This window comes from Xenopus tropicalis, chromosome 7 (assembly GCF_000004195.4).
Source record: "Xenopus tropicalis strain Nigerian chromosome 7, UCB_Xtro_10.0, whole genome shotgun sequence".
NCBI classification, from domain to species: domain Eukaryota; kingdom Metazoa; phylum Chordata; class Amphibia; order Anura; family Pipidae; genus Xenopus; species Xenopus tropicalis.
In genome coordinates, this window is record NC_030683.2 from 53,760,162 (window position 1) to 53,882,057 (window position 121,896).

A 121,896-nucleotide genomic window follows, 5' to 3' on the forward strand; every position below is an offset into this window, starting at 1 on the left:
GACCTGAAGACGGCTTGAGACTAAGCCGAAATGTTGAATTAAACACCTTTTTTTTTTTTTGCTTCATACAAGTCCTGTGAGTGGAGTTTGTTTGTGCTAACTAATTATGTTATGTTAACCATGCACCCAGGCAGTACCTGGAGTTCTTTGTGTGCACCATTCCTAAACTTTAATTATATACAGGGCCTGATTTGTAAGCCAGGTGCCCCGAGGCCGCCCCCTGTCCGTCGACCCCCCCCGTGAGCACACACTTGCGATCGCGCATGCGCGGGTCTTTACAATCACATACGGAGCAGTGGGGGAGAGGTCCCCATTGCTCCGTATGCGAGAAAAACGTTAATATTTTGGTGCGGCATTTCTTCATAACTGTGATCCTTCCATAAGCCTTTTATCTTAATCTTACTTCTCTGGATCCTTTAAATTTCAGTAATGTAAAGTCTGCTACTGGACTCAATGTCAGACTGAGATGGCAGCACAAAACCCAGGACCATGGGCCCATTCTCAAAACTTTAATTCCTCCCTCAAACTCTTTATTATCTTAGTCTCTTTTCTCTACATACTATACTATTCTTCCACAAGCTTCCTTGTTCCCATACAGAAATAGGGAATGACCATGAAATAGGCTTAATAGTTAGAACTGACACCTGGGCCCACTGGGAGTATTCCTGGTATCCTGATGGACCAACACTGACTGGGCTGGAGCCAAGTAATGTACTCTGGGTTTCCTTGTTTATAACCCTAGCACTACAGAAGCAGGCAATGTAGTTCCCATATGGAAAACCAATCAATGCATTCAGTGTTCCCAACTAAGTCACATATGACAAACCCAAACCCCAGGGGAGCATCTAGATTCCTGTCTAGGCGTGCTTTTCTGCCTAGAACAACTACCTTTTGCCACCAGGTCTTACCATACAAGAATCCAGTGACTCCCACAGGGACTGGCATGGGAACCAAATGTATACTGCTGGGAAGTTGCCAATAAGATGAAGCTGGACGTAGTCAGACAGGCTAGGTCAGTAGCAGGAAATAGACTTCCCAATGCCATGGGTCAAATTTTTTCACAAAGCTTGAAAAGCTTGACCTTCTGGCAGGTCAGAAAAATGGCAGCTTTCATTACGCATGTAGGACTTTATTGTTTTAAATGAAAATACACCCTCTCTAGTGCTTTACAAACTGATGAACTATAAATTCACCTTGAATGATGCAAAATGTGTTTTCACACAAACAGTTTACCTGGGCATCAGAGTGTTGCAGCCTTGGGAAAAAGTGGGAGGAGGCTGGAAAGTTAATCTCCGTGTGTGAGAAATAAAGGTGGTGAACTGATAACACCTGTATTAGCTCATTAATCATTTTAACAATTTATAAGTAACATCAGCTGTTTATATTTGAATCTATTTTCTAAATTATATTAGTATCACCCACATAAACTTTAAAGCAGTGGAATGCCTAGAAATTGGGCACCACCGCAACATCATTGGGCCTCCTACATGTATGCAGTGGAATTCAGCCCAATTAATGCCTTTAAGAGGGGATTTTTTGAACAAGCATAATATCCAAGGCTATTGTGATACTAAAATCTGCAATTAGTATTAATGTTGTTGGGTTCACTTGGAAGAGTTGAACTTGATGGACTTCGGTCTTTTTTCAACCCAACTTAACTATGTAACTATGTACATTCTTTTTCATTTACTGTAGACTTGCAGCTTATATGGCAATTGAGTATGATATTATCCTCCTATAATATATACAGTTCACCATGACATCACACTCTTTACTACAGTGCTGTCAACCCGGCATTATGTGGTGCCCGGAGATCATTGCGAAAATTTTTTGCACGTGTCGTGATGATCTGCCCATACCCTTTCCCTGATCCACCCATATGCCTTCTCTGTGGCCTCCCCGGACTGCAGGCCGGTAGAGGTTAATGAAAAACTTATTTACACATGCAAAGTAGTTCATCAGTGAGAATTCTGGTGACCAAAAACTTAATTATAGATTAAAGATAATTCACCATTGAGAATGCTGATTATTTACTGTAATTTGTTTTCACTATATTACACTGGAATCAAACATAGGCATAAAGAACACAATTCAGTGCTTGGGGAAAATGTTTATTACTTCTAACTAATTGCAGGGACAAAGAACACAGCGCCAGATTACACAAATCAGGTGGGTTTCTCATTGGAGGATTCTTTTGCATTTTAATTTAGCCATTGGCAGGGGAAAGTTGGATAAATTAAACAATATTGCTTAAGGATACAACCCTTATATTGCTGGAATACAGCTCCAGTATGCCTTAACTTTGATATGTGCTCCCTCTCCCCACTTATTTTTGCCATACTGATGGAGCCTCTAGCTGAGGCAATTAGATCTAGTGGTATCCCAGAATTGTTTAAGTCATACATACATACATACTACCAATACTGAAGCTCCCCCAATTTGAATCCTAGCCGATACGCTGACTCTTCCTCTTATAATCTTCCTACAATTTTGCCGGGCAGCAGTCTGCTATTAAATATCTACAGATACAAGTAAGGGGGTCAACTAAAAAATGTATATAAGGATAATTTTAACAGGGCTGTGGAGTCGGTAGATAAATTCTCCGACTCCAACTCCGACTCCTCAGTTTCTGATACTTCCGACTCCTCTGTTTTTAATATGCTAATGTATTTTATACATCCAGGAAGGGGCAGGGGGGAAGGGGCACTTAAAACACAACTGAACTGATAATAAACTGATAGACAATTTTATCTATACTCCTACTTCTAATGATTTCCCTAGAATCCCATAGTAATGTTTAAGCTAACATTACAGTTGAATTACAGCAGTTTTTCAAATGTTTTAAAGCTTCGGTCTTAAACTATTGACTATCCATTCCCTTCACGTATACAAGTATTTCTAGTGCTGCAAATTTTTTTTACTTAATTAGTTATCAGTGAGAGTTAGGCTAGGTTCACAGTGGGCATTGGGTTCCCTGTAACAGAGGAACACGACGCAGTCCCATTTAGTGAAGTATACAGTCAATGAAAAGCTTCATGGTCACTCAACGTGTTTGTTTATGCACTGCGTGCATTGGGCTTTATTCTTATAGCAGAGAAGTAATTAATTATGACTTTGAATTGTGAATTGGGACATTTAAACTTGGATTTAACAAGGATTTAACAAAAGAGTAGATGTATAGAGATATGGAAAGGGAAAGTGGCAGCAGTTAAGGACAATTTATTACGTCAAATTTTGTATTTTTTTTAGGACAATCCCAGTTTTAATTCCAGGTAAATTATTCCAAATTATTAATCCTTGGCTATCTAAATTCATATGGTGCAAACCCCATGGAAAGGGGGGAATAAGCCCCCAAATCTTAAAAAAATACTATCCGGCTATATATCTTAATTTTATCCAGAGAATCTATGATTTTAGTTCTCCCCCTGTTAGGGCAGTGACACATGGGGAGATTAGTCGCCTCGCAACAAATCTTCGTTACTGCGGGCGACAAATCTACCCGCAATGCCATCCCACCGGCAAGAATGTAAATTGCCGATGGGATGGCATACGTGTCGCTTAGTTTTCCCGAAGTCGCCCAAAGTTGCCTGTGGCAGCAACAGGGAGATGGATGTTAAACCAACTCTAATAAGTCTCTCTTTTCCAGATAACAAGACAATGAAAATATATTGACAGGACTAAAGGGATAGCATGAAAATACAGGGAAGTTAAACTGTTAGCGGGAAAATTGTCGTTAGAAATAATGAGGTATTAATGGTCAATTTGTTCTTTCAGGTACCAATAAAACAGGCGCTCATATAATTATGATTGTGCAGGAATGACTCAATACTGTAACAACAACCCAAAGAACACTGTGCTTTTGAAGTGTCAGAAATGATCCATCAACAACAACTAACTACAGTACTTTCAACAGCGAGCTAGGTAAGCAGTCTTGTACTGAGTTAGCAGATAGAGTACACTGCCAGTAATAGTCTTGTACTGATTTTGCAGATTGGATAAGCACAGCCAGCAAGGGTTAGCAGTGACAGCCTTTGTACTGAGTTTTCAGATAGCATACGCACAAGTAACAAGGGTTAACAGTCTTTGTACTGGGTTTGCAGATAGAGTAGGCACAAGCAGCAAGGGTTAACAACCTTTGTACTAAGTTGGCAGACAGGATAGGCGCAGACGGCAAGGGTTAATAGCCTTTGTACTGGGTTTGCAGATAGAGCAGGCACAAGCAGCAAGGGTTAACAGTCTTTGTACTGTGGTTGCAGATAGAGAAGGCACAGGCAGCAAGAGTTAACAGTCTTTGTACTAGGGTTGCAGATAGAGTAGGAACAGGCAGCAAGGGTTAACAGTCTTTGTACTGTGGTTGCAGATAGAGTAGGCACAGGCAGCAAGGGTTAACAGTCTTTGTACTGTGGTTGCAGATAGAGTAGGCACAGGCAGCAAGGGTTAACAGTCTTTGTACTGTGGTTGCAGATAGAGTAGGCACAGGCAGCAAGGGTTAACAGTCTTTGTACTGTGGTTGCAGATAGAGTAGGCACAGGCAGCAAGGGTTAACAGTCTTTGTACTGTGGTTGCAGACAGAGTAGGCACAGGCAGCAAGGGTTAACAGTCTTTGTACTCTGGTTGCAGATAGAGTAGGCACGGGCAGCAAGGGTTAACAGTCTTTGTACTGTGGTTGCAGATAGAGTAGGCACAGGCAGCAAGGGTTAACAGTCTTTGTACTGTGGTTGCAGATAGAGTAGGCACAGGCAGCAAGGGTTAGGTCTTTGTACTGTGGTTGCAGATAGAGTAGGCACAGGCAGCAAGGGTTAAATCTTTGTACTAGGGTTGCAAATACAGTAGGCACAGGCAGCAAGGGTTAAGTCTTTGTACTGTGGTTGCAGATAGAGTAGGCCCAGGCAGCAAGGGTTAACAGTCTTTGTACTAGGGTTGCAAATAGAGTAGGCACAGGCAGCAAGGGTTAACAGTCTTTGTACTGTGGTTGCAGATAGAGTAGGCACAGGCAGCAAGGGTTAAGTCTTTGTACTGTGGTTGCAGATAGAGTAGGCACAGGCAGCAAGGGTTAACAGTCTTTGTACTAGGGTTGCAAATAGAGTAGGCACAGGCAGCAAGGGTTAACTCTGCATGGAAAAAAACAGGGTTTAAACTTTTTGCAGGAACAAGCAGGCAGAAAAGAAAAATCTTTAAAGCAGTTATGACTCACTTTTCAGAAGAAGTCAGGTAGTTGTCAGGAGAGCGAATAAGCCAACAAGGATGAATAAAGAAGTGTAGTCCAGGGAATGTGCCAAGTCAAGCCAGAAATCCGTCCATACAAGCGAGGTGCAGGAGGGGGGGAACCGAAAATCCAAAGAGCAAGCTGCAAGTTTTCACCAAAGAACAACTGAACCACCAGCAGCAGGAGCCTCTTCCACAACTCCAAACAATAACTGCACAACCTAGTGCGCAAACGCCGAAAATAGCGGTGCCTCACACCCCCATAGTGGGTAGTGCAAGGAACAGATGTATTATCCCATACTCAGTGGTCATTTTCACATTGGGCGTGGATATATCCAAAATTAAGTATGGTACAGGTATGGGACATATTATCCAGAATTCTCGGGACATGGGGTTTTCCAGATAAGGGATCTTTCTGTAATTTGGATCTCTAAAACTTAAGTCTGCTAAAAATCATTTAAATATTGGGTAAACCCAATAGGCTTGTGTTACCCCCAATAAGGATTAATTATATCTTAGTTGGGATCAAGTACAAAGTACTGTTTTATTATTACAGAGAAAAAGGAAATAATTTTTAAAAATTTTAATTATTTGTCTATGGGAGATGGCCTTTCCGTAATTCGGAACTTTCTGGATAATGGGTTTCCGGATAAGGAATCCCATACCTGTATATGATACATTAACCTCCCTTATATAAACGTTTAAATCCACTACTCCAAATTATGGGATTTCATAATCTTTTCATAAATTTAAACCTTTCAGCATGGATTAAGAATTTTGAAGATTTCAATAATTAGGTCTTTTTTTGACCATTTAGCCAAATATAAAATATCTATAAAAGTCTGTTTGTTAAGCCCAAAACACTTACTAGAGAACAATATAAAATAGCCTCAATGATTCAAAAGAATTCAAAGATAAGCCAATACGATGATACCTGGCAGGCAGGCATGAAATGACGGCACACACAGGATTTTTACACAGAGTTGTGAAAATCTGTAGCTAAATAATAAACAGAGGTTTATTGTGACCAACGTTTCAGTTCCACACAGGAACTTTCATCAGGGTCCCCAATCACAATTCCAGGTAAACCTGATTTTTTGTCCCATTGTGATTTTGTAAAATCACAATGCCAAAAGGCTTTGCCAGGCAACCACACAGTAAACAAAAATGTCATAGAAAAGAAATAGACAAGAAACAGAAAAAAAGTATTTAGACAAGAAATACAAAAATACAACAATAGAGCCAGAGACACTATGTAATCCTTATCGATCTGAAGTCCGTACCCGCAGTTCCCCTAGTGCTCCCAGTAGCCTTAGTGTGGCGGTATAGAGTAGGTCAACAAAATCTAGGTGTGGTGGTATATATTTAAAAAAATCTAGGTGTGGTGGTATATATTTATATATATATATATATATATATATATATATATATATATATATACATATATATCAATCCAAATGGTGTCCGCACTCCAAGGCTCAATGTTCTGCGGGGTGCTAGCCAAAATTATGTCTGTATAGAAAATAATCATCTGTGACCAGCACACCCTTCAATGTTTCATCAAAAAAAAATTATTTTAAATATATTGTTAAAACCAACGTTTCGGTCCTTATTAGGACCTTTCTCAAGGATCCTTGAGAAAGGTCCTAATAAGGACCGAAACGTTGGTTTTAACAATATATTTAAAATAAAAAATTTTTGATGAAACATTGAAGGGTGTGCTGCCCAGAGATGATTATTTTCTATATACATATATATATATATATATATATATATATATATATATATATATATATATATATATCCAAAAAAGACCAGCAACACCGAGTTATGTTCCAAAAACAATCAATTGTGTATTAAAAACGCATGAACAGCCAACGTTACGTTTCGGTCCCCATCGGGACCTTTCTCAAGGCAACCATGCTAACCAACCCCATGTTCTATTTATCCATAGTGAACCAGCAAATAGGAAGTGACATCAGTGCACCCATGCCATAAAGTGACTATTGCAGTAAAGCATGTAACCAATGCTGCAAAGTGATCCGTGCCATAGATTATCATTAGATAATTAGTGCTCACATAAAGTGTCTATTGCACACATGCCATAACGTGACTATTGCATTAAAGCATGTAGCTAGTGCTGCAAAGTGATCCGTGCGATAAATTGTCATTAAAACATTACATGCCATAAAGTGACCACTGCAGTAAAATGTGCAGCGAATGCTATAAAGTGATCAGTGCCATAAATTATCATTAAAATATTCCAAGTGCAAATCTGGTGCTATTTAAATTAATACCCCTTTAAGCGTGCTTGCTAAAGGCTTATCCTTTGTTCCCTCAACATTAGCACACAGGTTCCGGAACGTTGTAGATAATTATAAATTTTCTCGCAGTTTAAGATTAAAGGAGCACTTTAAGCACAAGGGGGATAGAATGACATCCAGAGACGTTAGTGATGCACCCTTTAGGGCCAGAAGTGACTTTGACCCGGTTACCTCTAACACTTCTTTACGTACTTTCTCCCGGATTATTGATTCAACGGTGTCCAATATCCCCAGACAGACACAACATAGGGGAAACCTAAATAAAGAACAGCGGGTCACGCTCAAGGGACTGCAGGAGAATAGAAACATCATTGTAAAACCTGCGGATAAAGGCGGGGCAGTGGTGGTTATGGATTATGAGTACTACAGGACTGAGTTGTTGGGTCATTTGGCGGATACTGGATGTTATCAAAAGTTAACGTATGATCCCACCTCTAAATTTCAGTCACAACTTGGAAAGCTGCTGGATGAGGCCTGCCTGCATGGCTGGATTACAGAGGAGCTGAGGGATGCGCTTTATGTAGAACACCCGGTAAGACCAGTAATTTATACACTGCCCAAAATACACAAAAATTTACAAAATCCTCCGGGCAGACCGATTATATCGGCCAGGGGTTCTTTAGCTGAAAAAATAGCTAAATATGTGGACACAATCCTACAACCATTGGTAAGACAATTGGGTTCCTACTTACAGGATACCACTGACTTCTTGCGTGTAGTTAACAGCATTAATGCTGGGGATGGGAATTTTCTTTTTGTCACTATGGACGTTCATAGTTTATATACATGCATCCCACATGATGCAGGCATACATGCGGTCAGAGACCTTTTGAGCAATAACCCTGTATATACTGGTCCACCTGTGGAATTTATTTTGACCCTTTTGGAATTTATTCTGCACAACAATTATTTCAAATTTGAGGATAACTATTTCCTCCAACTAACCGGAACGGCTATGGGGTCTAATGTAGCACCTACATATGCCAATATCTTTATGTATTGGTACGAAACTTGTAATATTTACTGTCATCCACTGTTTCGCAAGCATGGGGGTTATTTTAGGCGCTACATAGACGATCTGTTTTTCCTTTGGTATGGGACAGACGAGGATCTTTTGACATTTGTAAATGATCTGAATGGTGTACCGTCTAGCATAAGATTTACAGTACACAGGGATAAGCACAGCATAGACTTTTTGGATGTAACTGTATACAAGGATTCAAATAATAAGTTACATACAAAGATCTTTCAGAAACCTACAGATAGAAATTCATTATTACACTACACCAGCAGTCACCCACGGCACCTTTTGGATTCACTGCCCAAATCACAGATGTTACGGGTGGTTAGGATAACAAGTAAGCCGGAAGAGAGGCAAGAGGCATTGGAAGCTATGGCAATAAGGTTCCTCGAGAGAGGGTATCCGACGGAACTGATCACAGGAATTACAACATGGGCTAAATCCCTAGACCGGGAGGCAATTTTGAGGGATAAACTGGAACAGGAGGGGGATGTTGAAAATGATGTTGTGTACTACATGACCACTTATGATGCGCACACCCCTTTTATTAAAAAATCCATATTGCAGCATTGGCCCATTGTGAAAACTGATGCTGAATTGACAGCGATTAATCGAAAACGGGTCCGGTTCGGATATAAAAGGAACAAGAATTTAAAGGAGCTATTATCCTCTGCGGATCCGGTAAGCAAATATATCACATGAACAAATATGGGCAAGATGGGTGTGTTCAGATGCGGCAACTGTGTAATGTGTAATACCTTAATAGTAGGGGACTCCTTTCATCACCCGCATACTTGGAAATCATACTCCATTAGACACAGGCTCACATGCACCACACGTAATGTGGTATATATTATCAAGTGTCCATGTGGGCTGATCTATTGTGGCAAGACTTGTAGACAGTTAAAGGAAAGGATTAATATGCATCGTGCTACTATCAGGGCTGCTCTGGACCCTAAACCTGCAAAGAAGGAGGGAAAACAGGATATATCCAAACAACCTGTGGCACAACACTGGCTGCATGCTAAGCATCCAGCTTCATCGTTTAAATGCATGCCTATTGATTGTATTTCAGGTGTGCAAAGGGGTGGCGACATTGATCGTATTTTACTCCAAAGAGAAGCATTTTGGACATATGAACTGGATTGCGTGGCTCCTAGGGGCTTAAATAGTTCCTTATCGCTGAACTGTTTTCTGTGAGTTCTTCTGTCCAATTTCACATTGGGATTGTGCTGGTATTGTTATTACAATTTATTATATGATATAGGTAAATGGGATCCTCAAGTTGGTATATCTTGCTGTGGAACTGATATGTGCATATGCATGTGAATGTTATAATAGGCAGACCTTGAATTAGATTGGGGGCCCCCACTAATTAGGATAGTGTTTGGTTTGAATTGATTGGCGCAGCGTACATACAATGTTATGATGTTTTTAATCTTATATTGATATATGTTTAATTGTATTTATTCACTTTTTTGTGTACACACTATAAAATCATGACACTGTAATGTGTATATTTTTAACATGATGTATTGTACGGTTTCACGGATTTTTAATGATTGCTTTGCCGAATCACTTCACTGTACTTTAATGATTGTTTTAAAGGGGTATTAATTTAAATAGCACCAGATTTGCACTTGGAATATTTTAATGATAATTTATGGCACTGATCACTTTATAGCATTCGCTGCACATTTTACTGCAGTGGTCACTTTATGGCATGTAACGTTTTAATGACAATTTATGGCACGGATCACTTTGCAGCACTAGCTACATGCTTTACTGCAATAGTCACGTTATGGCATGTGTGCAATAGACACTTTATGTGAGCACTAATTATCTAATGATAATCTATGGCACGGATCACTTTGCAGCATTGGTTACATGCTTTACTGCAATAGTCACTTTATGGCATGGGTGCACTGATGTCACTTCCTATTTGCTGGTTCACTATGGATAAATAGAACATGGGGTTGGTTTAGCATGGTTGCCTTGAGAAAGGTCCCGATGGGGACCGAAACATAACGTTGGCTGTTCATGCGTTTTTAATACACAATTGATTGTTTTTGGAACATAACTCGGTGTTGCTGGTCTTTTTTGGATATTTAAATCATTTACCTTGCACCCGAGCTAAGAGCTGAAGCAGAGTGCCACCCTGGGTTCGCTATATATATATATATATAAGCAGGAACAAATGTCGGCACTCTTAGGATTTTCACGAACGATCAAGGAGTCATCAAGTATTTGCAAGCGGTGAAGTTACACTGTATATATTCTTTACATAAAAGCTGTGGCCTTTCTGCCACCCTATCTTATAGTGATGGCCTGTTACTCCCTTCCTGCCGCTACTACTCTTCTCAGCATCACACTTTTTTGCCCTGATCAGACTAGCTCTGCTTGGCTTCTGAGTGATGATATCTAAATACCACTATGTTTCCTAATTTCCAATTTTTTGTCCACTTACTGTCTACAGCCTTCAATTGCTTTTTGTGTTTATTCTTTTTATCGATGTGTGTCCCTGACAGTTTCCTTGCCCCTATCCCCCACTAACCCCTCTGTGCAATGGCATTAAACGGGGAACAGCCGTACCCCATGAAGCCTTCTCGTAGCTCCTCATGCGGATGAGGCCAAAGGTAGGGGCAGTAACCCTATAATGGACTTACCCCGCGGGGGGTATCCTTTAATATGAGATGTGCACTGTACGGGAATTGCCCCGCGGGGGGCTATGACAGGACAAATAAGCGTTTTCTAAGATGGCTATCCCCCTATGGACACCCCGCTACCTCAGGACAAGGGATTTGGCACAACTACTCTGTCACTACCGAGTACTTGTGACTCCTGGTGTCCACACGTTAAGCGCTGCGAATAGCGCTCGGTCCGGGACTGCTACAGCAATTAGATTAGCCCAGGAGGGGAAAGACGGCCGTGACGCAACACGGCGTTTCTAATAGCCACAACCGCATAGCAACGCTTGACTCTCCCAGTGCCGTCTCGAACACAAGAGTGCGTGATATACTCCTGCACTGTCAAGAGCGGATTACTGTCCTGCGCCCCTGACACGTTCGTCTGTAAGTACCTGATTTGCCGATTGCTCGGGGGTTTATGGGGATGGAGCGGCGTAACAAAACCACACACACACACTGTTTATTTTTTTCCTTTTATTTCTTTATTTATCTTTTTGTCTCTGCTCTTGGTTTTGTTTACCCTCTGTTGCCTAGCAACACTATCTCTTGGCGCCAATTTTCTCTTTAAAATGCTGATGTGTATGCACTTTCTTTGTATTCCCTGACGAAAGTCCCAAGTGAGGACTGAAACGTTGGTAATAAAACTTCACCGCTTGCAAATACTTGATGACTCCTTGATCGTTCGTGAAAATCCTAAGAGTGCTGACATTTGTTCCTGCTTGTAGATTTTTGGCTCTAGCACCAAGGTTTATTGTGTTTTGTATGGTGTGCTTCCCACTTTCTATTTTTGTTTGTGAGTGCAAGGCTGTGATTGGCTATCCCCCTCCTACTGTGCTTCTGGCAGGGACTGTTAGGACACGCCTACCCTTCATTTGAAACAGGGACCAAGAACTGATAGAATCTATAGGGAGCTCCAATAAAGAGGTAATTTTTACAGCTAGGATTCATTTTTAGCCCAAAGTGAAACCAGCATATATTATTCATAATTGCCTACATAATTAGGGTTTTTTTCCATTTATCCAATATGTCTCCTTTAAGATTTAACTATGGTTTTTATTTCTGAACAGAGGAAAAACTGATAAAAAAAATAACCAATACACAGATAAGCACTCTGTATAATGAGCTCCTTTTCTCAAAGTCTAAAAAGGCTACAGCTGGGGTTAGGTAGGGCTTAATTTATACAGATCTCCCTTTGAACAAATTATGGAAGAGAAGGGGTAAGTTAGTCAGTGTTTTTTAATGGCAAGAAAATAGGAAATAATGCGTTTTTGTAAATTAAAATCACAGTCAATAATAATAAAGCTCCTCTTGAATGTGCAGTTGTAGGGTAACCATCTATTCAGCCCAAAGACTAATCAGTTAGATACTGGGGAAGGTGGGCCAATATATAATTGTGCTTTGCATTCATGTCCAGCTGGAAAGTGTTTACATTCAGATTTGAATCTGTCATCTGTCATAATTTAGTACAACAGAACTTCACCGGGATCACAGAGGGTATTCCAGTCAGGGGCCCCACGGCAGAGGGGTGCCCCAAGAGATGTGATGATGCGAGTTCTGTATAACAAAATAGGCAGGGCTTGCAAGGGAATGGGGGGGGGGGGGGCTTACAGTCCCGGACTGGGATTCAAAATAGGCCCTGGCATTTCAAGGCCCAAGCAATTCCTCACAAGCCCACTAAATAGTGACTATGGCATCTTACAGCAGCCCTTCTGGCATTTGACAGAATCCACAGATTACTGGTCCGGACCTAGGGGGCTGGGCTGATCACAAGGGGGTGCATCAGGGGCATGGCCAACCACATAGGTGGCCCAGGTCACCAGTGAAGTAATAATTGGGGCCCCTTAGGTAGGTACTGCTAACTTAAGGTGGCCTTACACGGGCAGATTTAAGCCGCCGATTTAGGTCCTTCATATCGATTCACCAACTTATCTGCCTGTGAATCGCAAAGTTGCCTGCATTAACAAACTTTGCGTGAAAACCGAAGAGATGTGTAGGCCTTTCCACCGGCGATTCCCTTTGTTGCCTGTGGAAAGACATTAGTCGTGGCCGACTAATCTCTCAGTGGGACATTACCCTTAAGCTATAAAAGGAAAGAAAACAATACAGATAAACCACAGCCAAGGAGGTAGAGACACAAGGGGAGGGAAAGGAGGAGGGAGTTAAACAGAGACAGAGAGGAGGGGTGAAATATCCCACACTTAAAGAGACACATTGTTGCTGCTAGTGGGAAAAGAAAAGATTGTGGAGTTTGCAGGCTTCAAAGGGAAATAATGATCCATAGTACGTAGAGAAAAGGCTTTAGGGCAGATAGAAGAGAAGGAAGCGAAACACTCCAGCTGAACTGTGCAGACATGTAGCAGGAAGCTGATCCTCGTCTTACACTGGGAGGGGGGAGAATAGTTTTTTCCTTGCTGTTGCTGACTGGAAAGAATTAACAAGGAAGGAGAGAGGGAGCGAAGGGAAAAGAAGACAGCTTTAAGGTGAGGCACAGCATGCAGTCCTGTAGCCCTACCCAGCTGAGCAATATGGCTGCTGCTTCCAGACTGGCTGAGCTGTGTGCGAGCAGAGGTTGCAGGAGGGCAAGCCAGTGTTCAGCTTGTATGCAGGCTGGAAGCTCTAGGTTCATACAGAGCCTGTAACTCGGGAGTACAGACCACGCAAAACCACACACAGGGGTGGAGGAGGGAGAAGTCAGTCCCAACTATACTGCTTCCTCCTGTCCAGGATGGAGCCCAAGCACAGGGAGTTGTTGAAAAAGTGCCACAAGAACCTGACGGAGTCCATAAGCGATGCAGACAGACTTTTGAATGTTCTGGAGGAGGCTGGGGCCCTCACCATCAGAGACAGAGAGGAGCTGGATGGCAGCAGTTCCAGTGGTCAGGAGAAAGTAGACCTCTTACTAAAAATGCTTTTGGTAAAGGAAAAGGACCACTTCCAAGATCTTAGGGTGGCTCTGGAGAAAACTGAACCCCACCTCCTCTCCATCCTTTACTTAAATGGCCTTGGAACTGGCGACACAGCAGGTGAGATACCCAAGATTTTTTTAAAAAAATAGGCATTGTATATTCACTTATACGGGCACTAAGATCTGACTGTAAACTCAGTAAATTACTGTCCTAAAGCACTTACAAACAATTAATGACTAATGAAACCAGGGCTGCCATCAGAAAATACAGGGTAGAATCCTGAAGTGGGTCCGGGACATGCGGAATACTAGTAAATCAGTCAGGACTCAGCTCAAATATATTTGATGTCCCAACTGTGTGGGTGGTCAGTGGGTACTCTTTAGCTGCAGTGGGGTGGGTTACAGACAGCTATTTAAGGGTTAAATAATTGAAAATAAACTTTTTTCCATGGAACAGCTTGGTATGTGACATCACTTTCAGCTTATGTGGCATCACTTTGGTATACGAAGATGCTTACTATAGAGGGCAGGTCAGGTGGAACTGCATAGGGACAAAAAAATGGATAAAGGTTGGGTGCAGGTCTAAAAAAACAGACATGAGCAGGACTCTATCATGGGAAACATACAATGAAATTAACAGGACCCCACCAGGGCCTAATGGTTAAAAAAAAAAAAAACCACAGATGGGACAAATTAGTAACATCATTAATGGTTCCTATAGGACACAAGTTTATTTTTAAATGGGGAAATTATTCCAATTGATATCTTTTGAAAATATGTCTCCTTTTAGCTCCCTCTTCTGCATGTGGTCCTTTTAGATCTATGGCTCAATGTGAGTTCGATATGCTAGGAAAAAGTCACAGATCCTATGTGTATAGTAACAGAAATGACTGCCTCTCACCAGACCCCAATAAGGGAAAGGGGATCAGCCATCCTGTGTCTGATTGGTTTTAGATCTTAAGGGGGTGTAGCTGTGCTGCACTTACTTGGATTACAGGGCCCTTTGCTGTCAGTTAGCCGCAGACTTGAGAAGAAAGGTTGCTAGAGTGCCTGAATGTTCTTTCCCCTACAGTTTTAGTCCCAGTAAAGCTGCATAGGCTCTCGATAGGTGGGGAGTTCAAACTTCACCTTTTAGGGGTTCAGGAATCAGGAGCAACATGTTGCTTACCAACCCCTTGGTTGTTGCTCCTAGTGGCCTTAAAGCAGGTGCTCATTTTTGAATTCTTGGCTTGAAAGCATGTTTTCGAGGCATACAGAACATCCTGTAGTCTGACAGTCTACATTGTCTACCAATTAACCAATCACAGCCATTATTGGGCACCCTCTAGGAACTTTTTCATGTTGTTCCCCTCCTTTTTTTATATTTAAATGTTGTTTGTGGGTAAAAAAGGTTTGGGTCCCCTGCTCTAGCCTATCCAATCCCTGTGTATCTCTACCAGAACTAAAACTACTTCACTACTGACTAAACAAGCAATAGTCAAAGCTGTGTAGAGAAAAAAACATGAAGGCACTCTGGCTCCCACCCTCCCATCCAAAGGGTGCAGCTCATTGGCAGCAGGAGGCCCAGCTAATTTAAGTAAGTGTATACTGCCCAACAGTCCCATTTATCACACCCAATTTTCCTGACACAGCCAGCAATACTGGATAACTATTTACACCTCTTACAAAGCTGTTAACTACAAATTCCTTGTCTCCTGTTTTACAGAAAATCCAGACACCACAAGTCTCATCACGCGAGACTGTGGCGTCACATAGCCGCCTTGTAGGAGTGATGAGCAGAGAGCGTAATTCAGCATTTCACAATTGGAAGCTACTAGTAAGTGGAGGTAGCTCTGCTCACAATCTGTTTTTACTCTGCTCACACCTCCTACTTTAGTTAGAGAAGCCTTAAATAACTTTTCTTTTGTGTTGATTGCACAACATGCCCTCCACCACCTCAGCTCCTAATATTTTCTAATAAGTGATTTATATTTTCTGCTCAGAGCTGTGTGTGCCAGGGAACTAAAAAAAAAAAAAAGACTTTTCCTTGGTTGACAACAGTGCCTGCCAATCAATCAGAGCCTCAACTCTAAATTGAACCAAAAAGGAAAGAGTTTTTGTGCAAAGCAGGGCCATGTGAAATTAGTAACGTTTTAGATTTTTTTGTAACTCGAGGGTCCCAGTAATTAGAACTAATTTATGAGAATACAATGGATAAAATTGTCCAAAAGTAATCTTTTACTCGTTTATTAATGTCACAATCATTTCTGGGTTCCCTCCCCCTCTCCAGATGCAAATTTTCTTAGCGGACTTACATGCAAGAGCTTAAATTCCCTCAAGGGCGTGCACCTTCTGCAGTTACACTACCAGTTCCTTTGATCCTAACACCAAAGTGTGCCAGTTCCCTGTCGGTTCCGCAGTGGAAAATTCTTGGGCTTCAAAAGGATGTCCAGTGTTTTATGTAAAGGCTAGGGCAATATTTTTCAGAATTTAGGGGTAAAGTTATTTAGTAATAATATGATACGGATCCTTCTACTCTGGCCTAGAAGGTAACACATATATCTCAGAAGAATAATGGGATTTCTGCAAAGAGAAAAGTTTAGTTAAATTGTTAACCAATGGCCAAATTTATAGCCCCCACACCCCTCAAGCAATCATCCTGAGTGGCTCCTCAACCAAGTTACCATAACAGGCCACATAAAATCAGAGTGATGTAGCCCTGACCTGCAGGTAGGAAAAACACTACTGGATAGGTTTTATCAGGTGTGGTGGAAAATTGGGAAAGGTTTTTCCTACCTATGGGAGGAGATATCTGTAAGTGCTGCCTTCGGCATGTGAAAGATAATTCTATCCTATTTACTGTGATTTTTGTATCCTGGATTGGACTGTGGTAGTTGGTAAGGATTCCCAACCCTAACTGTACAGTATAAATACAGTGATTAGGGGGAAGGGAAGCCCTTTTATATAATCATTTCCTGTCCTTATATCATGGAAGGGAAAGTAACCCTAGGGTGCCACTGCCATGCCATTGTAATCCACGCTCCCCCTCCTTTCCAGGCAGCCTTGCTTATATAGTATGGGGACAGACGTTGCAAACCTATTTCATGCAAAAGCCCAGCAAGAAAATTGAACTTTTAAGGGGGCTATCTGAGACTGATCACTGGGGGCCAAAAATAGGAAGCATGCAATTTTAACATTTGCTTGAGGGGTGTGAGCCTATAACTTTGTTGCTTTTAGGCCCAACATTAAAAATTTCACTAAACTTTTATCTTCACAGAAATCTTGTTCCCATCATTCTCCCAAGTAATATGTTACATCAAAGGCCAAAGTAGAACGATCTGTACCATATTAATACAAGCCCACTGACAGCTAAACCCAGGGCCAGCTCTTTATCTCTATGTACCTAAAAGAGCCTTTTCTATCTAATATACCTTAATTTTACCTGGCCCTAGTTTGCATAAAAGCATTTTAATCATTGGTCAAATTAGAAGATAAGAGGCACCAGAAAAAAATCTTGGAAACCTCCAATGCTACCTTAAAAAAAGCCTAATAACTTAAAATTACTGTTAGTATCCATTACCAAGATTAGCCAATAATTTGTCCTTTATTTATAAAAAATATTGTCCTTTTCTTCACATAAAATACTCTACCTGAACTAAAAAAAGTCTTACGGTTAACAGTGGTTGACAGCTGGCATGGGCTTTCTTCTCAGTGAAACAGAGGAATTCCCTGCCAGCACCACCAATCTTCACCAATGCCCCCCCTTTTTTTAAAACAGGATTTTATTTGTAAGCTTTTTAGAACATGGTTAGGGGCCAATGTGATGGGGGTTTGATATGGTTGAGGTATTTAGAGCAGGTCCGGTACAATACATTTCAGTAGTTAGAAGTCAGCAGGGTATTACAGATTTATCAAGATCAGCATACATATGATTTGGTGATGGTTTTGCCTGAGATTCACATTAGATGATCACCAGTTCATTGAGAGTGCCCAGTTCTCCCTGATTTTCTCATACTTCCAGGGGAACCTCTAGACACATGTTAATTGAATTAATAGGAGCCTAGATCTAATTAAGTCTAACCAGTGCCTTAGTTACAGGGTGCTGGAACACATCCAGCTAGTACCAATAGTCTTCCTAGCCACAAAAAGATGGGTCCTTCAAAGGTCTCTCTGGGGGTTGGCAAGTTTCAGGGGAGAAAATTTTGGGGAAGCCTGCCTTATCTTGTAAATAATCTGACACTTCTTTCCAAAATATAACTATCACTGGGCATGACCATATCATATGGGTATTAGCATTTTGTTCTCCACACTTGGGGCAGCTGTGGATTTGGGCACTGTTCATTAGGCAAAGACTGAGTGGAGTGATGTATAACTGATGCAATCTTAAATTGTATGTAGTTACTATCAGATTGTGATAGACCTTAAGAGGTTTGCATAAAGATTTCCTTTTAGCTTCTTTGGAGATTCAATTCTCAAGGTAGTTTCAATACTTGGGGGTTGTAGAATGAATCCTGGCATAGAAGATTATGCCTTGAGGGCATACTAATACCCTTTTGGGATCCCAGAACTTTTAGCTGCAGAACTTACAGGCAACCTGCGCACATTATGTTTAGGCCCTGAGAAAAGAGAGTAAAATATTAATTTTGTTCAATTACACCATTTGGCGTTTCGTAAAATACCCTTATTCTCCCCCTTATTTTCACAAAAATACTGGGACCCTCAAACTGCAGAACACTAAAAACATGACACATGGCTCTAATTTGCACAAAAGGGGTTTCCTTTCTAGTCGAATTGGGATAAAAGGCTCTGTTGGCAACCAGTAAAAAGTGTTTTGTTTTTTTTTTTAGTTTCTAGGCACTGATTAGTAAATATATAAATAATTTCTAGGAAAATATAGAAACATTTGAGGGGCGAAACCACACATGAAAGTCTTCTTCCCTCTAACAAAAGTAGGCGGTAGAAGCAGACGAAAAAGCAGTTTGCGAGCGAGCCCACTAACACTCACTAGCACCGTCCGATTGTATAACACTGAATTACCCCATCTCTGCTCACCACGCCCACAAGGCGGCTACGTGCGCGTCACTGCTCTACGTGTAAGCGTGATGCCACAGTCTCGCGTGATGAGACTTGTGGCTTCGGGATTTTCTGTAAAACAGGAGGCAAGGATCTTGCAGTTAACAACTTTGCGGGAGGTGTAAGTAACGACCTGGGATTTCGGGTTGTTGTAGATAAATCGGGAGTTATAGACAGTACTGTTGGGCAGTATGCACTAATTCAAGTTAGCCGGGGACTCTGCTGTCAGTGAGCTGCACACTTGGTAAGGGGAGGGTGCAACTAAGTTGCCTTAAATGTTTTAACCCTACACAGCTTTCTATGCTGCTTCTTGTGTCACAGAATTTTTAATCCCGGTGCACAGTTTGATAGGCTAGAGGGTGACGTTTAAACTTGGACTAAAACTGTGACAAAAGCAGCAGTACATAAAACTGTGTAAGGGGAAAGAACATGCAGGCACCCTAGCAACCTCCCTTTGGCAGTCTGCAGCTCGCTGGCAACAAGGGGCCCGCTAAGTGCAAGCACCCCCTCAAGAACCCCCTTCCTTTGGGGGCCCTGAATAACATATGTTAATGCCACTAACATGAAACCAAACTAATTAATACACTGGCAATTCACCTAAACAAATCTATGTTTGGCACTTGGTGTGTTCAGAAATGATGCTTGGCTTCTGAAACTGGGATGGCATTAGCTGAATGAAGTGCAGCTTCCAGTTCTTTGCAAATTGTTACTGTTTATTTGATATGTTAAAGGGGCATTTCATCTTAAGGATTTTAAAATGGACTGATGAATTTTTAAAAATAAAGCAGTCTGTTGCATTTTATTATTTTAGAACATTTACAAATTAAGGTCAAAGTTGCTTTTTTCATTTTTTAAGTGCTCCATCTGGTCTAAAATGTATTGATTTGAATATCAGTGCGGTGGTTTCATGTTTATATAGGCATTTATCTCCAAGGGCATAGACACACAGAGCTACTTATTAGCACCTACTTGTCACGGCTACTAGGGTGCCAGAAAATATCTTGCCATAGACAATACTGAGAATTGCCTCTGCTAAAACACAAGTAGAGACAATTATAAGTAAATGATCAGCATTGTCTATTTTTGTAGTCGTGACAAGTAGCAGCTACTAGCTCTGTGTGTGTCTTCACCCTAGCAGTGGCTTCTGATACAAAACACACTTGCTCCAATCTTTAAATGAAAAGCCTGCATGCACTGACAACCCTGACCAGTCTGATTAATTTGTGTGTTGAGAAATCTTCTATAGATACATTTCAAAAAGTTAAACCTGACAGAATAAGGTAGGCCCCACAGATGGTTGAAAGTAAGTAATGCCACTAAATGTCCAGCTAAATCAAATCTGACACAGTGGGGCAGATTTATCAAATTGTGAGATTAGAGCCACAGAAAAATGCACCCACTTTCTTTACATGTATGCCCTCCATAAAAGTCAGATTTTGCTTTCAGTGATTCTACTGAAGGCAAGTGTAAAGTCCAGTGGTACTTACCACAGTCAACACACTGACACAAAATTAGATACATAAAAGTGGAGAATAGGTTTTCTATGCTGGGTTGTCAGCAGCATGATTGGAGGTTAGAGTAGTGTTCATATGTACTTTAGACTATGGAAAGATTGTGTAACTGCTGCTCCTGTGGCCCTCTACTGATCCCAAGTGCAGGTACTGTTGGGCAGGTAGCAACTTGGGGGCTCTTGTAGAAAGAATTTCATATGCCAATTTTCCTATTAATACTGACATGGTCCTATTGATTTTCATAGGAGTTTGTTATTATCACTTTAAAGGAGAAGGAAAGGCTGTTAGGAGAAAACTGCACCGGCCAAGGTGTGTGCAAGCTAGTGATCCTTCTTCTGGCTTTGGTCTTTATGCATGCACAGCAGAGTGAAAAGCTGACAAAAAAAGCCATTGTTTTTGCTCAACTGTGCATGCGTCAACCTCAGAAGAAGGAAGACGAACACTCACTCACATATACCCCGGGCTTGTGCAGTTTTTTCCTAGCAGGAGCACCAGCCAGGGGTATCGGGTAAGGATTTACCCTTTCCTTCTTCTTTAAATACACTGGGGTGCATATATGTCTGTTGCCTACCAGTGTGTTGCATTCAAGGGGCAGTATACCCCCTTGTTCAACATGAGTTCATTGAGCTTAACACGGTGAGTAGGGAAATTCAAGCTACCTCATGTTTAGTTCTTGTGAGGCTGTTCAAACTCGGACTGTTGTTTGAGGGTAAACATCCCCTTTAAGATTACCAGTATAGGTCACAGTAGAGTGCTGCTTGGAGGTTGGTCCTGCAATGATTGCATTGCAGGACCAGCATACCGCAGGTTATCATGGCTCCTAACCTGTTGCACCAGTGGCAAAAGTTGCACATGCAGAGCAAAATGCTCTTACTGCAAAGAATATATTATATACATTCTTAGCAGTTGGAGCCTTTTCTAGACAGAATTTCTAGGATACATTCTTGGAAGGTAAAGTGTTAAATCTGTAACTGGTGCTCCAGTTTGGAAAAAAATTGCTTGAGTCTTTGTTACCACACCACCATCTTACCAGTATTTCTCAAGGCCCCTAAGCAGCTTCTTTAGAATCTCAGACTTGAGCATATGTGCTATAGTGACATTTGCCAGTTTTACTAGACTACATACTTCTTAAGCCTAAAAATCTGTGAGGTTGCCTTAGGGCAGTGATCTCCAACCAGTGGTTTGTGAGCAACATGTTGCTCACCAACCCCTTGGATGTTGCTCTCAGTGCCCCTAAACCAGGTAGTTATTTTTGAATTCCTGACTTGGTGGCAAGTTTTGGTTGAATCAAAACAAGATTAACTACCAAATAGCCTCCTATAAGCTGAAAGAACAGGGGCACCTCTCTGGGGAATAAAGTTGGCAATAGTTGCAGAAATATTATAAGTTGGTTACCATTTTGTTGTGTAGTATGTGTAACACATGTGCCGATAGCAGACCACAACTGAGAGTGGGTCCATCCACTCATGTCATGCTGATATAAAATGAATGCATTGTAACACAATGTAGGCAAGACTTTTACATTTGACTTGCACAGCTGCTAGTGTTTTAGCCAGTGGAATTTACTGGGGATTGTTAGTTTAGTTCTCCTTTAACATCACTAGCTGTAGTACAGTGTTAATTTTTATAAAGGTCAATACTTTAATTGAATTATTTATTTTGCTCGTTATTATTTAGTATTTCATTTTATTTTACAGTTTTCTAAATATGTTTATTGGTATATAATATTAGTTGGAAAATGTGTATTCTTGATATACTGTAATAAATTGTGAATTAGCATTGCATTCCCTCTAGTCATTTTTTTTTTTTTTTTTAGAAAATAAATTCTGTCTGCAATACAAGAGTGACTCTATGTCCCTTTTGGTAAACTGAAAATATAAAATGAATGAATTTATCTTTGGCTTTACTATGCACTTGTTTTACAATGGAAGACAAGACACACTAAGGGGTCGATAAAACGAGTGCTATTTATAGCATGTGTTAAAAATTTTATCACTTCTTATTTTTTGCAACAACATTCGATTCACTAAAAGGACATGCGTCATAATTAAGAAGCGATGTTCTTTGCCTTATTTAACTTGCGATGAGCGATTTTCTTGCGTTATTTCCCACCACGTGCGATATTTAGTGCACGATATTACGCACGTAACCATTACTTTCAGAAAACTACTGTTCAGAAAATTAACATTTCCCTGAAAACTGGAGGATGCATCACTCTAGGGCCAACACATACTTGAAAAAAATAACTGCAAACTCCATGTTGTGTTGCCAAAAGCTCACGAACCGCAATTTTCTTTAAGTAAGTTTCATAATTAATCTTTACAGTGACAGTTCTTTAAACACTGTGGTTTTAGAAGTCTCATTGGGCCTGGGGGGCAGCTCAAAATCACAATAAACTGGGACAGGTTTATAGGTTTAGTGACATGTGCCTGGTTAACTTCAGTCAGTGTCACAGTGTCACCTTTAAAAGGGCAAAGCAAAGGGTGTGCTGTTGGTTTGGGCAAATTATATGACTTTGATTCTAAGTTGGATAGCAAAATATGACCCCGCATAAATAGTTTTCTTGTTTTCTACATCAACCAATCAGATCTGAGCCCCTTCCACTCCCCCTCCCAGCACTCCCACTGTTTAGGTTGATGCCACATGTGCGTATTCTTGGCAAGCCGAGGAACTCTTGCCGAGAATACGCCCCGCTACTATACATTTACCCTACCTTGTGCCTGCACCCGAATGAATGAAATACGCTGGGGTGCAGGCACATGTAGCCGATATCCGCCAAAAAATGCGAGACTTCATATCTTCACCAGATATCGGCTACATGTGCCTGCACCCGAGTGTAGTCCATTTATTCGAGTGCAGCCATAGGTAGGAGCATATGGCGCTATTTTCGTCTTATCGATATTCGGCTTGCCGAAAATATACGCCATATGCTAAGTGTGGCATCAGCCTTAAGGAGCTGCCAAGGTGCTGTCTTTGGAAGAAATCAGCAACATGGGAGCCTTCTCTTTTTCTGTGAAAAATAGTTGTAGCTCAGTGGAAAGGTGCATCTCTAGCAAGCTAGAGCAATCTTATTGCTATTGTAGAGCTTAAAAACACCTTAAATGGGACCTATTACTCAGGCATATGAAACACTGTAATAAAAGTCCTTTTAGAATAGAATGTGAAACCCAAATTCTTTGTATTAATAAAACATATATACCTGTTAATAACTCATTCAAAATATTTGCTGTCAATCAAATATTGCCTTCCCCCAGCTCCCTGCCTGCCTGCCTTATGCTGCCTAAAGGAGGTGAGGCTGGTGTAGGTTTGTCCTTGAGTAACACAATAATAGGATGGTTTCTTAGTGTGACAGGACTCCTTTAACTGCAGTGTAATTTTGCCTTCCTGTTGACTCCAATACATTGGATAAAATTACACTGTTTTGTGAAATTTGTGTTTTTTTTCCAATTTTTCATGAAGCCATTACAGCCATTATATATTTTAAGTCACTGAGCAGTTCAGAACCATACAGATCAGGAAACTCCAAGATGACTTTTATTTTAAAATAAAGGGGGTACATTATTCTGAGACAGGAATTTTTTTATGATTTCTGGAAAGGAAAAGACTTTCAAATTCAGCAGCCTTACAACCAAATGTTTCCAATTATTCAGTCATGATTGAAAAATTTTGGACATGTGGTATAAAATTTTCTTTATACTTAATACTATTTGTTAGTACTATTTGTTTTTAAACTGTTAACCCATTCTTAACCTATTCTTGACACATAGGAGATAAAGTTAAATACAATTGTAATTGTGATTTTCAGAAATATCATTAAAACATTTATTTTAACAAACCTTTGTAGTTTGGAGTAGAAAGACATATTTACTCCAAAAATATATGAGGTGTAGTTTTTTTCAAGTATTCACCATGCATATAATGTGGTTAGTCCTATTTCAGAAGAATCCTAGCATTTATGGTTAACATCAATGCTGCCCAACTGGTAGCCCGCGGCCAGATCTGGCCTGTGGGTGTGGCCTGTGTGGTCCCCCATTACAATCTAACTGCTGTGACTGCTTATGTTGTGTAAAAAGGTATCATTGCCTAAAGTATCTAGAGTAAATGCCCCCTGCATTGTTCACGCCCCAGACTCAGATTGTAAACACCTGCTTTGTTACAGTTGTAAGGCCGTGCATTGTTTACACCTGTAAAACACTGCATTGTTCAAACTTGTAAGACCCTGTATTGTTCAGACTAAGACTGTAGTGCCAACGTTGTTTACATATTCACACCTCATGCAGATTGTAGGAGGGGCATGGGTATTATGTTATTGTACATTGTGCAGTACGTACTGTTCATCTTAGAGTGGTCCTGATCAGTTGCTCTGCTCCACCTGTGCCTACCCTACTCTGCCTGTGTGTACCATACTCTGCCTGCCCTACCCTGCCTGTGTGTGCTATACTCTGCCTACTTGAACATGCCTTACACTGCCAGGTGTAGGTGCCAGACTCTGCCTACCTGTGTGTGCCATATTCAGTCTGCCATTTGCTGCCTTGTATGCAATACTCTGCCTACTTCTACATGTCATACTCTGCCTAACCTTAATTGCCTGTGTGTGCCATTCTCTGCCTGCCCTATGCTGCCTGTGTGAAGAGAGCATTGTGGGTTTTTTTCTGGGTTTTTGTTAGCATTTGGAAGTGTGGCCCAAACCTTACCTGACCCGGCTTCTAACCTGTATTTATAGACCCGCGCCTTCCCCCCCCGCCCTGTCCCCACAATGATATCACAAAAGGGCCCAGCGTGGCGTGTGCAAGCCTATAAATACAGAAGCCAGAAGAGGCAGCCAGCAGTGTTAGGTCCCGGGCAGGGAGGGAGAGCAGAAGAGCTCAACCCAAACCCACCCGCCACCCACAAGTGATGTGCCAAGGTCCTTAACGGCCCGGCCCGTACATCACTACTACCTTGCATGAACCATACATGGAGTTGTTGCAATACCCTTATTTATCCAAATTAGTTTAACAAATAACAAAAACCATAGATTTTTCATTGAAATAGTAGACAAAAAGTTTATTCAGTCAAGCCCTATTCATTGCACTCATGTTGAACAAGATATAAACTACCCTTTTAAGACTGTTAAAAAGCACAATGAAACAAATATTGACAAAGGGGGAAAAAATGGAGGATTGTTCTTTTCAGTTCAGAAGCTATGAGCAATGTTCATCTTTGACTTTAACATGACTCAGCCGTCATATTGAAAATAAACTGTTCATAGTTGGCATAGTGTCAGCATAATTTTTGCTAGCTTCTGAGAAGTTTTCATTATATACAGTGGCTTGCAAAAGTATTCGGCCCCCTTGAACTTTTCCACATTACAGCCACAAACATGAATCAATTTTATTGGAATTCCACGTGAAAGACCAATACAAAGTGGTGTACACGTGAGAAGTGGAACGAAAATCATACATGATTCCAAAATTTTTTACAAATAAATAACTGCAAAGTGGGGTGTGCGTAATTATTAAGCCCCCTGAGTCAATACTTTGTAGAACCACCTTTTGCTGCAATTACAGCTGCCAGTCTTTTAGGGTATGTCTCTACCAGCTTTGCACATCTAGAGACTGAAATCCTTGCCCATTCTTCTTTGCAAAACAGCTCCAGCTCAGTCAGATTAGATGGACAGCGTTTGTGAACAGCAGTTTTCAGATCTTGCCACAGATTCTCGATTGGATTTAGATCTGGACTTTGACTGGGCCATTCTAACACATGGATATGTTTTGTTTTAAACCATTCCATTGTTGCCCTGGCTTTATGTTTAGGGTCGTTGTCCTGCTGGAAGGTGAACCTCCGCCTCAGTCTCAAGTCTTTTGCAGACTCCAAGAGGTTTTCTTCCAAGATTGCCCTGTATTTGGCTCCATCCATCTTCCCATCAACTCTGACCAGCTTCCCTGTCCCTGCTGAAGAGAAGCACCCCCAGAGCATGATGCTGCCACCACCATATTTGACAGTGGGGATGGTGTGTTCAGAGTGATGTGCAGTGTTAGTTTTCCGCCACACATAGCATTTTGCATTTTGGCTACAAAGTTCCATTTTGGTCTCATCTGACCAGAGCACCTTCTTCCACATGTTTGCTGTGTCCCCCACATGGCTTGTGGCAAACTGCAAACGGGACTTCTTATGGTTTTCTGTTAACAATGGCTTTCTTCCTGCCACTCTTCCATAAAGGCCAACTTTGTGCAGTGCACGACTAATAGTTGTCCTATGGTCCAGAGTCACCATGGGCTTCTTGACTGCATTTCTGATCAGCGCTCTCCTTGTTCGGCCTGTGAGTTTAGGTGGACGGCCTTGTCTTGGTAGGTTTACAGTTGTGCCATACTCCTTCCATTTCTGAATGATCGCTTGAACAGTGCTCCGTGGGATGTTCAAGGCTTTGGAAATCTTTTTGTAGCATTAGCCTGCTTTAAATTTCTCAATAACTTTATCCCTGACCTGTCTGTTGTGTTTTTTGGACTTCATGGTGTTGTTGCTCCCAATATTCTCTTAGACAACCTCTGAGGCTGTCACAGAGCAGCTGTATTTGTACTGACATTAGATTACACACAGCTGCACTCTATTTAGTCATTAGCACTCATCAGGCAATGTCTATGGGCAACTGACTGCACTCAGACCAAAGGGGGCTGAATAATTACGCACACCCCACTTTGCAGTTATTTATTTATAAAAAATGTTTGGAATCATGTATGATTTTCGTTCCACTTCTCACGTGTACAACACTTTGTATTGGTCTTTCACGTGGAATTCCAATAAAATTGATTCATGTTTGTGGCTGTAATGTGACAAAATGTGGAAAAGTTCAAGGGGGCCGAATACTTTTGCAAACCACTGTATTTGCATAAGACGTACAATGTTTTATAAAGTTAATATACTTTCTGCCATCTGGTCTGGATGCTTCCTCTGAGAGGGAAAGGGCCTTACTGCTTAGCTCTCTGCGCTCTGAAACAGATTCCTCATATTCTTCTGTATATGAAAAAAAAAAAAAAATAGAAGATAAAGAGGATGAAAAAATTACTAGGAGATGAGATGAAGATGTGTTATACACATAAGAAAGGTGGAGTCTTTAGAGAGGCAGAGAATTGTGCGAGATAAATGCAGCAAATTACATATTGCAATTTTAAGAAAAGTCATATAAATCTTTAGTTTTAGTGAGGCTAATATATAGCAATATATACTATATATGCAATATAGTAGTTTAGAATAGAATTAAATATTTTAATGTGTTTAAAAATAAAAATTTTTTGGGGTGTTTGTACTAAGTAGACTGGGTAAATTGTAGATGGAAACAGCATAATCGAAATAACAAACATAACCTCCAGATTGCAAGATGGATCATCTTGACATGTGAGCAGTTTAGTATCTGTTCCAGAACCTTTACACATGCAGAACACTGCCCCTGGTTGGATTTTTTAGGATGATACACCTAATCCCGTTCCACAGCCAACACTAGAAAATGGTTCAGGCTATAATCTGCACCCTGTTGAAATGGCCAGTGAATTTTTACTGAAATTCAACACGCACCAACACTATTCCTTGGCATATGGCTTACTAGGTACTTTATAATGTCTTAAACCGGCAAGTATTGGCCTGTAAATTTGACATCTGTGGTAGGCAAGTTATTCGAACATTAAAGGGAACACTTTTAACATTATGTTGTGGAGAATGGCATTATGAGTACTAATCAGTATGGCTTTATAAAAGACAGATCATGTTAGACAAATATAATTGCTTTTTATGATGAAGTAAGTAGGAACCTAGACAGTGGGGTCTACTTTGATTTTGTTAAAGCTTTTGATACAGTGCCTCATAAATGACTTTCTTAGCTAAGGTCTATTGTTCTTTGTAATATTTGCACATGGATAGGAAACAAATCACAATATTTCTAGATTTTGAGTAGATTTGTATATGTCAGTAAAGCTGGCCATACACGTGGCGATCTCACGATGTTTCGTACGACCGTCGGTCGCACGAAACATCGTCAGATCCGCCACACACCATTCAGGGCTGAATCGGCAGGTAAGGAGGTAGAAACAATAGGATTTCTACCTCCTTCTGCCGATTCAGCTCTGAAGGGAGAATTTTGGTCAGGCGCCTTCTATGGCGCCCGATCAAAATTTTCTAACCTGGCCGATCGGCGAGTCGACCGATATCAGCAGCTTCCTGCGATATCGGTCGGCTCGCTGACATGCCATACACGCACCGATTATCGTACGAAACGAGGTTTCGTACGATAATATCGGTGCGTGTATGGCCACCTTTAAGAGTCAGACCCTTTTCAGTGTGCTGCCAAATACTCAGGAGGTATTTGGTCAAATTTACACAGATTACATATGGGATCTGTTTTGCAGAATCCTATATATTTATTGCATGTTTAAACACAGTTAAAATACTTTTAAATGGTACTCCAAATTTAGAAAACTGCATCTATAACAAACATTTTGTGCAAGAGTAAACAAAAAATGGCATATTCACTTCTCTTGTTATTAGAAGTTGGCTTTCCCTCCATTATCCATAAAGCTCTGAATTACAGACAGGCTATCTCTTTAAGACTCTGTTTTAATTAAATAATTCTATTTTTAAAAAATTAATTTTTTCTGTTATAATAAAGCAGTAACTTGTGCAACATATAATAATCGTTATTGGAGGCAAAACAATACGTATAAGTTTATTTAATGTTTAAATAATTTTTTAGTAGACTCAAATGGTGGAGATCCATATTACGGAAATATCCCTTTTCTGCAACTTCACCCACACATGCTTTTTGTTGACAGTCAGATTTTTTTTGGGGGTGGGGGGCAAACTAGTGTGGCTTCAGTGATGGATGCGCAGGGGAGCTGGCAGCACACTGCACTGTAGGATAGGAACCAAGCACCAGCTAGGCTGATCTGATAGAGAACTGAAGCCTGTCTTTGTTTGTATGGCTGCAGGGCTGTGATTGGCTATCCCCCTCCTGCTTTGCTTCTGACAGGGAGCATTAGGACACGCCCACCCTTTATTTAAAACACAGACATAGAGACCTGAGAGAATCTATAGGGAGCTCCAATAAAGGGACCATTTTTGCAGACTGTATTCAGTTTTGGCCTGAAGTGAAACCAGCACCTTATATTATTCATAATTGCCTACAAATTTGTGTTTTTTCCATTTTCCAATATGTCTCCTTTTAAAAAATTCTGAAGTCGTAATTCACTTTTAAAGGAGTAGTATACTCCATTTTTAAACAGTTTATTGAATCACAAACAAGCTATGGTGTCAATCTATTGGCAATATAAAAATATAACATGAAACATATAAGTAATGATTTTTCCATTTGTCCCTTGACTATGCTTTCTTGTTCTTTCTCCTCCGTAAGGCCTTTTCGCTACTTTTTTGTACCCTATCAGATAATTTTTTTCTTTCTTTAATTTTAGCCTTTCATCTCCTCTCCATTAAACACTGCATTCTCATTTTTAGGGAGTGATTTTTTCTTAAGTAGATCCAACCCAGATACAGTTGCTCATTTTTCTCTTACTGCTACTTTGCAGCACATCATCTTCTGCTTTTTGTTTTCATTTTCTAATCAAATTCCCTTTCTTAACCTCTCTTAGGTCTAGTTCTCACCCAGCCCTCTTGCTTATTACCCTCTATTCTTGCAAATTTTTTTTAATGCCCATTATTTCTACACCTTTACTTCCTCAGAATTAGCAGAATAGTCAGTGTAACATTACACCTATGATGTCACATACTATAATACAGCACACCCAGGCTGACTGGTTTCACCACGATTAACAGTAAGCCTTTGTTTTTTTTGTCCAAAGTGCGCTGTCATTCTGCACAAGCCTCCCATTCACTTTTTTCTTAAGCAGTGAAGTAGTATGGCTGTATATGACAGTAAATAAAATGACCACTTTTGAAAGAAAGCAAATAATGAATTTTGTACTGCAGCAGTAGTTATTAACTATTGAGGGTCTTGAAAGTATAGACATTTAAACATTAATCTGTTTGTTAAAGGCATCGATTTAACTTGTTTTTATAAACTGAGACTAGAGACAGACATTTTGCCATTTCTGGGAATTCTGTGTTCTAAAGTTATTGTGCATAAGTTTAAGTTGTATTACTTAAGAGTGGTGTCAACCAAAACATTTTAACTCAATAAACTGCAACTAGAACAGTGTCACAAATTCATGCATGTTACTGCATCTAACATAAATCTAACATAAATTCATAAACCCTTTGCTTTGATAGTTTAAGCAAAAAAATGTAGCCTAAGCTTCAGTTTTAGCAGAATTTAATTAGTCCCTCTAGTTTAAAATGTTGTTGATATGCCTTGCTTTACCTCTAGATGATAGAGGAAGGCAGGACATTCATTCAGATTTACAGAAAATGATGGACATTTGTCTTACCTTCAAAATGGCGATCTCTGAATCATCATTTTTCTATACTTATTAATGCCAGTAACCTAGTATTTACTTTTATTTTTAGCAATTTAGAAAAATGTAGATGCCAAACTAAGATTAGTTAATCTTTTTGTATTAATGTATATTCGAAAGTTGTTTATGCAATAATCATTTCTTTGTGTGGAGATAAAGCTTGCACTTTATAACATCCTGAGTCAATTTTCAGAAAATAATTAAAAGTTTTACAGTTTTGGTACCTTGGAATTGAAATACATACCAATTTTAAAGTTGTCAGAAGTAGTGATACAATTCATGTATCTTCCCGTCCACTTTAGTATATATTTAATCATGCAAGGCAGTGGTTTAAAGGGCTCCCCACTGTACTGTTTGCAATTGATTACTTATTGTATGAGTACAGTCGCCTGTCATTTTGTAGCTCAGTTTTAAACCGTCAATAATCCGGTCCTAATCTTATTGAACTAAGGACTAAATATACAGCATGGAGTGGATAAGAAATGTGTGATACTGATTTGCTCTTTGGCAAAACTGCAACTTAAAGGTGGGGAACAATGAGGATGGGTCATGATGGGTTCATGCCTGCATAATATAGACCGGTTGCAAAAATGGCTGAATCCATTCTATGTCATATTGTGATAATTGAATTAATTATGGGTTTTACATTTTCTCTATACTTGTATGAGAGCTAATGGGATTTTCTTTCTTTCAGGCTCCACCTACAGTGTCCTCACTACTATGCCATCAGACTCTGAAAGCAGTGGCTCACTAAGCAGCATAGGTATGACATACCCCTAATCATTAAAGGGGAACGATCATGAAAAATATTTTGATAATATTGAAAATATAAAGTATAGACAAACATTTTGACAGTTTCTAGCTTTTAAAACATCTTGCGCTGTTATAAAGTTATGGTTCATTATTGAAGCAGCCTCCCATTCCCCACCCTCCAAAATATCTGATTCCCTGGTCTGTGTCATTGCGCAAAAATGTGTGAGTGACAGAGTAGAGTGAAAGCTGATTTGCTGTGGCGTGTCACAAGGACACACAGCAAACATGCAAAGGGAAAGTAGATGAATGGAGCTGGGCTGGGCTGGGCTGGGTGCTGATGAAGCTGCATTTGTACATATAGCAGTAAAGCAGCTTATTGTTTATATCCTGTTTATATCCTTTATATCCTCATATACACAGGCTATATTGCATTTGGGTTTTGTGCTGCTCACCAGCAGGCTTACATCAGCTGCCAGACACCCTCCTGCAATTTACACATGCAGATACAAATCTTACTTCAGTAGCCAGATACAAGTGTAACTTGTAAAGAGTGTATAAAAGAGGCTTGCCCCATACTAGTGACAGTGACACATCAATTGCAGCAGTATTACAGACCTCTGCACAAGCAACTGTGTGCGTACAGGCACATAGATTCCTGTATGTTGGATTCACAGACAATTCTCTATGTCTTTCAGTCAGAGCTCTCCTGTAGACTGACTAGCCAGGCTTCCAAGCTTCTTGATTAGCCAGTTGAGTCTAATCAGACCCACCTGGTCTGTAGCATTTACTCTTTACGCTATAGCCAGTCCATGTATTTTTACGGAATGGCCACACATTCTGGTATCGCTTGCATACATATAAATAGCGACTTCAGTCTTATTGCACAAACAGTAGCACAAGTTATTGTTCCTACACCATTTATTTATAAGTTATACAAAAGGCAATTTTTAGTTTTATGGGAATGTGCAAGTGGATGCCCTAAAGTTATTGTTTAACTACATGCATGTATGTTTCAAATTGCTAGGCCTTTGTGCTAAATAACTTGATTGCTTCTGCTAAAAAAAGCAAGTGATATGTGGCTCCTTTCATGTTTTTCTCATAAATAACCAAGAAACAAAGTTCTAGGTGTTTGTTAGTGACTCAAGTGAATGAGACGGAAAGTGTCAGACAATGTAAGGGTGTATTGGGTTTAATCTTTAGACCACCTTCAAAGTATTTTCCAGGTTTTCTATCTGATAGGAAAGATGGGCAAGTGGGGGTTGAACTTTAGATGTCGCTCTAGAATGGTTGGACCACTCCTCTCTGCTCAGAACTCTAGCTGCCTGTCAGAACTAAGCCAATTTAAGCAGATTCCCATGCATGATAGTTCCCCTTTAAGGATTTTTTCAGATGCCTTATGATATGATGATACTAAAGGCAGCGGGAGATTAATGCGTAGCTGAGAGATTGGTGCAGAGAGGAGGCCTTTGGGTTTCTGGAGAACTGGGCTAATTTCTCAATCGGCTACAGGCTCTTTGCCAGGGATGGGCTGCACCTCAATGATGATGGGGCAGCTACTTTGAGGGAGAAGATGGTTAGAGGGTTGGAGGAGATTTTTAACTAGAAGGGGGGAGGGTGCAGCGAGTAATTCTGTGGTAGACAGGATAGATGAGGTAGTGGGCATAGTGAGGGAAAATGGGGGCGGAGACTTGCTTTAGGATACTGATAATGGCAGTGAGGACCATAAGTTGTTAACGTGACATTCTCACGCTGGTACTAGTATTAAATGTATGTTTACTAATGCAAGGAGTCTGACTGGTAAAATGAGAAAGCTGGAGGTACTAGCGTTGGAGCGGAAATATGATGTGATTGGCATTGCTGAAACTTGGTTGAATGAGTTGCATGACTGGGCAATTAATATTGGGGGTTATACATTGTTTCGGAGGGACAGGGGCAATAGAAAAGGAGGAGGGGTGTGTCTGTTTGTTAAGTAGGAATTAAAAGCAAATGTTAAGAAGGAAGTGATGGGGGTGACAGATGGAGCTGAATCCTTATGGGTTGAGCTTCTCGCAGATAGTAAAGAATTCACCAAGTTAGTGGTAGGGGTATGCTATAGATCCCCTAATGTAAGTGAAGAGGAGGAGGCTCAGCTCCTGTTGCAAATAGAAAAGGCTGCTAGTTTGGGGCAAGTGATAATAATGGGGGATTTTAAAAATCCTGATATTGACTGGAGCAATAGTACTGCCAGGACAGTAAATGGGAACAAGTTTATAAACTTGTTGCATGACAACTTTATGTCACAGGTTGTTAAGGAGTCAACCAGGAACCATGCTATATTCGATCTAGGGATCTCTAATGACCCAGAACGTATAGCAAATGTGCAAGTGGTTGAACCCCTGGGTAACAGTGACCATAATGTTATTTCATTTGATGTTTGGTGCAAATACCCTGAATTTTAGAAAAGCAAATTTTAGATCCTTAAGGGCAAGTGCTTCAGGGCATAGATTGGGGCATGATGTCACAGAGCAGAAATGGTTGTCATTTAAAATAATATTAAAACATTACTGTTCTCAATTTATTCCATTAATAAGAAAAAGTAGAACTGAGAATATCAGAAACAAAGGCCAGTGTAAATCTACCCCTAGATCTCTCAGTACCCGAGGGTGTATTCCATCTAGTCCAGGTGTGTAACCCTTTAAGCACCATATCCTGTGTCAACCACTGCGTGGTTGGAGCTGAGGCAACAGTGCTGCTATTGGGTGGGACTTGGCACTCTGGCTCCTCTACTGTATACACAGAAGAAGAGAACTGGTTTAGCACATCTGCCTTTTCTGTATATTCTGTAACCATATTGTTGCTATAACTCAGTGGGGCCACGTCCTCAACCTACATCTTTTTACTATTAATATACTTAAAAATCGTTTTGGGGTTAGTTTTGGCCTCTGCTGCAATGCACTCATTTTCTATCTTAGCCTTCCAGAAAATACTTATTATAGTGTTTATATTCATTAAATGCAGCTACTGCCCCCTCTTATATTTCTTAAAAGCTTTCCTTTATTCCCTATTAACTTCTTCACCTCAGAGTTAAGCCACATAGGGTGGTTCTTAACAGACTCTCTTTCATCAGGTATGGTACCTATGCATTGGAAGAAGGCTAATGTCATTCCTATATTTAAAAAGGGAGTAAGATCTCAGCCTGGCAATTATAGGCCTGTAAGTTTGACATCCATGGTGGGCAAGTTATTTGAAGGCTTGTTAAGGGATCACATACAAAATTATGTACTGGAGAATGGCATTATGAGCAATAATCAGCATGGCTTAATAAAGGACAGGCCTGTCAGACCAATTTAATTGCTTTTTATGATGAGGTTAGTAAGAAGCAGGACAGTGGGGGATACATTAGATGTAATCTATTTGGATTTCGCCAAAGCATTTGATACCGTTCCCCACAAATGACTGCTTTCTATTGGTCTTAGTGAAGTCATTTGCACATGGATAGAAAAGTGGCTACAGGATCGGGTACAGAGGGTGGTTGTTAATGGTGCTTTCTCTACTTGGAGTAAGGTTCTCAGTGGGGTCCCTCTGGGTTCTGTACTGGGTGCTTTTTTGTTTAACTTTTTTGTTTAAGCAGGTTATATATAGGCATTATGGTTGAATGTGATGGACATTTGTCTTTTTTAAACCTAACTTACTATGTTACTATATTACCATAATCCTTAAAAGACAAGGAAAGGCTAAGTCACTTGGGGGTGCCAAAATGTTAGGCACCCCCAAGTGACTTTAATCGCTTACCTTGTATCCTGGGCTGGTGCCCCTGTTAGGAGAAAATTGCCAGCCCGGGGTACCTGTAGTGAGCGCTTCCTCCTTCCGTATTCGCGCTGCCGGCAAATTCCCAGGACAATCGCATGCGCAGTAGAGTGAAAAGCCGATTTTATAGTTTAAGTTCGGGTACAGAGGGTGGTTGTTAATGGTACATTCTTTACTTGGAGTAAGGTTCTCAGTGGGGTCCCTCAGGGTTCTGTACTGGGTCCACTTTTGTTTAACTTGTTCATAAATGACTAAGGGGAGGGTATTATAAGTAATGTATCCGTGTTTGCAGATGACACAAAACTCTGCAGACCAGTCAGTTCTATCCAGGATGTGGCATCCTTGCAGCAGGATCTTGACCAACTGGCAATCTGGGCAGCTAAATGGCAGATGAGATTTAATGTGGATAAATGTACACACACCTGGTGTGTAAAAATATGCAAGCCACTTATACCCTTTATGGGACTGCACTAGACAAATCCATAATGGAGAAGGACCTTGGAGTCCTTGTAGATAATAAACTTTGCTGTAGCAAGCAATGCTATTCTTCCCCTTTACAGAGCGCTGGTAAGGCCCCATATAGAATATGCTGTTCAGTTTTGGTCTCCAGTGCTTAAACGGGACATTATTGAATTAGAAAGGGTCCAGAGAAGGGCAACTAAGCTGGTAAAGGGTATGGAAAGTCTCAGTTATGAAGAAAGACTGGCCAAGTTGGGTCTGTTTACACTGGAGAAGAGGCGCTTAAGAGGTGACATGATTACTATGTATAAATATATAAGGGGATCATATAATAACCTCTCTAATGCTTTATTTACCAGTAGGTCCTTCCAACGGACACGAGGGCACCCACTCCGTTTAGAAGAAGGGAGGTTCCGTTTAAATATTCGGAAAGGATTTTTTACTGTGCGAGCTGTGAAGTTGTAGTTTTCCCTCCTGGAATTAGTAGTGCTGGCTGATACATTATATAGCTTTAAGAAGGGGTTGGATGGCTTCTTAGCAAGTGAGGGAATAAAGGGTTATGGAAGATAGCTCTTAGTACAAGTTGATCCAGGGACTGGTCTGATTGCCATCTTGGAGTCAGGAAGGAATTTATTTCCCCTCTGCAGCAAATTAGAGATGCTTCAGATGGGGTTTTTTTTTTGCCTTCCTCTGGATCAACTAGAAGTTAGGCAGGTTATATATAGGCATTATGGTTGAACGTGATGGACGTACGTCTTTTTTCAACCTAACTTACTATGTTACTGTGTTACTATGTAAGTTCAGCTTTTTCACTCTACTGCGTATGTGCGCGCGAGGGAAGCAGGAAGGAGGAAGCGCTCGCAGGGGTAAAAGGTAGGCGATTTAAGTCACTTGGGAGTGCCTAACATTTTGGCACCCCCAAGTGACTTAGCCTTTCCTTCTCCTTTAAAGGAAAATTATACCCCGGGATAGTGTAGGTCTCTATAGAAATATATTGCATAAAAAAGCTCATTTGTAAAACCCTGTTTCATCTAAATAAACAATTTTTCTTATAGAAATGTACTTTTTTAGTAGTATGTGCTATTGGGTACTCCTAAAAAGAAAATTGCCATTTTAAGAAGTAAGGGCCACCTCCAGGGATCATGGGATTCACAGTGCACACAAGCCAAGGTACACATACATGCTAGCCCACAGCAGCCAATTAATGGACAGTTTGACCTTATGCTTCCACACTTCTTCCTGTTACAGTTAGAGCAGCATTATTTCTGGCTATGTGATCTGTGAGAGAGAACACAGCCCATCACTAAATGGTATATCAAGGGAAAGGATGTAAAAGGGCAATATTTCCTGATCAGCCCTGCTAATCATCCAAAAATGACTTCAGAAGCACATCGAACAGCCATGAGGGTTGATTCACTAAAGTGCGATAAGCGTTATTGCATGCTTTTTTGCCTTAAAATTTACGCGAAAAAAATGCGCGATTCGCTGAAGTAGTATCGATTGCGTTAAGACGCATATCGCATGCACTAAATAACGCATGATCACAAGGCATTAATTTTAACGCATTGCTTTAATTCTCGCATAGAAATAATACTGACACATGACTCACAAACACATAAGAAGCGTTAGACACGCTAAATATTGCATTAGTCTGTGCGAAAATTAACACCTACTTGGGACAGGCGGTACATATAGAAAATTGTGGTTTGTGAGCTTTTGGCAACACAACATGGACTTTGCGGTGGGATTTTTTCAACTATGTGTTGGCCCTAGAGTGATGCCTCCTCCAGTTTTCAGGGAAATGGTCATTTGCAGAAAAGTAGTTTTATGAACGTAATGGTTATCGTGCGCTAATATAGCAAGCGGCGAAATATATTGCGTGCAGCGGGAATTAACGCACGCACGGAAAATAACGCAAGGAAAAAGCTCATCGCGACTTAAATAACGCAAGCAACATTGAGTCTTAATTAACGCTAGTATCCTATAGTGAATCGTGCGTTAAGTCACAAAAAATATGAAGCGATAAAATTTTTACCGCATGCTATAAATAGCCCTCGTTTTAACGCACTTTAGTGAATCAACCCTATGATGTGTAATCACATGACTGTTCAGTGTGCTTCTGAAGTCGTTTTTGGATGATTTGGATTTGCTCCCTCAGGGTAAGGGTTCGGGGCTTTGAGCACCCGGACCAGACACCGACGGTGGTGAGTTGTTGTTCTTTACTGCTTGATTACTAATTGCGAGTTGGCTGTTGATACGTGGGGTCATGGGCCTGGGGTATGCACACCCGGGCCAATATTCCTCTTAGGTATTTTCTTTTGGATCTTACTTATTAATTTACATTTTAAATGTATTGCCAGCTTTGGATTTGAACTATTTATTACAATTTTCGTATTTATTGATGTTTATGTTAGATCAGCCTTGCAACTGCCAGACATCATCTATTAATAAGAACTGAAGCATATGATTACTGAATTTAAAAATGTGAAGGGCAGGAACAGTGGGGGTGGTTGATAGCTAATGTTTTGTATAATTGCTTACTTCTCCTGTTCTCACATTCATTCTTACAATTTCAGGTACGACAAACAAACCCTCTTCCCCTCCCCCAACAGCAGCTGACAGTTTGCAAGTGAATGAGAAGATTGAGACCATATTGTCACAGTTGCGACAAGTGACACGTGAAAGAGATGAGCTGCGCAAACGCTTAGCATTGTCCTCTCCAGGATCTACATTTGATGACTGCAGGTAATTGGACAGGAATTGCTTTAGTTTTTATTTATCATTCATATTGCTTTTTCAAGTTTCTAAGAGTTTATAGATATATAATTATAATTTTGTTTGGCGCTTGTTACGAATTGAGTCAGGTCTTAAATCACATCATTGTTTTTATGACCTGGCCACGCAAGAGGGCCTTAACACAATTAATATAATTCTGCACAGCAGGTGTCATAGGAATAATATAACAGGAGAGAGTTGCCAAAATATCTCCATAGCCATTTTAAAAGCACAAAAAAAAATGGTGTTCATATACATTGTTTGGAACATAGTAACAATAAGGTAGGTGGAAATAACACAAACGTCCATGGAGTTCAAGCTTATTGTCTAAGGCTGATGCCACACAGTCGTATTCTTGGCTAGCCGAAAACCACTTGCCGAGAATATGCCCCACTACTGTATTAGCCTACCTTGTGCCTGCACCTGAATGAATGGAATATGCTTGGGTGCAGGCACATGTAGCCGATATCTGCCAAACAAACGTGACACTTCATATTTTCAGCGGATATTGGCTACATGTGCCTGCACCAATCGTATTTCAGTCATTCAGGTGCATGTATTTTCTCCCTTGATAAAAAGCCTGCTAACTCATGAAACTATAAGCCAGTGCTGTCAAACTTCTATGATACCAAGGGCCAGAATTTTTCTGGCTTACATGATGAAGGGCCAGTTTTGACCACTCCTCTTTGTAAACCGCACCCACTTCAAACCACGCCTGTGTTATCACTATAGCTTATAAGACCATACCCACATTAATAGTGGTAGCTCAGCAAAAATATAATTCTTTGTTCATATGTGAAAGAAGTTTATTATGTCATATTAAGACATATTAAATCCATATGCCTCTTCCTCCCCTGTGGATAGCACAGCGGTGCCTCCTTCTCCCCTGTGGATAGCACAGCAATAATTACACACCTTAGGGACCATATAATGAGTAGTAATGCTTACAAACTCCCAGAACAAACCTCTGGCAGGTTCACCTCCCACAGGCAGCATAGGGCAGGTAGAGTATGGCACACACAGGCAGCATAGGGCAGGCACAGTATGGCACACACAGGCAGCATAGGGCAGGCACAGTATGGCACACACAGGCAGTGTAGGGCAGGCAGAGTATGGTGCACACAGGCAGCATAGGGCAGGCAGAGTATGGTGCACACAGGCAGCATAGGGCAGGCATAGTATTTCACACACAGGCAGCATAGGGCTGGCTTAATGTGGCACATACAGGCAGCATAGGGCAGGCAGAGTATGGCACACACACAGACAGCATAGGGCAAGCATTACATACAGTGAGACAATGCTGGCACTGCTTCAACAGTGTCTGAGGTGTGAACACATGAACAATGTGGGCGCTTACAGTCTGAGCCTGAGTTGTGAACAATGCAGGGGGTTAACAATGGAGGAACTAAAAGGTGTGACCAATACAGGGGATTACAGGTGTAAACAGTACTAGGGTTTACAGCCGTAATCTGAGGTGTGAACAATGCAGGGGGCCAGGTAATCTTAGTACTGATACCATTTAAAGCTTTAACAAAGGGTAAACAGTTGCAGCAGACAGGTAGGGGGCTACATGGGGGGGTACGCCAGTTAGACAGCACTGCTATAAGCTATCTAATGTATCTTCCAGTACAACCACTTTAGGGAGAGAATACCACAACTTTATAACACCCACTGTAGAACACTTTTTTTATGAATAAAAACAAGATTTGCAACCTAATAGCCAATCTTAGCCCTTATTTGGCAATTCCATGAACTTTTATGATGCTTGTGTTGCTCTCCAAGTCTTTTAACATTTGACTGTTGCTCACGACACGAAAGGTTGGGGAGCCCTGATATAATGTGTCAGACACTAACTTGATTAAGCTGAGCCATCTGTGCCCGTACAGAGTTGGTCTTGAAACTCAGACTTCTCTGTAAAATGAAGAAAGTAAAGGATTAAGCACATTAGCTTTTTTTTTTTAAATAAATTTATGGTGTTGGACTCTCAGACACCTAATAGTTTCATATATTTAAAAGCATTGTTTGGATAAGCCTCCGCCTGTAAAGCAATCGGTTTCTCATATTTTATATTTGCCTCCTTGTTTGCTTATTTACAAGGAATTCTACAAACATTTGTATGTTGTATTTTAATGCTCATATGCTCTAACTTCTTATATTTCATTCTTAGGGGACTAAATTAAGAAATAAAATTGGAAATACATTTAATTTCAGTTTAAATGGCAACCATTTCTATTCTGTGTTTAAAATCACAATCTGTTTATGATCTTAATGTGTTAAAATTCCTTTCCAATGCAGGGGGGTGAATTGTAACTTCTATTGGAACAATTGGGACACTTAAAGGACACTTAATCATTTACCCAGAAAATAACTTGATTCAGCTTTACAGTACATTTTAATCAAAATGTTTTAACATCTCACTCCAAACCAAGGGTATTATAGGACATGTAAAGCCTGCATTTGCCTACAATGCACATCTTCCCCACCCATATGGCATCATTTGAACTGCATATATCCCCCCCGTTTGCTAGCACCATCACATTTTCCTAAAGCAAATAGCAGCTTTAAAGGAAAAGTAACACTAAAAAATAAAAATGTTTTAAAATAATTAAAATATAATGTACTGTTGCCCTGCACTGGTAAAAGTTGCGTGTTTGCTTCAGAAACCCTACTATAGTTAATAGAAATAGCTGCTGTGTAGCCATGGGGGCAGCCATTTAAATTGAAAGAAGGAGAAAAGGCACAGGTTACATAAGAAGATACCAGATAAACTGTGTAGAATGCAATGGGAATCTATGCTACTTATCTGTTATCTGCTATGTAACCTGTGCCTTTTCTCCTTTTTTCAATTTAAATGGCTGCCCCCATGGCTACACAGCATGGTATTTATATAACTGCAGTAGTGTTTATGAAGAAAACACACAACTTTTACCAGTGCAGAGCAATAGTATATAATATATTAATTATATTTATACACTTTAATTTTTTGGTGTTACTGTTCCTTTAACCCAGTGGCCATTTTTCCTCTGATATGGGACCCCTTATCCGGAAACCCGTTATCCAGAAAGCTCTGAATTACGAAAAGCTTGTCTCTCATAGACTCTATTTTAATCAAATAATTCAGAATTTTAAAACTGATTTCCTCTTTCTCTGTAATAATAAAACAGTACCTTGTAATTTATCCCAACTAAGATATAAATACCCCTTATTGGATGCAAAACAATCCTATTGGGTTTAATTAGTGTTTTATTGATTTTTTAGTAGACTTAAGGAATGGAGATCCAAATTACAGAAAGACCCCTTATCCGGAATATCCTTGGTCCCGTACATTCTGGATAACGGGTCCTATACCTGTACATAATCAGATACATTGAAATCTGCAAACAGCATACACACACAAAGACCCTTATTTAGTATACATTTCATCAAGAATACAGGCAAAACTGTGTTTGGTAATAGTTCTGCTTTGTTTGAGCTGAGCTCAGGAGAGGTTAAGCGGAAAAAAAATTGAAGCAGACAGCTAGAGCTGAGTTTCTATGGGAACCAGGAATGCCATCTCTTCACTGTCTGTTAGACTGGACGGCGTATTTAGTAATCTGAGTTTAGAACAACTGAGCATGCTCACAAGCCAGAAAGCCCACAAGCCAGAAGTTACAGCAAATTCCTGATGGAGGGGCCCGAGTGGGTTACAGGAGAAAAAGGAAATCAAAGTTATTTAAGGAGATGTTGCAGCCTTACTATTAATCTCTGGACAACCAGTGTGGCAGGTATTGAAAGATTTCAAAGAGGCTGTTCACTGATTACATTTTTGTGTGTGGGGTTTACATGTCTTTTAATATGCATTTGGTCCTCCATTTCCCTTATGGGAAGGCTTTCTAGGCCACTAGAATTTGGAATACTGTATGTGGGATTTGCTTCAGTGTCAACCACAGCAACCTTACTGATGTTGAGTCTAAGACATCCATTAGGGTTGAAGTGCTCTGTGCAGGCCAGTCAATGTCTAGTTTTTCTCCCATCTCTTTAAACCAATTCTGTACAGTCCTCGTTTTATGTATGGAAGCATTATTGTGTGGAAACAGGAAATAACCTTCCCCAAACTTTTGCCACAAAGTAGGAAGCAATGGAATTGCCAATAATGACATTGTGCTCTGTGCTGCAGCTTTAAGATTTGCTTTCAGTGGAACTAAGGCCCAAGTACCTGACCATTATTCTTGCTCCGCTAGGGCTGGGCGATATACTGTTTAATACCGAATACCGGTGTTTTTTTTTTTTAAACTATATTCATTTTTCAGATACCGCAATACCGGAGTGTCAGGGTACTCACCCGTGCAGCCCGGTCTCGCGCGCCTTCTTGCGTGCGCGCGTCCCGTTGTCCGCGGGACATTGCGCACGCGCGTCCAGGTGCGCGTGCGTCAAAGCGCATGTGCATGTCAAAGCGTGCACGTCCGTGACGCGCTGACGCCGCCGGTTCTGCACATGCGTGGGGGGTATTTAAAGCTATCAAACGCCTCCTCCTGTGCTATGTTGTCTGCGGCCTTGCCTGGGAAACTAAGCCTGCCTGATTTACGACTTTCTGTTGCCGATCCTTCGCTTGCCTGACTCTAATTTTCAATACTGCAGTAATTATTCTCTAATTTATTAGGAAATGGGCTTAATACCTAATCATGCATGGAAAAAAAAAATACAGTGGCACCGATATAATTTTGAAAAATACCGTGATATAATTTTTTTGTCATACCGCCCAGCTCTATGCTCCGCCAAACCTTACCATTTGCATTCTGCATTCAGGCAGGTAGTGTTTTTTGGCATCTGTCAGACTTTCCTATGAGAATGTGAGTTGGTGAAATGGCAGTTATCATTCCAGGATGTATTTCCGCTGCTCCAGTGTTCACTGATGGATAGCTTTGACATAAGGCTTGCTGACTCTTGGCAGTGCACATAGTGATGTCAGGCTTATCACCAATAAAATCCAACGCTGCATGCAAAGAGTTGTGCTGCCATTGCTTCCAGAGACAGTTTTGAACTAAACTCTCTTAGTTTCCCAACTAAGGGCAAATCATTTTAGACAAAGTGTTGAAATATTTTTGGCTAAAATCTGTTGCTTTACTTTTGATGATATAGTGCAGTGCTGTCCAACTTCTGTTGTACCGAGGGCCGGAATTTTTCCGACCTACGTGGTGGAGGGCCGATAATGGAAGCCAGTTTTGACCACTCCCCTTTTTGAAACCGCACCCACTTGAAACCACACCCATGTTATCACATGACCATACCCATATTAATGGTTGTAGTACAGCAAAAACCTGCCATACTCTGCCTGCCCTACCCTGCCTGTGTGCCATACTCTGCCTACCCTACCCTGCCTTTGTGTGTGCCATACTCTGCCTTCCCTACCCTGCCTGTGTGTGCCATACTCTGCCTGCCCTACCCTGCCTGCGTGCCATACTTTCACTGTGTGTGCCATTTTTTCTGGTTTGTGCCATACTTGGCCTGTGTGTACCATACTCTGCCTGCCCTACCCTGCCTGTGTGTGCCATACTCTGCCTTCCCTACCCTGCCTGCGTGTGCCATACTTTCACTGTGTGTGCCATTCTTGGCTGGTTTGTGCCAAACTTGGCCTGTGTGTGCCATACTCTGCCTGTGTGTGCCATACTGTATGGCACACACAGGCAGCCTACAGTGACACAATGCTGGCACTGCTCCTACAGTCTGCACAATAACTATATATTAAAAAACTTTTTAATTGCAGTACCACCTCAGTATATGTTCTTTTTGTAGTATGCAGGGATTATTTATGGGTTTCTACTGCTCCTGAGGTGTGAACAGTTGAACAATGGGATGATTACAGCCTGAGCCTGAGGTGTGAACACTGCAGGGGGTGAACAATGCAGAGATTAAAAGGTGTGAACAACACAGGGGATTACATATTTAAACAATACAGCCTGATTACAGCCTTAATATGAGGTGAGAACCATGCGGGGGGGGGGGGGCAGTTAATCACAGTACTGATACCATTTAAAGCTTACACAAGAGTAAGCCATCAAAGCAGCCAGACAGGTGGGGGGCCACACAGAGGGGGGTCGCGGGCCGCCAGTTGGACAGCACTGATATAGTGTATAGAAAGATATACTTTAGATAAAAAGATTATATGATATCTGTGAAATAACCCTGTGACTTGTAAAGACCTAGAGGAATAAATGTAACTTCAAATAACAATAATCATTTCTTACCAGGTCCAGTCCCAAGCTCACTCCAGACTATGAGAGGCTAAAGGTTCAGTGCATGAAAGCGATGTCGGAGCTAGAAGCACTACAAAGTCAGCATGCCAAGGCTCTAAAAAAATGTGAGGAGGCCGCAAAAGAAGCAGATTTCTACCAGTGAGTAAAAATATAGTTTATGCAATGGACTGATGCCAGAGAGGTAGTGGGTTTGCAGTGCAAGATATTTAGGAGCTGCAAATTGTAGAGGTATTTCGGTTTAGATCAATCCACTTACTTTTAGCCTTAGTAATACTAGTGGCTTTGTTGCATGTATGATCAAATTCAATTGCACTGTGATCTTACATTATTAAGTTTATTTCTTTAATTGATCTAAATCAGTGCTGCCCAACTTCTGTGGTGCCGAGAGACAGAATTTCTCTAGCAGACATAGTGGAGGGCCGCTAATGGAAACCAGTTTTGACCACTCCCCTTTTTAAATCACACCCACTTCAAACCACACCCATGTTATCACAAGAGCTTTTAAGACCATACCCACATTAATGGTTGTAGCGCAGCAAAACCCAAATGCTTGGTGCTCACTATAGGGATATCCCCCTTCATTCATATGTGAAAGAATTATATTATATTAGGACACACCCTAAAATCCATATGCCTCCTCCTCCTCTGTGGATAGCACAGCAACCCCCAGCACATAATTACTGAGGTTTGAACCATGCAGGGGGCCAGTTAATCTCAGTACAGATACCATTTAAATCTTACACAAAGGTTAGCCATCAAAGCAGCCAGACAGGTGAGGGGCCACACAGAGAGGGGCCAGTTGGACAGCACTGATCTAAATGATCTTATCAATGGCTAGATCACACATTTATTGCTTCAAAAACCCAGTTTTATTGTTGAAGTAAAAAATCCTAACCCACCCCATATTTTTAATCTTGCAAATAAGGGTATTACAAATTCTGTCCTGGAAAATAAGCCAGCTTCCTAAAGTGCCAATAATATTATATTGTTAAATTTGACTTGGAGTCTGTGAACTGTTTTTTTTGCTTCTGCACTTTCTTCATTTTTTGTATTTTTTTCAGTGCTTTGCACAGCCGTATGTTGAGTGATCACACACAATTGCAAGAGGATAGTGAGAGCATGCGCAGGAATCATGCCCAGTTACAGCGGGAGTTCTCTCATTTGCAGCAGTCTTGTCAGGACCTAAAGCATTTGCATGAGACTGATCAATTAGAGATGTCAGAGCTGAGGAGGCAGCAGCAGCTGGTAAAGTCTCCTTTTACAGTTACTGTGACTATCCATTCTAAAAAATACACTCCGTTGTCCTGCAGCATATGGAATCTCTCAGACCACAACTGACAGGCCTTGCAGCATCTTCAGCCAGTTAACATTGTTAATATTTACAGGTTAGAATTGGACTGGGGAATGAAGAGTGTAGAATATACAGACAAATGAGGTGATGGGTCTGGCAAGAGATAAATAGAAAGGAAGGTCAGGTGAGCAGAATGGAGAAACTTGGAAAGGACAGCAGAAATGGGGGATTGAATATGAAAAACAGAAGGACGAAGCGAGTGTAGATAATATAAAATGTACATATAACAGAGACAAACACAAAATAGAAGGAGAAAAACCTTAGAAAAGATCAGAAGAGGATAACAATATGAAAGGGAGGAGGAAAAAAATTGCAAAAGAGTATGAATGCAAGAGTTAAATACAAAAGGGAAGTGGAATTACATTAAAACTGTACTGAGATAAGTTATACTCATATATTAGGGATGCACTAGATACATGGTTTTGGCATTTGGCAAAGTGTTCAGTTGACCCAAATCCAAACCCTTAAAGTCATGTGACATTAAAACTCTGGACAAATTAATGCAAATCTACAAGTCTGAAAATTAGGGATTTGTCGCATTTCTACAGGAGCCAACCATATGCAAAGGTGATGTGATCTTGTTGGTCTCCAACATGTGGACACATTGAATGCTTTGATATTGTCTTCCCAAATAATGCTTGTTTGGGTCCTAGTTGCTGTATGAGTAGTTGAAGATGTGCAGCTGTCAATATTCTTCAGAAGTGTAAAAAAAAAAATCACTCCTGGGGGGGGGATTCACAGAAGTGCTAATACTGAGACAAAATAAAAGTGGAGATAGATTTGTTGGATTTTCCACCTAATTCACAAACCTCTATCTCCACTTTTGTGAATTTGTCTTTTAAACAGACAGTTTTCAGAGATTTTTTTTATGAATTTGCCTTTAGTTCTTAGTAAATCTGTCGGTGCCATCAAACCCAGTCCCACAGCTACATGAGCCTTGGGGTAAGGAATTTACCAGCAGGATTTTGCATTTCATATGCCATTTGTCATTTCACTTTGGGGGCATTTCCTGAGGGGTAACTTTAGTTTGCCCAGGGAAACTATATATCATTTTTTCAGGACAATCTGGGCTTTCTATATTTCTGTGTAATTCCTCTCCTTAACAAGATGTAAGGGTCTAAATACCTTCTTCTCTAGCCCTACTCATTACTGGTCAGCAGCAATCCGGCCCACACACCAACATGCCCAGTGAATAGAGCTAGGGCCCGCTGGGTTTTTATCTAGTGCCCCGTTGAGGCCAGTCCAACCCTGTACCCCAATATCCCAATTTGGGTGCCAGTGTGTTTACTGTGCAGTTTACTGATCACCAAGATGGTGGATGGGAACAGGTGGGGGACCAATGCTGTCAAGCAGCTCTGTAGTTCTGCACATGCTATGGGGGCACAGATAAGTTGGGGCAAATGTCAGTGAAGTGATTAAAGAGGGGGCACTGCTGCTTAAACTAGAAACTTGCCTGGGGGGCTTTACTTTTCCTTTTAATAAAAATGTTTACAATATATTCACACAAAATGTATTATTGCCTCATTCATTACGCTAAAACTAGCATAACAATGCAAATGTGAGGTAAAAACTTTTTATATATAAGATATAAATTAAACTTTTTTTAATCAGTGTTTTAATTGTTTATAAAATGTTAATGAGGCTTTTTGCACCTATTGTTCTAGGGTTAGACAGAAACTTGTCCCCTAACAATAGTCTGCTAATCCCCATTAATATGTTAACGATCCCCCAATGGGGCCCCTCCCTAGGTCCCCCCAATGGGGCCCTTCCCTATGAGGGGAATTCACAAAAGTGGAGAGAGCCTTTTTTTGGAGTAAAAGTGGTGGAAAAACTGGTGGAAAACACTTTCTCCAGATTCACAAACAGAAATCCGCCTAAATTCCGACTCAACTGCCACTTTTCCATTTTTGGTGAAAGAAAGACATTTTACAGACACTTTTGTGAATTTGTTGTTTAAACGACATTGATACGACGCTTTAACGACATTTTTCCCCCTGCATTTTCAAAATGGAGTAAAGCTCAGTGTAACTCTGTCAGACCAATTCTAAACTCTTTTGTTTTGCTTAGTTTCACCCAGTCTCCATTGGGGGATCATTAACATATTAATGGGGATTAGCATCTTATTGTTAGGGGACAAGTTTCTGTCTAACCCTAGAACAAAAGGTGCAAAAAGCCTTATTAACATTTTATAAAGTTAAACACTGATTAAAAAAAAAATTATTTATATCTTATATATAAAAAGTTTTTACCTTACATTTGCATGATTATGCTAGTTTTAGCTTAATGAATGAGGCAGTGAATATATTGTATACATTTTTATTAAAGGAAAAGTAAAGCCTCCCAGGAAATTTTTTAGTTTTAGCAGCAGTGCCCCCTCTTTAATCACTTCACTGACATTTGCCCCGACTTAACTGTACAGAGCTGCTTAACAGCATTTCCCCCCCACCTTTAGCTGTGCCCCTTCTGTTCCCAGCAGCCATCTTGATGATCAGCAAGCAGCACATGCACACTGGCACCCAAACTGGGATTTTGGGGTACAGGGTTGGACTGGCCCAACAGGCCACTGGATGAAGACCTGGTGGGTCCTAGTCCTGTTGGACCCCTTTTCACCGGGCATGTTGGTGTTTGGACCGGATTGCTGCTGAGCAGTAATGAGTAGGGGCTGGAGAAGAAGGTATTTAGAGCCTTAAATCTTGTTACAGAAGTGGAATTACACTGAAATATAGAAATCATTAGAAAGCCCAGCTTGTCCTGAAAAATATGATGTATAGTTTCCCTGGGCAAACTAAAATTACCCCTCAGGAAATGCCCCAAAGTGAAATAACAAATGGCAAATGAAATGCCAAATCCTGCGGTAAAATCCTTACTCCAAGGCTCATGTAGCTGTGGGACTGGGTTTGATGGCACCGACAGATTTACTAAGAGCTAAAGGCAAATTCATAAATAAATGTTGGTAAAACAACAAAATCTGAAAACTGTCTGTTTAAAAGACAAATTCACAAAAGTGGAGATAGAGGTTTGTGAATTAGGTGGAAAATCCAACAAATCTATCTCCACTTTTATTTTGTCTCAATATCAGCACTTTTGTGAATTCCCCCCAATATGTTATGCATTAAAGGAGACCTGTGCCGAGTACTAAATGGAATGTAAAAGTATTTGTCTACCCCGCTTCTATGCCCAAGGCAAAGAAATGTGGCAGGCAATATATAATTGACATCTGGGATTTTTAAATGTCTTTATAATGGGTATGGTTTTGTTAATAAAAAAAATAATTTGGGTTTCATGTTTAAAGGAGAAGGAAAGGCAAAGTCACTTGCAGGTGCCAAAATGTTAGGTAAGCGATTAAAGTCACTTGGTGCCTAACATTTTGGCACCCCCAAGAGACTTTGCCTTTCCTTGTCCTTTTATTTGAAAAGGACTAATTATTTTACAGCTTATTATGTCTGGATGACAGGTCCCCTTTAATACCAGTAACCTGTACAGCAACTTTTGGGAGAGAATTTGACAACTTAACTGTTCTCCGTGTAATGCAAGCTGTAAAGGCTGTTTTGTTATGTTTTAATAATTTGCAGGTGGTCAAACAGAATGGATCTTCTGAGCTTATCAACAAACTTTATAATACTGCTTTGGACAAGCTAGAAGGTGTAAAGAAGGATTATGACTCCTTGCGGAGGCAGTACAATGAAAAGGTCTCCAGTCACAACTTAGACCTGGGTCGGCTAGAACAGAGTGAAGAGGAAAAGAGAAGTTTGCAGAAACAACTAGAAGGGTTGCTGAAACAGAGAGAGAATGCAATACACTTTCAACATCAGTTCTCTTCTTCTATGAGAAGGTAAAGTATTTTTAGAAAGATTCAATAAACTGCATTAAAACCATTTTTATGTGGTTTTGGATAAGTCTTGCACCTAAAAGGGCAAATTCAAAAACTTAAAGTCACTACCTATTTCCTTTTCTACAGGCACAAAAAAAATACCAGTTCACTGAGAACCTTCTGTATAAACAAACCTTTGCTTCTCCCAGCTACAGCCTTTCATACTTTGATATAAGGAGTAGCTTATTACACATAGGACTTTTCAGGGAATGGTGATTTGTTTTGATTGTGCTTGTATAATTAGAAAGTAGAATGTGACTTTACGTTCAGTTTCAGCTATTGTCCTGTATATATAGCAGGGAACATAAGTATTGAACACGTCAAAGTTTTTCTAAGTAAATATATTTCTAATAAGGCTACTGACATGAAATTTGCACCAGATGTCAGTAACCACCCAAGTAATCCACACAAACAAAGTCAAAACAAACAAGTCTTTACATTAAGTTATGTGTAATAATGACTGAATTGTTTGCTCAGGTGTAATTTTACCTATTCTTTCACATTTAAATCTTGAAGATTCTGGGGGTCTCTGATGAGCTCTTCAGTTTTTCCCATAGATTTTCAATTGGATTCAAGTTTGGTGATTGACTGGGCCATTCTAGCAGCCAAGAGTTTTTTTGGCTGTGTGTTTGGGACCATTGTCTTGCTGAATATATTTTTACATTGAGTTCGAGATTGTGTACTGTTACTAAACAGTACACAAGCTGGAACTCAATGTAAAAATATATTCAGCAAGACAATGGTCCCAAACACACAGCAAGTAATAAGAAATAACAAAAACCAGCATCATTCTTTATTTAAACGATAGATAAAAAGTTTATTCTGAACAAGCTCACTGACCTAATATTGACAAACATTTAGGGGTATGCTGCCACTTAAAGCTACTAAAAGTAAATGTTGCAATACATAAGCTGGATCTTATTTATTTTTTTTAGCAGAAAGCTATAAAAAATTATTTAAGCATGTTTTAAAAATAAAAAAGATTATATGTGATAATAGTTACCTGTAATAATATTTATAGTAATCATTTACTTTGGTGCTTTCCAGTGTTCTCTTTAGGTTAAGTAATTCAAATAGCAATGGCAAATGTTTTGTCTTCATCAGGTATGATTCCATCCAGCAAGAATTAAACAAAGTAACTTTACAGAACAAAGAGCTTCAGAGGGAGATGGAGCGATTGCAGGCAGAGGCCACACGCTTTAAAACCATGCAGCTGAAGGCTTCCAAGGAAGCAGAGAAATATAAGGAAGAAAGAGACTCTGTGTTTAATGAATATCGTCTAATAATGAGCGAACGAGACCAAGTCATCAAAGAGATGGACAAAATGCAGACTGAGTTAGAGCTTGCACAAGGCCGATTAAAGAATACTTCCAGTGAGAAGCGGGTGGCCAGTGAGGAGATGGAAGCACTTAGACAGGTAAATAAAAAATCTACATTTGATATCATAAGACCCACCATCTACATTTATTATTAATTCTTTTCTTGTTTGACATTGGAATTACCAAGCAATCATCCCACTGTCACCTCTTCACTGGAGGGTTTGTAATTCAAGTTACGCAATCATATCTGTGAACTTGCAAATAAGTGATTTCAGAGGCCTGAAGTCTATTGCTCATTGGGCATGATTAAAATGGCCACTACCCATTACAGGTTGACCCTAATTAGGCCTCATAATTGCATAATATGATCCACAGTTGTTACTTTTATATCTTTCAGTCTCATTTTTATCAAATATTTTTTGAAATTGTATGCATATTTTAATATATTTCATGATTCTTTTCAAAACAAAAAGAGTTTCTGTTTTTATTCTGGAACCATGTTTCTTTTTTGCCAGCTTTAATATTATTAATTTTAATTTGCTTGGTGGTGGTTGCTTTGTTTAAAATACATACATACGTACAAATACTGATTGATACAGGAGGTAAAAGAGTCTGTGCTCAATAGAGTTTATATTTGTGACTACCTTTTCCTAGAAAGCAATATTATTTATTGTAGAATTAATCTTTTATTAAGTAATTTCCTATGATTCTGGCATTCAGCATCATTTTGTTTTTTGTTGTAGGATCTACACATTTAATTACCTTACTAACTGGTGTAGCAATTCAGGCTGTTTGGATTGTTCTGTTTTAAGAGTTAAACTGAACAACCTGTTTGCTGACCCCTATTTGCACTTGTAGGGCAGCGTGGAAGCACTTATCAGCACATTTTATATACATAGTTCACCTATTTTTAAACTATAATATGGTGCAAATTCAAGATCCGAGATCAAGATTTGAGGCAGAAACTCATATACAATCCAGTCATTTGGTGAATATTCATTGGCCTAGATGGGATATGGTTAATTGGAGCCATGCATTCATTTTAAGTGAATGCTTGAGTTTTTAAACAATTCTTTTATGTTTGATGTATACTCTTGTCAAGACTGACTTAGGATATACTCTTGTCAAGACTGACTTAGGATAGAAAATAATATTTTGTGCAGGATATTTGTTTACATGTAAGACTTATTTACGGCTGGAAAATTGGATTTGCAAAGTTATTATTCCACTGGTTTATGTTCAGGATTTTTCCATTAACACAGTTTATCTTGTTCAGGTTGATCGAAAGCAAACTGGTGCATAAACTTTCTCATCCGCAGGAGCTGAACTCCGCTCTGGTGGAGCGTGACAGATCAATTTTTGAGAGAAATGAACTTCTAGAAAAATACTGCCATGAAGTAAAGGACAAAGCAGAGGCCCAAAAAGAACTTGACCAGGCATGTAAGGATATAGAGACTGTGAAGGAAGAGCGAGATGTGGCAAGGAAAGAGAGGACAGAGGCCATTATACAAAGGGACCACCTACTGAGAGAATACTACCAAGCAAGACAGGTACCTATATACTATTTAAAATACAGATTATGTGGTAGATAACATTTCCAGGCTGGTGCATCTGAAAGTACCACACAAAAAACTAATGTGAAAGGCACTTTAAATGCTTTTGTACATGTCTCATTTTTTTTTTTTTTATTGCCATTTTGAATCTCTCAGATTCAGGATTCTGCCACTCTAGACATGGAGAGAGCCAACAAAGAAATTGAAGTGCTTAGGAAACAATATGAAGCTATGAGTCATGAACTTAAGGAGGCAACTCAGGAGGCAGAGGTAGCCAAATGCAGGCGGGACTGGGCCTTTCAAGAGAGAGACAAAATTGTGGCAGAGAGAGAGAGCATTCGGTGAGTGTCCTGTTGAGATCTCACACAGTCTTCCTGCTCTTCAGTAACTTACTTACAAGCATGTATTTGAAGAGGGTGTGTAGGTACAATGCATAGACATATATACATTATGCATATAATAATAATTTAAGGATTGCTCTGTACTTTGTTTTTGAAAGGACTCTTTGTGATAACTTGCGGAGAGAGCGTGATCGAGCAGTTAGTGAACTCGCAGAGGCTCTGCGCAACCTGGATGATATGCGAAAACAGAAAAATGATGCATCAAGAGAACTAAAAGAGCTTAAGTAATTTGTTACTGCTTCATAAATATATATATATAGAGAGAGAGAGATGGTACAGGTAACTTTTAGAACTCCAGCTATGTAACAAATACAGCGAGACTGGCAAATTTACGTTTGCCCGTCTAGTGTCTTGCAGTAGAAATCTGACGCCTTTAACTGCATTATAATTATTTTTTATGACTGGTACTCTATTGGAATATATAAAGAGGTCCAGAAAGCTTCTACTTTATTTTTCTTCAGTTGATTTAAGGTGAGGACTGGTAATTTAGTAATATGTGCCACAATTACAAAAAATGGGGCAAAGTTGAAAACATGGGCAAAATTCACTCTTCACTCTCATACCTGCATTCAGTAGCACTACATACAAAAGGGACAGGGGTTGGTAGCACATGAGCATATCCTGAAATGCCACGCTAGGGATCTACTTGCCTGGCAGCCTCTGACAATAGTTTACCTGTCAAGCTCTGTGCTTAAGCCAGCATGCAGGGGAGGTTACTACTTTTCCCTCTGATATTTACATTAGGTAACGGAGAGTTAGGTCTAAGATTAGGCTTTTTCCTTTTTGGCTTACAGTTTATGGCACAGAGGGATATTTGCGGTAATTTGCCACCCGCAAGTTTTCCAGCTCAGTGGGCTTGAAAATGCTAGGAATTACTTTTCTAATGACTTAAGTGGTAATTGCCTGGACCCTGCCTTTGCTCTTGTGTGCATGACGCACAGTTGCAACATTTGGATTGAAAACTTTTTAAAAACTGTTTTTTGAGGGTGGTAAGCAATTACATCGGTTAAATCCAGATGCTGTTGCGATTATATGTCAGGTACACTGACTACTACTTGAATTATTCTTTGCCAGTTAACTTGTAAAAATGAAAATGGGCAAAATAGATAGACTGCGCAAAATAAAAAATGTTTTCAATATAGTTAGGCAAAAATGTAATCTATGAAGTCTGGAGTGAGCAGATGTCTAACATAATAGCCATATCACTACTTCCTCCAGTGAGAAGCCAATCAGTGATTTGAGGGGGGGGGGGGAGGCATATGGGACATAACTGTTCAAGTTAGTTTGCATTTGAATCTGACCTAAAGAGAGCTGAAAGCAGGAAGTAGAGTTCTGGTTATTATGTTTGACATCTGGTCACTCCAGCCTTAATAGATTACACTTTTGCTTAACTCACTATATTACAAATATTTTTTATTTTGCGTAGTCTCTCCATTTTACCCAGTTTCATTTTTACCCTGAACTGTTCCTTTAAGAATATTTTCTTAATGTTTGTTTTCACAAGAGAGAAGATGGATAATCAAATGGAGAAGGAGGCACGGTTCCGGCAGCTCATGGCCCACAGCTCCCATGATTCAGCCATTGATACTGATTCACTGGAATGGGAGACAGAAGTGGTAGAGTTTGAGAGAGACCGGGTAAGAGGGAAGTTTACATTTTGTTCAGGAAGCAGTGCTTCTCATGCTTTTATCCCATCAATGGACACTTGCCTGCCAGTGTCAAACATCATGAGAGCATTCAGAATGCCATATATGGCTGGATGAAGAAGCACCAGCATGTATTTCTATAGTATTGAGTTTTGGTGGCATAACAGTTTGACAAAGACTAATCTAGAACACTGTATGTATAGGAAGATGTTGTACTTATCTTCTTAAAGTCATGATAACTAACTTTTTTTTTAAAAACTTTGTACAAGCTTTTTTTAGCTCTTCTTCTATGTTCATTATGTTTGCTCTGTATCTTTGATTTATGTTTAGTTAAATCAGTTTAATATTTTGTTGTATTGTACCACCTCAGTCTTTTTGTTATGCGTTGCAGTACCTTTGATTTGATTTTAAATTCCTGTGTAATAGGAGGATATGGACCTTAAAGCTCTTGGCTTTGATGTGGCAGATGGGGTTAATGAGCCTTTATTTCCAGGGGAGAGCTGTATTTTTGTCACCAAGGTGGACAAAGGCAGTATTGCTGATGGCAGACTAAGGTATCATATTTTTAATAAATCTGGGTAGTATGAAAGCCTTTTTTAAAGCAATTTTTAAGTGATACTGACACTAAATAGTTCTCAGAATATTAATATACGTTAAAATAGTGCTGGGCGGTATACCGGTATATACCGAACACCGTTTTTTTAAAAAAAAAAATTATAAAAATTTTTAACTTACCGGCATACCGGTGTGGGCGCCTCCTGGCAATTTTTTCTTACTATTTCCGGGTTGTGCGCGCTGACGTTACGTGCGCGCTGACGTCACGCGCGCAACCCGGAAATAGTAAGAAAAATTGCCAAGAGGCTCTGTGAGCTGTCGGGGGTGCCTGCGGCTGCCTGGCCAGTAAGTTATATTTATGTGAAGGGGATGGGGGGGTGTTTGGGGTGGGGGGGTGCGGATGGGGGGGTGTTTGGGGTTGGGGGTGTTTGGGGTTGGGGGTGTTTGGGGTGGTCACCTAATCATGCATGGGGAAAAAAAAATACCGTCAAATACCGTGATACCGATATAATAAAAAAAATACAGTGATATAAATTTTTGGTCATACCGCCCAGCACTACGTTAAAAGTTACCTATAGGTATAAGAGCCTGTACTCCGGTTGCATGCGTATAATGAGCGAGTGCCACAACTCACATGTGTGTGATGTAGACTGGTGAGTCTCACATGTGCATAATGAGCGAGTTGGGGGTCTCGCTCATTATGCGCATGTGCGCTAAATTACATGGCCTACCACACAGGGATCTTCCTTCCGGCACAGGCAGCCTAGTGCCTGAGGCGATTTTTTTTTTTTTTTTTTAAAACCAACTTTTGCACAACCACAGTGCGGAAAGCAATTTTCAGGTGATGGTGCCCTTTAAGGCTAACTTATAAATAGCATGCAAATACAATATAATGATAGATGTAAAAAAAAAAAAAAAAAGGTTTATAGGAGAATGCAAGTCAAAATTTAAAACTGCCCAATAGTCCTCCTATTGTTTAATAAAAACGCCACACTTTTGGCTCACCTAATCAAATATTTACTCAGTCACACTTACTTCACATTTTCTAGAACAGGCAGCCATCTCTAAAAAGGTATTATCCCTTCCTTTCCCTCCTTGCTTCATACTGCACATGTGTTTCATTCCCTCCCCCCCTCCCCTCTGCCAGATCCGCTTCTGATTTGCTGGTGGGCATGTGTAGCTCAGAACAGCAGATAGGATCAAGTTACACACATGCTCAGAGAATAGGAAGGCTGCCGCTGGCACCTACAGGAAGGACAGAGAGATTTCAGTGATGTCACTGTAGTCTTCACACTGCTGTAGGCTGCCAGCACCATATCTCAGAGAAGCAAGCAGGGATCTGGGAATTTAGATATGCAGTAAGTACTTAAAAATAATGCCTTTAGACTTACTTTTAATTTATATTAAACTTTCATTGTCCTTTAATGTTTAGTATCAGTATCTCTTTAAGGAAAATAAATAAACTAATTTTAGACAAGCTTAATAAAAAAATATTTGTACAAAATTGGAGAAATGGTGGAATTACAACCACTTCAAACAGACCTTTTCTATCTTTTAAAGCAACTGAAGTTCAGATTTTGATTTTGTAGAGTTAATGACTGTCTCCTCAAGATCAATGATGTGGACCTTGCCAATAAAGATCGTAAGCAGCTTTTAAAAGCTGTGCTGAGTGGAGGAGAAGTAATTAACATGGTGATCCGAAGAAGGAAGTCTTTAGGAAACCGGATAATCACACCTCTGCATATCCACTTGGGAAGTCAGAAAGGTACGCTCTCTGCACAAATACAAAAATAAGGGAATGGCAATAAGAGATTTACCAGGTGTTACCATTGACCTGGAAAGAGGACAATCAGTCACTTTGTAAACAATAGTTACACTTGCATTTTGCCATCTTAGTTTTTGAAGTGTTCTTGTGTGACCCTTTTCATAAATAGGGAACAATGTTACTTTGTATTTAAAAGCTGTACATAGTATATATAAATTAAATATACACACGTTTTAACATAAAACCCTCTCATTCAGATTAGTTTGTTGCTTGATGGGTTTGGTCTTCCCTAGGCAGCTGAATAGTAGAATAATATTCTGTATACATGAGATAGACTTCTCATATGAATTCAAATGTGTTTGTTTTTAAAAAAAAAAAAAACCCTCAAATCTTTGTTTGCATTAAAATTAGGGATGCACCGAATCCAGGATTCGGTTTGGTAATTGGCTAGGGTTCGGCCTTTTTCGGCAGGGTTCAGATTCGGCCGAATCCAGGGTCCTGGCCAAACTAAATCCTAATTAGCATAAATTAGCATATGTAAATTGGGACTTGGAAGGGTTAAATATCTGTGAACACGGAAGTGAAAAAATTTTCGCCGCGTACTGCGCCCTTTACCCCAGCCGGATTAGCATATACTAATTAGGATTCAGTTTGGTATTTGGCCCAGTCCCTTGGGATGGATTCGGGGGTTTGGCCGAAACCAAAAACATTTTCTTGAAAACATGAATTTTTATTTTTCAAGGTTTTTTTTGTACATAAAAATTTTTAAATATTCGAGTTTCAGAAACTCAGTTTTGCATTTTTTTTTTTTTTTTTGCTAATAAATTAAATTTGTCCGTTATTGTGTTATATAATTCCCTATTCTTAGCTAATTTTTAATGGGTCTTCAGTTTCCAGCAGCCAAACAACTATTTCACTCTGAGGCTCCAATTTTGTTTCTTTTCTTCTCTCATATAAACCATGGCATTGGTGCTTGGAAAAATTGGGCTCTAGCAACCAGATTATTGAGCGTTGCTAAACAAAAAGCTAAATAATTGACAAACAATAAATAATTAGGACCAGCTGAAAGTGTCTCATTGTCTACAGTACTTTGAAAAAGAAGTATTTTCTTTATTTTTTAATTATATTTTTGAATGTTTTGTGTGCCCCTTCAATATTTTTCCCTGCAACAGAAAACTGAATCTTGCTGTTTACCAGCTGGAATTCCAGATCACTTAACTACACCAGGGTATTTATGTTTACCATACATTTTTATACTGTTGCAATGACTCTAGTGATGGTTTTAGGGTGAAGACAGACAGGGCAATTAGCTGCTGCGATGAAAAACACAGTTGTGGTGACTAATCCCAGCAACTTATCTCCGTGCACAAGCATACAAGTCACTGTGTGCAATTTGTACCACACGGGGACTAGTCACTGTGACTTTTGCGGGGACGGTTAGTTGCCACGACTGGATTTTAGAAATCATAACGACTAATTGCCCCGCCTGTCTTCACCTTAAAGCATGTATAACTTTCTTGAATAAGAAATAAATGGTGTGAATAGGAGCCAAATGAAGTGATGATAATTTATTTTCAACTGGCAGAAATATGCCATGTACATGTGTACATCAATATACCACCACAGTGTGATATCACTGAGAAGAAAAGCCCAAGGAATAATAGCAACAAAGCTCCAGTACTGGGGACTTATGTAAATTCTGTTCAAATTAAAATATTGCAGCACCACCATGGCATAGCATAAAATAAATTTTATTTCAAACTGCCATAATTACAGCAATATTTCAAAATCATTTTTGGTTATCTTTTGGGTAAAGGTACATACTTTACTACAGTTCTAATCACCTATAGAAATCAATCAGTATTAGTAACTACTGGTCATCTGTTTAAAGCAAAACATCTTATTAATTGCTCTGTGTTACTGCACCTGGACAAACAAGGTGTGTTTTATTTTTTATGGGGGGATTGAGTACTTTCAAGTTAGCTTTTAAGCAATGTAATTGAATGAGCATCGTCCACTTCCTTTTATATGTATATATGATAACAACAATTGTTTACAAATTGTTTAAAATGAATATATTATCTGTATACTAAGATAATTCTCAATTAATACAACTCTAGAAAAAGGCTTTCCTTTTTTGTATCCACATTTCCTTGTGAATTTTTGTGATTTTTTGCAGATGCAAAGAGCAAATGAAAGACAGTACATTGAAAGCAGTTAAACTACCTAACTGCTTAATTGACTTATATCATAATCTTTTTTAACCCTTTAGGCAAAAGTATTTTCAAACTCTGTATCTACCTAACTTCACACTTGAAGAATTTATCAAGCCTATCATCTCCCCTGATGGGTCTGGGAATATGTTATAATACCTAAAATCTTAACTAGGGACAGTGTTGTCTCAATCAGCAAGCAGCTAGATTATTTCTTTTTGTAGTGTTTTTCCTTTTTTAAATTATATAATATATAATTGTATACCCCTTTAAAGAACAGTTAAAGGACAATAAAAGGTTAAAATAAAGTGTTTGTAAGCACTTACAGCACATATGAATTTCAGTGTTCCTGGTATGTTTTAGGAGGAATGGCTCTCTGTTTTGAGATCACCAATTTGTAAATTGAAGAAGTAATTGTGATCTCCAATTTGCTTCTCGTTTGTGTCTCTGCGCATGCTTGTAACGGGAACCTTTCCTACGTTCTGCCTTGGCACATTCCCTGCATTATTTGCACACAAATTAACTCAGGCGGAGGGATTATTGATGCATGCGCACAATGGAACAGTGAGGGAACTGAAGCAGGGTGGTGGTGTTAGGGAAAATGGGCAACAAATTGGGGATCGCAATAACAAATGTGATCTCACATTACCATAGTAGGACTATTCATTGGTATAGTGGGTTAGATTTGCCTTTTGTTCTCCTTTAAGGCATTCTGATTTCCTATATCTGTATTTTTAAATGATATATGGTTTGAAGGGTTTTGTCAGTGTTAGGGGATTTTGTGACGTTACAAATTGACTGGGGCTCATTAATTTACACTGGGTTCCTGGGCAGTAACCCATAGCACCCAATCTAAATGTGCTTAAAGGGGAAGGAAAGGCTAAGTCACTTAGATCGCTTACCTTGTACCCTGGGCTGGTGCCCCTGTTAGGAGAAAAAAGCACCAGCCCAGGGTACCTGTAGGAAGTGCTTCCTCCTTCCTTTTTCTTCTGCCAGCGAAATCCGTTGGCCGGCGCATGCGAAAAGGAAGGAGGAAGCGCTCGCTGCTACCCCGGGCTGGTGCTGTTCTCTCCGTACAGGGGCACCAGCCCGGGGTAAAAGGTAAGCGATCTAAGTCACTTGGGGGTGCCTAACATTTTGGCACCCCCAAGTGACTTAGCCTTTCCTTCTCCTTTAAAAAGAAAGAGCAAAAAAATGTAGAAAGGAGATAAAATCCTGTAAAAAAATCTTCACCACCCTTCCAGATAAACAGAAGATCATCTATGTAGTTAACATACATTACAGTGTTCTCGCTGAAGTGTGAACCCCATATATATTAATTATCCCACTTGGCCATATAAAGGTTAGCAAAGGACGGCGCAGAACTACTTCCCATAGCCGTCCCGGTGGTCTGAAGGAAAATCTGATCATCAAACATAATTTTTTTTTTTTTTTTAATACAAACAAAAAACACTCTACTAAAAAATCACTGTCACTGTTGAACTGTCAAATTGCCCTGAGAATATAAAAATTCTGAGATAATCTTGGCCCCCTTATCTTGAGGAATATAGCTGAAATCACATTACCCATAATAATGCAGACCATTGAATATTAGTAACTAAATTTAACAGGCTAGTGCTATCCTTTAAATAGGATCTCTCACTATGTACAATAGGCTGTAAAAAAAACCCGTGAATTCAGAGACTGCACTGGTTGGGGACTTAATTCCTGAAACTATAGGACGACTCTGGGGATTAACCAAAGTCTTAAAGTACTTATAAAGTACTGCTATGCTAGGGTTATCATTATATAGGAACCCATATTCCAAATCTGTAACGAGGCCTTTGATCTTTGCTCCCAAAAGTAATGATTTTAGCTCATCCATAAAGTTTGTTGGATTAATCCTCAAGAGGAAATAAGTGGTAGTTTCTACGCTCTATTTATGACATACAGTCATGGCCCAAATTGTTGGCACCCCAGAAATTTTTCCCGAAAATCAAAGGGAGGAATAAAAGCAAATTGGACATAATGTAACACAAAACTCCAAAAATGGGCTGGACAAAATTATTGCCACCCTTAACTTAATATTTGGTTGCACACCCTTTGGAAAAAATAACTGAAATCATTCGCTTCCTATAACCATCAATAAGCTTCTTACACCTCTCACCGGGAATTTTGGACCACTCTTCCTTTGCAAACTGCTCCAGGTCTCTCTTATTGGAAGGGCGCCTTTACCCAACAGCAATTTTAAGATCTTGCCACAGATGATCAATGGGATTTAGATCTGGACTCATTGCTGGCCACTTCAGAACTCTCCAGCGCTTTGTTGCCATCCATTTCTGGGTGCTTTTTGATGTATGTTTGGGGTCATTGTCCTGCTGGAAGACCCAAGATCTCGAACGCAAACCCAGCTTTCTGACACTGGTCTCTACAGTGCGACCCAAAATCCTTTGGTAATCCTCAGATTTCATGATGCCTTGCACACATTCAAGGCACCCAGTGCCAGAGGCAGCAAAACAACCCCAAAACATAATTGAACCTCCACCATATTTCACTTGTAGGTACTGTGTTCTTTTCTTTGTAGGCCTCATTCCGTTTTCAGTAAACAGTAGAATGACGTGCTTTACCAAAAAGCTCTATCTTGGTCTCATCTGTCCACAAGACGTTTTCCCCAACGGATTGTGGCTTACTCAAGTACATTTTGGCAAACTGTAGTCTTGCTTTTTTATATTACTGTATCAGCAGTGGGGTCCTCCTGGCATAGCGTTTCATTTCATTTAAATAGTTATAATAGGATAGTTCGCGCTGACACTGATGCTCCCTGAGCCTGCAGGACAGCTTGAATATTTTTGGAACTTGTTTGGGGCTGCTTATCCACCATCCGGACTATCCTGCGTTGCAACCTTTCTCCAATTTTTGTCTTCCGTCCACGCCCAGGAAGATTAACTACAGTGCCATGGGTTGCAAACCTCTTGATAATGTTGCGCACTGTGGACAAAGGCAAATCTAGATCTCTGGAGATGGACTTGTAACAAGGGTGCCAATAATTTTGTCCAGCCCATTTTTGGAGTTTTGTGTGACATTGTGTCCAATTTGCTTTTTTTTTTTTTCCTCCCTTTTTTTTTGTTCTGTTCCAATACACACAAAGGGAATAAACATGTGTATAGCAGAACATGTGTTACTGCAATACTTTTCTGTGAGAAATTTTCTGGAAACATTTCTGGGGTGCCAACAATTTGGGCCATGACTGTATCTGAGTAATCAGGAATACTAGGATATAATCAATTTCAGCACTTCTGTGCAGTGATACATATAAAAAATGCAGTGATACAGATACAAAATGCAGTGATACAGATGCTGCCCAACACTAAAACTGAAATGGCTCCAAAAGTACAAGACAAAATGTTTACAATGCACAAACAGTACTGTACTTCTTCTAAAAAAAATAGTCATATTAGACTTCAGTTTGGAGAATATGTTAGGATGTTGTTTATTGATTTTTCTGCTTTTAATATGATTATTCAACAAAAGCTCATTAATAAGCTTGAGGAATTGGGAGTCAATATACCACTTTGTTATTGGATTTTGGATTTTTTAATGGCATAGCCACAGTCACTCACTTGGGGTCTACATTCTGTGTCTCTCACTAGTAAAGCACAACAACTGCTCATCTTTTTGCCAATGTTAAGAAAAGTAAACTTTCTCCCTCTATACTTGTATCTTTTTATATAGAGTTATAGAGAGTGTATTGACAAATTTTATCACTGTGTGGTATAGAAATAGTAGTGCTGCTGATCAAAAGACACTGCAGAGGATTGTGAGAGCAGCAGAAGAGATTTTCTCTTCCTTCAATTCAAGATATTTTTAAAACACGCTGCTCCCAGAGGGCAGTCAGCATTGTGGGTGATCCTTCGCATCCCTGTTGCAATTTTTTTAACCTTCTGCCATCTGGTAGGCGGCATCGAAGCATCTGTGCCTGGTCAGCTAGATTATGTATTCGTTTTATCCCTCAAGCTATAAGATTTAAAGTAGGACTCTTTTAAATCATGTCAGGTCTTTTATAGTCAATTAAGTATTTTTTTTTTCTTACAATAATGCACAATTGCCTTTTTAGATTAAAAATAATAGCTGTGGCTTTAGCATAACACTTAAACATAGGTTTTGTATGGTAAATTAAGTGGCTTTTGGTATACTGATATATTCATTATATGGAAAGGATAGTTACATAGTTACATAGGGTTGAAAAAAGACCAGTGTCCATCAAGTTCAACCCATCCAAGTAAACCCAGCACACTTAACCCACACCTACCAATCTATACACTCACATACATACACTATATATACAACCACTAGTACTAACTGTAGATATTAGTATCACAATAGCCTTGGATATTCTGATTGATCAAGAACTCATCCAGGCCCCTCTTAAAGGCATTAACAGAATCTGCCATTACCACATCACTAGGAAGGGCATTCCACAACCTCACTGCCCTCACCGTGAAAAACCACCTACGCTGCTTCAAATGGAAGCTCCTTTCCTCTAATCTAAAGGGGTGACCTCTGGTGCGCTGATTGTTTTTATGGGAAAAAAGAACATCCCCCAACTGCCTATAATCCCCTCTAATGTACTTGTACAGAGTAATCATGTCCCCTCGCAAGCGCCTCTTTTCCAGAGAAAACAACCCCAACCTTGACAGTCTCACCTCATAGTTAAAATCTTCCATCCCCTTAACCAGTTTAGTTGCACGTCTCTGCACTCTCTCCAGCTCATTAATATCCTTCTTAAGGACTGGAGCCCAAAACTGCACTGCATACTCAAGGTGAGGCCTTACCAGGGACCTATAAAGGGGCAAAATTATGTTCTCATCCCTTGAGTCAATGCCCTTTTTTATACAAGACAGCACTTTATTTGCTTTAGTAGCCACAGAATGACACTGCCTGGCATTAGACAACTTGTTATCAACAAAAACCCCTAGATCCTTCTCCATTAAGGAAACCCCCAACACACTACCATTCAGTAGATAGTTTGCGTTTATATTATTTCTACCAAAGTGCATAACTTTGCACTTATCAACATTGAACCTCATTTTCCAGTTTGCTGCCCAGTTATCTAATTTTGTCAAATCGCTCTGCAAAGCAGCAGCATCCTGCATGGAACTTATAGTTTTGCACAATTTAGTGTCATCAGCAAAAATAGAAACAGTACTGTCTATGCCCACCTCCAGGTCATTAATAAACAAGTTAAAAAGCAAAGGCCCAAGGACTGACCCCTGCGGTACTCCACTAACCACACTGGTCCAATTAGAAAATGTTCCATTTACCACCACTCTTTGTAATCTATCCTTCAGCCAGTTCTCTATCCAATTACAAATATTATGTTCTAGGCCAATATTCCTTAATTTGATCATTAACCTTCTGTGAGGTACTGTATCAAACGCTTTAGCAAAGTCCAAGTAGATGACATCAACTGCCATTCCAGCATCGAGGTTCCTGCTCACCTCCTCATAAAAGGCGACTAAATTAGTCTGGCAAGATCTGTTACGCATAAAACCATGCTGGCACAAACTAATAGTATTGTGAACTGCAATGTATTCAAGTACCCTATCCCTTATTACCCCTTCCAAAGGTTTTCCTACTACTGATGTCAGACTAACAGGCCTATAGTTTTCAGGCTGAGAACGGGATCCCTTTTTAAATAATGGCACCACATTAGCAATCCGCCAGTCTCTTGGCACCATGCCAGACCTCAATGAATCCTGAAAAATTAAGTGATAAAGATGAATTAAAAAGCTGCACAATAATTCACATTGCACTTTGGAGTATAGTTTATAGTTATAGTTTTAGCATAACATTTAATTAAAAATGCCAAAGGAAAATTGTGAAATTGTGCTAGGCGCTGTTAATAGTTAATAATTGAAAATGCTGGTTTGCTGAATTGACAGCAGTAATTAGATAAAGCTGGTTTGACTTTTTTGGCACATTATTTATTCCTTGCTCTGTATATACACAATATGTTTTTGCATTTTGCACTTTTTTAGCAGTATGTATGTTTATGAAATGTAATATGTGTTTTTCTTTGTGGGCCAATAATAATTTTTAATTTTGTCCCATGTGTATATTTTTTATGCAGATATGATGGCAATAAAGTTTGACTTGACTATCTGGAAACTCATATTTTAGAAAGCTCCAAAATATGGGAATGCCCAAACTTTCCAAAGAGTCTAGTTTTGTATAAACTTGTATGATAAAATCAGTGTGCCAGTGTGGTCCTAGTCCAATTGTATTCCTAAACCTGACAATTTTCACCATAAACATATCAAGCAGGACCTACCGAGGGCCTGACTGTGTGAAGAGGTCAAGTCAGCAGTGCAGGTTCCAAAAATGAAACAGGTTATTACTCACAACACTGCATAGAAATCCAAGCAAAAAAACATTCCAATAATAGCTTATGTGCTTCTAGAAAACAAGAAATCAGTGATGCTTAATCCATTCACCAGAAAAAATGTGTTCTCCGTAGTTTAGAATAAACTCCAACTGAACATATGGCTCGACTTTGCCTAGGTTGTTTGCCCCAAAAAAACTTTGCAATAAAGGCATTTTAATCTACAAAGACAAGAGGTGCTGTTCCTGTTCTTCTGTACCAGGATATGCCGATGGAAAGTGGCCATTGGGGAACCTGCACTACTTCTAACTAATCACAAGGCTTGGTGCTGACTACTACTCTCCAATTTGCCTAGGACAACACCCATTGACCTCTATAGCAACTCCCAAGCTTTTAGATGGCAAGGTTTTACATTAGATTTTTGGGGGGTTTTTTGTGCTTAATAAATACAAGACATTCAAGTTTTCGAAACATGACTCGAATTTGAGTTTTTTTAATAACAAAAAACTCAAACTCGACTGTTGATAAATCACCTCCCCTGTGTGTACCCAGTAGCTTATATGACTTCATCTTTTCTCTCCGTGTGACAGATAGTGGAATTTCCCTGGAGAGTGGTGTTCTTGTATCTGCAGTAGTACCTGGAAGTCCTGCCGCTAAGGAAGGATCCCTTGTGGCTGGAGACAGGGTAGTGACTGTAAGTACACATATAATGCCTAACAGGCTGACATTTTGGTTATAGAGTTTTTATGGTTACTATTTACTTATACATTTTTTAATGCAGATTAATGGCATTTCCCTGGATAATAAATCAGTTATGGAGTGTGAGGCTCTGCTGCGGAACTGCCAAGAATCTTTGAACCTTTCTCTGCTGAAGGTAATTTGGCAGTCAGTGCCCTTAGGTTGTCTTTGTTCCCTCTGTTTGCATAATTTCTTTTCTGCAACCATCACCATGAGGCATTATTATTGATACATAGAAGTGCATGCAGCAAACGAGTATATTAAAATGTATAAACATCCATAAATACAACTGCCATGTTTCTCAAGCCTACTTACCATCTCAAAGTGTACACTGACTGTGCAGCATTTAAAGTGACAAACAGGAAATAATTCTTAAAAAAATCACATGTAAACATTATTTACAAAAGTTAGTAGAAGAAGAAGTCATAGTCCCTATTTTTGCTTCCTGAATAACTTTTTCTTTATAGCCCCTCTTTCTAAATTTATTACACATTATTTCTGCCTCATGTCTTTCTCCCTACTGTTCTCCTGTGTTTCACTCATGATTCTTTTCACTCATATTAATTATATGTTAATAAGTTATCTGTGTGCCGCCTGAATTTGTACCATGAAGTGTGGTCTTCAGTTCCTTGATGTGATTGCCACTTGCACTGAATCTGTTAAACCATGATACAGTGCTCCACTACCTGCCGTATCCCAGTCATCATTGAACAACATGGCTTCTGCTGATGAAGAATTTGTATCTTTAATTGAGGAAACAGGTACCAGAAAGCCAAAATCAAAAAGTCATCCAAAATATCATAAAAGCACAGGACTTGATCATGCTCTACTTCACCAGTTAATATACATCCTGATCAGACTCCTACTTTGGTAATTCTGTCACAACAACAGCACTAGTGCGTGCTACGCAAGATATTACTGCACAAAGACCACCCAAACATCAGCCACATAACCCATAAGATCAATCCACGCTTTAAACGCAGGCCTCAGTTTCACAGCAGACTGCAGTTCAACATGACCCACATTAAAACCATACATCCGCAGAAATCGCTTACTTCATGGCATGGTTTCAGTCTACCATTCAGGCCACACCGGAGAGCTGTGGTTAAACAACCACAACCCCAGAGAAAAAGAAAGCGCAAGTGGTCTCCATTTCCTACTTTTGAGGACGAGATTTCTGATGCATCTTCGGTTTCTTAAGGGGACTTAGGCTTATACTCTATCTTCAGAAGAAGCATCCATTTCTGACTTACAAACAACATCTTCGGAGGACACCTCCAAACAACCAGAAGAGGTCAAGAATCTCTCTAGAGCCATTTTTTTTAACCTTGGAAATTAAAGAAGAGCAGGTTTCCCTTTCAGCTAAATACACCAGATCATTTCCAGTATGAAAATCAACTAGTAAATTGATTGACACCAAATGGTTACAGTCAAACAGGAAGAATAATATTCCTCCAAAATTCTTTAACACATAACCAGTTCAAGAGGTTTTTAAAGTATGGGATAAAATTCCCAAAGTAAACCCTCCTATTCTGAGATCTTGTAACACCATGTTACCAACAGCGGAATATGTAGGATCTTTTAAAGACCCAATGGACAAGAAAACGGATTCAGTTCTAAAAATCCATCTTGCCCCCAGCAGCAGCTACCTTTACAGTAGCAATAACAGTGCCAGGAGCTTTTGCTTTCACCACCCACTTATCTTTAGAGGTTCATAAAGAATATAGAGAAGATCAAATCAGCTCTTACCTTTCTGGGAGAAGTGGCACTAGACATTACTAGCCTCGCAGCCAGAGCATCAGCGGCCTCAGTGGCAGCACACATTGTACAGAGTCAATTGTCTAGTGATACAGCCTCAAAAAATAGATTTACCTCCTTAAAGTTTTCCAGTTCCCAATTATTTGGTTCCAAGCTTAAGCAGATTGAGGGAGGAAAGGGAGCCTTTCTACTGTAAGGCAAACACCCACTGCTTCATTTCCACAGAAGAAATTATCATAGCTCCTGGACTTCCAATAACAACAAGCAATCCAGACCACCAAGGCAACAGGCCCAAGGACAATCCCACAGGGGTTTTAGATCCTCACGGCAGACTAAAAATAAATTCATAAAGAAGCCTATTTTATCTAAAGGTCAGGAGTCCTGACTAGTCTCATACTACAGCAGACACCCATCAAGTTGGAGGAAACTTTGCCACAGCATAAAAACAATCCATCACAGATCCTTGAAACATAATTTCTCAAGGATACAAAATTCCAACAGGTTGGAGCACAATTCAGCAAAATTCAAAACCTGCTTTAAAGAAAGTTCATCCTGCCAGTTCCCACTCAACACCACTTCTCAGGGTTTTATTCAAATCTCCTTCTAGTTCCAAAAAAAAATGAAGGATACTGACCGGTACGAAATCTTCACTCCCTCAACTTTGTTAGATGATAGGTTCAAGATGGTGTCCGTTCTGTGAGTTGTAAAAGCCCTAAAGCCAAACCCTTCTTGGTAAAGATAAATATCAAGGACGCATACTTGCACGTCCCCATACATGAGACCCATCAGCGCTACCTAAGATTCGCCCTAGATCAGGCCACTTCCAATTCAGGTCCTTGACCTTTTGCTCTCATACCCTTCGCCAACATGGTTGGCTCATCGACCATCAGAGGGGCCTACCCTGATCCAATACTGAGAATTTTTTGGGACGACCAGACTCCATAGTCCGGAGAGTATTCCTGCCTCCACCCAAGACTCTAACACTAAGAAACACAACCTTACAGCGAATACAAAACAAGACTACATTGGGCCACAACATCCTCAGCCTGTTAAGATTCATTGCAGCAAACATAGAAGCTGTTCCCTTCACCAGAGCACATCTTTGACATTTGCAATGGTTTTTCCTTCAATACTGTAACAGAGACCTGTTGCAAATTCTTCCCTTACCAACAGAAGTCATGCACAGTCTAACATGGTAGACTTCACTACCACAGTTGCAGTGAGGCAGACTCTGGGATCTACTGGTCCAGGACATCATAACAACGGGTACAAGCCTTTTGGGCTGAGGGGCATCTTGGCCCCCATGAGTCTGCCAAGGAAGGTGGTCAATATGAAGGAGAAGCAGGGCACATTCTTCAAGTCCTGAGACCAAGCTGCATATCAACACACTGGAACTCAGGGTGGTATTCAATGCCTAAAACCTTTGGCAACACCTCCTATGGAACAGACATGTCCGGATACAATCGGACAATGGCACATAAGTTGCATGCCTCAATTGCCAAGTGGATGAAAAGCCCCTCAGCTTTGCAAGAGGTAACACGGATCATGGAGAGGGTGGAACAACAGGGCACGCACATATCCTCAATCTGCATTCCTGGGGATCAACATTGATTAGCGGATTACTTTGGCAGGAATACCATGGACCCTGGGGAATGGCAGCTGAAACCTGAAGCCTTTCGGGCTATAACAACAAAATGGGGGACCCCCAACAGTGGACTTAATGGCCTTCCGTTTCAACGCATAGCTTCCCTGGTTCTATGCCAAGGTCAGTGACCCCAGGGTGGGGAAAATAGATGCTCTAGTCAGTCCATGGACTTGTCAAATTATTATTACATATTCCCACCCATTCCAGTTATTCCCAGAGTGATCCAAAAGATCAGAACAGAATCCAGTTACTACTGAAGAGATTGTCAATTTCTGCATTTATTGGACTTTCTTCAGCATCATCAAGACCTTGGTGTCTCAGCACTAAAGGTCCAGGTATCAGCCCTCTGCATCTGTTTCAGACTCGGTGGGCTCTTCTACCAGAATTTAAACAATATTCTGCTACGCATCCACACACCTCACAGTGACCCCAGTCCTACCATGGTATCTTAACTTGGTTCTCAGTGCATTGCAGCAAGCTCCTTTTGAACCCATGGCTAGTGTACACATCAAGTTTGTCTCCTGAAAAGTTACCTTTTTACTGGCTGTTTTCTTAGGACGTATGGTGTCAGACCTCACTGCCATATCCTCTAAACAGCCCTGGCTGTTGTTTACCAAGACAAAGGCAGTATTACGTACAATGTCTTCCAACTTACCCAAGGTAGCTTCTGCATTTCACATAAACCAGGATATAGTTATTCTATCCTTTTTATCCTAAACCTTAAAATTATAGAAAGAAAACTAGACCCAGTTTGATCATTAAAGTTCTACATCAAGAGATCATCTAATTTCAGAAAAACTGATACCTTGTTAATTCTGTTTGGTCTAAACAAATCTGGGCTTTCTGCTTCCAGGGCTACCTTAGCAAGATGGATAGTGTCCACCATTGCCCAGTCATATACCATGGCAGCATCACTTAATCGCAAGACTCACTCCACTAGGAAGGTCAGCACTTCCTGGTTAATGCATGACTCTCCTGACATTATTTGCAAGGCAGCAACTTGGAGCACCCTGTGCACACCGCTATGGGGCAACCTCAGTTTTCCTGCACTGACAGGTAGGGCCATACGTAGAAAAGGAGATTTTCTTACCTGAAAAATATTTTTCTCCTGGAAAAAATATATTTTATGGACAAAAATTCAACTGATTTGGAAATCCTCAGTTTCTCTTGAATGTGCCAATACCAGATATATACAGTTTTATGTAGATTTCTGAATTCTATAGATCAAAAATTCCCAGCAGAAAATAAAATTTTCAAAGCACTACAGCAGAATATGGCCAAAGCCAAAAATCCTGGAATATTAAGTTTATTCCAGGAAACCATATATTTGTTATGTATGTATACATACTAGCTGTGAGGCTAGTATACAGAGGCCCTCAAATGGATACATAGCAGACAAAATTTCCATGGGCACAAACAAGTAACAAAGAACAATTTAAAATGCATTAAAATCACTAAAACCCAATAAAAACAATGTTTTTTTTGCCTAGTATAAAAAGATTCACAGTTTGAATACTTTAGCTTGTGGACAGAAGCAAACCAGCAGACACGTAGTTTGCACAATTTCTTATTATTCATTGTATTTACTTCAGATAAACTGATATATATTCGAAAAGGAGCAAAACTGATCATATATTTACACAAGTCCAGGTATGTTGGAGGAGGAGAAGGAGGAGGAGAAGGAGGAGGAAGGTCCAGGGGATGAAGAGGAAGGTGTCTGCAGTGGAGAATATGGTCTGGGGCAGCGGTGAGGGATCCAGAAAGTGCTGGCAACAGCAGACAAGTAGTTAGCACAGTTTATTATTCATTGTATTTACTTCAGATAAACTGATATATATATTCGAAAAGGAGCAAAACTGATAATATATTTACACAAGTCCAGGTATGTTGGAGGAGGAGAAGGAGGAAGAAGGTCCGGGGGATGAAGAGGAATATGTCTGCAGTAGAGGATATGGTCTGGGGCAGCGGTGAGGGATCCAGAAAGTGCTGGCAACAGCAGACAAGTAGTTTGCACAGTTTATTATTCATTGTATTTACTTCAGATAAACTGATATATATTCGAAAAGGAGCAAAACTGATCATATATTTACACAAGTCCAGGTATGTTGTTTAGTATGTATTTAAAAAACTTCCTGCAGATTCCAAGTTATTCAGTCTGAGACATGAGCAATGTCTTTATATTCAAAACAGATTTATTAAATCAATAAAACTAAAAGCCTAGTTTACACTACAGTACACTACAGCTGATTTTTTCCATGTTCTTTGTAATTCCATGAGTCTTGCTATATGGAAACCAAACAAGATGACCTTGACTGTTAACTTGTTGGTTTCATGTTGTTTCACCAACGAATCATGAAAGAAAAAATTACGAAAGTAAATGCCACCCTTAGATAAATGACGGCTCTTTTTAAAACCCTATTTCCTCTTTTCCATTTTCTTTAGAGTGGTGTAAAATATTTGTGTATATTTCTTAAGGTAATCAAAACACACATCTTTACAAATGTCAGAACTTTGAAATGGATTCTGCAAGTGATTGAAAGGTTGCGATGGATGATGTAAAATCAGGAAAAAGGTGATATTGAGCAGAGAACACAGGGCCAAGTAGTAATGCCTCAGGCGCAAGTAGTACTTAGCCCAGCTCTGTTACACGTCTCTCTCACATGCTGGAATGTATCACAATTAACAAGTAATCAAAATGCCTTCACACACATTTTAGGTCTGTCTGCTAGACACTAAATGGCACAACCACAGTTCCTTCCAATATAAGTACTATTTTTTTAAAAATACTTTTATCTTTGTTAATGTTTTTATTATATTTTTATTGGTAGAGTAACTCCAACTAACATGCAAGTGTATGTTGTCTGTACATTTTATTGCAATTTTAATAAGCTTGCTTGGAAATCTTTTTTTCTTATCTTAGGACACCATGGTCGCTTCTCATTCATTTAGAAATAATAGCTCTAGGCAAGACTCTGGCAGAAGTTATTGTCACTTGTTTTGGCATTTTTATTTTTGTTGATATATGTAACATGAGGAATAGTTACAGGTACAGTGAGTGCTGAGCCATGTCTTTTATATAAACTGCACCCTTGTTTTTTTTTTTTTCATTATTATATCTGTACATTTGTTTCTATTATTATAACAGTTATGTTCTTGTTCATTCTGGTTTTCTAAAACCAATAAAAAAATATGCAAAATCTAATTTCTGCCATTATTAACAGAAAATGTTATCTTCACCATCATATTAAATAGAGTTTATAACCCTGTTATATGTATTACTGTATATTACCTCTAAAGTGGTCCGTTCTCATTTTTTTATGTCTTCCCTTGCATGTTTGACTATCTGTTCCTTTATTTATTTAAAGTTTCCTTTCTTTGAAGTTTTTTAAGTTTCTCTATTTCATTATTTTTAAACAGGTGAACAAATCAATACCCTATCTTTAAAGTACCCTTGTATATGCGTTCTACCCTAAATCTTGAAAAAGATTGTCTCCCTTTTACTGGGATGACAACTTTTGCATTATTTAGGACCATGTCAAGCTCTCTCTACTACTGGACCCCCAACAAAACTCTGTTTTATAATATTAATGCAGTCGTTTTTTACAATTTAATCTTTTCTGTATTTTGAAAATTGTTAGTTTGCTTAGCTAAGGAGCAGCTAATTTGTGATTGGAAGGTAGAACACCTACACTCCATCAGAAACAAACTCTTCATAAAAACTTTCTCTGAGAGTCCTAAAACACAGACAGGTAACCTTCCTGCACTGTGCCCAGCTCTGAGAGACCGTTACACTCTTTTACACACAATTAATATCGTTTCACAGGACAGCCTTCCTGTGGAATGTAAGCTCCAATAGTTGAGCTGGACTACTGGAATGGATCGCCTGGCCCACTTGTTCCTTCCAGAACACTATAGCTTCCAGGGCCAAACAGCAAAACCCTTTAAACGGAGAAAGCACTCTCTGTTTATCCACATCTCCCTTAAAGCACACTCATTCTGTGTGCTTTTAACATTTTTGTGACTAAATTAAAGACTTGGTAGTAAGAGTTCAGAAGATGAAGACTACTGACTTGTTAGATTGACTGGGTTATGGTAGTTTTGTTTTTCATAATAGATGTCTTTTTCTCCAAAATTTTAGGTTGTGCCTCCTAACACTTCATGGAGTGGGCAAAATCTCTTTGAGAATCTAAAAGAGTCATGTCACGTTCTTTCTCCAAATATTCATGCTCAGAATAAAAGAAACCTGAAGAACAACAGTTCCACCCAGACAGATATTTTTAATCCAGACATTTTAGAATGTAAAAAAAATATGGGGGACAGGACTGGATCTGAACGTGCCCTTCAACTCAGTTGTCACAGCCACTCAGAACATAGCCTGAGTTCCCTAGGAGGTGAAGTATTTATGGGACAAGGTTATGATATATTGGATGATGGGGGGCATCCACTTGGTTTTGCTGATACTATGGAAGATAATTTAGTGGAGACTGCAACTGGAAAGCGTAGCAGTGGTACATGGCCCAAAGTTATGGTGAGCCCAGGACATTCGCAAGGTGAATTCACAGTTTTTAAGAAGCCCAGGCATCGGAAGTCCATTTTTGATCCAGATACTTTCAAGAGGCCACAGACTCCACCAAAAATATCATTTTTGCCTCCTGTACAAGTACTTGGTCATTCTCCTCAACCATCAAAGACTGAAAGACCACCAACTCCACCCACCCCTCCAAAACGCAGTGACTCTATTAAATTTAAACACAGACATCAATCTAGCTCAGCCTCTGATTCTACAGTAACAGCAGGGTCACCCCCTACTAGTCCATCCCCTGGGCCCTTACCAGCGGAAACTTCACACAAAGCACATCATAGCAGGGCAATTGGCAGTTGCTGCCGGGAAGATGGGATTGATTGCCCTTTGACAGGATGCATTGGGACTGGGGATGTAGAAGGCTGTTTGCAGAGAGCAGAGGAACCAGAATTAAAAAGGGCAAGACCTCGATCTGCACCAGCACTGAGGCACCGTTTAGCACCTGTGCTTATACCTCACTATGCACTTCAGGTGAGTGATTGCTCTATGTTAAGTTTGCAAAGCCAGATATGCAGATTTATTATGGCAAATTGAAAAGGCGATTAAAACTATAATTTTTATTTACAACATCTGTAACATTAAAAACTTAACAGCAATTTCATTATAGTAATTACATTTCAAATTCTCTCTCATGTTAGGAGTATTGAACCTAAAAAAAAAAAAAAAAAAAAAAAAAAAAAAAAAAAAAAAGCATTTGGGCAGATAATGTAATTTTTGTACAGGACTTGCTGGCTTTAAACTAGGGACACCCCAGCCCTGTGAAGATCTACAACCATGATGCTGTGCATGAAGCCCACCCTTGTCTTATTGTTTTTTCCTCTTTGTACTCAATATAGTTGTTTTGCAAATATGACCAAAAATCATCATCATAATGTTTCAGAGAAAGTCCCCTAAGAACTCAGTTCAGAAAAACCTGCTGACAGACCTGTATTTAGCAGTAGGTAACACTTGCAATTTTTTATGATTGACAGTTTGCTGCAAATAGCTGCTACTGCTTAAGTAACATGTCTCAGAATGTAATGGTGAAATAAAACATAAAGGAATAGGTTAGAAATAAGGCATCTTTAACATCTTGTCTTATCAGCCCAGAGCTCTGACAGTAAAGAATCTGTTTCTTTTTTTTTTTTTTTTGCTAAGCTGCATTCTTCTATATTATTCTTAGAAGAAAAATAGGTAAAGTTTAAAAGATCAAGCCTTTAACCCAAATAAAATTGGCCTGCCAATTTGGTCACCCTAATTGAGTCAGCAGCTTTTTTGTTTATGCATTTCAAAGCCACCCTGATAGTTATGTTGTTATCACGGCTGCCAGATATCAATCAGACTTGCTGTAAAATACTATTGCTAGGACATTATTGGGACCCCTTGGTTGTGGTTCTCTCCCATGTCTCCTATATAATCCAAATGTTGGCTCTGGGGGTCAAACAATTTGATCACCCCAGTTTGGTCTACCACCTGTGTGACCAGATCAGATAAAATAGTCAGTTCCTATGTTGTAGTGTGTTGCTACTTGTTGATCATACTCTGTTGATTGTTCCATTACTAAACTGACTCCATGTTAGATCAAAGACCAACAACTTTCCCAGACTCATTCATTTTGAAAAAAGCAACATAACTGCCATTTTTAGAGCTCTTTGCCATTTAGGCTCAGAAACAAGCCAGTTCAAAACCTGCTATTGCAATACTGTTAGTATTGTTTATCAAGAACCATACTTCAATTACCTTATTGTCATAAAAGCAGTATATATAACAGAGCTCACCCCGGTGACCAGTAAGCAGACCAGTTCAACTTGGGTACTTACAAGAGCTTCTTTTTTCTCCAGCACATTATTTATATTCTCTGTTTATATATCACAAACAAGTTATACATCCATAATATCAGTGCCTTCCATGGTTGAGCTTACAATCCAAGGTATCATATTCACACATACATTATGGATAATTTTATCAGGAGCCATATAAACTGCATGAGAATCTCTGGAGTGAGAGAGAAAAAAACCTACAAACAGGGGGAGTAAAACCTAGAAATTGGAATTTCAATTAGGACCCCAGCACTTCAGCAATGCAAACAATTGTGCCACTCATAATAAAATGAATCGGCAAGCAAAATGGTCCCTCCTTTACCTGCAGTATCCACCTTGCAGGGAAACAAAACATTTCCATAGTACAATACTGTTTTAAAAGCATAAAAAAAAATTGGGTTATAGACTCATTCCTCACAGCCCACAAGCATCTTTGTATAGTAGTAGTCATCGGAATGGCTTACTTCTCAGCCACACCACCAGCAGCAAAGTAATAGTTTATGATATACGCACTTTATGTATTCTGATCCACTTCCTCGGGAGGTTCAGTCATTATAGTTTTCTCCAACTGCAATTTGTTCTAATCCTATTTTAATTGGGAAAAATCTCCTTTATAATTAGGCCAGGGACAAGGTGCTTTTTACTGTATTCATTATATTCAATCGACATACACGTAAAAACATTTTAAATAGGTTCAAATCTGTTATTTATATACAATGAAATAATATAACAGAAACACATATAATCACAAAAATGTAATGAAAGAAAATGTAAATTTAATAAAACTATATTCCAATATATATTCTCTGTATGCTAATAAAACTCTATCGGTCAAGATAATCTGTCACAAAATATTGTAAGTATTTGACCGCCCAATTGTGAGTCGTAAGGAATTTGTATGTACTTTCCTACTGTCTTTCCTAGAGAATTTTTCATTTGGTATACATTAGTATACGTTATTGAAGGGTAACACCAATTAATATATTACATATTTTGATCTGCAAGTGCAGTCACAGTCCTTGACTTTCCCTGTGTGCATAACATCACTTTCATTAAAGGCACTTGATCAAGAATGTTCCTTTTGCACTTTCGTATAGTTTTGCATGGCCCCAGTTATCCCTTTGTGACCACAACGGCGCCAAAATTCTGGGAAAAACTACTACTAACTATCTAATATAAACAATGTTATTCACCCCTCTTACTAGGGTTACAATTCTTTTGAGAAAACAGGCAAAGAATTAATACCAGTAAGTGTATATTCAAGTGAATATATATTGAATAATACAGCTAGTGACTGTAACAATACTTGATGATTAACCTAAAAGATATTTACAATGTATAAATGTACAAATTGTACAAACATTATTGTTACCACCTTAGTAATAGAAGGGAGAATGGTATCAAAGGCTTTCTCTCCCTCTGGGTCATTTATTAGCCCCTAATCCCATCTTGACACCAGTCTGTTCATCCTCTGCTGTCCTCACATGCTAACCTATCCACATGCTGCCCTCTATTGTCTAATGCTCAGTTTTATGAAAGTTTTCTATACCATCCCCATCTTCTACTAAAAGGTCCCAAATTGCCAGATGTGGGTTGATATGACCACACCTAACCTTGTCATTAATGAGATTTATGGCCCCTACAGCAGACATAGGTTTTATTAGTCACAGGAAACAGTTTGTTATGGATTATTTGAGTTTCAGCGTAACTTAAAATGTAACTGTCTTAGAAAACTGGTTCTCTGCTGGATTACTCTTAAACAATGTACAAAACACAACTGCCATGCCCACATACAGATATAAAAGAAAATAATGACAAACTCAATATAGCAATTTCTTACACCTCTGGGACTTTTGGAACATCAGACTTCTATATCCCATATACACTTCCTGCGTTCCTTGCCTTAAAGGGATTTAGCTCATGGAGCATTATTTTGCCATTCCTGGTGCAGTTTTATCAGTAATAAGCTGTGTTGTCGATCTAAAGATAATGAGCTTTTTATAATCAACCTCTTTCAGTCACTATTTGTTGTGGCTCATGGGGAGATTAGTCGCCCACAGTTAAAACTCATCTACCGCTGGCGATTAATCTCCCCATGTGCCATTGCCCTTACAGGCAAAAGGGATCTTTGAAGTGGTAATGTAATTATCTACCTTGTGAGAATCAAACATGAAAAAAAAAGGAATAGTATGTATCTACCTGTTGTGGTGCCCAAAGTTTGCATAAAACAACCCATTCAATTAGTAACTTTTTTGGAACAATTTTGAACAATTTGTTTGAATTTAAAATTGTTGCTATCAGTACCTCTAACTAGAATTAATATAACTCATGAAATCATCTACATTCTGTATGTCCCTATCCCATATAAACACCAAATCCCCTCTTTTATACTAACAAAATGTTTAACATATTCCTAATGCCACCAAAGGGATTCATTTTACCAGTGTTTCATATATATGTTTGATGGAGTGGAGCCTAAAAGAGTACCCTTTGTATGTATGTATAACTTTATTTATAAAGTGCCACAAGGAATGCAGCGCTGTACAGTTATACAATATAGAAGATTACACACAGGAGGACAAGTATTATATAATAAACACAATAAATAAGTATAAATATACAGAGATTGTGCCATGTTGTTTGAGACACAGTAGGAAGGAGGTCCCTGCCCCATAGTGTTTACAGTCTAAGTGGCTGGGTAACATGCAGGAACAAATTGGAAAGCAAGAGTGCACAAGATATGGGCAATGGCCCTTAAGCACAGGACTAGACAAAATAATGTTTTAGTGCTCCAGAAGGTAGAATCTAAGTTTTTCTTCAAGAGAGAACACGAGTATTTCATCTGGAGGAATTCAGGGATAGAGATCCAGAGCTAAGGAGCAGTGAGATCGAAAGGTTAAGGACAGGAGAGAGAAGTGGGTGTGGATTGTGTAACAAGATGGAGGCTCTAAGAGGAGTGGAGGAGACGACAAGGAACATGCAGGAAGACCAGTGAAGAAATATAGTGAGGAGCATAGGAGCGAAGGGCTTTAAATGTTAGCAAAAGGATTTTATATGCTACTCTTTCCTTGTCAAGTAGCCTTGATAACGATATTTGGGGCTGTACACGCTCCAACATAGGAGAGAGCATGGGACAGAGGTGGGAGACTGGTTAGTAGGAGATTGCAGTAATCTATATGGGAAAGAATAAGGGCATCGATTAGTGTTTTAGCTTTTACTTGTGAGAGAAAGGGGTGTAGGAAAAAGTGCCAGGTTTGGCAGTATTGTTAATATAATTAGAGAAGGAAAGGGACTGGTCAAAGATAACCCCCAGGCAACGTGCTGAATTAACAGAGTTAATTATCAATAGTGATGGTGAAAGGAGAAGAAGGACTATGTTTGGGCGGGAGGACCATGAGCTCTGTTTTATGTAGTTTGAGTTTGAGGTGGTGTTTGTTCAGCCAGGAGGAGACAGCTAGGAGGCAGTTAGCAATCTGAGTTGGAACATTTGTGGTTAGTGAAGGGGTGTCTAAATATATCCGATTGTCATCTGCATATAAGTGGTATTTAAGAACGAATAAAGAGCTATGGTCTCCAAAAGAGAGAATGTACAGGGAGAACAAGGATTTGTTAGCAAAAGCAGGAGCAGTTAGAAAGATAGGAAGAGAATCAGGATGTAGCTTGATCCCGGATACCCAGAGAATAGAGAATTTGCATAAGGACAGAATGGACGACAGTATTGAAAGCAGAGGATAGGCCCAGAAGAATGAGTAGTGTCCTTTGGCCTTGGCAGTCTGGAGAATGTTTGCAACTCTGCATAAGGTTGCCTTTTCATCTGAAAGAACTGAGATCGCCAAATGTAAAACACTTTACATTTGATCAGGTGAATCAGGAAAATTGCCCCATACGACAAAGTGCCCTGTACATTATTAACCAATATAAGTGCTCCATCTGTCATTGACCCTTATAGTTCCAAAAAGACTTAACACTCCTTCTATTAAAAAAAATTATGAATATAGGTAAGCTGACATTGTAAGTGATCCATTCTCCCAACAATTCAACGTAACTTTATGTCCAGTAAAAAAGATCTCTGCTTTAGCTCAAGGCGGGTTGGAGCAGTGTACCATTATAAGCAGATACATTGCTAGTAAACTTATTGACCACAAACACTACTGGTTTTCTCAGGGTGTCCAAAAGGGTGTTGAGAACCTTTGTGAACCTTAGGAAGATGGTACATTACTGTGATGGGATATTATTTATATAATTTTTTAATGCTTTATTTTCAATAGACCTTTCTCCTTTGCATTCTTCTTAGATCTCCTGTGTACCAGTATGATTGTTTTAAGTTGATAGTATCCTATTCGCTTCTACTATTGTCACTCAAGTTTTGCACTCAATGCCTCCAAATTTATTGGCTAACTTAAATATGATATAAAATATCTTATTCTGTTAGATAACGCAATTCATCAATCCTGCTGGACAAATGTCTTAATGCATTCTTACTGCTTATCCAGTCCCTGAATGTACATACTCCCACCTTATCACCTGCAGAAGGTGTAACGGTCCCCATACACGGTAAGATCCGCTCGCTTGGCGAGATCGCCAAGCGAGCGGATCTTCCCCCGATATCCCCACCTACAGGTGGGCGATATCGGGGAGCTTGAAGTTAAAAAAAAAAAAAAATAATCCGATCGTTTGGCCCTGGGGCCAAACGATCAGATTATGTAGTCGGCAATGGGGCAGTCGGTTCGGGGACCGCATCAACGAGCCGATGCAGTCCCCGATCCGACTGGATTTTCTAACCTGGCCGACCGATAGCTGGCCAATTTCAGGCCAAATATCGGTCGGCCAGCCCGCTCGTTTCTGCCCCTACACGGGCAAATAAGCTGCCGAGTCGGTCCAAGGGACCGATATCAGCAGCTTCTATCGGCCTGTGTATGGGGGCCTTAAGGCAAACAGAGAAATAGTGGCACTCTCCTATGCCTTTGTGTTTTGGTTCCTAGTTGCCTTTAAGCATGTAAGTCCTTTGCGCAGCCATGAGGTGCTCAAGAGAGGTAGCAGTGTGTGCCCATCTTCCAGATTTGCAGAGAATAATAAAACACGTGTTATAGTTCTGATCAACTACAGCATGTAAAGGTCATCTGCATAAAAGCAAACTGCAGATTTATTTCTGTGTTAATGTGCAGGTCTTATAGTACCATTGAACTCCCAGGCCAGATGTTAACTATACCCTCATTTAAGTGATTCAGTCATAATGAATAAATCACTAGTAACCTCACATCTAGTACCACATTTGTATATTTTTGTTGCATTCTCTTTATTTACATTTTTTAAGAGTCTGTATATAGACATGCAATAGCATTCGTCAATGCCTGTACAATACAATGCGTAATCTTATTGGGGAGGGAAATGTTACTATACGGGGTCCATATTTACATTGTAATTCAAGACTGTTGGACAATACTATATTTCTTTGCACATTACAGTGGGAATGCCAGGGATGAACAGAGCAACACAAGAAGTGATTAAATAAGGAATTGTGAAGGTGTTTTTGTATGACTGCCATGCTGATCTTTCTAATTTAACTCTGTTTTTAACACAGAAATTCTCCATGAACTCAGAGGAAAGGCTTTCTCCAGAGCTTGCTCATGACTGGATACGGTTCTCTCCTACTCGCTCCCCGCGGCATAGCGATATCTTTGCAGCTTCCATGTATGGGCCAGGTATGTCAGGTGAGTGCATACATTCCTTACAATTAACCCTTTGTATTAGAAAGGTAAATCGGATAGGAAATAATCCCAATATCACGTATGCAGTACGGGGAATAATCTACTTCTCTTTTTCTCTAATGCAGTGCTGTCAAACTTTTCCAAGTCTTTTATGTCACAAACTTCTTGTTGAAGAATTCCACAGAATTCTGATTAGCATCCAGCCATAGTTTCATGGCCCTGTGTAGTGCATGTAAAAGAGAATGAAAGACCCCCACACACAAAATACCATGCAGACAGGATGTGTCCTATATATTGTTTTGTAGTGACTAACAAGATCACAAAATAAGGATTAGTCCTCCAAAATGTTGGTGCTGCATTCATGTTAACAATAAATGGGGTAAGCGTTCTCCCTACATGACAGAGTGTGAGCAGCTCCTTAAAGAACACGGAAACCTGTTTTATGAGTAAGGCTTAACTGATAGGCCACAAAGAACCCTTTTGTAGAATACAGATATTACCAGTCAATTTACTCTCCTTATTAACTTTTTAGCTCTGAAGTGCTCATCGATACATGCACAGTCCAGGCCGGCAAAATTTTTGCACATTTCTTGCGTTTTACGACTCTTTTTGAGACGTATGTCACACCATGTAGATATTATTATCCGGACATGCTGTGTCATGACCCACAGGAGGTAAGAATTAATTATTTGAGGCAGTAGTTGCCTAAAAAAACTTGCATGATGCTGTGCTGGCTGCTTATGTAAGCACAGGATCATGCATAATGAGCTGATATTGCTCCCCACATTATAAAACTAAAGAATACCATTAATTTGTTTGAAAATAACATTTTAAATGGTAGCATTCATTTTTTTCAATGCATACAGTGTAATTTCATACTAAAACTGCACCATAATAGGTATGGCAGTATCCCTTTACCAGCAGAGGCAGCAGATCCAGAGGTCCACAGATTCTGGAAAATAAAATGTTCAGTGATGCTACTAAATACTCTTAATACAATTTAATAACTATCCAGGTTTCTAGTGAACTCACATTCAACCTTTTAAAATTTTAGGATTTTTTAAAGGTTATTGCTGATATCTGTTTTTCTAGGCACAGTGCCCAGGAGCCTGGCTCCATGTCCTGCCGTGACTGCAGTTTTGAGGAATCCAATCTACACTGCATGGAGTCATCGGGTCCCCAGTAATAACTGTCCCTCCTCTGCAAATCAAATTTGTCAACAACATCTTCATTCAAGGTAGCATTTCAAAGGTTTTTATAAGTGTTCTTTTTAGCTCTGTTCACTGTTTATCAGTGTTGGTCAATTAAGTTTTTCTAATAATTTCCATGCATATTTTTCTCTCTGCAATAAATAAAACAGAGTAAAAATTTAAAGTAGGGATGCACTGAATCCAGAATTTGGTTCGGGATTCGGCCAAGTTTCGACCTTTTCCGGCAGGATCCGGTTTCAGGCGAATCCATGCTCCTGGCTGAACCGAAACCGAATCCTTGAAATAACATGACTTTTTATCACGTAAACACAGAAGTTGAAAATTTTTGCCAAACAAAAGCCCAATTTGTGTATGCAAATTTGAATTTGGTTCATTATTCGCCCAAATCTGTCAATGGATTCGGGGTTCAGCGGAATTTAAAGCAGATCTCCCTCTTGTCTTTTTCTATATCCTGATATTATAGGTAGCTTGTTTATTTTGAATAGAAGAAGATATATGGAAAGTGAAGGGATAGTGGTGACAAGTCATAATGTAATATTTGTATAGGCACATTATTTAATGGATTAATATGGAATATATGAATTTTATACATATGCAATGACTTTGCTTTAGATTTATTTCTGGTCCCTTATTATACATCTCATAGGTAATACATCAGAATTGCATCAACATTGCTGTATCCGTGCAATATGTGAAATAAAGGTGGTTTTATGAATACTAAATGGGAGTGAAATTCTGATGTATTGAAATTTGAAGCTATGTGGAGGTGAACACATGATGCTGCGTGTTTAAAAAGCTTTTCACACGTGTGCTGGAAGTCTGCTATGTTTGAATAGCTAGGATTTGGACCTTTTTTCCATATGTTCCACTCTTTGAGCTTACTTTGGAGTGGTATCAGAAGATATTGGCCAAAACAAAACATTTAAGAATGTGGCCACATATCAACCCTTCCACCCTCAACCCTCCACTTTTTCAGTGTTTTCTGGTACTTTGCAAGTGATTACATTTCAGAAGCTTTAGATAATATTTCTGTAAACATTTCCCTGGACTTTTTCTTTCAGTTGAATTATGTCAGGACCCATTCTGCTGATCCTCACTAGGAAAAGTAAACAACTTGGCAACTCTGCTCCTGTTTAAATTCTGTGCAATTGTTGGCCGGACCCACAGGTAAACCTGCGGGTCCTGTGGGTTTTTAGGCGGCCCACACAAAATGTCAGTGCAGTACAATTCCTGATGCTACAATGAGAGTATTCTTGGATAGGAGAAAACATTTCCCGTTCCTCCATGAAGAATTTTTTCAGTTGTGGGATATTTGAGCAGTTTCTCTTAATGTACAGCATTTTCTTGGTGATTTAACTGTAGGGCCAGTGTCACGCTGAAAGGTCCATTTTTATTCAAGCTTTAATATTCTGATAGGTGGTCTCACATTATCCTCAGGCACCCTTAAATACTATAAAGAATTCATAGTGATTTCAAAAATGGTGAGCTTACCAGGCCCTGATGCAGAAAAGCATTTACAGTTGTATCAGGTTACTCTGGATAAATGCTGTTTTTTGATAAATATTTTCTGGTTCTATGACTAAATAACCCTTTCTTGCCCATTTTTGCCTCATCTGTCAGAGCACATTGTACCACATGGTCAGTGGCAAACTTTAGTCTTGCCCTAATGATTTTTTCTGGATAGCAAAGGTTTCCTCTTGGCATATCTACCATGTAAATCTTATTTGTGCAGCCTCTTTTCAATCAATCACACATCAATAAGGCTTATGGGCGTTAGAGCTAGTAGGGTTGATTCACTAAAGTGCGATAATGCTTATCACATGCTTTTTTGCGTTAAACTTGACACTAAAAAAACCCGCAAAATTCGCTAAAGTATTATCACATGTGTTAAGTTGCATATCGCGTGCGTTAAATAGCACGCAACCGAATGCATTAATTTTACCGCATTGCGTTAATTCTCGCACAGAAATAACACTAAAGCATGATTCACAAACACTTAGACGAGCTAAATATCGCATTAGTCTACGCGAAAATTAACACCTACTTGGGGCAGGTGGTAATTATAGAAAAGTACAGTTCATGAGCTTTTGGTAACACAATAAGGATTTTGCAGTGTAATTTATTCAAGTCTGTGTTGGCCCTAGAGTGATGCAGCCTCCAGTTTACAGGGAAATGGTCATTTTCAAAAAAAGTAGTTTTATGAATGTAATGGTGTGTATGGCTAATATGGTGTGCGCGCGCTAAGTAGCGCACATACGTTAATTATTGCGAATTGCATCAAATACCGCACAAAAATAGTCTTCGCGACTTAAATAACACAAACAGCATCGCGTCTAAATTAACGCAAATATCCTTTTAGTGAATCATGCGTTAAGACTCGAAAAATAATAAAAAAAATTTTTTTTACTGCATGCTATAAATAGCGCTCGTTTTATCGCACTTTAGTGAATCAACCCTAGTAAGTCTGAAATGCCTTTCCACTGTCAATAAAAGGAGTTGCTGGTGGAAAGACCTACACATTGCTTCGGCTTTCTGAAGGAAACTTTGTGCAACTTCAGAGAGCCAAATCGAGGCATAAGCCTTTCAACCGATGACTCCTATTGTTGCCTGTGGAAAGGCATTTTGGAATGGTTAGTCGCCTGTGGTAGCACAGATTTATCGCTCCCGTGGGCCATTAGCCTAATGATTACAGCTACCTGTAGGGTTCTTTGAGACTTTTTTTTCCAAATATTGTGTTCTAATCTCAGGCTGAACTTGCTGGGATGGCCTGGCCAAGTTACCAGTTATTTAAAAATAAATACTCGGGACCTCTAAACTTTCAGATGGATCTTCCGGACAGTGAGATAATATATGTTCACTTGTTTGGCAATATTTTTAACCAGACTCATAGACATCTATAACCTCTGTCAGACCTGAAAGAGGTCTTAAAATCTAGGCATAGTGATACTGCACACAACAACAAAAGTCTGAGATATAAATAAAACAGGTTCTTCCAAGACCCTCTCTAATGATGTTCTAATCATTTGCAGCAGATCTGGTGCAGCTGATTCTAATTTTGGTGTTGGAGCTTGTAATAAATATAGGAGTGTACCTACATTTTTTCCACATGCAAAATTTGCATTTGTGTTTATTTAAATTACACAATGTACTACAAAATGTAAATGCTGCATGATATTTGTTATATCATGTGTACCTATTAATATTGTTAAATAAAATTGGTAAAAAATTGCCATGGGATGTAATTACATTTTTACATGTCTGTATATAAAAAGAAAATCCATACATTATTTTGTCCTTTTGATTCCCATGATTAAGGTGAAATGTGTACATACTACCCTGCAGAATTCAAACCTCAAATGTATGCCATTTTCATTCTATTAATTATTTTGTCCTTTGCTTTGATGTTCGACAACTCTTCTCATTACCCATTATAATGGCGATTATGGATGCAGAAAAAGCTCTTAATTGGGGTCTCAATGGGTTTAACAAATGTAACCAAGAAAACAAAGTCGGATACGGCCTCTAAACTTGAGCAATTCGAACGGCACCCCCCTCAAAACGGCGCTGACTCCAAAAAGGCCCACACTGAGCCGAGCAACTCACCTTCCCCTCCACCGCCTCAGCCAGAGGCCGCTACTCAACTACTCCTGGATGCTATAACTGACTACCGGACATCACTATCCACTAAGCTTGAAGAGGTAAAGACGGATCTACAGAACATGCGTGAGCAGGTCAAGGAAACAGAGAACAGAATATCCACTCTGGAAGAGACCTGCAACCCACTTCCCTCTGCACTAACCTGCCTTGACACAAAACTCAAATCCTGCATGGACAAACTGGATGACTACGAGAACAGGCAGAGGCGTAACAACATAGTTACATAGTTACATAGGGTTGAAAAAAGACCAGTGTCCATCAAGTTCAACCCATCCAAGTAAAACCAGCAAACCTTACCCACACCTACCAATCTATACACTCACATACATAAACTATAAATACAACCACTAGTACTAACTGTAGATATTAGTATCACAATAGCCTTGGATATTCTGTCTCGTGGGCCTCCCGGAGAGAGCAGAGGGTGCAGACTCAGTGGCCTTTGCAGAAGGATGGCTTAAAAACTCCTTTCCATCAGCCCCCCTCTCACAATTCTACGCGGTTGAAAGAGCCCACCGAGTGCCTGGTAGGAGCCCCCTTCCGGGTGGTCCCCCCAGACCCTTTCTAATCCGGCTCCTCAACTGTAGAGATCGCGATGCAATACTCCAGGTGGTGCGTCAAAGCCCAAACGTCATGGTGGATGGGAAGTCAGAACTACAGCGTCAACGAGGAACCTTCACAGCAGTCAAACGACGACTCCGTGAGGCCAACTTGAAATATGGCATGCTATATCTAGCCAAACTGAGGGTCCAAGCCGGTGATAGAACCCTCTTCTTCCAGACCCCGCAAGAGGCCAGCGACTGGCTAGACAATCGGGGGCCCCAGTCACCCAGAGCCAGTCCCAATCGACAAAACTAACAGAACGCAAGGACAACAAACATAACCTGTGACTATGACAGACGAGACTGCCTACTACTAATGTATCAGGGCCAAACACCTGAACTCAATACCACTGACATTCCACATATGGTACACATATAACGGGCCTCCTCTGGCTAATACTACTGGGTGAAAGAGCCCTCCATATCGATACGCCATCACTGCTACCTGATAGCACTTAACACTATGTGCAATGCCAGGCGAACTTCCTCTACACCAAGGCAATACTAGACGATACTACTTATATCGAGAGCCATAATAACTCCCACCACATTCTACTATAGGTGGACACATAGGAACTTCACCCTCTGGAGTCATGATCTCCACAATCCTGGGGTGTCCCCCATCTCCTGCTTGACAAATGTCCGAACATTCCTTTTAAGCCACAGACACCGGAACGCCCTAAAACCAGTGGTGCAAAGGCATACAAGAAATCACCCTGAACTTGTGAACATTGGCACAGCTGAACCTGTGCAACTTCTCTAGTTTGTACTAGTACACGTGAGCTATTCGCTCCCCATGAGCATGTCTTACATAAGTTCGGTTAAGAGATTAATACCTGCCAAGTTACAGGTCGGGTGGGATGGGTCTTTTCGGGGTTGTGTTTCATTATGGTTCTATTTATGTTTGTGGTATGTCTTGGTTTGCTGGCGTAATATCACATGACACTGGTACATAAAGTACAAGCATTTTGCCCTACTCTCCACTAATATCAATTAATCTCCAAGATGAAGTGCTCACTTAAGGTACTCTCTTGGAATATTAGGGGTCTAAATTCCAAATTCAAAAGGGCACTGATTTTTGATTATGTCAAAAAATATGCTCCTGATACCTTACTACTACAGGAAACCCACCTGGTGGGCCAAAGACTGATGGCACTTAAGAGGCCATGGGTGGCTCATACTTACCATGCCACCTTCTCCTCCCATGCCAGAGGTGTTTCAATTCTAATTCGCAAGGGTATCCCAATGGAGATACTAGACCTAACAACCGATCACTATGGGCGATAATACTGAATTCATGTGTCCTATTTAATCAACCCCTTACTTTAGCCAATGTATACATGCCTTCGCCATTTAACCAAGACTTGTTAGATAATATAATGAGTAAATTGATGACCTTCCTGCCAGCCCCCATGCTCCTTTTGGGAGACTACAATGCTATCCTAGACCCTGCTTTAGACATATTGACCCCAGGTCCCCAACCTACACTCAAATTTCCGTTATGGGCACAGGCTATGAACCTTACCGACCTCTGGCGTTGGAAATATCCAGACCAAAAGGTATTCTCCTGTTTCTCAGCTACACATAACACCCTGTCCCGCATCAACATAGCCTTTGCCTCCTCTGACCTCCTCCCCAGGGTGACCTCAGTGGAATACTTACCTAGGGCAATCTCAGATCACTCTCCACTTGATACAATAAAATCTCCTACAGGACCCAGTAAAATCACTATGGCGACTTAGCCCCCTGTGGCAAACGCATGGAAGTATTAAAGAAGCCAATGATAGTGCCCTTAAAGAATTCTGGGAGTTAAACCCTGGAACTGCCCCAACAGATGTAGTATGGGAGGCTGGGAAAGCCACCCTTAGGGATGCTCTCACCTCTGCAATTAAAGGGGTCAGAAAAAAGGCAAAAGAGGAATTAGAGGAGAGACAAAATAAATGAATGGAAGCAGAGAAAGAATTCACTACCCATACAGGCCCAGACACCCTACGTACTTTTAGGGCTGCACAAACCGCACTAGAAGAAACCAGGATTAAACTAACACAGAAAAAGCTGCTTTATGCTACACAGAGAACATTTGATCAGGGGGAAAAAAATGGCAAGATCCTTGCTTATCTCTCCAAAGCCCAAGCCCCCTCTAACACCATCAATAAGATCACCTCCATGAATGGGGACATAGTCACTAAAGCAGCTCACATAACCAACATTTTTGCACAGTACTATCAACAGCTTTACAATACCAAAGCTGACTATACCCCACTGCAATTATCCAACTATCTGGACACTATTCCCATCCCCCGATTATCCCCCCTTACTTAGGGCCCAACTCAACTGTCCCATCAGTCCTTTAACACTGCCCTTATTGTGGTCATCCCTAAAGAGGGCAAAGACCCACTGGAGTGCGGCTCTTATAGACCCATCTCCCTCCTCAACGTGGATGCAAAAATCTTTGCGAAAATCCTATCCAACAGACTTAAACTAGTAATCAAACAACTAATTGAACCCGACCAAACAGACTTTATGCCAAACATATCAACTAATATAAGTATTCGCAGACTATTTACCAATATTCATGCCAGCCATACTAATAAAGGTTCACGCATAATAGTCTCACTTGATGCAACCAAAGCTTTCGACTCTGTCGAATGGCCCTACCTCCTGAAACTTCCCGAGAGGTTTGGCCTCGGCGTACAGTTTATTAAATGGGTGGGAATGCTGTATGAAGCACCAACAGCAAGAGTCAATGTAAATAGATGATAGTTTTCTCTATCCAAAATGTACACGACAAGGTTGCCCATTGTCACCTCTCCTATTTGCTCTAGCAATAGAGCCCCTTGCCATTCTGATCCGACACTCTCCAGCCATAACAGGTCTCAAATTGGGGGCTGTAGAGGAACGTATATCTTTATATGCTGATGATGTCTTACTGTATCTGGACTCCCCTGGGGCTTCACTACAGACAGTCTTACGCATAGTGAAACACTTTGGGTACTTCTCCGGTTTGAAAAACAATTGGGACAAATCTAGCGTATTCCCCATAGACCCAAATATGGATCCCAGCATGTTCCCTCATACCCCTCTGCAATGGGTTGATTCATTTAAATACCTCGGCATTCAAGTACAAAGAGAACTGAGCGATTTTATTCCCAATAATTTAGAACCTATTCTTAAAACCATGACTACCTAAAGCAATGTACCGTATATATCCTGAACAAAACACGCTTATAGAACCAATGTCAATGTTTTATGTTGTTATTTGTTATAAATGCATACACATGCAACACATTTGAAAAAAAATAATGTTATACAGGCATTTAGACAACACCTTTTCACAAGTTTTATAATGTTTTACTCTGATCTAAAGCGCACATTAAAGAAAATTTTTACGTTATGCTGCTTTTAGGTCTTCTAAAAGCTATTCAGCTAATTTTAACATCTTTTTCTGCAGTGCACAGCATCATGGTCGTCTGAGCTTAGATCTTAGTAATAAGCACCCAAATGAATTCTGTGACACTTCACGTTCAAGAGTTCCCCATGGGTCTAACTCTCTACCATCCAGTGCTCGTCTTGGTGAGTAATTTTATAGGGATAGTTTAAAGATGTTCTGTAGGCAGCCAGTTCCCTCTGGCAACAGGTCCACAGATTTGTCACCACAACTTTTTACAAAAAAAAGGTAATAAGGGATAGGATACATGAATACATTACAAATGACAATACTGTTAGTTTGTGCCACATGGTTTTATGCATAACAGATCTTGCCAGAATAATTTAAATGCTTTTTATGTAGGGATGCACCAAATCCACTTTTTCGGATTCAACCGAACCCTCGATTCCTTTATAAATCCTAATTAGCATTTGCTAATTAGTTTTCGGAAGGGTTAAATGTTGCTGCCCGCAAAGTGCGCAGCAGAAAATTTTCAACTTTCATGTTTATGTGACAAAAAGTCACATGATTTTTTGGATGGCGCTCAGCCAGGACCGTGGATTCTGCCGAATCCAAAAAAGGACGAATCTTGGCCTAATCCCCAACTGAATCCTGGATCCGGTGCATCCCTACTTTTATGGGGAGGTGAGCAGGAACCGTTACTCTGGAAGGGCACTGGATGTCATCTCCTTGGACTTTGCTAAAACATTTGATACAGTACTGCACAAAAAGTCATGATAAAATTGAGGGATATTGCATAAAGAACTGGCCAAAGGAATAGATTACAGAGAGTGATAGTAAATGGAACATTTTTTAATTGGACCACTGTTTTTAGTGGAGTACCTCAAGGGTCAGTCCTTGGTCCTTTGCTTTTTAACTTGTTTATTAATGACCTGGAGATGGGCATTAAATGTGCTGTTTCTATTTTTGCAGATGACACTAATTTGTCAAAACTATATGTTCCACGCAGGACGCTGCCACTTTGCAGAGCGATTTGACAAAATTGGAAAACTGGGCAGCAAAATGGAAACTGAGGTTCATTGTTGAAAAGTGCAAAGTGCAGTGTTTTGGTAGAAATAATATAAATGGGCGTTACACAATAAATGGTAGTGTGTTGTGGGTATCCTTAATTGAGAAGGATCTGTGGATTTTTGTAGATAACAAATTGTCTAATTCCAGGCTGTGTCATTCCGTGGCTACTAAAGCAAGTAAAGTGCTGTCATGTATAAAAAAAGGGCATTAACTGAAGGAATGAAAACATAATTTTGCCTCTTTATAGGTCTCTGGTAAGGCCTCACCTTGAGTATGCAGTGCAGTTTTGGGCTCCAGTACTTAAGAAGGATATTTAAGAGCTGGAGAGAGTGCAAAGACTTGGAAGATTTAAAGTATAGGTTAGACTGTCAAGGTTGGGGTAGCTTTCTCTGAGAAAAAAGGCACTTGCAGGGGGACATGGTTACTTTGCACAGGTACATTAGAGGGGATTATAGACAGATAGGGGTGTTCTTTTTTCTAAATAAAAAAAATAATGAGTGCACCAGAGGCCAGGTCTTTAGAAAAGAGTAACAGAACTTTCATTTGAAGCAGCGGAGATGGTTTTTTAAGGTGAGGGCAGTGAGGTTGTGGAATGCCCTTCTGAGTGAGGTGATGGCAGATTCTGTTAATGCCTTTAAGAATGCATTGGATTATTACTTAAACAAGCATAATATCAAGGCTATTGTAATACTAAAATATACAGTTAGTATTGATGTTGGTATATATTATATATAATATAGTTTATGTATGTGAATATATAGATAGGCTGGTATGTGTGTGTGTGCTGGGGTTTGCTTGGAAGGGTTGAACTTAATGGACTTTGGTCTTTTTTCAACCCAACCCAACATAACTATGTAATATTTGCCCATATAGTATCCAGTAACTCTTTCCCTTAGTGTCTGTAAAATCACAGGCTACAAGATTCCTGAGGTTGCCTAGAATAAAGTACAGAGATCATATTATGTTGCCCATATACAGATCCTGGAATGATTAATATGTTTTGTGGTATCCACCAAATGGCATGACTTACTTATCAGCCACGGCTTAGAGTAAGGTATCAAAGGATGTAACGCCTTTACATATTGCTGGCTGGCTCTAGACCTTAATGAACAAAACTCTATGATGTATGTAGGTTTTCTGTTTTTCTTTCACCATCAGGATATCTTTTTGAAAACCTTTGTTAACTGTCATCACACCCCCCCTTTTATATTTCACCAGTGACCTTACATATGGCATTGGAGGTCACCAGCACACAGGATTTTCAGTCTGTAGTGGCCAGCTGCAATCTAGTGAGATGGCACATTGTTTACTGAGAATAGTCAAGCTACATTTAGGCTACTGTCACATGGGGCTAGAAACCGCCCCTCCACTCCAATCTGCTTTATGGTGTTTCTGCATTTAGAGACAATGTGTGAGCATGGGTGCAGAGACAGTGAACAGATTTTGGTGTGAAAATGCATTTTCAATTAAAGTTGGATCTTCATCAGAGAGACTTAAAAAAGAGATTCTTTAAAACCATAAACCAAGAACAATAAGGTCTTACAAGGGTATGCTATGCCTATAATGGAGAGAAGTGGTTAGAAACCTCTGGGAGTTACACACTAAGTGTTGGTGTGTTGTGGGTATCCTTAACTAAGAAGGATCTGGGGATTTTTGTAGATAACAAGTTGTTAGAAACCTCTGAGGTATTTCAAAAACGTAAAAATAGGGATTACACCTACACTTCAGGATGGCAACAGATTATTGTGCACTTTTACAACTGATATTTCATAGGTACCTAGTACAAAAGGTGTCAAGAGCTTATTAACCTTTTTACTGCCAACGACGTATGGGATACGTTGTGGCAGAAAAAGGGCTTAACTGCCAACGACATGTCCCATACATCGTTGGCATTTGAAGGATACATGCCAAATATTTAGGTAAACCGATACATATTGGGCATCAAACTGTTCAGTGGACCCCTGGCGTTCAAATTTATGGTGTTTTATCTTGGTACCTAACACTATGTGGGAGATAAGATGCTGCTAAGTGGAAGCTTTGAGGGGATTTTTGGAAATGTCATCAAAATTGCTAAATTTAGAAAAGCTGTGCGGCTTGGTACTTTAGAGTAGAAAGACACGGGTACCCATTTTAGATTCGGGGGAATGTGTACTTTCCAAAAATATATGGCTTTTTGGGGTGAGCGTACTTTTTACTAGCTTTATCCCACATATAATGATGTAAATGTGTTGATTTTGCTGGAGCTGAAATAACAGAAATGATTGATCATATGGGGGGTATGTTAACATTGGGGCCCCTACATGCCACATACTTAGGTAAACCTATACACATTGGGCATCAAACTGTTCAGTGGACCCCTGGCGTTCATATTTAGGGTGTTTTATTTGGTTACTTTATGACCTGTAGGAGATAAGATACTATAGACTGGAAGCTTTGAAGCAATTTTTTAAAAATTTCACAAATTTTGATAAAAACCAATAACTTTAGGAAAGCATTGCGACTTGATAGTTTGGAGTAGACAGACAGTTGTGCCTATTCTAGATTCCCCAGAATCTGTTCTTTCCAAAAATGTACAATTTTCTGGGATAAACCTTCTGTTAGTGGAATTTTTGTCCTTGAAATCTAAAGTATGCAGCTTTCTGAAGCAGTGCTTTGGAAATTTGGTAGTGTACTGCTGGGAGTTTTTGACCTATACAAGTGAGAAATCTCCATAAAACTATATATATTTGGTATTGGCACATTCAGGAGACATGGGACTTTCCAAATCAGTTGTATATTCCTGCATAAAATAATTTTTGTTTCTAGTATGTGTTTATATTATGGAAAATTTGATTTTTTTTTTTTTCATTTTTAGACATTTAGAAGCATATATCTTGTTACAGAATTGAAATTACACAAAAATTCTACCATATTTTGAAAGCTTAGGTTGTTCTGAAAAAAACAATATATTGTTTTCCTGGGTAAACTAAAAGTCCCCCCGAGGAAAGGCCCCTAAAGTGAAACAGTGCAAAATGTTCAAAAACTGTCTGGCAATACAAGTTCCGCTTTGACCAAAATGGCTGGCAGTAAAAGGGTTAATAGACTCTCCATAAATATTTTTATTGTCAAAGGAAACCTATTTAAAATTTATACACTTTGTATACAATTTGTTTTGTCTGATTTGAGTTTTGACTTTTTCTCCCTTCATAGTTATGATTACAGTAATCGTGTATGCTGTATATTTTTTGGGTACACAAACCCTAAGTAAGGTGTACTTTTATTCCCCCATATATAATAGAAGTCATTAAAGGAACAGTAACACCAAGAAATGAAAATGTATCAAAGTAACTAAATATTATTTACTGTTGCCCTGCACTGGTAAAAGTTGTGTGCTTGTTTAAGAAACCCTACTATAGTTTATATGAACACTCTGCTGTGTAGCCATGGGGGCAGCCATTTTAGCCGGGAAAAAAAGAAAAGGCACAGGTGATGTAGCAGATAACAAATAAAACACCATTGTATTCTACATGACTTATCTGTTATCTACTATGTAACCTGTGCCTTTTCTCCTTTTTTTCAAGCTTGAATGACTGCCCCCATCGCTGTACAGCAGGCTATTTATATAAACTATAGTAGAGTTTCCAGTAAACAGAACAGTGTTACCAGTGCAGGGCAACAGTACATTATATTATAATTACTTTAAAACACTTTCATATTTTGGTGCTACTGTTCTTTTAAGCTTTCACGGACGCAGTAACACATATCAACCAATTGGTGTTTGCTTTTGAAGAGGTGACATGCAATTGCTACCAGCTGATTGGTTGCTACAGGTGACAAAACATAGCAAATTTTGCACCTTTTCTTACAAACCCAAAAATGTTCATATTTTCAAACAAAATGTGACATGACTTAATACGGCCTTTTGAACCAGTGGTCTTTCAGCCGGGCCAGAAATAGGAGTAGGCAGAAGAGATACAATGAATGCACGACTGTGGGGGTTCTAGGCACGTCCCTTTTCTGTCTGCCTACTACTTAGTTGTGGCCCTGGGTGAAAGAAAGATTGGCTGTAGTCCCTGGCCCTTGAAAGTTCGGCACTGCGCACATAGGGAGGGGGTCAGAATCAGGGCCTGGCATTGTCATTCAACTCCACAACAACAATTAAAAGATGGAACATTATGTCATCTGCAGCCAAAGGTCTTTGTATCATCATTGCTGGCTTTGACTGACATAGAGGAATTGTAATAGTAACTCACATAACTTAGGTTCAACCTTTTCTGTCCATATAAAACCTGCATAACTACTATTTCCAGAGGAAGGCAAAAAAACACCCCATCTGAAGCTTCTCCAATTTGCCTTAGAGGAGTGAAAAAATCCTTCTTTACTCCAAGTTAGCAACTTTTTGCAGTTCGATTAAGATATATCAGCCAATCAACAGGCAGCATTTTTAGTTTAATGTTGGAAAGATTACATCCAAACAATATTGCAGCTGGGATGAACTCAGTATTCCTTCTCATGGGGCTCATACAAAAAGTGAGGTATTATAAGGTCTAAACTTTATGCATTTAACACATGGGTACACTGTCTTTAGTAGGATTGGCATTTGGTAATACTGTTTTCTATTTACAGGCTCCTCAAGAACAGAACGCATTAAAATACCCTCAACCCCTCGCTACCCCAGATCCTCAGTGGGTTCAGATAGAGGTATGTGCTTGTTTTTGTTTGTTTTTATTGTTGGATGTTTATGGTGGTTTAACCAAAAACCAAAAAAACTCTGAAATGAGGATGTTGAGGGCTAATCCCGGTGGCAAATTAAAGCTGGCTACACACATATTTAATACAATTCAGTCAGTTTCCGTGCAAGCATTAAAGTTACTAAAAATCTGCAAATAATAGGGACTACATACATTATATCCAGTGGGAGTGTATGATTGTTTCATTTACATTGCTTTCTATAAAAATTTGCAAAATTTACAATATAAATATATATTATAACAAAAAGGTAAAGTTGTACTCACCACTAAATTTTAATTTTAAACCGCCAGGTGGGGATGCTTTGAATGTAAGATATATTTTTACAAGGCATTGTTGTAATACCGTATATACACGAGTATAAGCCGATCCGCATATAAGCCGAGGTACCTAATTTTACCTAACAAAACTGGAAAAAATTGTTAACTCGAGTATAAGCCTAGGGTGGGAAATGTAGCAGCTACTGCTAAGTTTCAATAATCAAAATAAAAACCAGTAAATTACATAAATTGAGGCATCAGGGGTATGTTTTTAAAATATTTATTTAAAAGAAAAAACATAAACTAGCTCTGTAAGTGGAGAAGAGGGTCAACAAAAACAATATGAGTACTACCCCATGCTCATTGCGCATTGGCAAACTGGCAGCAGACCCAGTCCCGGAGGACACGTAAGGGGGAATAAGTATTGCGACTGGGAGTGGGCCAGGGCACTGGAGGGTCTGGTTGCAGGTGGCCTAATTTGCACACAAAGGACAGAGGGTGCTAGTCTGGAGGGACCCATGCCACCCGACTCGAGTATAAGCCAAAGGTGACTTTTTCAGCACATTTTGGGTGCTGAAAAACTAGGCTTATACTCGAGTATATACAGTAATTGATAATGGGAAACATCAAGTTCATATGCAAATTATGTTTGAGTTATTGTGGTAGAGGGGCACAAAAGGGGCTAAGTAACCGTGTGATTTTGTGCTTATATGGCGTGTTGATCATTCAGTTAAAGGAACAGTAACACCATAAAATGAAAGAGCTTTAAAGTAATAAAAATATAATGCACTGTTGCCCTGCACTGGTAAAACTGGTGTGTTTGCTGCAGTAACACTACGATAATTTATATAATAAGCTGCTGTGTAGCCACGGGGGCAGCCATTTAAGCTGGAAAAAAGGAGAAAAGGCACAGGTTACATAGCAGATAACAGATAAGTTCTGTAGAATACAATAGTGTTTTATCTGCTATGTGCCTGTGCCTTTTCTCTTTTGAATGGCTGCCCCCATGGCTACACAGCAGCTTATTTATATAAATTATAGTAGACTTTCTGAAGTAAACACACAACTTTTACCAGTGCAGGGCAGCAGCACATTATATTTTAGTTACTTTTATACACTTTCATTTTATGGTGTTACTGTTCCTTTAAAGTCACCCCCACTGACTTAAATGGCTTACCTTTTACCCTGGGCTGGTGCTCTTGTTAGGAGAAAATCTCACCAGACCGGTAGCTGCGAGCGAGTGTTTCCTCTTCTTGCATGTGCAGTAAAGTGAAAAAGACGACATTTTTGTTAAAGTTCAGCTTTTCACTCTACTGCGTATGTGCAAGCGCGTGAAGACAGAAGAAGGAAGAGGAGACATTCACTCACAGGTACTCTGGTCTGGTGCTGTTTTTTTCTAACAGGAGCACCAGCCGGGGTAAAAGTTAAGCAATTAAAGTCACTGAGGGGGTGCCTAATATTTTGGCCATTCCTTCTCCTTTAAGTTTTGGTGTAATTAAAGGGGATTGTCTCCCAAAACATTCTCCTTTTTTCTGCTTTGCAATAAATACTAGCAAAGAATATGGCAGTTCCCACACAACACGTTTTGTAAAATTTGGAAATGTTCTTTGTACAGAAAAAAAGTGTTATGCCTATTTTACAATCTGTTTAAAGGGAAACGAAAATAAACTTCTTTAGGTTACATGCCATATCTGCAAATAACTATATCAAACAGCATTCATTAAGAATTGGGAAATCTGAAGATACTCCCCTTTCTATAGTCCTTTTTCACAATTGCTTTTTTCAGAAAGAAAACAATCCCCAGTTTTTAGGTTGCAAGCTTTTTTTTAAATTCCTTGAAAAAACACTATTATGGATTGAAAAGAAACAATTGTGAAAAAATTGATGCAGTTGTGTGGGGAAGTCTAACCTTTTGATCCCTTAAGCAGATGAATATTACTAGGGATAAGAATGCTGCTGAATATGTGACCAAGTGACAAACATACCTAAGCACATAATTCAAAAATTGTGCAGTTGTGCAAAATGAAAACAAAATAAAAAAAAAAAAATTGACTATTCTTTAACACCATACCTCCCAACTGTCCAGTCTGTAGCTTTGAAAAAAGTGTATTCTGAACCATATCTCTTATCCATGTATGATTTAATGTGATGGTTTTGATAGGGGTCATTTAGGAATGTGAAATGCTGACTGTTCTCTTTTTCCACAGGATCTTTGTCGCATTCAGAGTGCAGTAGCCCCAGCCTAGCCAGCCCACCACACTCACCTCTTAATTTGGAGACTTCATCTTTTGCCAGCAGTCAATCCCAAAGCTCAGTTGCAAGCCTCCCCAGAATATCTGTCAGTACTGTGCCCATTGGGGAACGCAGGAAGGACAGGTGAGATATCAAAAGCTCTTTACTGTACCTATTATACCAAAGAGGTCTAATTGTGTTTTTGTGACTTATTTTTTCTCTTTAAAGTCTTGCTGGTATTTTAATTTTGTAAAATATGAAAGTTAACACATATCTGGGCAGCAATAAAACAAAGTAACTGCAATAAGACTGCTAATTAAACTTAAAGTATGCAACTAAAATAGTATTTTTAGCAGGTGTATAATGTATATTTTCATTGCTTTTGTCACTCCTTGACATGCACTTTTATCTGCAGAAAATTATAGAAAAGTCAAATTAAAGAAAAATATGTGTGTTTGCGTAAAATTAGTATGATGGTGCTGCAGTATTTGAGAAGAACTGCACAAAGGCTCCAAAGAAACATTGGTTAAATCTATCATAAACAGAAGAGCTGTTTATACAGTATGTTATAACTGAGTGGTGGTTTAAACTTCACACAAATATAAAATATATATAAATATAAGTTTAAAATGAAAAATCTTTATTTGTTGAGACATTTACTGTTGCATTTTTGTGATTCTTTAGCCTAACATTTTTTCTCTTGGTACAACAGATTAATTTTCAAGTTAAATGCGTGGAATTTCATTACAGCAGGAAATAAATTATTAGGCTGGGGAAGCAAAGTAATAAAATATGAAATAGCCAAGAAAAATAAAATCTATAAACTATTTACAAAACAGGGTTGTCTTGTGATTTCACAGTTTTCTCAGTATTGCTTTCCCCATCTGCGAGAAAACTGTAAAAATGTTTTTTCATTGGCACACTGTGTATTTTTTTGCTACCGATCAATCACTAATCAGCTGAATAATGTACTGTTAAATTTAAAAAAAAATTGTCTTAAATATTAATGTGTTTTATTCTGTCTTTTCTGTTCCTTTCATTTGGCACTGAACATTCTAAACATCTTTTCTTTTTCTCCCTCATATTTCATTTTTCTATTCCTCTCTTTCTGTACTGCACACCTTTTATTTCTCACACATGGTATTTTCATGTTGATCTGTTTTTACTGTTTTGTGAATTCTTCTAAATCGTTTATTGATGGTTTTATCACACCCACCCCAGTCATTATTATTATATTTTTCCTTGTCCAACCTCTTCCAGATATATTTTCCATACTAGGTCTTTACTGAGGCTGCCAGTCCCTACTAGGCCCAGGTTTTCCTCAGTACGGTGCTTGAGGTCTGCCTTGTCTCAGTTTTTCTCTTCCTTGCTTTTACCTTTTCCATATCTTGGCTGACCATAGACTGCACTGCTTTCCATGCTGCTTAATAAAATTTTTATTCTTGCATGATGAAAATGTTCACCCACAGCTTTAATGAGAGCCATGTGCCCTTAGGATCCTATTAATTGTTGAAGGGTAAAACAATAAACTCCAAGCACTGCCCCCCTCCTGTATTGTGCATGCAAGATTCCAGCTATGGTCTGCTGGGGGTAGATGGATGGAAGTTTATTCAGATCTTTATTGCAGATACAAGTAAAAATATTGAGCTTCTTTGGCAACACAAGTTGGCCATATGATGTACAATGTAAGGCTGTTTGTCCTTTTTTATTATTGTTTTCCTTTAGAACAGGCTGAATGACACTAGAGAAATATGGCTATAGTGTTACTGCACCTACATAGATTGTGCAAGAAAATGCTATAGTCACCAGCCACATACACATTTTAGGAACAAATGTTTTGAGATGGTGACGTTGCCAAGATAACATTCTTTATCCAAGATTGGCAAGAATACTGATATGTCAAGCCATCAGTATATAAGTGCTAATATACAACCTACCAGTAACCACTTCATTGTCTAAGGATTTGGGGCTCTTTGTTACCCCTTGGAAATAGGACTCCCTGTGGCCAAAAAAAGTACCGATAATACCTTTTAATTGCTATAAATGGGAATTGTTTTTCCCACAGTGATCCCTGTTCGTGGCAATGGAAGGATATTTTTAGGTGCTCTCTATAGGGAGCATGATTTCCCACAGGCAAAAAAGTGTTTTGTGTGTTGTCATACTAATAAATACATTCCTCAATATAGCAGGGGAACAGCAAAGATTTCAGGGAAATCACTCTTTTCTCTCTGTACATGTTCTCCAGAACATGTATATATTTATAAAACCCCAACATAATCCACAGGGCTGTACAATAAAATGGGTCTATACATTGAACTTACAGATTTAAATACAAAAACAAGTAGTATACAATACAAGAGGCAATAGGAGCTCTGCCCAAACAAGCTTACAATCTGAAATGATAGAGAACATAAAAGGTCAAATCAAATAAAGGGCTTATACACCTTCATACTTAAACCTTTCAAAAATGTTAAAAACAAAATAATTGAAACAAGTCTTTTTTTTGGTGTACTATATGAAAACATTTAAACTGACAAACATTTGTTTGAAAGGTAAACTACCCTTTACATTTTTATAATTTTCGCTAGTAATTTTTTATAATCAAAGAACTAATTCTTTTGAGCCACTTACTTGTAGCTGTGTATTAATCATTTTCCCAGATGTTTACTGCCCGAACATCCATTTCATCTGCGTACAACAGTCATTTTGAATGTTTTTGCATGAAAATGATCATTTGTCCATAATACTGTGTCCATAGTCAAAAAAATATAATGTAACTGTATGTATGCTGTACAGTATAAAACTTTGGATAGCTTCAGAATTTTTAAGCTTCTTTCATTCTCCCAGTTCAGCCAACTTTACATGATCTTGGTGTGTGTTTTGTGGAAAGAAATAAAAATTTAGATAAAACCCTGTGCTTCTTCCCTTATTTTGGCTGCACATATTTTTTAGGGTGGGGGTAATTTTCAAGTTAAATTTAAAATACTCTATTAGTTTAGGAGACAAATGCTGAAAGAATACTGTTAATAACACTACTTTGCCTCATATTTTTCCCAGGCCACTAGTGGAGGAGCCACGGCATGTTAAAGTTCAAAAAGGTTCAGAGCCTCTAGGGATTTCGATTGGTGGTGGGGAGAGTGGGGGAATATTTGTCTCCAAGGTAACAACAGGAAGCATTGCTCAGCAAGCTGGATTGGAGTATGGTGATCAGCTGCTCGAGGTAGTATTTTTTTTATTTTGTTTTTATTTTACTTTAACAGAGCTGGAACACAGTCCAGGAAAGTAATACAGAGAGAAAGTCTTAGAAAGAAATTAGAGTAGAGCTGACAGGAGGTGTCCGGAGACACATATTTTAGTATATTTAGTCTTGCACTCCCATTCATGTTCAAAAAGTAACTGATCAGTTTCTTCTAAAAGTTATTGCTATTGGAAATCTGTATCAGTGTACATTAAATTGCTTTTCCCATTCAAAACAATATCCTTCAGCGCTACTGCTCTACTTATCTGCGATATTGATTGAAGTGTATTTAAAAATGTATAGTGGCTGTCTGTTCTGCACAATTCTCAAGGATCTTAGGAAGGACTGTGCTATTATCTTAATGGGAAGCATTGTTGTATACCATAAGAAAATACTGTTATAGGGTACCTTGCCCAGCCCCACTAATGAACCAACTATTGCTGCCCCAAGGACAAGAGATTGGTTGTTCAGTTGCGGTGTCATCCACCAAGTGCACATAAACCAGTTGCCTAGATAAATATTTCTCAAAGTTAGGTAGTGCTATTTAATCCCCCAGTGCTATTTAATTATTTTTGCTATCACAAAATAAATGCAATATTAGTCATGTAAATTATTAGGGGGAACTATTGCAACAATGAAAATTTAATTTAAGATTCATCTCATAGAGCTATGAAACTTTCTGAATAGAATCAATTAAAAACATGGAACCTTTTTTGAAATAATCACGTTTTTTACCCTCTCTCAGCAAACTGTTTCTCTTGGCTTTCTCTTCTTGCAGTAGCTGGAGTCAGAGTTTGATTTATAGTTAGTTCTAATACATGTGGGGACTTTCTTTATTTATAATATGTATTTGAGCTAACTCTTTCAAAATAACACTTCTATCCATTTTGCCCTCACTCCCTTTCAAGCATCCACAAGCAAGTCTTTCTGATTTAATGTCTTGGTTTGTTTCTGTTTGTAGAATTGATTGTGTTTCCCATTGAAGAAATAGTACTGTAGGATATGCAGGCAGTTTAGAAAGTAGTTGATAATTTATGTGTAATATCTCCACATAAATATGTTGGCACAGAAGCTTTGGCCATAGACAAACCTTTAGTTAAGAGGATATTTGTTGCCCGTGCTAATGGTGTATTCATGTAATACGTCCTTGGGTACCTAAAGCCCCATTGGTATGATGTTAATACCAGCAAATAATAAATGCCCCTAATTACCTCTGCAGTTGTGCAATTTGCCTAAATTATGTTATTTAGGTGACATTTAAAAGTAACATAAGATTATAGTGAATAATGAGAGCATTGTTTTAACAAGGTTTCAATGGGTGCATGACTCCCCTGTACGAGATTAGTCTGGGGACTGACAGGAAGCAGAGTACTGAATAACAGACAAAATGGTTTCTCAAAATGACTTTTTCTCTTTCATGTCGATAAGAAATACTGAGTGCCAATTTAACTGATTATAACAATTTCCACAGTTTAATGGCATAAACTTAAGAAATGCGACAGAACAGCAAGCCCGGCTAATCATTGGACAACAGTGTGACACCATCACTATCCTGGCTCAGTACAACCCAAACATGTGCCAGCACATCCATTCTCGTTCTAGGTGAGGTTTCTCATAATTTCTGTCACCATACTGATATTCAGTCTATCTGTGTTTTAAATGCATCTGTAATATCAGCCAAATCGATTCTCTGACATCATAAAACTAATGCTATTTATTTTACAGAGGAATGGGTGTGTGAATCCAGAATTAAAGGATTTTCTGCTTTCCTAGTCCTACATACATACATATAATTTATGTGGGAAATAGAATAATTTATATTTATATATTTTCATTTGGTAATCTAATCTTGAATTGTTTTTTTTTCACCTCTTCATTTTATTTCAGCTCGAGACTGGACACAAGCACCACTCATTCCACACCACACAGCAGTGGAGCAGCAACTCCTGACAACCATTCCATCATTGACACTGTGAGTGAGCAGGATGAAGGGACCATGACTCCACCTTCCAAGGAATCTACACCTAGCACTAGCCCATGCAGCTCACTCAGGTAACTTTTGTCACTGTCCAAAACTTTTATTTGTATCTTTTTTATTTTTTATCTCCATTGTAGCTTGATTCTTGCGCAAGTTGAGTTCACCATGTTTTAATGCTGTGTAACCAGAGCAAATCAGCTAACTCTATAAAAGGCCATGATGCAATGGTATATCCTTTTAATTCATGGCCAAGGGGTGCATCTAAATAATTCTGATAAATGCCTTTGGGAAGTTGGTAAACCTTGAGATAATAAGAATACATACCATGTTTACTGTAAGCTCTATAAATAATGATTGTTTTGGAGATATGTCCTTTTTAGAAAATTACTAAAAAGAACCTGCAGTTTTTGTTACTTCTTGTTCTAAACAGCAGAAATTAATAATGATTCTGCACTTAATCCTAACCCCTTGGTTCCTCAGACCAGTCATGGAAAAAAAAGTAAGCTATCCTGCCCTGTTAAATACACTGCAAGTTGATTAAAAAGAATAGACTTACCACAGATGCATATTGCTCATTTTAATTAATGTCACATGAGGATGTCCTTATCTCCGGACAATTATACACCACCTTCTCTGGTTTAGTTCTTATCCTTTTACTTTTAGTCTCAATCACATTCCTTGATGTTTATGTGGTTTCTTTTTTGGTTCTTCTTGCATTATATGTCTCAGTAAAAACCTTCAATATACAGCTAGTTAGCACTCTTTTACACCCCTTTCAAGACCTCATGTGGCCTAATAAAATACTGCTGAAGGTAATTTTTCTTCTTTGAACTATGAAAGGTGCAATGAAACATCTTGAATTATATTTGAAATTTGCCTTATACATTATAGCTTCTTGCATTTGATTGTAAAAAATATATTGTTTTTTCTTAGAACAAATGCCGAAGGAATTAAGAGACATTCAGAACTTCGTGTAGTCACCCTGTCTAAATCTCCAGAGAAACTGGGAATACAAATCTGTGGGGGGAACTTGCATGGAATATTTGTCTTAGACATAGAGGAAGAAAATGTGGTTGGAGGTTTGCTTAAAGGAGATATGGTTCTTGAGGTAAGCAACCATATCATATGCCATTACATGCCACTGCATGTTTAGAATAAAAGGAACTAAAGATACATTTAAGGCCAATAAAGAATTTACTCAAAGGAACAGTAACACCAAAAAATTAAAGTGTATAAAAGTAATTACAATATAATGTACTGTTGCCCTGCATTGCTACAACTGGTGTGTTTGCTTTAGAAAACTACTATAGTTTATATAAGTAAGCTGCTGTGTAGCCATGGGGGCAGCCATTCAAAGGAGAAAAGGCACAGGTTACTTAGCAGATAACAGATAAACCCCCATTATATGGGGCTTATCTACTAGTTATCTGCTATGCAACCTGTGCCTTTTCTCCTTTTTTCCAGCTTGAATGGCTGCCCCCATGGCTACACAGCAGCTTATTTATATAGTAGCATTTCTGTAGCAAAAACACCAGTTTTTTTGCAGAGCAACAGCACATTATATTTTAATTACTTCAAAATACTTTACTTTTTTGATGTTACTGTTCCTTTAAACATGATAAACTTAATGCTCATGATCCAGAGGCACAGTGAAACTCCATGTACCCAAAATTGGCAGTGGGGCTTTCCATCTTTCTTTTCTTGGTCATTATACCTTTTTCTGTCTCTAGCAGTGATCTGGTTTTTTATCCTTGGCCTGTAAACATTATTTGGAAGGGCTGTGGTTCAGCTATTTGGATTGCAAGTTACATGAGACAAAAGAAGCCTCTGCCTACTGATTTCCCCTTCTGCTGTTTGCCAACATATCCCTATAAAACCCTTTTGCTATTAGGTCTGATAACTTGCATACTGTGTAAATTTCAAAATTGCTTGAAATAAAACGCTTATTTTACATTCATTTATTTCTAAGGTTTTTAGTTATCAATTATCTCTTTCTAGTCTTCTTTTTGACAAAGATCACATCTAGTAAATACCTTTTGTGTCCAGCTGGTAGTCTTTCAGTTCAATATGTAGGAATGATTGGGCTTGCATCTTTAAGGTTTACCCAAAGATTTTCAATGGTGTTTAAATCATGTGTCTGTAAGAGCCATTATAAAACATTTTAGGTTGCTTTTTTAAAGTAGTTCATGGTGGCTTTAGTGGTTGGTGGTGTTTAAGATCAACTTCTTGTAGAAGACCTTCCCTTTTATGCTTCATGGCTGGGAAAAGTGTTTTTTATATTGTAAACCTTTGGGGATCTTGGCCAAAAAGTTAACTTTTTACTTCATTAGTCCACATGGTCATTTGAAGTATGGACAGTGGAATTCCGAGCTGGAAGGGTTTAGTAATATGCATCAGTTATCTTTATTTTGAAATCCACACTCAGTTGCTTAAAGGAGAACTATACCCCCTGGCTATAAAAGCCTCCTTAACTATCACTGCCTTGACCCCCTTCACCCCTCCCTTATCGCATAGTTTCTAAGTTTAACAACTGTCCCTAACGTTAATCCCAAGCTAGTGCAGCTGCGTACCTGGCCAACATTTACTTTGCAACTGAAGACACTTCAGGTCTCTCCGCCGATACAAACCCTTGCGCACGCGCAGTTGGTGATAGCAGTAGATCTGCTTAAACTGTACATGCGCAAGCAGGGTCCGTGTCGGCTGTTTTAACTTGGGGTTAGCGAAAGGGACAGTTGTTAAACTTAGAAACTATGCAATAAGGGAGATGTGAAGGGGGGTCAAGGCAGTGATAGTTAAGGGGGCTTTTATAGCCCAGGGGTATAGTTCTCCTTTAAAGGAGCCCATGGTTGTAGAGTGACAGCCTAAATTTTGTGGTGTCAGAGATTTAGCTCTGCATAAACAGTGTTTATCCCTGGACATGCAGAAGGGTGTCCACCTTTTGCACATGCCACAATTAATATCTTCTTTGTTCCTAAGTCTTTAAGTTTGTGAAATAAACTGTGCATTTACATTACAAAAATATGTTTATAAGTCATAACAGGATTCTGGGAAGAAATTCCTTTAGGCTCTTACATGGGTTTATCCTATAGACTAATGCTGACCCACTGGGTTTTCAATGCAAAAGCCAGGATAATAGCTGATCAGATTCCCAACTACAGACTGGTTTCGCCCTTCTTGGGGCTCATCTGTGTAGTGTAGGGTTTTCTGATCAGCTTAGGTAGAGCCAGGAGTTGGGATACACGAGCAAGCTAAAAGGGTTGAGGAGGCCGCCAAATAAGTCTTAACAGGATTCTGGGAAGAAATTCCTTTAGGCTCTTAGAAAAGTCCCATTTACATGGGCTTGTCCCATTTACATGGGTTTATCCTATAGACTGATGCTGACCCACTGGGTTTTCAATGCAAAAGCCAGGATAATAGCTGACCAGATTCTACAGACCAGTTTCGCCCTTCTTGGGGCTCATCAGTGTTTTAACACCCTTATTCCTGCAGTACTTTTCACCTACTAAATTACCTTTATGGGGGAGCGCAAATTTTTGCATTCAGTTGAGTGTGTGTGTGTGTATGTGTATATATATATATATATATATATATATATATATATATATATTTTTTTTTTTTTTTTTTTTTATTATTATTTTTTTATTTTAAGGTACCGCTCACACAGGAATTAAGGTCCTTTTTCATTTTTTATTGAAGTGAACAGACGACTAACGTTTCGGCTGCAACACCAGTCTTTGTCAAAGTTACACACAGAAAGGCTGGTGTTGCAGCCAAAACGTTAGTTGTCTGTTCACTTCAATAAAAAAAAAAATATATATATATATAGTCCCAGCAGCGGTAGCACACCACATACAATCATACAATAAAGTAAATGCCCGAGTGCTAATGCAAGCAAAAATACAAATGCACTGGAGGCCAGACCTGAAACAATATAATGGGTGTGTAAAAAACTCCAATCACAGCGAGTCCACCTGTGCAATAATATATCTTCCAACTGAGCCGCACTCCAGAGTCATAAAACGTAACTTTTATTAAAGCGTTGTTAAAAGAGTATACAGCGAACGTTCAAAGCAGTATAAAAATCATACTTATCAGTCTAGTATGCCACATACACACAACATTTTGGGGGGCATCACACCCCCTTTCTCACGCGTACCTAGTGGCTGTCACAAACAGTGATATGCATTCTTGTTACTTCCTTGTATAGCTTGGTAGCGGAAGTGACGTGGCGGGTCACCATAGAGAGGGGATACACAAACAGTATATTCCATATACATGGAAGCCGGCACATCAACCCCGCATATATAACCAGTACATCCTAATATCAAAAAGACTGTCAAAGTACCATACAGTGATTTACGTATTAGAGAAACAGAACTTAGCAAACTTAAACTGTACTCGGGACAAAATATAAAATTCAATCCCTGCCTAATTGTTCAATGTCAACATAAGTGTTCATTACAGTTTACAAAAATAAATGCAGATCAAAATCTCTATTTAGCCCATTTGGAGCCAGAGTATTTAAACGATGAATCCATTCTACCTTAGTTTTCTTGAGAAGTTTGGCACGGTCCCCACCTCTCCCAGGAGGAGTGACATGTTGTATAACTGGATATCTAAGATCATCGGATGTATGTTCCATTTCTAAACAATGTCTGGACACCAGTAGGATCTTATTTCCAGTATTTACCGTAGATCTATGTTTTTGGGTAGTTTCTCCAATGTAAATCAAATTACATGGACACACTAACATATACACCACAAAATTGGTATCAAATGTATGATGTCCACGTATTTTATAAGATCTCCCTGTATGAGGATCAATGAACTGTGGTCCCACCAAAACAAACCGACATTGGGAGCAACCTTTGCATTTATACATACCCTCCCTAGGTGGTCCCAGGAAAGTAAATTTCCTAGGTGCAGGGGGGACTTTGGCTCTTACCAATTTGCCACCTATTGTATTTCCCCTACAATTAGACATCATAGGAGTACGTTGAAATACTTCAATTGAGGGATATGACTCCCTTAACAGATGCCAATGTTTCTGCAAAATAGAATGTAGCCGGTTACTCTGCGCATGATATTGAGAAACAAATATCCTACGTTGTTCCATTTTCCGTTTATGTTGTTGACCAATCTCTCCATGTCTACTTACTCTAGATAGACTCTCCTGAAGTATGTGTTTAGGGTAACCCCTATTAGTCAATTTATTTTCCATTTTACCTAAGTCCTCTGTAGCAATGTCTGGATCATTCGCTATCCTACAAACACGCAAGAATTGACTATTAGGAATAGATTTTTTAACAGATATAGGGTGAAAGCTAATAAATTTTAACAACTGATTACGATCTGTAGGTTTCGTGTAAATACGTGTAAGGAATCTAAGGTGTCTAGGAAAACTATTCTGTGAGTATCAGCTGTCATTGTAAATTGAATGTCTTGATGGGCACTATTTATCTGACTCCAGGTCACCACGCCATAGGAGAAACACGTCATCGATGTACCTCCACCACAATGCATAGTGAAAAGCACATTACAATAGACATGTTCATCCTCAAACCAACTCATAAATGAGTTGGCATAGGCCGGGGCAACCTTGGAACCCATGGCCGCCCCCCGTATCTGTAAATAAAACCTGTCCCGAAATCTAAAGAAATTTTTGTACAAAATAAAGGTAAGGATATCCACGAAAAAATTAATTTCCATCTCACTGTATGTCCACATTTTATCAAAAGCATCTTTACCGCCATAATCCCTTCAATGTGAGGTATAGATGTATAAAGGCTGGCGACATCAAATGTCACCAGCCATATTTCACCAACCAGTTTGTCTACATTGGACAATTTTTGCAAAAAATCTTGAGTATCACGTATGTACGATCGAGTTTTCTGTACCAAAGGGCTAAGTATCTTGTCCAAAACTTCAGCTATATTACTGGTATGTGAGCCCAGTCCCCAGCTACTATAGGTCTACCCGGTGGATTAATAGGATCCTTATGTATTTTAGGAAGTACATAAATTACAGGTACTATAGGAAAGTCAATCCACATATATTGAGATGTAGACATGGTATACATGGTATACACTGTATAACGTTAGATTGTACTGCAGTTTTCAATAAGAGGTCCAACTCCCATTTAAAGGGTTCTGATTGTACTGCAGTTTTCAATAAGAGGTCCAACTAGATTGTACTGCAGTTTTCAATAAGAGGTCCAACTCCCATTTAAAGGGTTCTGTTGGATCACCTCTCAATATGTAAGTTTTGGGGTCACTGTATGGTACTTTGACAGTCTTTTTGATATTAGGATGTACTGGTTATATACATTATATGCGGGGTTGATGTGCCGGCTTCCGTGTATATGGAATACACTGTTTGTGTATCCCGTCTACCAAGCTATACAAGGAAGTAACAAGTATGCGATCACTGTTTGTGACAGCCACGAGGTACGCTTGAGAAAGGGGCTGGGATGCCCCCGAAACGTCGCGTGTATGTGGCATACTAGACTGATAAATTTGATTTTTATACTGCTTTGAACGTTCACTGTATACTCTTTTAACAACGCTTTAATAAAAGCTACGTTTTATGACTCTGGAGTGCGGCTCAGCTTCTTTTCTGTGTGACTTGTTTGTATTTCTCTCTCTCTTTTTCTCTCAAATTTCTTTTTTCCTCTTTGTCCTAAACACATACTCTCCATAATTCATTTGTATACGTGTTATTATTTATTCCCATCTTACTTCCAGTATGGGTCTGTGGATATGAGGAACCGAACAGCAGAGGAAGCCTACCTTGAGATGCTTAAACCAGCAGAAAACATCAAGGTAAAAGTACAACAGAAAATTGATGAATTCAACAAACTGAAAGACCTGCCTGGAGATGGATTCTATATACGGTAATTCAAGTGGGGAATAGCAGACAATGTCCTATTATAACTGTTAAGTGTAGATCATTCAGAAAATAAATATGCAGTGTCTACGTTTGAGTTGTCTAACTATATAAATGATATAGAGGGTAATGTATTCTCCCACTATTGCCACTTGGAGCTTATTGCTCCATTCTTAGGACAATTGTGCATGGGGTAATTACAGGCATTTTTTTTGCAGAGTGAATTAGTAGCTCAGTAGCTGTAAAACACTTGAATTGATTCTCTCCATTCACCTGTATAGCAATTGATTGCACACCGAAGTGCTCTCTTTGGAAGTTAGCTGTAGGCTGGAATTACAGCAGTATTCAAGTGACCAGCATCTGACAAGCAAGTGCACACTTTTAACTGATTGCCATACAAGTTAATGGGGTTAAAAGATTCAAAATCAGCCTGCTCTTGTCCTGTTTTACATTTTTGCTAAACATGACAAAATAAATAGGACTTGTTTTAAATTATGCCAATTCTTGTAATTACAGTAAACCATGTTTTGTTTTTTGTTTTTTTTTTACTAATGGATTTTCTTTTTTGCCTAAACCCTCCTTAAACCCTCTTAACAGGGTAATTTGTTCCAATGAGCCCCTGACATAAACCGCAATTTTACATGAGCAGGGTAATACAGTAGAACCCCCATTTTACAGTTTAAGTAAAATCAGAGAAATGCATTATGCAAAATATATGTGGGCAAGTCTGAGGTGTAACCCATGCAGGGAGCCAGTTAATCTCAGTGCTGATACCATTTAAAGCTTACACATAGGTAAACCATCAAAGCAGCCAGACAGGAGGGGGGCCACACAGAGGGGGGTCGTGCGGCCCGCGGGCCACCAGTTGGACAGTACTGCTGTAGTAGATTAAATATAAAGCCATATGTAGCATTTTGTTAGTGGTTGCCATTTTGATCCTTGGCAGAGCACTTTATGATCGTCAAGCAGAGCTTCCTTCGGAACTAAGTTTTAAGAAGGATGACATATTGTACGTGGATGACACTCTTCCTCAAGGGACCTTTGGTACATGGATGGCATGGCAACTAGATGAAAATGCACAGAAACTGCAAAGAGGACAGGTTCCTAGCAAGTACATGTGAGTGTGTGATATGTGTTCTTTTTCTTTCCTATATTATTTGTTTACCTCTCTGGACAACTTATTTACATAATTCTTAATATTAAGGGGAAGTCATAGTTTAGTTTATACAGTAGCACACATTTACATACCAATTATCCAATTTTTACATACAGAATATCAAGTGCACAGTTTTGCATGCATATTAGCATTTGCACCCATATTTATAAATGAGCCCTAGGATTTTGCTAACAAGAAAAGATCTTGTAAAATATATAATTAATATATATTGCTTATAATTACATTGTCTATTAATTATGCCAGAAGTTGTTTTTTGAGTGGTGTTTTTTCTATTACAGGATGGAACAAGAATTTTCACGAAGACTCAGTATGTCAGAGGGGCGCGATGAAACCATGGCCAGCAAAACACTCTCTGCTGCTGCTAGACGTTCATTCTTCCGAAGAAAAAATAAGCATAAGCGCAGTGGGTCTAGAGATGGAAAGGATCTGCAAGGCTTGGATACAATCAGTACTGACTCAATTCCCTTTTTGGATGGTAAGAATTAGCTCAGTAGTAGACCTTAACTGATATAAGATATGGGCAAAGTAGTCTAGGAATTGAGAGAGGGAACCTTATTTTATAATTTATTATATTTACAATCTCTTCTCTAATAATAGTCTCCTTTTTATTTCCCCAGAATCAGTTAGTTTGGCTTACCAACGTGTCCAAAGGGTGGATTGCACTTCTCCCCGACCAGTGCTTATCCTTGGACCATTGGTTGATGCTGTAAAGGATATGCTGGTAAAGGAGTCACCTGGAAAGTTTTGCAGATGCCCACTTGGTAAGTGAGGAAACCGTCCTCAGAGAGATTGTTCTCCTTTAAATTAAAAATGGTATAAAAAGACAAAAACAAATGGACTATTTTTTGAGGGATTTTTCTTTGTATTTGTTAACTCTTTATTGATGAATCTTTCTGGCTAAAAGGTTTTGAAGGTTAGGCTGTAAAGGGCTTAAAAAGAAAGTTTTTATTTTTTCGTGGTCTTTAACCCAAAAAACGAAATAGAATTTTTAATTTCAGTTTAATTAAAATAAAGTCCAATTGCAAATTGTCACATAATATTATGTTGCATTATACTTAAAGTTAACTGGCCCCACATCCATAAAGCAAATTGGCCCCAAGGATTGATTTGTATTACATTCTGTTGAGCCCATTTATATTCACCTTGCAAGATGACCACTTCTTGCTTTCTAGGGCAAGTGGGACCATAGCAACCCGCTAACAGTTTGAAGGAATATTGTCATGATTGATATTTATGGTATACTTTATAAATTACATTGCTTACATAGCAAATAATTCACTCTATCATTTAAAATGTTATTCTTGAACCAAAAATTTCATTTTGTTTAGTTTTAATATTGGTGTGTAGACAGCCAGTGCATTGTGCCTGAGTCTGAGCTTTCAGAAAGAGCCAGCACTACACATTAGAACTGCTTTCAGGTAACATATTGTTTATTCTTCTCCCATATAACTGGAGGAGTCGCAAGCTGGACTTGGATTTCTTACTATTGAGTGCTATTCTGATATCTACTGATATCCCATTGTTTTGCCGATCGGCTGCTGGGTGGGGATGATTTCCCTCTAACTTGCAGCTCAGATGTAAAGTGTTTCTGAAGTTTATCAGAGCACAGGCCACATGGCTGTGGCACCCTGGAAAATTGAGAATATGGCTAGCCCCATGTGAAATTTCAAAATTAAATATAAAAATCTGTTTGCTCTTTTGAAAAAAGGATTCAATGCAGGATTCTGTAGGAGACGCTCCGTGACAGTATTTCTTTAAGTTCCAAACTGGGAATCTGCAGAAAAAGTTAAATACATGGGAAAAAAAGAATAAAATGTATGTGTGTGTTTTTATATATATAATATGTAGCGGTCTGCCATCCTTTGTGTGTGTGTATATATATATATATATATGTAAAAAATGCTGATGCACACCAGGAAAATTTTATCAAAAAAAAGATACTTAGTTTATTTAGATCGACGTTTCGGTCCTCACCCGGGACCTTTATCAAGATCTTGATAAAGGTCCCGGGTGAGGACCGAAACGTCGATCTAAATAAACTAAGTATCTTTTTTTTGATAAAATTTTCCTGGTGTGCATCAGCATTTTTTACATATTTACATTGTTTATCTGATTTGCACCCAGGTTGTTATCCCTATAAGTGTGTGCCTCAGCCTTTTTATATATATATATATATATACATATATAATATAATATACCAGTTGCAACTACATCTGCACCAGTTGCATACCACAATCTACATCCAAATAAAATGTAATATCAGGGTAATCCAACCCTTTAATCTTGTCCTTTTTTTCTTGTAACTTATTAAATGCAGTGCTACATTGAGAGCAACAAATTTTTTATGCATATTTATTAATACATATTGTCATCCAATCTTTTGCAGAGGTAATGAAAGCTTCGCAACAGGCTATAGAGCGTGGGGTGAAGGATTGTTTATTTATAGACTACAAGAGACGTAGCGGGCATTTTGATGTTACAACTGTTGCTTCAATAAAAGAGATAACAGAGAAGGTAATCTCTATGAATTTTCAATTGTGCAGATTGGCCCAGCATTCCTTATTTGCTTATAGCTCCTGAACTAAATACAGGTTAGTCTATAAAGTAATATTTTTGTCTGCTTCACAGGACTGCCACTGTTTACTGGACATAGCACCCCATGCAATAGAGAGGCTGCACAGTGTGCACATCTATCCCATTGTACTATTCATCCGGTACAAAAGCACTAAGCAGATAAAGTAAGTAAACCGACTGCACCATCACAAGCAATGAATATAATTATAAACTGTACTGTGAAAATAAGAAGGCATCACTTTACAGTCCATGATAATAGGTGCATGGATTTCAGGCTAAAGGTAAAAAGTTTTATGTAAAAAAGGCTCAACTGGCACAATTCCTTAAAGGACATGTCAACCCCAAAAATTATTTCTGGGGTTAACATGTCATTTAAGCAACAATGCCAGGTAGGCTTTGTTTCACCTCTAAAAATACTATTAAAATATTAAAATAATTTAAGAGACTGTTCCTATAAATTCATTTTTAGCCAGATTTAATTAGTTATGAATTAGAATGCGTACTGAACTGAATTATTGTTAGGGCTAATGATAAAATAGGAATATCAGTATCAAATTCATATACATTAAACAGTCAAATATAGAATAGAATATGTCTAATAAATGTTTTTTATTAGCACAGATAGAACCAAATGCACCAGTGTTAACCTGGGATGCCAGAGGCCCACCAGAAAACCCTAGACCTTAGGCCGACTCAAAAATGCTATACTTTATTTTGTGTTTAGCAAATTAGATTTGCTGCATTTCTGCCCATATTTTAACTAAAAGAGTAAAAGAGACTATATTGAATAGCTGTGTGTATCATTCTCAAGCATAATCCTTCCTTATTGTCTTGGTTATGTCTATTATTTCCTTTGCATTTATAGTTTAATAATGCTTTTGATTTTCTACTGTTTATTTGAAATTGTGATGTAGCTGTCATGTTTTTTCTGCTGGTGGGGATGATTTTGTTTTTATTCTATTTTCACAGCAATTTGATTTTATAAAGCCAGTCTGATCTTGCATTTGTAAATAAAATTATATGGAATGGGTGGGATCCAAAGGTGCTGTTTTATTTTATTTTTACTTTGTTCTTTAGGGAACAAAAGGACCCAATTTTTCTAAGGGACAAAGTGACACAAAAACATTCCAAAGAACAGTTTGAAACTGCACACAAGATTGAACAGGAATACAGCAAGTATTTTACAGGTGGGTGAATGTAAATACTTCCACTTAATGATTTTTCAGAAATCCTTTTGGAATATGGAGACTTATAAGTTCAGCATTTGTAGCTGGAGGTACAAGAAGACCAGAGAAAATTGAGATCTATCTGTCTCTGTCTGTCTGTCTGTCTGTCTATCTATCTATCTATCTATCTGTGTATCTAAACACACACGCAACCTATATAAATCGTCCTAAGGGTGCACCACCCATGTGCAGCAATAAGACCTAGGTGCTCCTAGGACTGTCAAACAAAAACGTAAATGCAAAAAAAAAAGTTATTACCCATTATTTTGGTCTCACACAGGAACCTTTATCTAGAGTGAAAACATGAGAAAACATGTTCTTTTCAAAACACATTAATTAATAGAGCTTCTTCAGCAAAAATCTATATTGAAATCTGTTTTTAAAAGGACAGTAAGATTTTTTTATATTTAATTTTGAAATTTCACATGGGGCTAGCCATATTATTTATTTCCATGTGTGCCACAGCCATGTGACTTGCGCTCTGATAAACTTCAATCACTCTTTACTGCTGGGCTGGAGCGATATCAACCCCCTTCCTTTCTCCCCAAGCAGCTGAACAATTGGAACGTAGCAAGATAGCAGCTTCCTGACACCTGTGTTCTAAAAGTGGTAGATATCAGAATAGCACTCAATAGTAAAAAATGTAAGTCCGGCTCATGACTCCTCCAGTTACATGGAGTAGGAGAAACTTAAGAGTATCTGAAAGCAGTTCTAACGTGTAGTTCTGGCTCCTTCTGAAAGCTCAGAATCAAGCACAACGACCTGAGATGGCTGCCTACACACCAATTTTACAGCTAAAAATATATATTTCTTAGTTCAAGAATAACATATTAAATGGTACAGTGAATTATTACATTATTTGCTTTGTAAACAATGTAATTTAGAAATAAAAAGTGCAGCATAAAAATCATAATAGAATCCCTTTTAACACTAGAGCAGTTTTGGTGCCAAAACTTTTTGCTAGGTAAACAGAAACTCACTGAAATGAAACGGATACTGCATAGTTACTACCTATAACTGCAGTATCTGTTGTTTTTAAGTACAATGATGCAGTTAGTATGTATGTGTTGACTAGCAATGGCACATGGCTTAGGCACTGTACAGATGCTGGGTGCATGTACACATCCACTAATACAGGATAAATTGCATGGGGCTGAGACTGTTCTTTGCTAATGAAGGTTGAATAATTTTACCTGACAGGGCACAATCCATGCAAATATAATCAGTAACAGTTCCCTTTTCATTCTATGCCTTATTCAATCTACTGTTTTTTTTGTTCTTTTTTCCCTACTTTTTCTTTGCTGTTGCATTTATTTTATGTTCTGAGCTATTCTTTCTTGGCACTTCTGTGCTTCTGGTATATGAGTATATATTATGGAAAATATAATGTTTTATTTTTTAGACATTTAGAAGCTATTACCTTGTTACAGAAGTGGAATTATACAAAACTTCTAGCATATTTTGAAAGCTTAGGTTGTCCCAAAAAAAAAACAGTATGTGTAAACTAAAAGTACCTCCAAGGAAATGCCCCTAAATTGAGTGCAAAGTGTTAAACAATAAAGCTTCTGTGTAAATATATATGTAAATGAAACTTGGCCTCTTATTTGTTTTCTCTGGTCATTTATGGGCTTGCATCAACTTGTGTTTTAGACATGATTTTTGAACAGCAATGTTTTTTTAAGGGTGTCACAGGTTCCTTTATTTTGGCATAAAGCTGGCATTTTTCTGGCTCCACTTATCAATGATTGCAAGTGTGGAGATGCCTCTACGTAGCTGACAATGGTTTGGAACTCTTTGGTGCTTACTAATTTGTTTACATTGACACAGGAATTATGAGCCATTTCCCACAGGTTGCAAGGCACCTAGGCATTGGTACATTGATGTCCCACACCAACATCCCACATCGATGTGCAGTTCTAGTAGCAGATCTGGTCTTATCGCAACACAAGGGAACGTGTTACCATGGCAACTCCTCCAGCCATTAACCGGTGTGCATCACTGCAGCTTTCCCGTGCTGTTTCGGGAGTGTTGAGCGCTTGTGACCCCCCTACCTTAGATAATGTGTGCTGCTGGTCTGCCATGTCTACCACAAACTTTTTTCAACCCCAATCATGGGCACCAATGTTACCAATGTATTTTATTATGTTGCTACTTTATTGTTAAGTTTTAACCACACAGTTCACTTGGTTACTTTATTTTCAACATAGAACATTATTTTATATGGTTTCAATGTGTGTTCATATTTTTTTTCTTTTAATATATACTTGATCTCACTTATACATTTTATAGTTGCACATCTTAACATCACAGTGATGTTTTTTTAGCATCAATACACACTGGGGTATTTAATGTTGGTCTTTGGCAAAGAAAGGTCTGTGTGGTAGACCAAAACGAGAGGGGTCACAAGGACCATGGGGTATAGCATCCACCACCAAGAGCCAGGACATCCTCCCGTAATGCTATACCCCTCTACCTTAACATGCTAGTATCCTTTTTCTAGTATCCTTTGAGGAAACAGGAACTTTTTCCTTCAGATCTTATTCTGCGGCCAGCATATATCTGGCATCAGACTTCTTCAAGCAAGTGACACAGTATTCCAGTCTCCCCTACTGAAAGGGTCCAGCGTTTGCGGCTTCCATTTATCATAAGCAATGTAATAACTCTGCTCCCATTAGTATCTGAGCTACTTCTGTCAGTGCAGTGAGCCTGCCATGGATATCTCTCATACACCACTTACTGTATGGACCCACTTACTTGGCCACAACTCTTGTACTTAGAACTTGCTCTGGGATCTAAGTACTTCCACTCACGTCATGTCACTCACAGCTGGGACTAAACCAAAGGTACTATTTGACAATGGGGTACAGTTTTGCAAAATTTTGCAAATATCTTCCTAAAGGATGTAAGAAACCAATATGCTTGTGTCAAACTATCAGATGAGGTTCCTTCCGAGGCACCAGAGCCTCTGTCACAAGATACTCTGGGCACTGAGACTCCTAGGGCCTCACAGGATGCCACTGTTCAGCCCACCACCTCTAGGCAGGAGCATGTAGTTTAACAACTGTGTAGAGACATTCCTAAGCTTGCAGCTTGTTTATACAAACCACTAGATAAACTTGACCATGCTGTCCCTGAACCTAAGAACAAATTAGCCAAACAGCATGACATGGGGTCTCTTCAGTCAGGGCTAACCACTCTCTTAATGAAGGGGAACCCCTCAAAAAAACCTAGACCCTTTTTTCATTTGTGGTACCATGTTAGGTACATGATTATGTTGTTCAGTTCTTAGCTCTCCTCTTTGTTGGACAAAACTGACTCTAGCATGCCAAGGTAAAGGGGTAGCATCTGGGAAAGAGTCTTCTTTTTTAGTTTCTTTTCTCTTGGTGTTGAATGCTATACCATGGTTCCTGTGTCTGACAGATGTCTAAAGAGAAAAGTATTTATCTGCAAGTATCACAAAATCACCTTTTCTGGGTTCATATAAAATAAACAATTCTGTTATAAGTCCTTTAGTGACACATAGTACCTAAATTTCAGTATGTGTGTGTATCTGTGAATGTTAACCACATGAATAGAAATTGTATTTTAGTGCTACTGTTCATCAGTCACCTTGCCATTGATACTGATAGATTTCTGTAAGGTTTTTACGCCATGTGACAGACATAATTGTTATGCCTGGATACTAAATTGTTTTGATTTTCTTTTTTTACAGCTGTAATCCAAGGTGGTGCCTTGTTTAGCATTTGCAATCAGATTTGCTCCATTGTGGATCAAGAACAAAGTAAAGCTCTATGGATTCCAGCAGGATCCCTGTAAAGTTCAGAGAGCACGGTTCACTTTATGACTTAATACGTAATCACAGTTATCTACAGAAATCCTCAACTGTGCCTGTTTTTGCTGGAAGTTAATGATTTTAAGATGAATTTAACACTATATACTCAGTAACAATTGTTTATTGGTAAACCACTTATCCATCACCAAATCATTAGATTCCATTAAATAAATACAAAGTCAATCCCAAGAATGGCCACGGAGTCAGTTAGCAAATAACTGGTACTTGAAGTATGCAACCAGGATAATGGACAGACTTCCAAGACTTCTGCACATCACTAAAGTGCTTAGATGCCAGAACTAAAAGTGAACAGATTTCACAAGAACAACTGCCATCTCTTTGGACAAACAGATGAATAAGAAAACTGAAAACTGCAAGAATATCAGAAAACAAAAAAAGCCTGATGGCAACAAACTTACATCTTAAAGAGAATTTTAAAAGGCCACTTTTAAACAGAAATGTATAAAATGCAAGAGCACAGTGAGTGCCTCTTCTCTAGGGACCAGGACATTATCCCAGGAGGGCTCTGACGTGCTAATTAAAGGTACTAGACACTAAGAAGCAAAGTACTGCTTTTCACGAGTGTTAAAACTTGAGCCCTGTAATATACTGTATATGCTTTCACTTTGCAACTTTGGGAACTGTCAGCACTGCATTCCTTCCACTGTTATACTTGAATAGGGGTTCAAAAAGAGATTAAACACTCCTTAAAATCCATCCTATTTTTTTTTTATAACCACTTTGTTGCTGCAAAATGTAACTACGCCTGCAACACATCTCTGGGGTAACGAAATGCTGGTAAATGCAAAGGTAAGTGTGGCAGAACAGTTCATACATCATCAGTATAGGAAGTTGTCTAAAGATTGTGGCACCATGGGTATGAAAGAAAGCACTCAGGTACTGGAAGAAACTTGTTACAACTTATGTTTTTTAGCAATATCATTGTTTCTTCTAAAACTATTTTACCTAAGGCTACATAAATAATTGTGACCTCATTGCCAACTACAATGTTTAGTTATAGTTAATTCATGAAGTCAGTATTTCAGATTACACTACTGGAAATATTATATCATTGGCATACTGGTATGTAATACTGTATATACATAAATCTGCCCCCTGGATTCCTATCATTATTTGCACTTGAGATTGGGCCAGCCTCAATACCTAGGTTGTTCTCTTTTAAAGAGGACTGAGAGACTGGAAAAGAAGTATAAGTGAAGTTAAAGGCAGATGTGGTATTGGGGAAATGTCCCAGTATGTCTCTCTGCTTTTAAGTTATTAACATTAAGCAGAGTCGTTTAAAAGGTAAATTTTGGGTTGATAATATCAAACTCATGTTTACTCGGTTTTGTGTTTATTAGTGCCTTTTAAGCTGATATTGTTTCAACAAATGCTCTCTTACTAAATTCCTTGCTGTAATGAAGC

At 39.1% G+C, this 121,896-nt stretch overlaps 1 protein-coding gene across 4 annotated transcripts; it reads left to right on the forward strand.

Annotated features, from left to right (window-relative positions):
• The first annotated feature begins 9,674 nt into the window (after positions 1-9,674).
• dlg5 (discs large homolog 5) lies at positions 9,675-121,188 on the forward strand. 4 transcript variants are annotated; one of them, XM_031905938.1, is made up of 33 exons: positions 9,675-9,746; positions 31,836-31,904; positions 38,716-38,884; positions 45,142-45,285; positions 46,209-46,392; positions 50,071-50,330; positions 51,474-51,786; positions 53,008-53,238; positions 53,398-53,582; positions 53,741-53,866; positions 55,147-55,279; positions 55,715-55,842; positions 57,433-57,608; positions 66,773-66,876; positions 66,964-67,056; positions 74,462-75,376; positions 82,286-82,415; positions 83,505-83,649; positions 91,334-91,455; positions 96,947-97,021; positions 99,537-99,705; positions 102,619-102,781; positions 104,271-104,401; positions 104,687-104,851; positions 105,711-105,885; positions 111,521-111,669; positions 112,609-112,779; positions 113,118-113,314; positions 113,457-113,600; positions 115,226-115,353; positions 115,468-115,577; positions 116,491-116,600; positions 120,352-121,188. In XM_031905938.1, the coding sequence occupies exons 2-33, from the start codon at positions 31,862-31,864 to the stop codon at positions 120,453-120,455; spliced, it is 5,592 nt and encodes a 1,863-aa protein (XP_031761798.1). In that variant the 5' UTR covers positions 9,675-9,746; positions 31,836-31,861; the 3' UTR covers positions 120,456-121,188. The 4 variants fall into 4 exon arrangements, with proteins under 4 accessions (XP_031761798.1, XP_004916076.1, XP_002937176.2 ...); XM_004916019.3 differs by lacking the exon at positions 9,675-9,746 and adding an exon at positions 13,414-14,260; XM_002937130.4 differs by lacking the exon at positions 9,675-9,746 and adding an exon at positions 13,414-14,260 and having other exon boundaries at positions 82,286-82,406.
• The last annotated feature ends 708 nt before the right edge of the window (positions 121,189-121,896 follow it).

Coding starts and splice junctions, on each gene's coding strand:
- dlg5 (XM_004916019.3), top strand. CDS start 13,963: ATGGAGCCCAAGCACAGGGAGTTGTTGAAAAAGTGCCACAAGAACCTG. Junction 105,886..111,520: donor AAGGAGATATGGTTCTTGAG/GTAAGCAACCAT, acceptor TCTTACTTCCAG/TATGGGTCTGTGGATATGAG. Junction 116,601..120,351: donor ATACAGCAAGTATTTTACAG/GTGGGTGAATGT, acceptor CTTTTTTTACAG/CTGTAATCCAAGGTGGTGCC.